Here is a 141,911-nt window from a genome sequence, read left to right on the forward strand (position 1 = left end):
GGCTGCCGTTTTCTCTGACAGTTTCAATCAAAATTAGAAATGCTACTCTGGGAGACTGAGATAACTAATAGTGCTGCCTGTTGTGCAGTTAGTTTACAAAACACGTTATTCATGGTTACATACAATTTTAGACTGATGTGGGCCAAAGCCTAGCATAGCCTGTAACGTTATTATGATGGACACATTTTATGAGTTAACTTGACTTTAAGTGACTTACAGGCAGTGTTGGTCAAGTTACTTGAAAAAAGTAATCAGTAACTAATTGCTGATTATTTCCCCCCAAAAGTAATCCCATTACTTTACTGATTACTTATTTTCAAAAGTAATTAATTACTTAGTTACTTTTTAAAAACATGATTTACAACCTGAATAGGTGATAAAGCGATAGATCTTTCAGCCCAATTCTACTTTTTCCGCATAATTCATCATACAAAATGTAATCAAATGGAAAAGTCTCTTTTTAAAACTTGTTTTATTAGTTTTAATCTTTTAACTTTATGCATGAAGCAAAAATTTAATTATATGCAACATTCTCTGACTGGAAGAAATTTGTTTAACATTTAAACCTATTTTCTGCACATTCCAGCACATAAAATAAAATATTTTTTTGTGTTTACACTCACTCTTTCAAATAGATGCAAGTAAAACACAGCAGAAAATAAATAAAATCAAAGACTAGCGGCCCTGTTGCTCTATTTTCACCTGTAAAGCAGGACTGGGGTAGGCGGAGGTTTACCCTGGTGCAGGTGTGCTGCAGCTAGTGATGGGTAGATGAGGCCTCGTGAAGCGTTTCAGCACATTCCCCAAACTGTATCGATACTGTGTCGACACAATGTTGCTGTTTTGCTCCATACTGACACCTGCTGGACCTTAAATATCATTGCAGGCAACTTACTTGAGACTCACAACAGACACTGATTCAATGACCTCGTCATACTTGTACACTGTAAGGTACTTTCCATGGAATCATTTTATATCTTTTACATTTCAAATATTGTAGACATCTATAAAATATATTGTGAATGACACTAAGTGAAAATTAAAATGAAAGTATTGTGAATGTAATATTACCCATTTGACTCAGAGTTTATTATAAAATTCTATTCAGAAAAATAAGTTTATCCAATGTTTTTTGCATTCAGTCTATTGCGTTTTTTTTGACACCATTTCCCCAGCTTTGGAAAACTCACAGGCACAGATGAAGATGGGGTACACAAAAAAACTGTAAAGTCAGGTGGAAAAAGTTCTGATAAGATGTCTTCCTCATCCCCAGTACCTTAAAGGATCCTCTGATCTTGGAATGTTTCTCTCCAACACTCTCCACAATACTAAGGGGTTGGCAGTCCCTTCTAATAAAATTCAGGACTGCCTGGTCCAGAACAGTCTTCCTAGATGCTTGATTTCAAAATAATAAAACACATATTAATAAAAAAAAAATGATGATAAAGCTGTTCAGTGTCAATATAGCCCGACCTGTGTTCATTCTCGGTGTGTTTGTCTCCTCATTTTCATGTTTGGGTTCTCTGTAATGCCTAAACATTAAGGAGGTGCTTTTGTTTGTGTAAGAAAGCGCCGCAGAACAGATGCGACATTTAACCTGCATAAAATGAAATAAATAATTTACACTTCAACTCACATTGCTGTTTTTCCTATTCTGATAGATTACACTGAAACAAAGACAGACAAACTATTACCTTCTTTGCAGTTAAAACATCAAAATGATCCCACACAGCAGAAACATTTCTTTTTCTTTCGGGCTCCATTTTGTTATGGAGAGATGTGTTTTGTTTTGTTTTTTAATCTTTGCGAGAGTAATTTCATGGTTTTTTTTTGTGGTGACTCATTCCATTGGCAGATGCGGATGCGGTACTTTTTAAACACAGTTTGGCGCGCTTTTTATGGAATCAAACTCAAAGTAAGGTCAGTACTTCCACGCTTTAAACGCTGCACGCTCATACTCTCTCCCGCACTCGATATATTATCCATTGTTGATCTGCACACAGCTGTTGTCACGAACGTCGCACTCACTTACGTCACTGTCATGAGACATTCTCGCAAAAAAATCACGGTTTTAGTAACGCAGTAACGCAGCGTTCCTACGGAAAAGTAACGGTAATCTAATTACCGTTTTTGCAATAGTAATCCCTTACTTTACTCGTTACTTGAAAAAAGTAATCGGATTACAGTAACGCGTTACTTATAACGCGTTACTGCCCATCTCTGCTTACAGGTTTCATTGAAAAATACTTTCTTATATCCAGGTTCTTCCTTTTTGCTGCCATCCTCCTCTCTTCCTTGCAGCGCAGGTTTGCCGCTGCTAAAACTAAACAGAGCTCCCTGAAAGGCACAGCCAATCACATTGGCCATATTTGTCACATGATGTAGGACTCCAATAGAGAACGTAATTTAACTCTTTCTGCACCGCTGGGTGAATGAGACGTTGACAGATCTTTTTTTTTCTTTCTATCGGGTTTGTTTTTCTTTACTTGCAGAGATCAAATTATTGGTGGAGACAATTCAATAATAGCTGGATATTGGTGGGGACGTGTCCCTTCCGTCCATGCCAAATCTACGCCCTTGCTTTATGCATTTGTTTATTTTAATCATTTTACCATATTTAATTGAACAAAACTGCAACGTGTCATTTTCACTTTAAAAAAAAAAAAGTAAAGCCATCTTTATTTCGTCACTGTGGCATTCTGTTACATTCAATCATTAAAATCTGACCTGTGAAAATTTGACTTTGAAGTATACATTTTATAAGGTCCTACATGGACCCACATCTTTTAAATGATTTTACTATTTTACTACTACTATTTTACTTTAGAGAGAAAATGGAGTCTGGAAAAAGAAAATAGTTCAGTGTAATGTTTTACTTTTCAATTATTAGAAAATTAGACCTTATTCTATATTACTAAACTTAAACACATACATACACACAGATTCAAACATAACAAAACATAAAAAATAGACTATTCAAAGGTATATATTTTTATTACATTTTCAAAACATATTTCTTTGAAAGCCATGAGTACAGTGAGAAATATGTTGCAGAAATACGAAGCAAAACTCATTAAATGCAGGATAATCCAGATTTAGACACTAAACTAATATAACTAGCTAAATAAACTAGATGTTAAAAAGCTTAACAGCTAACTGTAAAACAAATAAAAACTACACTAACTAATTTTGGTTGCCAACAAGAAATTAATAAAACACAGAAATTATTATTATTATTAATAAACCTACTCTGTAAACCTGTAATTACACTCAAAACTCAAAAACAAGAAAAAAATTAATCAAAGACTAAATGCTACAATAACTCTGATTCAGACAGATTGAGTAAAAGCACATTACTGCTGTTATTTTTATATTAACTACTATTTCTTCTTTATCTACAGCTGCAAACATGTAGTATTTTTCAGGTATGAATCCAGCTTTACTTTTACTGTTTTTCACAGTAAACTCAGTAAAGTAAATGTCCATAATAGAGTTCACTGATGGTCACTGTCAGAGTTAAGGTCTCCCACTTTAAAGACAACAGGACCCTGAATGGTGAAGCCCAGATAGAAAAGCGTCGTTGGCAGTGCTGGTTCAGGTGGTTGAGCTTCTGTTCTTGCCTTTATTTTCTGGTCTCCTACACAAACACACACTTCCTGTTCTTCATGCTCCTGTGACTCTGCAGAAGAACTCGGCTCTGTCTGGACCGGAAGAAGGATATCTCTGATTTCTGGAATGTGCCACACTTTCCCTCTGAGCCACAGATCATTGATCCGCCTCATCTTCTCCTTTTTATTTTGTTTATCCTTTAACTCAGCGTCCACCTTCTCCTCCACTATTGCATCCAGCCTGGATTTGTGGATCCATTTGCTCAGTCCGGAGCCTTTTCCCAGAAAAAACAGTGGCAACAAGTAACGTCCTCGCAGGTACTTGGCATAGTTGGCTTTCTTAAATGTGTCCTCCATGAATGTGACATACTGTTGCAGGTTGAGGTCAAACATGTTGTCAGCAGGAAGTTGTGCAGGTTCCCCAGGTTCTTTGTCTCGTTCCTCAACAGTGTTCGTATCCTCCCAGGTTGAGTCTGCTGACTTACTGTCCTTTGTCGCCTTTTGTCCGACTTCTTCATCGTCCTTGTTTTGCGGCACCTGAAGCTGATTTTCAGGCCAAAACAACATCAGCACCAAAAGGTAAAACTCAGGTCTAATACTTCCTTCTTCTCTGCCCAACAATGTGTGAATGATCATTTGGAGTTCATTCACTGGGCTGAGTTTAGGAGAATCTGGCATCTTGTTGCTTAAGAGGATGTTGGAGAGGATGTACCTCTCTGCTAGTTTGATATCTTCAACATTTTCCTCGTATGCAGCCTTCAGACATTCTTGAATTTTCTCTAAATCAGACACAGTTTTTTCAGGTTCCTCAAATTCAGCACGTCTTCCCTTTGACATGAAAAGTCCATGGTTCAGGAAATCAAGGAGGCCTGGAAAGCTGGTATCCTGAAAGGCTGCTACTCTTTTGTTTGTGTAGTGCTCATAACAGAGTGCAACATCGCTCCAGAAGTAATGTGGCTCCAAGGTACTCATGCCTGGTTTGGAGTAGGTTAGATACCATTCAAAAAAGTTGAACTCCTCTTCAACTTTTGTTTTTATATCTGGATAAATATTTGCAGGGGAGTAGTTGGGTTTCTCAAAAGCTAACTTTGCGACTTGAATGAAACCAAAGCGCCCTCTGTTGTTGAAGGTATCCGACCTGCTTTCAGCATCAGCTGCCTCCATCGTCTCTGAGAGCGCTTCATTCTCAGCTTTCTCCTCCACATCTTTAAATGCTTGGAAGGCCTTTTGTGCCTTTTTTAAAATATCCTGACCAGCATCAATGAAGCGTTTCTTATAAACTTGTGCCAGAGTGTCAGCCATGTAAGAGTTGTTTGGAGCTCTTTCAATCGCCTTTTCCGCCCATTTTTCAGCCCTAGTCGTATCCTTTGCCCATTCTTCAGCTTTTGTTGTATCCTTCTTATGATACAGACGAGCAATTGTTTGAGGAAAAATAGGATTCGTTTCAAATTTTTCTGATGCACATTTCAGTACAGAGACAGCATGGTAAAACCTCTCTTTTTTCTTAATATCCCTGATCAACTTTGAGAATTTCTCTTGACCATCCTCCCCCATTTCTCTCTTTGTTAGCAAATCTTTGACGTATTCGGCAATTCGTAGTTCACTCTCAGCTCCACATAGTAAGTGCATTAATTTTTTCACTGTAGTGCTTCTGTTAATCTTCAAAACATGCAGCAGCTCCACAGATCTCTGTGCAATCACTGGGTGAATTATTGTCACATGTTCAGGGTCTGGACTGATCAAAAAGGTGAAAGGCTCCATTCGTTCTTCAAAGGGAGGGCCTCCATGGATTAGATCAGGTGGTCCAAGGATCTGTTGACACTCATCCATACGGAGGTAAGAATTAGGAACATATGCGTTCAGCAGCACCAACAAAGTGAACAGCTGTGTGTTTTTGAACTCTGGGTTTTGTTTCACATACTCTGAAATGCACAGTTTCCAGAAGTTATTACATAAAACTTCTGCTTCCACATCTTCACTGATGTCAGCCGTCTCAGTTTCTGCTGTATTTAGGTTCATTGCAATGAGTTCAAACTTCAAGAGATGAAATTTATGTTTATTTTCTTTATTCCTTCTGTTACCGAAATCAGACACCTGGAGAAGTGAGGATGAGATGGATGTAAATGATCTATTCATTTTAAAATATATATTTACCAAATAGATAATATTGTACATAATTTAAACATATATTGAGTGACAAAATAGATCTTGACAACCACACAGATAGATGTATACAACTTCTGTTACTTCCAACATTTAAGCTTTTACACAATATAATTTCATATAATTATTGCTTGAAAAATGGGAGCTCTAAGGTTTTCTGCATTTCATAAATCTCTCAGCTGTCATGTGATCAGCACTTTCTGATTAACATACGATTGCAATAAGTTTTGCTCTGAACAACCAAAAACTTTTTCAACACATACTTTTCTAAAGAAAACAGTGAAAACACTGTTTTCTTTAGAATTTGGAAAAACAAAAAAATCAGTGTGATATTCAATCTTACATTTACCAGAGTGGTGAAGTAGAGTTATAAACTTTTCATAATAACTTTGAAGTCTGCCTGCTAATTTGGCTGTATGGATAGCAATGACAATTTGTTGGTTGACTTCTTGTACATAGTAATAAAATACAAACAATATAATATACTGTTTAGGAAATTAGAAGAAAGCTTCTTTTCTGACAGTGAATGAACAGAGAGACTGCACCAAAGTCCAGTGTGTAGTAAAAAATAGTTTTTTTTTTAACTCAAAGTCAAGAAAAACCTGCACTAATAGAGTCAACTATTGTTTAGGTACTTTGCCAATAAACCATAATAAACAAGATTACATCTTTTTTGTTTTATATCATACATTATTACATGTGACATTTGTTACTTCTGTTAAGTGTACAGTAGTAGCACATGTTATAAACCCCGCAAAAAACATGTATGTGTACTCTGAAATCTTTTACAAACAAGCAACTAATATTTCTGCCTACTCACCTGTTAAGAGACCTGTTGGAGCTGCAGCAGGTGTGTGGATGAGTGGAGAGCACAAGATTGAAATTTAAACAAACCGAGCCACGCCTGCTGCATACTGCACATTCCCGTCTCTGTGGTGTTACGTATATATTTCATTGTGCTGAGAGTGATTTCATCTCGTCTTGGTGATCAAACATGTTAGTGAGACAATTGTATTAATGCTTGTGCATGACTAAAAATACCTTCAATGCCTCGCACATGTTTCAGCAGAAATGAAAATGAAACTGAAAAGTGATGTTTTCTTGTAAATAGTTTGCCTGTCATGTGTTTTAGGTTTTAAGTTACAATAATATAATGCTGTATCATTAAGGTGTTGGTTTTATTATCAAATCATTAAGATAAATGTCTGAAAACAATAAATAGAGAGAATAGACTGCACAGCAAACTATCAAATCTAGCACAGTTCATCAATGAAAGTCAGTAAAGTCCTCCTCATCACAATCAGCTCATTTCAGATCTTTATTTATTTATTTTAATAATTTTACTATATTTGATTGAACAAAACTGCAAAATGTCATTTTCATTTTTTGAAAATTATCAGCCATCCTCTATTCATCTCGTCTGCAATCAAGATCTAGTAACTGTGAAGCCCATATGAGCACACTGAAGTCATTGTCATGTTTGAGATGTGGCTTAAATTCCAGAAAAGTCAAGTAAGTGGACCTAATGTTAAGATTTTTTCTTGCCCTACATAAAACAGAAATATACTCAAACAAACTACTTATTTACTGTTATTTAAAAGAAAACAATACAGTACAGACCAAATCAATCCTTGCACATACATAACAGCACTTGATGAATCTGACTTCTGTGACCTTCTGCTACTTGAGAATTGCCTGTATTTAAAATAAAAACAAGAGTAAACATTTATCAAGGATGACATTTAGGAATATTAAGATGTGAACAAAGAGGTTTAATTTGCAGTAAAACAAAAGTCAAAGAGTAGCAGGTTGGGCTGGGTTGTCACAACAGTGAAAGCTGACGGTCAGTTCATTGTCTTTACCTATGTGCAGGTAAGCTAGTGTCATTGGTTCTGAATTTGGAAGTGCATACTGTAGTGCTGTGCATGGGCCTGATGTGTTGCATTTGTTTTGTCTTGTCCAGAGAGTGATGGAACTAGAAGCAGATGCAATGGGACATGAGCTACTTTTTGTGGATGAGGCCGGTTTTAACCTCAGTAAAACCAGGAGACGTGGCAGGAACATTATTGGACACCGTGCCATCATCAATGTCCCAGGACAACGTGGTGGTAACATAACCATGTGTGCAGCTATAAGCCAACACCTTGTGTTGTTCACCATCATGCAACCATAGGCCCATACAACACTGCACACATTATTGCATTCCTGGACACCTTGCATGACATACTCACTGTTCAGAGACCAGAGCAGACCCGATATGTCATCATGTGGGACAATGTTAGTTTCCATAGGGCTGCTTTGGTCCGCAACTGGTTTACAGACCACCCATCCTTCATGGCACTCAACCTCCCTCCATACTCTCCATTCTTAAATCCCATCGAGGAGTTCTTCTCTGCCTGGCGCTGGAAAGTGTACGACCATCATCCTCATCAACAGGTAGCCCTTTTACAGGCAATGGAAGAGGCATGTGGAGATATTGACCAGGCATCATATCAGGCCTGGATACGGCATTCAAGGAGATATTTTCCCTGGTGCCTTGGACTGGAGGATATCGCATGCGATGTGGACGAAATTTTGTGGCCAGACCCAGAAAGATGACATGATGTAGACTGATTGTCTTTTTTTTCCTTTTTTTTGTGAAATTCCTGTTTTGTGTTCTGACTTTGTCTTGGTTTTGATGAGTGTGAATAAACACCAATACTTGAAGTTTGGATCCTTGTATGTTTACATGACACTATGACAAAAATGTGACCTCAAATTGACCTCTGTACACAGAGAAAGCAAAAGCCAGATGTGTTTTGTATTCATACCATCAGTGTGCAGTTGGCGCATTGTGTGCTTAGTAGATGATGTCTTGTGTGTACTGTTTGATACGAAAACACCATTTTTACGAAGGTGTGAAGAGTTAATCTAGCTGTGTTCGCTTTTGCAAGGGAACTACAATGTTTTGATAATTGGGTGACAGGTTTTCTTATTTGTGTGTAGAGTTTTGCAAAAATAGCCAATAGTTACAAAAAATGTGCTTAAGCAATCAGAAAAAACTGTAAGAAGAGTTACAAAACATCAAGTTAGTTAAAGACGAGGTCTTTCAAACCCAATTCTCCCTTAGACAACACAAAGAGGGACACCTAAATTAACAGTTGGGTCAAAACCACCGACCTGAAAAATTTATGAAAACAACAACTTCTTCAAAGCAGTGGCATGACATAATGCGATAATGCAAGAATGAGGTGATGTAGGCGTTTCAAACTGATACTGTAGCTGTATCTACTGAAAATCTCACCTCTAGGTTGCCTCGACCCAAGGTCAAGGTCAGAGGTCAAGTATATTGCAAATTTGTGAATGTGATAACTTGAGGTGATGTAGGATTCTGAAGTTGATACCACAGGTGTATCTGCTAGAAGGCTAAGGCATACCAGTGGCATTTACACTGGCATTATTTTTATTTCCTTTTAGGAGGTTAATTACATTACTAACTGACCTGGAAAGAATGGATAAACTAATATACTCGATTGTAGTTTCTCTTGCAAACTTTTAAACAGTCCCTTTGTAAGTAGGTTTCAAGCTGATGGTGCAAAAGTACTTGCCTTGGAGTCTTTTCTTCTGCCTTTAATACCACCTTTTTTGTCATGTAAACCTATACTTCATGTCTACCTGCAACAAGTCCCATTTGTCTCATTACATGGAATATAGAACTTGCTGATGGAGACATCAGAGAAAGACATGAGAGAAAAGGATTATCGACTGAGCCACTTGAACAGGCTGAATAAACTGAATAACTGAAGTACTTGATATACTCTCTTGTTTGGTCCAGTGGCTTCCAAAAAGCTAGCCTCAACCCATCTGCAGCATTTATATTTAAATACATTTTAGAGACATTTTCATTATTGAACTTTTACTTGTAATAGCAGTTTGGCTATTTTATAAGATAATAATGCTAAACACTTCCTCCAGTGTTTCTCCAGGACCTAAATTAAAAACCTCTGACAGTACCAGAAAATCCAGCAGGCATGTTCACGGGTTAACAATAAGAAACGAAAGTGAAGAAATGCAGTGGTAGTAGGTTTCATTATGTGAAAGAACGAAAACTTTAAATACCTTAAAGTAAGTATGTTAATAGAAATTTCTTTCATGTTAATCAAATTAATTTAGTAACTGACCATCATTTTTTACACTGTAATTACAGTTTTAGAAAGTTATGCGTTAATAATTTGCATGACCTCTTGTCAGTAACATTTGTGTTCATATGAACTCACCCCACCCTTTACCAGAAATGACCAACCTTTCCAGTAAAACAATACTGTTGCATCAAAGTAGGAAAATAAATGTCTAAAGTCATTGTAGCTATTTTCACCCATTAATTTCCATGGACACCAAATATACAAGATTTGACTTTTAGCCTTTTCTGAGACCTTTCATGACTAAATTCTTCTTAATTTTCTTCCATCTAAATATTTTAAATAGCCTCTTTTCCAAGTATGTCCTAACTTGATTCCTTCTAACATTTTGATCATAGCATACTGCTCACTTTGGCATTCACAGTCTAATGCTGATGGATATGTGCATACACCCACACACCTATCTGGGTGTGGCATGTTGCTCTATACTATATAAAACAGCTGCTTCCCAGATTGTAGCTCATACTTACCAGATACGGATAGGCAGAAAATCTGAGAGGAGTTCAGCAACATTTGCAAGAACTGGAAGACAAGGTAAGAAAAATCTGTTTGAATTTGCAACAGAAGGATGGTAATTTTTTTTTACAAATGTGATGCTGTAAATGTGTATCTTGACCAGTGATGGGAATAACGGTGTTACAAGTAACAGCGTTACTAACGGCGTTACTTTTTTCAGTAATGAGTAATCTTACTAATTACTATTCCTATCGTTACAACGCCGTTACCGTTGCTAACAAGTAAATCCGGTGCGTTCGCGTTACTATTTTTCAACAAACAGACGGTTGAAGCTGTCTTCAGTTCAGTTGCACAGAAGTAGCTGTAAGTAATCTGGGCGCTACAGCTTTAAGCAGCTCTTGTGGGCAGCAATCACTTTCTGCCCGACGATCACTTTTTGGCACAACACCTGGAGTTAAGGGGGCAAAACAATCGCATGAGTGCTGCAGTTTGACTGAGGAAGAATAAAGTAGTCGTGGTAAGCCAATCACATGACCACTTCGAGATGACAAAGCAAACAAGGTGATATATACCAGTTTTTAAATTGTGTTGATAGGCCACGTAAAACCAGTCATGATAAACAATATATATGCAGCGTTTTTTCCTCAATAGTTTTGTCACGTTTAACATCTAAGGACAGCGCTGGCAAGCACTCTCTGCTTATGAGCAAAAAAAACCCCCAAAAAACCCAAAAAACCCTGCCCTTCTGGAAAAATGCACCATGTCGAACAATCAAAAAAGGATATGGCAACATGACATTTGGTTGTTTAGGAAGAGGGAAAGTTTTAGGAGTGACGGCGAGAGAGTGAGTGAGAGAGCACAAAAAGAGAGAGAGCGAGTTTTGATATGTGAGAGATTTGTGACGTTTAGCGTATTTGGAGTGTGTAGTTAATGTGTTGTCTTGTGTAGTTAGCGTGTAATGTTGTGGATAGTTTTGTGTTGTGTATCAGAACAATGAGGCGACTGCTGTCTCCAGGTAGAAACAGCAGTGATACACCTGCTGCTGTCAGACCTGCAGGTATCAGGCTGTGATGTTGAAATGTTGAAGGTGAAATGTGGAGGGAGAATCAAAAGTAGTTAAAAATGGCCAATTAATACCCTGGACCCCAGAGGGTTAAACGTTTTTTTTTTAAGTAAAGCAATAGTTACTTTTCAAGTAATTAATTACTTTAAGAATCTTGTAACTCAGTTACTAACTCGGTTACTTTTTTTGAAGAAGTAACTAGTAACTCTAATTAATTACTTTTTCAAGGTAACTTGCCCAACACTGATCTTAACACAAAGAGTGCTGCAGATAGTAATGCCACTCTGTGATTTGCACTATGCAAAATGTTTTCCCATGTAAAATTCCAGAGTTTAGGATATTACTAGAGACTTCAAAGCCCATAAAAACAGAACAGAAATATACCATTTGTTATATGTACACAATAATATACACAATATATACACAATAATGATTGCAACCATGTGCAATCATTATTGTGTATATATTGTGTATATTACTATTTTCCTTTGAAACAGTTGCTTCAAAGAAAAGACCAGATCTGAGATAACGGGCAGTCAGTTGCATCTTCTAATCAACTTTTGTGTGTCAAAGGGTATAAAATTGCAATAACTCGGTCACCTATCAGTTTTTGATTGAACTGAGTGGCAATTACATGCAGTCAGTTCAGTTCCTACTAAGGCTGTATTTCTGCTGCCTGTACTGCTCCTTTAGGCTCAAACAACAGTTCAGACTAAATTACTTTCATTTTCTAACATTCATTACAGAACAGGACACTTAAAGCTGAAGATGGCAAACACACCAGCCCTGTCCACTGCTAAAGGTGGGGAAGTATATGTTGGGAGTGAATTCAGAGATTCCTGCACAATGTTGGATGTTCTCCATGCAAATCAGTTTGAAGGAGAAACTTTTGATCTAGGACTCACAGGGAAGACAGAAGAGAATTTTTACAGAGGGGCCCCACCTCAGTGGTTAAACTTCTACATCAGTGACCAGGCAGAGTCCCTTGGGACTGCTTTTATCAAACGAGATGGATATGAGAAACTGAGGGAACAAATTAAGAAAAAGAGAAAATTTCCAGGGATATCAACTGTAAAACTGTCACACCAACCGGGATGTGGAGGAACTACAATGGCCATGCAGGTGATGTGGGACTTGAGAAAAACCTTCAGGTGTGCTGTGTTAACTGGCTCCACCTTGGAGTTGCAGGGCTTAAAAGTTGCAATGGAGGTTGTCCAACTTTTCACAGCAGGCAGTCAAAACCACCAGAACACTGTGCTGTTGTTAGTGAATGATAACAAAATCCTGGAAGATCTCCAGAACAGCATTATGATGACAGTTGCTGAGCAGAAGATAGTTACTCATATGCCTGAAAAACAATGCACCTCAACAGAGTGACCACGTTGTCCTAAAGAACACACTCTCAGACAATGAGAAGGAAAAATTTGATAAGAAAAAGGAAGAGCTTCAAAGCAGGTACAAAGATAAATGTGAACAGTTTCATGGTTTTAACATAATGCAAAGTAATTTCTCTCAGGACTACGTCAGGGAGGCATGTGCTGCATTAGAAAATTGCAAAAAAAACAAATCAGTCACTGAAGCTTGCTGCCATCCTATCCCTGCTGAATGCCTATGTACCAGGTTCATATCTCCTGGAGTCTCAGTGCCTGGACTTCCTCAGTCAAGAAAAGTGCAATGATCTTTTACTGGAGGATCAAATGCAGCCTTCTAATCATCTCATCATCACATTCCAAGAAGATGGAAGAGCTGAGAAAAAAGTCCGCATGGCTCACACTATGATAGCACAATATTGTACTGAACTGTTGGCTGATGAAGGTGTGACCAGAAGTGACACAACAAGAAACTTCTTGAACAATTTTTGCAGTGATGAGATTCCTCTGTGGTTGTTTGGTTTTGTCAAAGACATGTTAACCAAAAGAGAAATGAAAAAAGAAGAACAGGAAAAGTTTTCTAGACTAATTCTAGACATTGAAAAGATGGAGGGGAACGAGCAGTGTGCAACAGTTTTAGAGGAGGCCTCATATACATTTGATCAAAATCCAAATTTTCCACAAACTCTTGCTCGCTTTTATTATATAGAACAAGAAAGCTACAATCCGGCAGAAATGTGGGCAAAAACAGCAATAGAAAGAGATCCTCAAAATTCATTTGTTGCTGACACACTTGGCCAAGTCCATAAGAACCACCTAATGAAGCAAAAGGTTTCTGGTGAACCAAGAGAAATTTTGCACCTGGCCGAAAAAGCCATTAAAGCTTTTGAAAATGAAGAAAAACTTGCTGAGAATGAAGTACAAGAAATGAGAGAACATGGCAACGCAAACATCTCACAGTTTTATAACTACAGAGGGCTTTTTGGTTACCTGCGGGTCTGCAATACTCTGTATGACAAACTTGTCAGGCCAAGTAAAATCTGGAAAAATGTTCTCACGAAAAAAGTATCGAAGAGCTCTGCCCTCAAATCACTTGAAGATAACGAACTCCTCGAATTCCGTGATTACATTAAAAGACTTAGAGATGAAGCTAAGAAAAAATTGATTTTCTTTGAAAACTTTCTGGCTTATTCAAAGACTAACATGGAGAAAGATGATCCTGAATATATATTTGATGACACCTCAGAGTGCTACCAAAAGTATGTTGGAGACACAACTGCAAAACAACTCATCGAGATGTTTAAGAAAAGAAACTTAGATGACCAGTCTGTGGAAGTACTGTCATTTCTTGTCAAAGAATACACTCAAACAGAGCTCGAAGAAATATCTATGTGTCCAAGTGCAGATTCAGAGACAGCTCTGGTCAACAACATCCTCGCACGATTTGAAAGAAAAATGCCCCTGAGTGACAGAGACCCACCTGAGCTGCACATGTTCGCCCTCCTCTGGTACTGGCCTGAAAATCAAGGCCAATGTGTTTTTGACCTCAGTGAGTTAACTCAGAAAATGCACAAGTCTTATGAAAACTCATATAAGAAGTACTTTCGAGCCAGGTATCATCTACCCCTGTTTTTTATTGGAAAAGGTGAAGGTGTGAAGAGAATTGTTCACAGAAATGTTATTGAGAAACATCTGGAAGTGAGACCAGATTGGAGCGATAACTGGAAGAAAGAAGAAATCTTCAGAAATTCTGCTGTTCAAGAGCTCCTTCTCAGACTTAATGGAGAAGTAAGAAACTACAAAGTGTATACAAGAGTTGTGTGTGTGAGAAACAGCCTTTGGAAACCACGCTCAGTTACTTTTTACCTTGGATTTACCATCAGAGGTCCTGTGGCCTTTGACATTCAGAAAGAAGACACAGGTAAGAAAGCATAACAATAAAATTGCAGTGAAATAAAATTCGCTGTGAACAATGGCTGCTCATTATTAGTCATAGTGGTATAGTGGCCATGTTCATATTATGGTCATGAAGGGATAATTTTTCAGTTTGAAAAATGATTTGTAAAACGGCCACAAGATCTTGGGGTTATAACCTCAACATCTTGCTTTCATGGCAAACTCTAGAAAATTACTCTTCTTATGTATGTTGGTACATACTTTAAAAAATTAAAGCCCTGTTCCCTAGATATTCACTGTTCTGTTAATCTTAATGCCAACAGTATATGTTTGGTAGGAAACAAATACCAAACCGAAGACATTTAATATATCAACAGAAAGATTAAACATTGGATCAGTGCTTAATCAGTGTAGCATCAAGTTCTAAATAAAAAATATGAAATGTAAAGATGTTTACAAACACATTCTTTCTACCAAGATTAAATATTTCTATAAAACATCAACTTGTCTTTTTAATAATAAACATCCATTGTTGTGTTTTTTAATTCATTTTATGCTTACTGATCGTCACAGATGAGAGTGTCGTGGATAACTGTGGGACAACTCAGACCAATGATGTGAAAGAGACCAAAGATAATGAGGGACATTAAAGTGTGTTAATCCTGCTCAAAATCTCCATAGGAAGGAGAATCCAAGACTTCTTATATTTTTGGTATTTAAGTTTTTGGTTGTAGAGGCAAAACCTAAAGGACAAATGTGCTGTAACTTTGAAAATCTCTGTGTTATGGTCGTTTTTGTTTTAGAGAAAAATTAAAAAAAATTCAGCATTTAATTTGAAAATTTTTGCTGCACATAAACAGTAAACTTAATATTTTTCTGGTGCTAGAGCATTTTTAGTCATGGATGTATTATCTCAGATTAAAGAACAAACTTTCTAATTCTTAGAGAGAATCTAGCTATTAAAACTTGTTTGCATAGTGTCTACTTAATATTGTGTTCATGGGTTTGTGACATTTATGAAAGTTTTGATGTAGTAAAGTCAAAATACTTTGTCAAGAAACACCTCAAATGATTTTTTTTATATTTTAATTTTTTCTTTTATCAATCTCTAAACTAATTTTTTTTTTTGAAAACATGACATAAGATGAGTGAAGCATAACTACTTAACCAATTAAAGCCTTTCAGAGTTTTGAAGATCAGATTTTTTTTTAAGATTTTGAAAATGGTAGATTTATATGATGCAGTTTTATGTTTTGCTTCTTTAAGCATTAAAACATGAAATAGCCTGTATGTGCTATTCACTTCATGGTTTTATTATGTATTTATCAAAGGGGTTTCTTTTTTTCATTGTGTTGCGGTTTTTCACTGTTATAATATGTACTTTTTAGTTTAATTTTTCTTTAATTAAGATGAACATTATTGAGTAATAATAAAAAAAACAAAGGTTTTGTTTCTGCAGCAGCATTGAATCTGCATATTTGCATCCTGAATTTAATCTTGATTATGTAAATCAATATTAAAATTACAATACATGACCATCTTTGTTTAATAATATTTTTTTACATTAATTTCAAATGTGTGTACAGCCTGTTAGTTAAGGTGAAATTGTTACTTGTTTTCAGTGTATTAGTATTTCTTATTAATGCTAATGTTATTCTCTGTTAATTAATTTGTCAAACAACAGAAAAAGAGAAACTGAAATTCTGCACTTAATATCAGAACAACATAATTTACTTGAATACTTGTGCCCATGGTAATCCTTCAGTGCAACTATGATATCTGACAGCTGAATAGATAGCCTACTTAGCCTGTTGATTTGTATGAACAGAGTAGCTTCAGAAGAAATCAAATTCTTGGCCTGAATAGTTTTTTTTAGTCAGCCACCATCTGCTGCTGATAATTACTTGTATACAATACTTTTGACTTGTGTATGAATAGATTTTTGGTGTCAGTAAAGGGACACATATCACATTAGTGATTTCGACTTTTGGTGTGAGTTTTCTGACTGCAAATTATCAAAAATATATTAAAAGCTTCCAAGTACAAACATGTTTGTACAAAACATTTACAAGAAGAGATTTGAAGAATTCAATAAGACTATTTCGAAAGCAAAATGGGGTGTTATTATCCAGTTGTGACAAAAAAAGCCATGTGAATGTAAATGGTTATTTCAATGCAGATGATTGAAAACCATTTGACTGAGGAATTTCAATAAATAAATGAATAGCTTCAAAGTGTTTACTCACAAATGACATGGAAAGTTGATGTCACAAAGAGTTTGGAGGTTTCAATAAGGTCAAGTTTAAGAATGCCCGACAGATTTATTAGACAGACGAGTCCCTCCAGCTACTTGCAAATCAGATTTGGTGTGCTGAGATGTGAAGAGGGAGGCAGGAAGTTGATTATTACTTAAAATCCATATGTGAACAGAAGCATACACACAACTGTCATTTGGATGTAGCCTTTTTTTTAACAAAAAAATCACAACTGACCTGTGTAAGGGAGTAAAAACACTTTATTAATTAAAAAAAAAAAAAAACATTGACAAGGACAGGTCATGCAGAAGAACTGAGCATGATTCATTGAGCTACAAATTTCAGTAAGGCTATCTGACAATTAGACTCCAGTGACCCATCATAGAAGAATGAGATCCCAGCAGTGGGAGGAGTGAGGATTACTCCCTGGAGTCTAGATGCTGGTGATAGTGAAGATAAAGATGATGAGGATGTTGGTTGCATGAATGAGAGTCTGAAAGACAGAATGACAGAAGAGCACTGAGATTTTAAACACAGAGAGCAGAAGACAGGCAGGAAAATGATTGGAGCAGAGTAATGATGTCAGCACTGAGTTTGCACCCCGATGAGTGATTACAGATGTTCCTTACTGAACTTACACATGAGCCTCATTTTTACTGAGGACCAGAAGTACGTGGGGCTCAACTCCCAGAGGACTGTGTGAAAAAAGACAGTTTTGCCACTGCACTCACAGCTGTGAACATTACACCTGCATCAGTTACACCGATAAGAAAAAAACCGTAAGAAAAAAATAAATAGCCTAAAGAAGGTGCTTTTATTGGTTCACTGTAAACTTGGTCACATCCTGCCCTCTGGAGCCTACATCAAAAACACTACTTTAATATCATAAATGAAACATTCTTTAACCCAACAGAGCCGCTGGTCCATCGAGTGGATGTCACGCTTTGACTCTATGCAACGTAGGATTAAGCTGTATGGTTGATATGTATTTAGGTGTAAATGTGTTAGTGATGCTTCTTTAAAAGTTGGCTTTGACTGTTTTCATGATGCTTCAAACAAATTTTTAACCTCTGCTGGTACTGAAAAGTACTGCAACCTAAGCATGCACGTTAATTTTATAGCTATAGATGAGGCAAAGCATAACCTCCACACAATAGACCAGCTGGTCTATTATACAATTTGCTGTGATATCAGGTTGCATTTTCTTTATGAGGCACTATATTCACAATCCCCCTTGAATTCCTAAGGTTTTTGAAGTTTCACTTTTTCCACAAACTCTCGCTCGTTTTATTATATTGAACTAGAAGACTACTACAACACAGAAATTTGGGTAAAGGAAGCAAAGCGGGGGGCTCATTAAAGTTCATTTGTTACAGATACACTAGGCCAAGTCCATAAGAGCCACCTGGAGAACACAACCATTTCTGCCAGACCAAGAGAAATTTTGAGACTGGCCCAGAGGGGATTGAAGCTTTTGAAGATGAAGAAAAACCTGCTAAAAATGAACATGTCAAAGGTAAACAAGAAAGGGCTGTTTGGTTATCTGGAAGTTTGCAGCCTGTGGTATGACAATCTTATCAGACAATGAACAACAATGAACTTTGGAAAAAAGTTCTCACCAAAACCGTGTGACTGGACTCGCCAAAGGAGCTTGCAAAGAAAAGCATCTGGACTTCTTTAAGTTGCCTGAAGACGTTTCACCTCTCATCCAAGACACTTCTTCAGTTCTAAGGTCAAATGGCCGAGAGTCCCAGATTTAAACCCTCTGCCATTTGACCTTGGAACTGAAGAAGCTTCTCGGATGAGAGGTGAAACGTCTTCAAGCAACTTAAAGAAGTCCAGACGCTTTTCTTTGCAAGCTCCTTTGACTACGATGACCTGGATGACTGAGAACCTTCACAGACACTGGACTCTGTCCGGAAATCCCCCAGAGATGAGAAACCTTTCGTGTTTATGGAGCTAGTAAACAGCCTCAGAGATATGTTTATGAAAAGGTTTTAATTGTTTTGACAGTCAAAAGATGGACTAAATGGCTCAAGAGTTGGGAGTTTGCCTTGTAATCGGAAGGTTGCCGGTTCGAGCCCTGGCTCGGACAGTCTCGGTCGTTGTGTCCTTGGGCAAGACACTTCACCCGTTGCCTACTGGTGGTGGTCAGAGGGCCCGGTGGCGCCAGTGTCCGGCAGCCTCGCCTCTGTCAGTGTGCCCCAGGGTGGCTGTGGCTACTATGTAGCTTGCCATCACCAGTGTGTGTGTGTGTGAATGGGTGAATGACTGGATATGTAAAGTGCTTTGGGGTTTGTGTTTCTCCCTGAAAGCAGATGAGTTTTTATTAAGATATTTTAATGAGTTTACGTATGATTTTATATCTCATCACATAATCAGAATCAGAATCAGAATACTTTATTGATCCCTAGGGGAAATTATTTTTCGTTACAGTGCTCCATTATAAACAAACATTAAAAAAGACAGACAATACACTAACTAAGAATAGCCCAATATATACAGGCATATATATACATTAAGGCACTTATTAATAAATATCTGAAAAAGAACATGTGCAAGAAGGGTGTAGCTGTTGCAGTAAACAGTGTGTTAAGTGGATGAGTTGTACAGGGAGATGGCCACAGGCAGGAATGATTTCCTGTGTCGTTCAGTGGTGCTTTTCAGTAATCTCAGTCTCTCACTGAAGGTGCTCCTGTGACTGACCAGCATGTCATGGAGTGGGTGGTGTTATCCAACATTGTCTTTATCTTGGACAGCATCCGCCTCTCCGACACCACCTTGAGGTAGTCCAGCTCCATCCCCACAACATTACTCGCCTTACGGATCAGTTTATCGAGTCTGTTGGCATCTGCGACCCTCAGCCTGCTCCCCCAGCATGCAACAGCATAGAGGATCGCACTGGCCACAACAGACTCGTAGAAAATCCTGAACATTTTCTGGCAGATGCTGAAGGACCTCAGTCGCCTCAAAAAATAGAGACGACTCTGGCCCTTTCTGTAAAGTGCTGTGGTGTTTTTAGCCCAGTCCAGTTTATTGTCAATGTGTACTCCGAGGTATTTATAGTCCTCCACAATGTCAACATTGACCCCCTGGATTGAAACAGGGGTCAAGTGTTTCCTGGTCTTCCTGAAGTCCACGATCAATTCCTTAGTCTTTGCCACGTTGAGCTGCAGATGATTCTGCTCACACCACATGACAAAGGAGTCGACCACAGCCCGGTACTCTGTCTCATCATCCCTGCTGATGCATCCAACCACCGCGGAGTCATCAGAAAACTTCTGAAGATGGCAGGTCTCTGTGCAGTGGCTGAAGTCTGTGGTGTAGAGGGTGAAGAGGAAGGGGGAGAGGACGGTCCCCTGTGGTGCCCCTATGTTGCTGATTCCCTTGTCAGACTACAGACTAATAATAATAATAATAATAATAATAATAATGATTTTTGTTTTTACACAAAAACAAAAAATAAATAAATAGAAGCTTTAATGTCAAAAACATCACTCTAATTCATATCCTGGCGCCTCTCGTTGGCTGGAAGCAGCAAGTACGCCACCTGTCGAAACAGGCGTGAAACACACCACAACGTCGGAGTTTGTCGTGGTCACGTGACCTGGGTGTTTTCAACCGCACTTTGGAGCAGCGTTTCGAAACATCTGTGCCTCGGTGGCTCAATACGGTATCGAAACTTCAATATTGAGCTTCCCGTCGGCAGTACATAACGGTTTTGAAACTCTTTATTCAGGCTTGGACGTGCGCATGCGTAGGAGGGTTTTACATGTTGGATCGAAGCACGCGCTTGTGAGTCCTCGTTACACACAAATCATTGTACACGTTTGTAAATCATCATATCGTCATGTCGTACTCGTTCGTAACACTTATCTTTATCTCCAAATAAACTTGAGTAACAGGTTAACTCAACCACAAGAGCGAACTAGTGACGGAAAGAATAATCGTCCGTCATGAGCGCGTTCATAGTGAAACGTTACTATTTCCTGTTGTGATCAACGTTTCCTTATCGAATTAACTTATGAACGCAAAACCGTTTTGAAGAAGCGTTTGAATAGAGGACAAAATTAACATATGCCACCTATTTTATTATTTGTGCTGGATAAATTAGCAAATTTCCACTCTTTGGCTTCTAATTGTGCAATATTTGACTTGTTTATCGACTGAACGAGTCAAGTGTAGCCCCTGCCTTTTTTTCCTTCTTTTTTTTTGTCTTAACAGGAAGGAATTGTGCCCGGGATTGTTTTAGGACTGCTCTGACATTCAAAGTGTAGAGGTGTACATGTCTGTAGATGATTGTCTCTTCCTGCTTTGGGTGTGTCTACTACCTCCCGGGTTACAGTACACATCCACGGTCCCAGTGCTTGAACACATGGCATGACAGCAGGTCATTAGCGCTGTCCGCGATATTTGGGAGAAGGTAAGATAAATTCCGTTAAGATCTGAAAGTTTTTGTTGAAGTTAATGTTTGGTCCTTTACATGGAGAAGGCTGTATATGCGTGTACTCGACCAGCAATGGCTATTTAAATTTATCACATTCCATAAAGTGAATGTAGGACCTTAATTTACAAACAGTTTAAGCTAAGTGATAAGACTAAAAAATGCTTCTGTTTTGTTATTACATTCATTACCATGAAGTAAAGTGAAAGTGTGAAGATGGCAAATACACCAGCCCTGTCCACCTCCGAAGGTGGAGAAGCAGATGCAGGGAGTAAAACCAGTGATTCCTTCTCATTTTTGGATGTCCTCCATGCCAATCAGTTTGAAGGAGAGTTTGTTGAACCTCAACACGCTGAGCAAGTGGAGGAAAACTTTTACAGAGGGGCCCCACCGAACTGGTTAAACTTCTATATCAGTGAACAAGCAGTGTCAGATGGCACTGCAACTCCTTTTATCAAACGAGATGGATATGAAACCCTGAAGGATCAAATTCACCTGAGAAGAAAAGGCCCTGGGACATCAACAATTAAACTGTTTCATCAACAAGGATGTGGGGGAACCACGCTGGCTATGCAGGTGCTGTGGGACTTGAGGAAAACCTTCAGATGTGCTGTTTTGACAGGCTCAACATTAGATATCACAAAAGTTGCGCAAGATGTGGTCAGCCTTTTTACAGCAGGCAGCCATGGCCACCAGAAAACTGTGCTGTTGTTACTAAATGATGAGTTCATATTGGAAATCCTCCAGGACAGGATTATGGAAGAGATTGCTGAACAGGATATAGAAATTGATGTGCCTGTGGTAATTTTACTGAACTGTGTGAGAAGCAGTGACGGGATTATCCACCAAAAGGAGCATTTTTATGAACTGAGACAAAAATTCAAGAGGAAAATGAGAAAATCCATCATTCTCAAAAAAACTCTCTCAGCCAGAGAGCAAGCAGACTTTGATATGAAAAAAGAAGAGCTTAGCAGAAGATTTGGTGATCGATGCAAGCAGTTTCATGGTTTTAACATTCTGCAGTCTAATTTCTCTGAAGGCTACATCAGGAAAGCATGTGCTACATTTGAACATATCAAAAGAACAAATAAACCACTGAAGACACAGCTTGCTGCCTTCCTGTGTCTGCTGAACGCCTATGCACCAGGTTCATATCTCCTGGAGTCTCAGTGCCTGGACTTCCTCAGAAGAGACAAGTTTGGTCACCTTTCACTGGAGGATCAAATGCAGCCTTTCAGTCATCTGATCATCACCTTCCAACAAGGTGAAAGATCTGAAAAAAAGGTCTGCATGGCTCACAATATGATAGCGCAATATTGTACTGAACTGTTGGCAAATGCGGGTGTGACCAGAAGTGACACAACAAGACACTTCTTGAACAGTTTTTGCAGAAGTTACGTTCCTCCATATTTACTCGGGTTTATCAAAGACATGCTAAATAAAAGAGAAATTACGGTAATAGAGGACCCAACTGATGGCATTAAACAATGGAAAGAAAAGTTTTCCAGACTGATTCAAGATATTACAAAGAGAGAAGATGAGGGCAACAGTCTGTCAGTTTTGATAATGGCCTCAAAAAAGTTTTATGAAGTTTCACTTTTTCCACAGACTCTTGCTCGTTTTTATTATATTCAACTAAGAGACTACTACAATGCAGAAATTTGGGCAAAAGAAGCAAAGCGGAGAGCTCCTTGGAGTTCATTTGTTGCAGATACACTAGGCCAAGTCCACAAGAGCCACCTAAAGAATATGCCCGCTTATACCAGACCAAGCGAAATTTTGCAGCTGGCACAAAAAGCCATTGAAGCTTTTGAAGATGAAGAAAAACTTGCTAAAAATGAACATGCAAAGGGTAAACAAGGAGATGTGAATATAAAAGTCTTGCGTGCTTTAAACACCAGAGGGCTGTTTGGTTATCTGGAAGTTTGCAGCCTGTTGTATGACCATCTTATCAGACATGATGAACTTTGGAAGCAAGTTCTCACAAGAACCGTGTCACTGGACTCTGTCCTGCAATCCACTGAAGATTGGAACATTGTCAGGTTTAAGGAGCTAATAAACAGCCTCAGAGATTTGGTTGAGAAAAGATTTGAATTTTTTGACACGTTTTTAACGTATTCATATTCTATTGTAAAGAATGAAGATCCAGTCTACATTTCCAGAAAGACAGCAGAATGCTACAAAAAGTATGTTGGAGATGCTGAACCAAATGATCAACTCCAGAAAGCCTTCCACAAACTTAAACAAAAACTGGCTGTCACTTCTCCGGGAGTACTTTCATGTCTTGAAAGATGCACTAGATCAGACACCAAGGACATTGCTGTATGGTGGAAAGAAATCTGTCAACACGAATACTCTACTAGACATGCCTTACTCAACTACATTCTGGCCAATATCATGCTGATAAATATGAAAGAACCTCCCTCCAGCTCCGACTACCAAAGCAGCTTTACAGAGAAAATGCCACTGGCTCCTGAGATGCAGCCCGAGTTTCACATGTTAGCCCTGCTGTTGTGTTGGCCTACAGATGGTGAAGACAATTTGGCCTCTGACCTCCCTCATTTAATCCAAAATATTCTGCATTCCTATGAACAAGAATATAAGTCACTCTTTCAGTCGAGGTACCTTCGACCCCTATTTTTTCTTGGACCGGGTCAGGGTCTGAACAGATTTGTTCACAGACGCAACCTTGAGATCTTGTGGACCCAAGATGCACTGAAAGCCTCAAACACAAACTGGAGGGACGACGATATTTTCACTGATCCGACAGTCCAAGGCAAACTCCTCAGAATTGAAGGTATAGTGCAAGATTACAGGCTGTATGCAACATTTGGCGACACAGAGATCGAGTTAGATGCCAACCGAAAAGACAGCCTCTGGAAATCAGGCCATGTGTTCTTTTATCTTGGATTTACAATCGGAGGTCCTGTTGCTTACAACGTTCACAGAGCTGAGGGTAAGAAAATTAAGTTACTAAAGTCCTCATCTTTAACAAATGTCATATGTGTTAATAATACACATTTTGTACTGCCATTATTAAAGTGATTTAGTGCTGCGTACAAAGGTTTCCTGTACTAAACTGGTTTTATTGTTACACTTAAAGATTCTAACAATAAAAAATAGACATCTTATATGTACTTAATGTAATTTCGTTATGTAGAAATCTCACACAAGATAGCACTTGTGTTAAAGGGGAAAAAAACAATGTGTCTCAATGACATTTTGTTGACCAGCTCTTTAAAATTTGACTTTGCTTTACAAGAACCATCAGAGAGACCTCTGGAGACTTTTGACAATGAAACAGTAAGTTTCTATTTCTCTGGGATTTTGTTTGTTTCTCATAAATTGTATGTCACATAAAAATTCTAAAGTCATAATGTAAATGTATAATAATATTTTAAAGATATAATGAAAAAAATATCTTGTACAACAGGACTGCAGTCAGTGGACGGAGCTGAAACCTGAAGTTGAGATAATGGAGGAGGTTCATACTTACAGGTAAAGGTTATCGATAACTATAAGACAGACCATAAAGTAATTCATTACAAATGCCATTTTATGTTATTTGCTTTGCAGTTTTGCGGTTTCTGTTTGTGTATGTGAACAGAGCATAACAGAGCAGTTTGTCTTGTCTATTCAAATTCAGCCTGCAGTCTGAAAGTGGCAACTATGAATGCAGCGAGTCTGCCTTGCGGTGGGTTTGTAAGGAAACGGTCAGCTTCAGATACCAGTTTAGCTCATGGGAGCGATTCATGAGGAAACCTGTATGCATGGACTACATACCAGCAGGACCCCTAATGGACATCAAAGTCACAGATGGAAAGCTAGAGGAAGTCCGTCTGCCGCACTGGATCTGTACAGGTGAGAAGTCGTAAAACACATATGATTGTTTTATTACAGTAATAAAGATATTTATGGACACATGACTGTTTGTGCTTTGCAGGTGAAAATGCAGCGATGTCAGACATATTTCGAGTTCTGCATGTGGACAGCAGTGGAGATTATTTGGAGCAAGTGTCTGAAATGACATCATCCCATGTGAAGTTAAACCAGCCGGATTTCTCTCTAAGAGGAGCCATGATCCTAAAGAAACTGGGCCTGTATCTAAAAGTTTTTGCAGACGTGTTGATATACACAAGAATCACATCTGGCCTCACTCTGCACGTTTACCTGGTTCCACACGATCCTCTAATACAACAGGTAATGTGATGTCACATACTGGAGCAACAATACAAAGTAGAAGTGAGGAAAAATATCATCAAGGTGATATATAATAACAAACAGAGAAATAAACTGCTCTCATTGATAAATACAAAAACACAGTGACACTACAAGGCAGCAAATTAATAGAGTTTGGTCTCTAAATGTTTTGACAACCCAGCTGACAACATCACTGACTTTCAGGCAGAAAGAAACTGCATTAAAAGTTAAGAACTTACAGCCATCCTTATGCTAATGTAATTTAATAATTCTTTCAAAAGCTGTTTTTTGAACAGCTTTGAGCTTTTTTTTAAACTTTGTAGTTGCCTTTCTTGTGTTTGCTTGGCATTTTCCCTTTTCAGTTACATGTATTGCAGTAGTGCAAATCAATGTTCTCATCTTGATATAAACACAAACACATATGTTCATTAAAGACATGAATAGATGTGAACACGATTCCCAAAGATTTCTAACCATTATTTGTATGTGAAGAATGGTCCATTTTTCTGTGTTTCAGGAAGTGGAGAAGAAGGAGAAATCCGACGGATTCAGAAAAATCAGAAAGACAAGTCCTATTGACCCTGTACAGCTGGAGAGTTATTTCTACCTCTCAACAGACTGGGACACAGCAGAAATCTGCCCTGAGGTTTGGACTAAGTCATACTTCTGTTCATTGCACCATAACATAGAAACAGCAAAAATCCTCAAATTTCCATAAAATGTTTTCTCTACAGAAACAGCAGTTCATGTTGGAGAGGAGCGACACTAATTTCTTTGAGGTGGTCATTGGAAATGTGAAAAGTGACTTTGGAAACTTGAAACTGACACTTGAAGTTGAGCACAGGGGAGGAAAGGAAAAGGACACCGTCTGGACGTGCACTGTCGGAACAGGTTAGTGTTTTATACGTTTTTGCCCTGATGCAGCTCATCTAAACTATAAACAGCCACCATTTGACCAGCATGAATCCTTTTATTCCAGATGACTATTAAACACAAGCATTCACCAAGAACAGGGTAAGAGTTTCGTTTTAATCCATTATTATTAGATTATTATTGTTATCAAAGTAGATCCCTTTAAAAAAATAGTTATACACCATTTTTTTATTCTAAGGTTTTACTTATCCAGCCATAATTTGAAGGAAAAAAGCCATCTGGTTCTAATCGAGTTCTGAAAGAATCTAAATACAAATCTGAGATGAGGAATGTGTTTATATTTATTCATTTAACAAAACTAGGCCAAAATGCGAAAGTAGTGTGTGAAAAACTAAGCACAACACAAGATTTAGTGGCTTGTAAAACCACATTTAGCAACAATAAGAAGCAATTAATGTCATATTACTTTATCAGTCTCTCACATCATTGTGGAGGAATTTTGGTCCACACTTCTTTACAGCACCGCTTCAGTTCATTGAACTTTGCTGTCATTCATTTACACACAGCTTTCTGAAAAAGCTTTTCAGTCCGATTTAGGTCTGGACTTTGACTGGTCCATTCTCCTGTGCTTGGGATCATTGTCCTGCAGCATGATTTAATTTCAGCCAAGCTTTATCTGTCAGCAGATGCCCTTGCATTTTTCTCTGGAAAACTTTGGTATACCGAGAAGTTCATGGTCAACTCAATGACTGCGGGGTGTTTAGTTCCTGTGGCTGCAAAACGAGAAGAGAACATGAAAAGAGACTTTCTCCAACATATAACATGCTAATTGAGGCCTTTAGGGTCTGAAATGTAGCTCTTGGGGTTTTTGTAGCTTCCCTGAGCATTGCACGGTCTGACATTTTCTGGGATGGTGACTCGTGTGAACACTGGAATCCATCCCTGAATGTTTTCTTTTTGTGAACAATAATCCTTACCAGACTGTTGGGCATCAACACTTGTTTCTTTAACATTATTACTACTTTCTTCCCTGGCAATCTGTCAGCTGTGGTGATTTCTTGTAAAGGAAAAGAGAGCATCTTCGTGGCTTTGTTTAGTTTGCAGCACCAGGCTGCTATTTACCCTCTTTATTAATGGAAGCATTAAAGTGTATTTAGTTTTTCAGTGTTTTGTCATAATTTTCATTAAAAAATGAGTGAGTTGATCTTTTACAACCTGATAAGGACAAAGTGATATTTATTATATTCTGATAAGTAAAACCTTAGAACTGAAAAAGGATTTACGTCCTTTTTCACAACTATAATCCTAATATAGACCATCACTGTCTAGTATTCAACAGTGATGATCTGAATGCTAGACTTTTTTTTTTTTTTTTGTAAATTTTCACCAACTTCCTCCGCTCAGGATTTGGTGGTTCGCCATTGGACAGCTCTGATTGGCAGAGCGAGTGAGGCAGCAGCTGTTGTAGACGAGCTTCAGGAAAAGGATGTGATCTCTGAGGACAAACATGATGCTGTGAGAAGTTTAAATGCAACATGAGACCAAATGAGAGAGATTGTTTAGTCTATGACGCTGACACAACAGAGGCAGAGACGTCCTCTATGAAATCCTGAGAGGGATGAAGTCTCTGAGGTTTCTCATGTATGAGCTTGAGGGATCTCAGTGAAAGAACATGACTGCTTATAAAATGGAGCCGATCTGTACATTTGATTAACGTGCGGCGTTCTCCGTACCTTCTGTGTAAGAATATGATGTGAAAGAATGTGAATACTGAAATCAAATGATTAAACCTAATTTTATCTAGTTAGTGGCATAAAAATTAAGGGTTAAATCTGTTGTTTAAGGTATATAAACCTATGAACATTGCAGAATTTTGTTTTCGCAACCAAATAATTGTTTGGGTTTTTTTCAAGTTTAAAAAATGCCTTTTTTAATAATATTTTACCTTTTTTTGTCTTTGTAATTTTATGTGTTTTATGTTTTCTACAAGATGGGAAATGGAAGTTAATCTTTATTCAGAAGGTGAGAAAATATTTAAATAAACACTTAATTATTATAACTCACATTTTATTATAACTAGTTTGTTTTAATTAAAAGTGAAAAATGATATTTTGCCTACGTTTAGTGTTCAAACTTGTCAATGAAGCAGAATAATTTGTAGATTAAATAATTAAAAAAAAGTTTTGAGCTGGAAAAAAGTGAGTATGGTTTTATTTCCCCCCAAAAAAAGACAAATAGAAATGTCTACACTATTTTGTTTTTCTAAAAGCAGAAAAATTAGTTTTTAGGGGATGTTATTGAGGAATGAGCTATGCGCTATAAATTAGTTGTCGTACAAGTACTGTAGTGCTGATACTTGGTGAAAGTTATTAATTCATCTGAGCGATGAGCCCCTCCAGCTCTGGACGCGCCTTGAACCGTGCTTGGAAATCAGCTTCGGTGTGCTGAGAGGTACAGAGGGAGAAGAGAAGTGGATTAGTACTGAAAATGATTATATGACCAAAAACTACACATGCACACTGATTTTAAGAGTAAGATGGAGTTTGGTTTGTTATAGTGAGCACTTCTACAGTTCTCCAACAGTCATGGACTAAAAGATGAACATGCAACAGCTAACTCAGACGGGACACAGCGCGGCGTTCAGAGTGCTCAGCTGGACAAAAATTAATAACACTGTTAGCAGTTAGGTCTTTAAAACCTCTCATTACACCTGCAGCACCTGCAGTTTGAGCTGAAAGCACCAAAAAAGACAAGCCAGTTCTTACCTTAATGACTCGGTGGTGAGTCTTGAGGACAGCATCGACATACGTCTTGGTGCCTTGCTCCTGCATCAGCATGACCTCTGTGCTCTTTGTTGGTAAAGCATAGCTGTATGTGGGAAGCATTAAAGAGCATTAAAACTAAATTTTCAGTCTACTACAAAGAAAAAAACCCCCAAAAAACAACAAATTTGCTGTAATATATTTGTCAGATGAGAATTTGGCAGATTATCTGTATCCATGAATCTTTTCACATTTGTTTAGAAGCACTTACATTTTCAGAGCGCTTTAATCTTCATCTCTATTTGTAAACAGAAAAATAACAGGGCCGTTTGTTCTCTTAACTTATGATGATGAATTTCTGAGGACTGAAATATCATAAAAAAGCTCATTCAAGAGAACAAGAGTGGGATTTTAAGTTTTCATCTTACACACTGAGGCAATGCAGAGGAACTTTGCTGCCACCTAGTGACCAATGTCTGAAATATATCAAGGTTTAAACTTGATCATCTACCATCCTTACTGTGGCTTTGACAGTTTAACATTTATGATAACTACGTCAGCGCCTTCATGTAAAACACATTTAAATACATTTTTATTTCTCCCTTTAGATGGAGAAAACCAACTTTTACAAACCTGCTGTTCATCCTGACTAAATGTTTCTATCTGCTATAAACACACAGAACCTGCCCCAAATTTCCTGGCATTGTTGCATTCTGATCATCAGCTATCATTCTTGCATATTTTGTCTTTGGTTGTTGTTGTTTTTTTTACAATCAAAAAAGGCATGTGCTAATGTGTACAGCAACAACTAGTCAAAATTTGTGTGAGAGTGTGTGTGACTGGCATTCTGGGTATTCCCTTATGTAGTTTTGTTGGTATTGCTATGATAAGGTCTTGTGGCTGTAATGTGGGTTCGAGGATATGGTGCTGCTGCTCGTAGTGTGAACTTTATAATTCATTTGTTAGGCCACCCACCTAGCTGCCACTGCTCTTAATTAAGTTGTCAACAAAATGAAAGAGAAACCCTTCTGTAATAAATATCAGAACAACATAATTTCATAAATATTTTTGTCCATAGTGGTACTTCAGTGAAAATGTGATATCTGTCAGCATAACAAGCAATTGGAATTGGCCTACTTAGCCTGTTGATTTGTATAAACAGAGCAGCCTAAATAGGAAACAAACTCTTGGCCTGAATAATTTTTTTAGTCTGTGCCCATCTGCTGTCGACACTTACTGTAACGCTTGCAGGGATGTGTCTGAATAGAAATTTGGTGTCTATGAGGAGACAAATGCCACATTAGTAATTTCCAGTTTTGGTGGTCATGGACAGTTCATGCAGAAGAAGTGAGCATGATTCATTGAGCTATAGAATTCATTTAGGCTATCTGGCAATTAGACATCAGTGACCCATCATAGCAGAATGAGATCCCAGCAGTGGGAGGAGATGAGAGCACCCCTGGAGTGTAGATGCTGGTGGTAGTGAAGATGAATATGAGGAGGTGGGTGGCATCAATGAGAGTCTGAAAGACAGAATGACAGAAAAGCACTAAGATTTCAAACACAGAGAACAGAAGGCAGGCAGGAAAATGATTGGACCAGAGTAATGATGTCAGCACTGAGTTTGCAGCCCGATGAGTGATTACAGATGTTCCTTACTGAACTTACACTTGAGCTTCATTATTGCTGAGGACCAGAAATATGTGGGGCTCAACTCCCAGAGGACTGTGTGAAAAAAGACAGTTTTGCCAACTGCACTCACAGCTGTGAACATTACACCTGCATCAGTTACACCGATCAAAATAAAAATAACAAAATAAACCTGTTGTTTTCAAAAGAAGAAATAAACAGCCTTAAGAAAGGTCCTCTTATTGGTTCACTGTAAATTTGGTCACATCCTGCCCTCTAGAGCCTACATCAAAAACACTACGTTAATATCATTAAAGAAACGTTCTCTAACCCGACAGAGCAGCTGGTCCATTGAGTGGATGTCACGCTTTGCCTCTCCTAGGCGTGAAATGGACACGTGTACCAGCAGAGAGCTGTAATTTATTTAAAGCTAACAAGACACTCCTGACAAAGGATGGTATGAAATACACTCCAGGCTCCTTCTATGCCACGTAAGATTAGGCTAAATGGCTGATATGTATTTACGCGTAAACGTGTTAGTAATGTTTCTTTAAGTTTAAGTTTCCCCTGACTGTTTTCATGATGCTTTATATACATTTTTAACCTCTGCTGGTACTGCACAGTACTGTAACTTAAGCATGCATAGGCGAGGCAAAGCATGACATCCACACAATAGACCAGCTGGCCTATTACACACTTTGCAGTGACACTGGGTTGCATACTCCTTATGAGGCACTATATTCACAAAGTGCAAAAAAAAGTCTTTTATATTACAGACAGTCTGGATCGAATGTGCAAACACAAACCAATGAAAGGAGAATAAACAGGCTTTAAGTGAGTGTAACGTCACCACAAAAATGTGATCAATACTGCATTGTAAGCCCCACATGTGAGAACTAAATAAAGAATTTTTATCACATTAACTTCTTCATTAGTTTAATTATGTAGTGGAAATATCAGTCCATCCTAAATAAAATATGAATGTAACTCCAGTATCTCTGTGCTGTGCTGGTTATTTCCAACTGCTGCAGTCATTCCTCCTGTGTTGTTTTTACAATAAATGGTCTAAATTTAAAAATTAATAAACATTTCTAGAAAAAATCTAAAAAGTTATCAATTAAATGATCTCATAATAAGTTAGATGATTTATGTTACATTCATAGCTTAACAATGTTTTTATATCTAGTAATGTGCACATGAGCCTCTGCTGTTTCGTTTGCTTTCTATGTCTTAATATACAAACGTAACACCTTAGACATAATTTAAGTGTCTAAGGTTATGGTTAATTGTTATTAGATGCTTTGTGGGGTGATACAGGGCCATGATAATGATATGAGTTACAGCAGATGAATGTGGCGGGTCTTGCAGAAGAACGCGATGTTGAGATGCCGCTGACGCCATCAAGAATGTTGCAAATGTGGGAATGCTGAATGTGCCTCGAGTCATGAGATGACGTGCAGCAATGTTGTTTGTTTTGTTTGTTTGTTTTGTATCTTTGAACTGTCAAAGGGAGGCTGAGTTGGATGAATTTGGGCTTTCCTCATTGTTGTGTTTTGCTTTTGTACTTCATGTGATTGCATTTTTCTAGAGGTGCACAGCAAAAATATAAAATACAAAAGTACTTTTCATTGAGAACAATATTCTCATGCACACAAAAAGTCCCAACTGGATTTAGTTACAAACTGCTGGTGTGGAGGACCCATGTGTCATGACGTGTTTGACGATAAGGAATTTCTGGTGATGTTTGAAATGATCAAAGTTCATTTCTAGTCATGTATGTTTTGCTGTAGCAGGCAATAGAGGTGACTTTGAAGCATTTTTAATATTAATCTTATCAGTCTTAGTGTGTGGCAGCTATGGCACCATAAGAATGGTGTCCTATGGCTCTGATTTTGCTTTCATAATGATAATATGTATTATTATAATGATAATAATACATATGAAAGCATTCTAAATAGAGTTAGCATGAAAGAACATGCACAGTAGACAAGTGTTTTTACTTGTTTCCAGCACCAAAATTCTATTCTGTTCAGTAACTGTGTGTTACTGTCTTTTGAGTCAGTCAGTCAGTGGGATGTTTTGTCTAATATTATTTTTGTAAAGCACACAGTTCTTAAATAATGTGGCAGGTGTGGTTGTTTCATAGTTGATCCACCTCGTTATGTTTGTCAAGAATTGTTGCTCTTAAATAGATCAGATTACGAGTTACGCCTGTTATTGTGCACATGGTTAAATTTAGTTGGAGCCTGAAGTGAAGCGATGTGATTGAGTGCTCTTGCCCTGAGGAATTAGCCATTTTAGTTGCAACATTAACAACATGTTTTAGCACACTTACACAACATCTCCTGGTGTATAAATACAATGCAAAACCATTTCCATTTCTGGGTTGCCAGTCAGGGAGAGTCAGCCTGGATGTAGAACTCATGTAATAATTTTTTTTTTGCTAATTTAGGCAAGAAGTATTTCTGGATTCATGATTTATTTTGGAGTGACTCCAGCAAAATATCATGGATATTTAGACAAATATAAGGATGTGGCATTTTGTCACAATTTAAATGAGACTGAACTAAAATTGTGTCACTTTGTCACTGTACTAAAATTAATTTAGCATTACACATCAAAACACAGTCCGGCTCAAAAGTTGAAGACCACTTGAAAAATGGTATTGAGCATGCAATTTATTAAAAACAACACTTAAACTGAAACAGGCTGTTTTACAGCTGATTAAAAGTTTAGGACCACACACCTTTAAAAGGTTTCATTGTAATGACGTTCCGATGGCAAAAGACAAATAAAAAATAAAAAACTTCCCTTTTGTGAACGTGGTCGGGCTGTTGAACTGCATAAGCAGGCTCTCTTGCACCATGGCAGGACTAGAACATAAATAAAACATTTCCTTTTTTTTTTCTTCATATATAACTTTATTCTTTCAGTGGCAAAAGTAAAACTGCTCCTGCTTATTCATCACTTAGAAGAAAAAAAGCATTTAATAGAAGCAAAATATAAGCTCTTTAACTCCATTCGTCTACATGACTGATGGGACTAAAACTCGTAGAAAAGTACTCGACAGCTGTGGGATCCTAAATTTCCCCTTTTCAGGTGGTTGAGAAAACTGGCAGTTTAGCTCTCTGGCAGAGACGCACATTATTTAGAAATCAAGCATTTCCACACGTTGTGCCAGACATTTTGTTTTTTGTTGTTCTGATTTTTGGCAGTGTTACTTGTACTGACAAGTCCAGGAAACTTCAAGCTGTGTGATGCAATGAACAGCTGTGTGTGTGGTACATGAAAGCATGTGGTCAGGCATCGTTTACGGAGTACTTCATCTGCTTGTGCTTTGTTTTTTAAATGACAGATCATTTTCAAGATTGTGTTCATTTAATCGTGGGAAGCCAAAATTGTGATCAAGATTACATTTCGTGGAGCCCTGTCATTTAGTTGTAATAACCAAAATATCCTAAAAATGTCCTTATTAAGCATTATATGCACATCTGCAAACTAAGACCTCTATAGCAACCTTAAAAGTTCATTACACCACACTCCAATGTCAGGATGACTATGTCATAACCTAAAAGACATTGGTAACAATTGACAGTCAGATAGTAAGAACAGGAAACATTGCAGTGGGAGGTTTCATTATCAGAAAAAGGAAACTTAAAATGCCTTTGAAAGAAATGAAATGAAAGAAGAAAAAAATGAAGGAAACAAAATATATAAGGATATGAAAGAAACTGTTGACAGTGTTACAAAGTTAACAGCTGCATGGCCTCTTGTCAGTAACATTTCTGTTGATCTCACGCCCACTCGTTTCCTGGAAATGTTCAATCTTTCTTGCAAAGTAATACTGCTGCATCAAAGTAAGAAAACAATAACCTCAGACACTGAAGACATTTTTTTTTTACATTTTCCCTGATCTTTCATTAATAGCTTCCTCTAGATTTTCCATCTGAATATCTTTAATAGGCTTCATTCCCATCTGCCTTTTTCTCAGAAACAAGTAAATATAAAGTCCTAATGATTCCTTCAAACATTTTGATCATATCTTACTACTACCTCATCTGGTCAGTATGTGCTGAGTATCTACCCCCACACCTACCTGGGTGTGACAAGTGGCTGTATACTATATATAACTCCAGCACAAAAGTCACTAGTCAGTAATACATGTAACATATGAGACGACATCAAACACATTTGCATCAAGTAGAACACAAGGTAAGAGAAATATTTATGGATCTCCAAATATCTAAAAGTTTTTGAGAAGTTACACTTCTAAATCTCTGTCCTGACACAAAAAGTGCTACAGCAGTGATTACATCTTAAATCAACACTGACTTTCTGCTCAACAGTCTCAGAGTTTGGTATGAAAATTGGTCAGATTTGTTTTTCTCAGAAAAATATATATTGAAAAGTATTTTATGTATGAATTTAAAATTTCACACCAATCATATACATGTTTAAAAAAGTTGAAGATGCTTGAGCAGATTTTTTTCTAAAGATGTGATGATATGAGATGGAATGACCCTACAGTCAATCTGTGGTTAGACCTGGGAAAAACTGCTTGGACATAATAATTCCAGGTTTTAGAAGATTCCAAGGGCTTGTAAAAATACAATACATAAAATATATTTAGTGGATAAAGATAACTTTAGGGGTCAGAATTACAAGTTTGATGTAGAAGTATTTATCACCAAGTCTGCTTTGTTTTCTAAAACACTTACTACATGCCACATTTTAATTAAAAACAATAATTGCAGATTATGTATCGGAATTTCAGGAGCAGGACCACGCCTCCAAACACGCTCCTCTATATAGGTTCCCCCAGTTCTGCAAGCTGATCCCTTGTTCTCCATTCTTTAACTTCTTCACTTCTATTTAGTACCCGTGAGCCGTGCCAGTCCCCTTCAAGGCCTTCCCCCAAACCGCAGCTCAATTCATGTCAGAGCATTCACTTTTACCTACTAAAACGCTGTCAAACTTAAAATGAGGACATGGGCCCAGCTAGTGAATAATAACAATTAAGAATAAAACTAACACAGTAGGTATAATTTGATGAATGTAAAATCCTAACCCTTTGTAATGTACATTTAAAATGTGTGTGCTACTGCCATTTAGCCTCAGAGAACAGTTCAGACTAAATTACTTTTATTTTCTAACATTCATTACAGAACAGGACACTTATAAGCTGAAGATGGCAAACACACCAGCCCTGTCCACTGCTAAAGGTGGGGAAGTATGTGTGGGGAGTGAATTCCGAGATTCCTGCACAATGTTGGATATCTTCCATGCAAATCAGTTTGAAGGAGAAATTTTTGATCCAGTACTCACTGGGAAGACAGAAGAGAATTTTTACAGAGGGGCCCCACCTCAGTGGTTAAACTTCTACATCAGTGACCAGGCAGAGTCCCTTGGGACTGGAACTGCTTTAATCAAAAGACATGGATACACAGAAGTTAGGAAACAAATAGAGAATTAAAAAAAATCCAGGGATATCAGCTGTAAAACTGTCACACCAACCAGGAAGTGGAGGAACTACAATGGCCATGCAGGTGATGTGGGACTTGAGAAAAACCTTCAGGTGTGCTGTTTTAACTGGCTCCACCTCAGACATGGCAAAGGTTGCAAAAGAGCTTGTCCACCTTTTCACAGCAGGAAGTCGAAACAACCAGAACACTGTGCTGTTGTTAGTGGATGATGAGAAAATCCTGGAAGATCTCCAGAGCAGCATTATGATGACAGCTGCTGAGCAGAAGATAGTTACTCGTATGCCTGAAAAACAATGCACCTCAACAAAGTGATCAAGTTGTCCTAAAGAACACACTCTCAGACAATGAGAAGGAAATACTCAATGAGATGGAAGCATTCAATGAGAAAAAGAAAGAGCTTCAAAGCAGGTACAAAGATAAATGTGAAGAGTTTCATGGTTTTAACATAATGCAAAGTAATTTCTCTCAGGACTACGTCAGGGAGGCATGTGCTGCTTTAGAAAACAGCAAAAAAAAGAAATAAACCTCAGAAGACACAGCTTGCTGCCGTCCTATCCCTGCTGAACGCCTTCGTACCAGGGTCATATCTCCTGGACTTCCTCAGACATGAAGACTACGATGACCTTTCACTGGAGGATCAAATGCAGCCTTTCAGTCATCTCATCATCACCTTCCAACAAGATGGAAGAGCTGAAGCACCCCCAAAAATGGGCTAAAATCGCCCCTGGAATTCATCCAGATGTTTCAGGATACAAACCTAGATGACCAGTCTGTGGGAATACTGTCATTTCTTGTCAAACAATACACTCAATCAGAGCTCGAAGTCATATCTACAAAGCATAGAGAAATGTGTCCAAGTGCAGATTCAGAAACAGCTCTGGTCAACAACATCCTCACACTATTTAGAGGGAAAATGCCATCGAGCAAAAAAGACCCACCTGAGCTGCACATGTTCACCCTCCTCTGGTACTGGCCTGTAAATGAAGGCCAATGTGATTATGACCTCAGTGAGTTAGCTCAGAAAATGCTCAAGTGTTATGAAAATACATATAAGAAGTACTTTCAAAACAGATACCTTCTTCCTGTGTTTTTCATTGGGAAAGGTGAAGGTGTGAAGAGAATTGTTCACAGAAATGTTATTGAGAAACATCTGAAAGTGAGACCGGATTGGAGCAATAACTGGAAAAATGAAAAGAGCTTCAGAAATCCTGCTGTTCAAGAGCTCCTTAGAGCTTGTCTGGCATATACTAAATTTATCCAAAATATATGAAAAACTTCCAAGTACACACATGTTTGATAAGACGATGCTTGATGTTTAAGAAAAAAAAACATTTACAATATAAGAAGAGATTTAAAGAATTAAATAATACTATCTGGAAAGTAAAGGAGGGCTTTATTATCCAATGGTGACAAAAAAACCCCCTTAAAACTTAAGGGTTTTTTTTTGTTACTGTTGTAACTGTTCACATTCACTTAAGGCTTAAGTGAATGTGAACAGTTACAACAGTCATAACTGACCTGAACAGTGTGTGTAAGTAAAAACCTCAAGTCACAATCTACTTCTGCTCTTTTTTATTTGGAAAATGAAAATTAAAAAAAAGTTTACAATGACAGATCGTGCAGAAGAACTGAGCTACAGAATTCAGTAAGGCTATCTGACAATTAGACTCCATTGACCCATCATAGAAGAATGAGATCCCAGTAGTGAGAGGAGAGCAAAGCACCCCCTGGAGTCTAGATGCTGGTGGTAGTCTAGATGAAGATGAGGAGGAGGTGGGTTGCATGAATGACAGTCTGAAAGACAGAATGACAGAAGACCACTGAGATTTTAAACACAGAGAGCAGAAGGCAGGCAAGAAAATGATTGGACCAGAGTAATGATGTCAGCACTGAGTTTGCACCCCGATGAGTGATTACAGATGTTCCTTACTGAACTTACACATGAGCCTCATTTTTACTGAGGACCAGAAATATGTGGAGCTCAACTCCCAGCATGCTGGGTGAGGACTGTGTGATAAGGGTAACGTTTTGCCACTGCACTCACAGATGTGGACATTATTCCTGGAGCAGTTACACAGGTCAGAGTTGCTAAAACATCAGAAATACCTGAAAGGTTTCTTATTAAATAAACCTGTTGTTGGTTCACTGTAAATGTGGTCACATCCTGCCCTCTGGAGCCTACATCAAAAACACTACTTTAATGTCATAAATGAAACATTCTCTAATCCAACAGAGCCGCTGGTCCATTGAGTGGATGTCACGCTTTGACTCTCCTTCTATGCAACGTAGGATTAAGCTGTATGGCTGATATGTATTTAGGTGTAAATGTGTTAGTAATGTTTCTTTAAAAGTTGGCTCTGACTGTTTTCATGACGCTTTAAACAAATTTTTAACCTCTGCTGGTACTGAAAACTACTGCAACTTAAGCATGGACGTTAATTTGATACCTGTAGACGAGGCAAAGCATAACATCCACACAATAGACCAGCTGGTCTATTATACAATTTGCTGTGATATCAGGTTGCATTTTCTTTATGAGGCACTATATTCACAATCCCCCTTGAATTCCTAAGGTTTTTGAAGTTTCACTTTTTCCACAAACTCTTGCTCATTTTTATTATATTGAACTAGAAGACTACTGCAACACAGAAATTGGTTAAAGGAAGCAAAGCGGAGGGCTCCTTGAAGTTCATTTGTTGCGGATACACTAGGCCAAGTCCATAAGAGCCACCTGGAGAACACAACCATTTCTGCCAGACCAAGAGTAGTTTGCAACTTGCCCAGAAGGGGATTGAAGCTTTTGAAGATGATCTGGAAGTCTGCAGCCTGTGGTATGACCATCTTATCAGACAATGAACAACAATGAACTTTGGAAGAAAGTTCTCACCAAAACCGTGGGACTGGACACTGTCCTGAAATCCCCCAGAGATGAGAAACTGTTCATGTTTATGGAGCTAATAAACAGCCTCAGAGATATGGTTGAGAAAAGGTTTGATTTTTTTTGACAGTTTCAGATTTTGTTTTGAAAAAAGATGATTCATCGTACATTTCACGAAAAACATCAGAATGTCTGCAAAACGTATGTTATGCCAAGCCAAATGATCAACTCCAGAAAGCCTCCCACCATCTTAAAAACCTGGCTGTCACTTCTCCGGGAGTATTTTCATGTCTCGAAAGATGGACGAAATTAGACACCAAGGACATTGAACTCTGTCAACATAAAGACTCTACTATACATGTCTTGCCCAGCTACATTCTGGCCAATATCACACCGATTAATATGAAAGAAACTTTTATGTTTCTCCCTGAAAGCAGATGAGGTTTTTATTGAGATATTTTAATGAGTTTAAGTATGATTTTATATCTCATCACATAGTAACAATAATAATAATAATAATAATGATAACAATCAGAGACTTTTTTGTTTTTACACATGCGGGTTTAATAAATAGAAGCTTTAAAGTCAAAAACATCAGTCTGATTAAAAAAAAATGGGAATCCTGGTGCCTCTCGTTGGCTGGAAGCAGCAAGTACGCCACCTGTCGAAACTGGGGTGAAACACACCACAACGTCGGAGTTTGCCGTGATCACGTGACCTGGGTGTTTTTAACCGCACTTTGGAGCAGCGTTTCGAAACATCTGTGCCTTGGCGGCTCGACACGGTATCGAAACGTCAATATTGAACTTCCCGTCGGCAGCACATAACGGTTTTGAAAGCCTTTTATTCAGGCTTGGATGTGCGCATGCGTAGAAGGGTTTTATATGTTGGATTGAAGCACGCGCTTGTGAGTCCTCGTTACACACAAATCATTGTACACGTTTGTAAATCATCATATCGTCATGTCGTACTCGTTCGTAACACTTATCTTTATCTCCAAATAAACTTGAGTAACAGGTTAACTCAACCACAAGAGCGAACTAGTGACTAAAAGAATAATCGTCCGTCATGAGCGCGTTCATAGTGAAACGTTACTATTTCCTGTTGTGATGAACGTTTCCTCGTCAAATAAACTAATGAATGCATTACCGCTTTGAAGAAGTGCAGGTAATGTTTGAATAGAGGACGATATTAACATATATCGCCTATTTTATTATTTTTGCTGGCCAAATTTGCAAGTTTCCACTCTTTCGCTTCTAATTGTGGAATATTTGACTTGAGTTTTTTTATCGACTGAACGAGTCAAGTGTAGCTCCTGCCTTTTTTTTAAACAGGAAGGAAATGTGCAGGGGATTTTTTTTTTTTTTAGAACTGCTCTGACATTCAAAGTGTAGAGGTGTACGTCTGTACGTGATTATCTCTTCCTGCTTTGGGTGTGTCTACTACCTCCCGGGTTACAGTACACATTCACGGTCCCAGTGCTTGAACGCATGGCATGACAGCGGGTCTTTAGAGCTGTCCGCGTCATTTGGGAGAAGGTAAGAAAAATTCTGTTAAGATCTGAAAGTTTTGTTGCAGTTAATGTTTGGTCCCTTACATGGAGAAGGCTGTATATGCATGTACTCGACCAGCAATGAAATGGCTATTTAAATTTATCACATTCCATAAAGTGAATGTAAGACCTTAATTTACAAATAGTTAAAGCTAAGACATAAGACTTACATTTGTTTCTGCTTTGTTTTTACATTCATTGGCATGAAGCAAAGTGAAAGTGTGAAGATGGCAAATACACCAGCCCTGTCCACCTCCGAAGGTGGAGAAGCAGATGCAGGGAGTAAAATCAGTGATTCCTTCTCATTTTTGGATGTCCTCCATGCCAATCAGTTTAAAGGAGAGTTTGTTGAACCTCAACACGCTGAGCAAGTGGAGGTTAACTTTTACAGAGGGGCCCCACCGAACTGGTTAAACTTCTATATCAGTGAACAAGCAGTGTCAGATGGCACTGCAACTCCTTTTATCAAACGAGATGGATATGAAACCCTGAAGGATCAAATTCACCTGAGAAGAAAAGGCCCTGGGACATCAACAATTAAACTGTTTCATCAACAAGGATGTGGGGGAACCACGCTGGCTATGCAGGTGCTGTGGGACTTGAGGAAAACCTTCAGATGTGCTGTTTTGACAGGCTCAACATTAGATATCACAAAAGTTGCGCAAGATGTGGTCAGCCTTTTTACAGCAGGTAGCCATGGCCACCAGAAAACTGTGCTGTTGTTACTAAATGATGAGTTCATATTGGAAATCCTCCAGGACAGGATTATGGAAGAGATTGCTGAACAGGATATAGAAATTGATGTGCCTGTAGTAATTTTACTGAATTGTGTGAGAAGCAGTGACGGGATTATCCACCAAAAGGAGCGTTCTTACGAACTGAAACAAAAATTTAAGAGGAAAATGAGAAAATCTATCATTCTCAAAAAATCTCTCTCAGCCAGAGAGCAAGCAGACTTTGATATGAAAAAAGAAGAGCTTGGCAGAAGATTTGGTGATCGATGCAAGCAGTTTCATGGTTTTAACATTCTGCAGTCTAATTTCTCTGAAGGCTACATCAGGAATGCATGTGCTACATTTGAACATATCAAAAGAACAAATAAACCACTGAAGACACAGCTTGCTGCCTTCCTGTGTCTGCTGAACGCCTATGCACCAGGTTCATATCTCCTGGAGTCTCAGTGCCTGGACTTCCTCAGAAGAGACAAGTTTGGTCACCTTTCACTGGAGGATCAAATGCAGCCTTTCAGTCATCTGATCATCACCTTCCAACAAGGTGAAAGATCTGAAAAAAAAGTCTGCATGGCTCACACTATGATAGCGCAATATTGTACTGAACTGTTGGCAAATGCGGGTGTGACCAGAAGTGACACAACAAGACACTTCTTGAACAGTTTTTGCAGAAGTTATGTTCCTCCATGTTTACTTGGGTTTATCAAAGACATGCTAAACAAAAGAGAAATTACGGTAATAGAGGACCCAACTGATGGCATTAAAGAATGGAAAGAAAAGTTTTCCAGACTGATTCAAGATATTACAAACAGAGAAGCTGAGGGCAAAAGTCAGAGTCTTTCAGTTTTGATGATGGCCTCAAATAAGTTTTATGAAGTTTCCCTTTTTTCACAAACTCTTGCTCGTTTTTATTATATTGAACTAGAAGACTACTACAATGCAGAAATTTGGGCAAAGGAAGCAAAGCGGAGAGCTCCTTGGAGTTCATTTGTTGCAGATACACTAGGCCAAGTCCATAAGAGTCACCTGAAGAACACATCCGTTTCTGCCAGACCAAGAGAAATTTTGCAACTAGCCCAAAAAGCCATTGAAGCGTTTGAAGATGTAGAAAAACTTGCTAAAAATGAACATGTGAAAAGCCAGCAAGGAGATGGGAATATAAAAGTCTTGCGTGCTTTAAACACCAGAGGGCTGTTTGGTTATCTGGAAGTTTGCAGCCTGTTGTATGACCATCTTATCAGACATGATGAACTTTGGAAGCAAGTTCTCACAAAGACCGTGTCACTGGACTCTGTCCTGCAATCCATCGGAGATTGGAACATTGTCAGGTTTAAGGAGCTAATAAACAGCCTCAGAGATTTGGTTGAGAAAAGATTTGAATTTTTCGACACTTTTTTAACTTATTCATATTCTGTTGTGAAAAAAGCAGATTCATCCTACATTTCCAGAAAGACAGCAGAATGCTACAAAAAGTATGTTGGAGATGCTGAACCAAATGATCAACTCCAGAAAGCCTTCCACAAACTTAAACAAAAACTGGCTGTCACTTCTCCAGGAGTACTTTCATGTCTTGAAAGATGCACTAGATCAGACACCAAGGACATTGCTGTACGGTGGAAAGAAATCTGTCAACACAAAGATTCTACTACACATGCCTTACTCAACTACATTCTGGCCAATATCATGCTGATAAATATGAAAGAACCTCCCTCCAGCTCCGACTACCAAAGCAGCTTTACAGAGAAAATGCCACTGGCTCCTGAGATGCAGCCCGAGTTTCACATGTTAGCCCTGCTGTTGTGTTGGCCTACAGATGGTGAAGACAATTTGGCCTCTGACCTCCATCATTTAATCAAAAATATTCTGCAATCCTATGAACAAGAATATAAGTCACTCTTTCAGTCAAGGTACCTTCGACCCCTATTTTTTCTTGGACCGGGTCAGGGTCTGAACAGATTTGTTCACAGACGCAACCTTGAGATCTTGTGGACTCAAGATGCACTGAAAGCCTCAAACACAAACTGGAGGAACGACGATATTTTCAGAGATCCAACAGTCCAAGGCAAACTTCTCAGAGTTGAAGGTATAGTGCAAAATTACAAGCTGTATGCAATATTTGGCGACACAGAGATCGAGTTAGATGCCAACCGAAAAGACAGCCTCTGGAAATCAGGCCATGTGTTCTTTTATCTTGGATTTACAATCGGAGGTCCTGTTGCTTACAGCGTTCACAGAGCTGAGGGTAAGAAAATGAAGTTACTAAAGTCCTCATCTTTAACAAATGTCATATGTGTTAATAATACACATTTTGTACTGCCATTATTAAAGTGATTTAGTGCTGCGTACAAAGTTTTCCTGTACTAAACTGGTTTTATTGTTACATTTAAAGATTCTAACAATAGAAAATAGATATTTATATGTACTTAAGGTAATTTTGTTATGTAGAAATCTCACACAAGGGAAAAAAAACAATGTGTCTCAATGACATTTTGTTGACCAGCTCTTTAAAATTTAACTTTGTTTTACAAGAACCATCAGAGAGACCTCTGAAGGCTTTTGACAATGAAGCGGTAAGTTTCTATTTCTGTGGGATTTTGTTTGTTTCTCATTTATTGTATCTCACATTAAAATTCTAAAATCATAATGTAAATGTATAATTATATTGTAAAAATATAATGTAAAATATATCTTGTACAACAGGACTCCAGTCAGTGGACTAAGCTGAAACCTGAAGTTGAGATAATGGAGGAGGTTCATACTTACAGGTAAAGGTTATCGCTGACTATAAGACACACACAAATGCCATTTTGTGTCATTCGCTTTGCAATTTTGCTGTTTCTGTTTGTGCATGTGAACAGAGCATAACAGAGCAGTTTGTCTTGTCTATTCAAATTCAGCCTGCAGTCTGAAAGTGGCAACTATGAATGCAGCGAGTCTGCCTTGCGGTGGGTTTGTAAGGAAACGGTCAGCTTCAGATACCAGTTTAGCTCATGGGAGCGATTCATGAGGAAACCTGTATGCATGGACTACATACCAGCAGGACCCCTAATGGACATCAAAGTCACAGATGGAAAGCTAGAGGAAGTCCGTCTGCCGCACTGGATCTGTACAGGTGAGAAGTCGTAAAACACATATGATTGTTTTATTACAGTAATAAAGATATTTATGGACACATGACTGTTTGTGCTTTGCAGGTGAAAATGCAGCGATGTCAGACATATTTCGAGTTCTGCATGTGGACAGCAGTGGAGATTATTTGGAGCAAGTGTCTGAAATGACATCATCCCATGTGAAGTTAAACCAGCCGGATTTCTCTCTAAGAGGAGCCATGATCCTAAAGAAACTGGGCCTGTATCTAAAAGTTTTTGCAGACGTGTTGATATACACAAGAATCACATCTGGCCTCACTCTGCACGTTTACCTGGTCCCACATGATCCTCTAATACAACAGGTAATACAATGTCACATACTGGAGCAACAATATAAAGTAGAAGTGAGGAAAAATATCATCAAGGTGATATATAATAACAAACAGAGAAATAAACTGCTCTCATTGATAAATACAAAAACACAGTGACACTACAACTAAATGTTTTGACAACCTAACTGACAACATCACTGACTTTCAGGCAGAAAGAAACTGCATTAAATGTTAAGAACTTACAGCCATCCTTATGCTAATGTAATTTAATAATTCTTTCAAAAGCTGTTTTTTGAACAGCTTTGAGCTTTTTTTTTAAACTTTGTAGTTGTCTTTCTTGTGTTTGCTTGGCATTTTTCCTTTACAATTACATGGATTGCAGTAGTGCAAATCAATGTTCTCATCTCGATATAAACACAAACACATATGTTCATTAAAGACATGAATAGATGTGAACACGATTCCCAAAGATTTCTAACCATTATTTGTATGTGAAGAATGGTCCATTTTTCTGTGTTTCAGGAAGTGGAGAAGAAGGAGAAATCCGACGGATTCAGAAAAATCAGAAAGACAAGTCCTATTGACCCTGTACAGCTGGAGAGTTATTTCTACCTCTCAACAGACTGGGACACAGCAGAAATCTGCCCTGAGGTTTGGACTAAGTTGTACTTGTGTTCATTGCACCATAACATAGAAACAGCAAAAATCCTCAAGTTTCCATAAAATGTTTTCTCTACAGAAACAGCAGTTCATGTTGGAGAGGAGCGACACTAATTTCTTTGAGGTGGTCATTGAAAACGTGAAAAGTGACTTTGGAAACTTGAAACTGAAACTTGAAGTTGAGCACAGGGGAGGAAAGGAAAAGGACACCGTCTGGACGTGCACTGTCGGAACAGGTTAGTGTTTTATACATTTTTACCCTGATGCAACTCATCTAAACTATAAACAGCCACCATTTGACCAGCATGAATCCTTTTATTCCAGATGACTATTAAACACAAGCATTCACCAAGAACAGGGTAAGAGTTTCGTTTTAATCCATTATTATTAGATTATTATTGTTATCAAAGTAGATCCCTTTAAAAAAAATAGTCATACACCATTTTTTCATTCTAAGGTTTTACTTATCCAGCCATAATTTGAAGGAAAAAAACCATCTGGTTCTAATCGGGTTCTGAAAGAATCTAAATACAAATCTGAGATGAGGAATGTGTTTATATTCATTCATTTAACAAAACTAGGCCAAAATGCAGAAGTAGTGTGTGAAAAACTAAGCACAACACAAGATTTAGTGGCTTGTAAAACCACATTTAGCAACAATAAGAAGCAATTAATGTCATATTACTTTATCAGTCTCTCACATCATTGTGGAGGAATTTTGGTCTACACTTCTTTACAGCACCGCTTCAGTTCATTGAACTTTGCTGTCATTCATTTACACACAGCTTTCTGAAAAAGCTTTTCAGTCCAATTTAGGTCTGGACTTTGACTGGTCCATTCTCCTGTGCTTGGGATCATTGTCCTGCAGCATGATTGAATTTCAGCCAAGCTTTATCTGTCAGCAGATGCCCTTGCATTTTTCTCTGGAAAACTTTGGTATACCAAGAAGTTCATGGTCAACTCAATGACTGCGGAGTGTTTAGTTCCTGTGGCTGCAAAACACGCCCAAATCATCACCTCTCTACCATGTTGAGAGCTGGGATGAGGTGTTTGTGCTGATATGCTGTGTTTGGCTTTCTCCAAACATGATACTAATTAACCTACTGTCTTCTGTAAAAGAACAACACGAACACTAACATCAAATAACAAGCCTGACTTGGCACTGGTTTAGCTCACTGGGATGAGCGGCCGCATGGTGAGAGCGGGCGAATTCCTGTCAGCTCCAATAAAACAAAAACCTGACTATACTTTAGGTCCAAAAGATGGTTTGTTTGCATATGCAGTTTTGCAAACCTAAGCCATGTTCTTTTTAGAGAAGAACACGAGAAAAGACTTTCTCCAACATATAACATGCTAATTGAGGCCTTTAGGGTCTGAAATGTAGCTCTTGGGGGTTTTGTAGCTTCCCTGAGCATTGCACGGTCTGACATTTTCTGGGATGGTGACTCGTGTGAACACTGGAATCCATCCCTGAATGTTTTCTTTTTGTGAATAATAATTCTTACCAGACTGTTGGGCATCAACACTTGTTTCTTTAACATTATTACTGCTTTCTTCCCTGGAAATCTGTCAGCTGTGGTGATTTCTTGTAAAGAAAAAGAGAGCAGCTTTGTAGCTTTGTTTAGTTTGCAGCACCAGGCTGCTATTTATCCTCTTTATTAATGGAAGCATTGAACTGTATTTAGTTTTTCAGCATTTTGCCATAATTTTCATTACAAAATGAGATTTATTATATTCTGATAAGTAAAACCTTAGAACTGAAAAAGGATTTACTTCCTTTTTCACAACTATAATCCTAATATAGACCATCACTGTCTAGTATTCAACAGTGATGGTCTGAATACTAGACTTTTTTTTAAAAAAAAATAAAAAATTTTCACCAACTTCCTCCGCTCAGGATTTGGTGGTTCTCCATTGGACAGCTCTGATTGGCAGAGCGAGTGAGGCAGCAGCTGTTGTAGACGAGCTTCAGGAAAAGGATGTGATCTCTGAGGACAAACATGGTGCTGTGAGAAGTTTAAATGCAACATGAGACCAAATGAGAGAGATTGTTTAGTCTATGACGCTGACACAACAGAGGCAGAGACGTCCTCTATGAAATCCTGAGAGAGATGAAGTCTCTGAGGTTTCTCATGTATGAGCTTGAGGGATCTCAGTGAAAGAACATGACTGCAATGACTGCTTATAAAATGGAGCCGATCTGTACATTTGATTAACGTGCGGCGTTCTCCATACCTTCTGTGCAAGAATATGATGTGAAAGAATGTGAATACTGAAATCAAATGATTAAACCTAATTTTATCTAGTTAGTGACATAAAAATGAAGGGTTAAATCTGTTGTTTAAGTTATATCAAATTATGAACCTTGCAGAATTTTGATTTTACAACCAAATATTTTTTTCTCTTTTTCAAGATTTTAAATGTCTTTTTTTAAATAATATTTTTACCTTTTTTGTCTTTGTAATTTTATGTGTTTTATGTTTTCTACAAGATGGAATATGGAAGTTAATCTTTACTCAGAAGATGAGAAAATATTTAAATAAACACACTTGATTATTATAACTCACATTTTATTATAACTATAGGTTGTTTTAATTAGAAGTGAAAAATGATATCATGCCTATGTTTGGTGTTCAAACTTTTCAATGAAGCAGAATAATTTAAAGAATAAATAATAAATAATAAAAAAAAGTTTTGAGCTGGAAAAAAGTGAGTATGGTTTTATTTCCCCCCCAAAAAAGACAAATAGAAATGTCTACACTTTTGTTTTTCTAAAAGCAGAAAATCAGTTTTTACAGGATGTTATTGAGGAATGAGCTATGGGCTATAAATTAGTTGTCGTACAAGTACTGTAGTGCTGATACTTGGTGAAAGTTATTAATTCATCTGAGCGATGAGCCCCTCCAGCTCTGGACGCGCCTTGAACCGTGCTTGGAAATCAGCTTCGGTGTGCTGAGAGGTACAGAGGGAGAAGAGAAGTGGATTAGTACTAAAAATGATTATATGACCAAAAACTACACATGCACACTGATTTTAAGAGTAAGTTGGAGTTTGGTTTGTTATAGTGAGCACTTCTACAGTTCTCCAACAGTTATGGACCAAAAGATGAACATGCAACAGCTAACTCACCTCCGTCACAGAGAGCTGAACTCCCTCTGGTTGATTCTTTAAGAGGACGTCCATGAAGACGGGACACAGCGCGGCGTTCAGAGTGCTCAGCTGGACAAAAGGTCATAACACTGTTAGGTCTTTAAAACCTCTCATTACACCTGCAGGACCTGCAGTTTGAGCTGAAAGCACAAAAAAAACCAAGCCAGTTCTTACCTGAATGACTCGGTGGTGAGTCTTGAGGACAGCATCAACGTACGTCTTGGTGCCTTGCTCCTGCATCAGCATGACCTCTGTGCTCTATGTTGGTAAAGCATAGCTGTATGTGGGAAGCATTAAAGAGCATTAAAACTAAAATTTCAGTCTACTACAAAGAAAAAAACCCCCCAAAACAACAAATTTGCTGTAATATATTTGTAAGATGAGAATTTGGCAGATTATCTGTATCCATGAATCTTTTCACATTTGTTTACAAGCACTTACATTGTCAGAGCGCTTTCTTCTTCAGTTATATTTATAAACAGAAAAATAACAGGGCTGTTTGTTCTCTTAACTTATGATGATGAATTTCTGAGGACTGAAATATCATAAAAAAGCTCATTCAAGAGAACAAGAGTGGGATTTTTTTAAGTTTTCATCCCACACACTGAGGCAATGCAGAGGAACTCTGCTGCCACCTAGTGACCAAAGTCTGAAATATTTTAAGGTCTAAAACTTGTCTACCATCCTTACTGTGGCTTTGACAGTTTAACATTTTTGATGACTATGCCAGCGCCTTCATGTAAAACATATATTTAAATACATTTTTATTCCTCCCTTTAGGGGGAGAAAAACAACTTTTACAAACCTGCAGTTCATCCTGACTAAATGTTTCAATCTGCTCTCCGCACATAGAACCTGCCCCAAATTTCTTGGCATTGTTGCATTTCGATCATCAGCTGTCATTCTTGCATATTTTGTCTTTGTAAAAAAACAACAACAACCAAACAAAAAAAGGCATGTGCTAATGTGTACAGCAACAACTAGTCAAAATTTGTGTGAGAGTGTGTGTGACTGGCATTCTGGGTATTCCCTTATGTAGTTTTGTTGGTATTGCTATGATAAGGTCTTGTGGCTGTAATGTGGGTTCGAGGATATGGTGCTGCTGCTCGTAGTGTGAACTTTATAATTCATTTGTTAGGCCACCCACCTAGCTGCCACTGCTCTTAATTAAGTTGTCAAAAAAATGAAAGAGAAACCCTTCTGTAATAAATATCAGAACAACATAATTTCATAAATATTTTTGTCCATAGTGATACTTCAGTGAAAATGTGATATCTGTCAGCATAACAAGCAACTGGAATTGGCCTACTTAGCCTGTTAATTTGTATAAACAGAGCAGCCTAAATAGGAAACAAACTCTTGGCCTGAATAATTTTTTTAGTCTGTGCCCATCTGCTGTCGACACTTACTGTAACGCTTGCAGGGATGTGTCTGAATAGAAATTTGGTGTCTATAAGGAGACAAATGCCACATTAGTAATTTCCAGTTTTGGTGGTCATGGACAGTTCATGCAGAAGAAGTGAGCATGATTCATTGAGCTATAGAATTCATTTAGGCTATCTGGCAATTAGACATCAGTGACCCATCATAGCAGAATGAGATCCCAGCAGTGGGAGGAGAGGAGAGCACCCCTGGAGTCTAGATGCTGGTGATAGTGAAGATAAAGATGAGGAGGAGGTGGCATCAATGAGAGTCTGAAAGACAGAATGACAGAAAAGCACTAAGATTTCAAACACAGAGAACAGAAGGCAGGCAGGAAAATGATTGGACCAGAGTAATGATGTCAGCACTGAGTTTGCAGCCCGATGAGTGATTACAGATGTTCCTTACTGAACTTACACTTGAGCTTCATTATTGCTGAGGACCAGAAATACGTGGGGCTCAACTCCCAGAGGACTGTGTGAAAAAAGACAGTTTTGCCAACTGCACTCACAGCTGTGAACATTACACCTGCATCAGTTACACCGATCAAAATAAAAATAACAAAATAAACCTGTTGTTTTCAAAAGAAGAAATAAACAGCCTTAAAGAAGGTGCTCTTATTGGTTCACTGTAAATTTGGTCACATCCTGCCCTCTAGAGCCTACATCAAAAACACTACGTTAATATCATTAAAGAAACGTTCTCTAACCCGACAGAGCAGCTGGTCCATTGAGTGGATGTCACGCTTTGCCTCTCCTAGGCGTGAAATGGACACGTGTACCAGCAGAGAGCTGTAATTTATTTAAAGCTAACAAGACACTCCTGACAAAGGATGGTATGAAATACACTCCAGGCTCCTTCTATGCCACGTAAGATTAGGCTAAATGGCTGATATGTATTTACGTGTAAATGTGTTAGTAATGTTTCTTTAAGTTTAACTTTCCCCTGACTGTTTTCATGATGCTTTATATACATTTTTAACCTCTGCTGGTACTGCACAGTACTGTAACTTAAGCATGCATAGGCGAGGCAAAGCATGACGTCCACACAATAGACCAGCTGGCCTATTACACACTTTGCAGTGACATTGGGTTGCATACTCCTTATGAGGCACTATATTCACAAAGTGCAAAAAAAAGTCTTTTATATTACAGACAGTCTGGATCGAATGTGCAAACACAAACCAATGAAAGGTGAATAAACACAGAAAAAGGTTCCAGGCTTTAAGTGAGTGTAACGTCACCACAAAAATGTGATCAATACTGCATTGTAAGCCCCACATGTGAGAACTAAATAAAGAAATTTTTTATCACATTAACTTCTTCATTAGTTTAATTATGTAGTGGAAATATCGGTCCACCCTAAATAAAATATGAATGTAACTCCAGTACCTCTGTGCTGTACTGGTAATTTCCAACTGCTGCAGTCATTCCTCCTGTGTTGTTTTTACAATAAATGGTCTAAATTTAAGAATGAATAAACATTTCTAGAAAAACTCTAAAAAGTTATCAATTAAATGATCTCATAATGAGGTAGGTGATTTATGTTACATTCATAGCTTAACAATTTTCTTATATCTAGTAATGTGCACATGAGCCTCTGCTGTTTCATTTGCTTTCTATGTGTTAATATATATACATAATACCATAGACATAATTTAAGTGTCTAAGGTTATGGTTAATTGTTATTAGATACTTTTGTGGGGTGATACTCGCCATGATAATAATATGAGTTACAACAGATGAATGTGGCGGGTCTTGCAGAAGAATGCGATGTTGAGATGGCGCTGACGTCAACGAGACTGTCGCCAATGTGGGAATGCTGAATGTGTCTCAAGTCATGAGATGACGTGCAGCAATGTTGTTTGTTTTGTTTTGTTTTGTTTGTTTTGTTTGTTTTGTATCTTTGAACTGTCACAGGGAGGCTGAGTTGGATGAATTTGGGCTTTCCTCAATGCTGTGTTCAAGTATTGTTTCTGAACCTCATTTGCTTGCATTTCTCTAGAGGTGCACCACAAAAATATAAAATACAAAATGACTTTTCATTGATACCAATATCCTCATGCACAAAAAAAGTCCCAACTGGATTTAGTTACAAACTGCTGGTGTGGATGAACTTGAACGTGTCGTGACATGTTTGACAATAAGGAACTTCTGGTAATGTTTAAAAATGATCAAAGTTCATTTCTACGCATGTATGTTTTGCTATAGCAGACAATAGAGGTGACTTTGAAGCACTTTTAATATTAACCTTATCAGTCTTAGCGTATGGCAGCTATGGCGCCATAAGATTTTGCTTTCGTATGCTTTCATTATAATAATATGTATTATTATAATGATAATAATACATATGAAAGCATTCTAATTAGAGTTAGCATGAAAGAACATGCACAGTAGACAAGTGTTTTTATATGTTTCCAGCACTTGAAAAAAAAACTTAGTTAATGTGTGTTACTGTCTTTTGAGTCAGTCAGTCAGTCAGTCAGTGGGATGTTTTGTCTAATACTTATATGGCCTCTTATTTTTGTAAAGCACACAGTTCTTAAATAGTGTGGCAGGTGTGGTTGTTTCATAGTTGATCCACCTCATTATGTTTGTCAAGAATTGTTGCTCTTAAATAGATCAGATTACGAGTTACGCCTGTTTTTGTGCACAAGGTTAAATTTAGTTGGAGACTGAAGTGAAAAGCTGTGATTGAGTGCTCTTGCCCTGAGGAATTAGCCATTATAGTTGCAACATCAACAACATGTTTTAGCACACTTACACAACATCTATAATACAATGCAAAAATACCATTTCTGGGTTGGCAGTCAGGGAGAGTCAGCCTAGATGTGGCACTCAAGCAATACAATACTGCAAGAAGTATTTCTGGATTCATGATTTATTTTGGACTGACTCCAGCAAAATATCATGGATATTTAGTCAAATATAAGGATGTGGCATTTTGTCACAATTTAAATGAGACTGAACTGAAATTATGTTACTTTGTCACTGTACTAAAATTAATTAAGCATTACACATCAAAACACAGTCCGGCTCAAAAGTTGAAGACCACTTGAAAAATGGTCTTGAACATGCAATTTATTAAAAACAACGCTTAAACTCAAACAGGCTGTTTTACAGCTGATTAAAAGTTTAGGACCACACACCTTTAAAAGTCAAATCTGTGCAAAAATGTGGATTCATTGTCATTTTCTGTCAGCTAGTCACATTTTCATGACGTTCTGATGGCAAAGGCAAAAAAACATTCCCTTTTTGAACGTGGTCGGGTTGTTGAACTGCATAAGCAGGCTCTCTTGCACCATGGCAGGACTAGAAGAACATTTCCTTTGTTTTCTTCATATATAACTTTATTCTTTCAGTGGCAAAAGTAAAACTGCTCCTGCTTATTCAGTTAAATCCAGTGCATCACTTAGAAGAAAAATATAAATTTAAAGAAAAATGTACCAAAACTTATATCAACAGGGTGCTTCTTTCACATTTTTCCATATTACTGTTAATTAACCTCTGCAGATCTATGAGATCCATATTCAGCTGGACAAAAGTCCATTGAATAGAAGCAAAATATAAATTATTTCACTCCATTCATCTACATGAAAGATGGGACTAAAACTCGTAGAAAAGTACTTGACAGCTGTGGGATCTTTCTACATTTCCCCTTTTCAGCTGGTTGAGAAAATTGGCAGTTTAGCTCTCTGGCAGAGACGCACGTTATTTAGAAATCAAGCATTTCCACACGTTGTGCCAGACATTTTGTTTTTTGTTGTTCTGATTTTTGGCAGCGTTACTTGTACTGACAAGTCCAGGAAACTTCAAGCTGTGTGATGCAATGAACAGCTGTGTGTGTGGTACATGAAAGCATGTGGTCAGGCATCGTTTACGGAGTACTTCATCTGCTTGTGCTTTGTTTTTTAAATAACAGACCATTTTCAAGATTGTGTTCATTTAATTGTGGGAAGCCAAAATTGTGATCAAGATTAAATCTCATTTAGCTGAAATAACCAAAAGATCCTAAAAATTTCCTTAAGCATTATATGCACATCTGCAAACTGAGACCTCTATAGCAACCTTAAAAGTTCATTACACCACACCCCAATGTCAGGATGACTATGTCATAACCTAAAAAACATTGGTAAAACTTGACAATCAGATAGTAAGAACAGGAAAAATTGCAGTGGGAGGTTTCATTATCAGTAAAAGGAAACTTAAAATGCACATGAAAGGAATAAAATGAGAGAAGAAAAAAACAAAGGAACAAAGTATGTTAGAATATGAAAGAAACTGTTGACAGTGTTACAAAGTTAACAGCTGCATGGCCTCTTGTCAGTAACATTTCTGTTGATCTCACGCCCACTCGTTTCCTGGAAATGTTCAATCTTTCTTGCAAAGTAATACTGCTGCATCAAAGTAAGAAAACAATAACCTCAGACGCTGAAGACATTTTTTTTTACATTTTCCCTGATCTTTCATTAATAGTTTCCTCTAGATTTTCCATCTGAATATCTTTAATAGGCTTCATTCCCATCTGCCTTTTTCTCAGAAACAAGTAAATATAAAGTCCTAATGATTCCTTCAAACATTTTGATCATATCTTACTACTACCTCATCTGGTCAGTATGTGCTGAGTATCTACCCCCACACCTACCTGGGTGTGACAAGTGGCTGTATACTATATATAACTCCAGCACAAAAGTCACTAGTCAGTAATACATGTAACATATGAGAGGACATCAAACACATTTGCATCAAGTAGAACACAAGGTAAGAGAAATATTTATGGATCTCCAAATATCTAAAAGTTTTTGAGAAGTTACACTTCTAAATCTCTGTCCTGACACAAAGAGTGCTACAGCAGTGATTACATCTTAAATCAACACAGACTTTCTGCTCAACAGTCTCAGAGTTTGGTATGAAAATTGGTCAGATTTGTTTACTCAGAAAAATATATATTGAAAAATATTTTATGTATGAATTTAAAATTTCACACCAATCATATACATGTTTAAAAAAGTTGAAGATGCTTGAGCAGATTTTTTTCTAAAGATGTGATGATATGAGACGGAATGACCCTACAGTCAATCTGTGGTTAGACCTGGGAAAAACTGCTTGGACATAACGATTCCAGGTTTTAGAAGATTCCAAGGGTTTGTAAAAATACAATACATAAAATATATTTAGTGGATAAAGATAACTTTAGGGGTCAGAATTACAAGTTTGATGTAGAAGTATTTATCACCAAGTCTACTTTGTTTTCTAAAACACTTACTACATGCCACATTTTAATTAAAACCAATAATAATAGCAATCAAGAATAAAACTGCCGCAGTAGGTATAATCTGATGAATGTAAAATCCTAACCCTTAATAATGTACATTCAAGATGTGTGTGCTGCTGCCATTTAGCCTCAAAGAACAGTTCAGACTAAAAATCTTTTCACACATTTATTATGCTGCAGGACACTTAAAGCTAAAGATGGCAAATGGACCAGCACGGTCCACTAAGGAAGGGGAATTGCATGTGGGGAGCCTCCCACTGTTGGATATTCTCCATGCAGATCAGTTTGAAGGAAAATATTCTGATCAAGAACTCCTGGAACGCATAGGAAAGGCTGAGGAAAACTTTTACAGAGGGGCCCCACCAGAGTGGTTAAACTTCTACATCAGTGAACAGGCAGAGTCACATGGGACTGCTTTTATCAAACGAGATGGATATGAAAAACTTAAGGAACAAATTCAGGGAAACAGAAAGTTTCCAGGGATATCAACTGTAAAACTGTCACACCAACCAGGATGTGGGGGAACTACAATGGCCATGCAGGTGTTGTGGGACTTGAGAAAAACCTTCAGGTGTGCTGTTTTAACTGGCTCCACCTCAGATATTACAAAGGTTGCAATGGAAGTTCTCAAACTTTTCACAGCAGGCAGTCAAAACCACCAGAGAACTGTGTTGTTGTTACTGAACAATGAGACGATCCTGGAAGATCTCCAGAGCAGCATTATGATGACAGTTGCTGAGCAGAAGATAGTTACTCGTATGCCTGTAGTCATTTTCCTCAGCTGTGTGAGAAACAATGCACCTCAACAGAGTGACCACGTTGTCCTAAAGAACACACTCTCAGACAATGAGAAGGAAAAATTTGATAAGAAAAAGGAAGAGCTTCAAAGCAGGTACAAAGATAAATGTGAACAGTTTCATGGTTTTAACATAATGCAAAGTAATTTCTCTCAGGACTACGTCAGGGAGGCGTGTGCTGCATTAGAAAAATGTGAAAAAACTAATCAGTCACTGAAGCTTGCTGCCATCCTATCCCTGCTGAATGCCTATGTACCAGGTTCATATCTCCTGGAGTCTCAGTGCCTGGACTTCCTCATAAAAGACAAGTATGTTGACCTGTCACTGGAGGATCAAATGCAGCCTTTCAGTCATCTCATCATCACATTCCAACAAGATGAAAGATGTGAGAAAAAAGTCAGAATGGCTCACACTATGATAGCACAATGTTGTACTGAACTGTTAGCAAAGGCAGGTGTGACCAGAAGTGGCACAACCAGAAACTTCTTGAACAATTTTTGCAGTGATGCGATTCCTCTGTGGTTGCTTGGTTTTGTCAAAGACATGTTAACCAAAAGAGAAATGAAAAAAGAAGTGGACCAAGTCAACAGCACAGACATGAAACAGGAAAAGTTTTCTAGACTAATTCTAGACATTCAAACGATGGAGGAGAAAGAGCAGTGTGCAACAGTTTTAGAGGAGGTCTCATGTAAAATCTTTCAAAATCCATTTTTTCCACAAGCTCTTGCTCGTTTTTATTATATAGAACTGAAAGACTACAATCAGGCAGAAACGTGGGCAGTCGAAGCACTAAGAAGAGATCCTCAAAATTCATTTGTTGCTGACACACTTGGCCAAGTCCATAAGAACCACCTAATGAAGCAAAAGGTTTCTGCCGAACCAACAGATATTTTGCAAATGGCTCAAAAAGCGATTAACGCGTTTGAAGATGAAGAAAGATTTGCTGAGGATGAAGGTGGGCCAGACATGAAAGAACATGGCAAAAGGAATGTTTCCAGACTTTTTAATTCAAGAGGGCTTTTTGGTTACCTGCAGGTTTGCAATGCTCTGTATGACAAACTTGTCAGTCAAAATGAAACCTGGGAAGAAGTTCTCACAAAAAAATTATCGACAAGCTCTTTCCTGAAATCACTTGGAGACAACAAACTCCTCGGATTAAATGAACTACTAGAAAACCTCAAAGATGAAGTTGAGCGAAAATACATTTTTTTTGAAAAATATCTGACTTACTCAAAGCCTAACAACAAGAAAGATGATCCTGAATATATATCTAAAGACACCTCAGACTGCTACCAGAAGTATGTTGGAGGCACAACTACAAAACAACTCATCCAGATGTTTCAGGAGGGAAACCTAGATGACCAGTCTGTGGAAGTACTGTCATTTCTTGTCAAACAATACACTCAATCAGAGCTCGAAGAAATATCTACAAAGTGTAGAGAAATGTGTCCAAGTGCAGATTCAGAAACAGCTCTGGTCAACAACATCCTCACACTATTTAGAGGGAAAATGCCCCCAAGTGACACAGACCCACCTGAGCTGCACATGTTCGCCCTCCTCTGGTACTGGCCTGAAAATGAAGGCCAATGTGTTTATGACATCAGTCAAATAATTCAGCAAATGCACAACACTTACAAAAATGTATATAAGAAGTACTTTCGTGCCAGGTATCTTCTTCCTGTGTTTTTCATTGGAAAAGGTGAAGGTGTGAAGAGAATTGTTCACAGAACAATTATTGAAAAATATCTGAAAGCGAAACCAGATTGGAGCAATAACTGGAAGAAAGAAGAAATCTTCAGGAGCCCTGATGTCCAAGAGCTCCTTCTCAGACTTGATGGAGTAGTAAGAAACTACAGAGTGTATACAAGAGTTGGTAGTAAAGAGATTGAGATCAACGCCAATCTGCAAAACAGCCTTTGGAAAAAACGCCAAGTTACCTTCTACCTTGGATTTACTATCAGAGGTCCTGTGGCCTTTGGCATTCAGAACAAAACTGCAGAGACAGGTAAGATAGCATAACAGTAAAATTGCAGTTAAGTAAAATGCTCTGTAAACAATCGTTACAAGTTAGTAGCTATTCCATGCTTTGCCTCTCCAAAATGTGAAATGTACACACATGCAGAAGTTGCATTACCAGCAGGGGGGGATAACATCTTAAGCCAAGAAGTCGTGTTGAACAAAAAAAAATATAGAGTACATTTCAGGGTTCTTAATCATCAGAAGCGGTTAAGCTAGGTGGCTAATATGTACTGTATATACATGTAAATGTGTTAATAATGTCCATTTAAACACTTTCCCTTGATTATTGTCATGTTAGCTTGAAATAAAATATCTCACTCTGCGCTTACTACAGCATGCAGCGTGCAACTTACTGCAACTTCTGCAACTTTTTCATGGTTTGGAGAGGCAAAGCGTGAAATGGACACGGTGCACCGGCAGGTCTATTACAAGTTTTGGCATGATTTTAGGTTGTGCCTTCACGGTGCAATAAAAACGTAAAATTCATACATATAAATGCAATATTACAAATTTAAACAGCGCAAATGTGAATTTATTTGGCTACATTACAGTAATAGTTACTTATTGGACTTTTTTATATATACACCATAGCATAATATTGTATTGTGTTTTTTAACCTGTATTATCCATTTTTCTGTTGTTTTACTTTATTTTTTGTTTGCTGATTATCTCAGTTATTGCAGATCAGAATGGGAAAACTCTGACCAACAGTGTGAAAGAGACCAAAGCTGCCACTTAAGGTTTAAACATCATACAAGATGAGGGACATCCAAGTTTGTGAATCCTGCTCAACATCCCCCCGAAAGAGATTCTGAAGCTTCCTTTATAGTATTTATGTGTTTTTATATGTAGGGGCAAGAACTAAAAGGGGAAAAATTGTGCTGTAGCTTTGATGTGATGCATGTGATGCAGCACTTTTAGTCATGGAAGTATTGTCTATGCTAACACCTCAGATTAAACAACAGACTTTCTGATTCTTAGAGATAATTTACTTCCTAAAATTTGGCTTCTTTGCATAGTGTCTATTTAATACTTTGTTTATGGGTTTCTGAAGACTATGAAAGCATTGATGTACTGAAAGCTAACCAACATCTGAAGAAAAATGTCTCCTCAAAGTATCGTTTTAAATTGTTGCTTTGCTTCCTGTCTCGTTACTCCTGTTTTTTTCCTTCCTGAGTTCCCAGCTGTCTTCACTTCCCTGATCACCCGTGCTGTGTATATACTGGCCAAATCTGCCCTTGTCTGGTGATGGAACATAGGTTCTTTCTCCATGCTAGTACTTTCCCGGTTACGTTTCCTGCAGGCAAAGTCTTAGTCTACGTTTGCCTTTTGTTTTGTATTTTGTGCAACCTCTATAAACAGCTTGCTTTTATTAAGTCCCGTCTACAGGCGTCTGCATTTGGGTCCTCTCAACTAAAGGTTGCCTTTTTTTGTTTGTTTTATGTGTTAGATTCTAAAGTATAAAAGAGGATGTACGTGCTGGTAAATAAAAGTTAGATAATGTTATGGATTTATCCAAGTTTAAATATGAAAAGGATTTATATTCAGTTTTTTCTTTGTTTGTTTTTGTTTTTACCCCTGTCTAACCAGTGTTTGGTTTGGTTTTACTTATTGTTCTTGTCTAGTTTAAGAGGGCTGTTTGTTTTATTATCTGAGTTTACTCAATAAAGTATTTAATTGCGAATTTACACACATTTGGTACTGATTTCATAGACATATTTGAAAAATTATGATATTTAGTATTAATTTAAAATTTGTTTGCAGATTATTTAGTAGATCTGAAACGGTTAGTTGTTTAAAGCCCAGCCTAACCGTTTTGCACATCTGGCCTTTAGTTTTGTAAAGTGCCACGTCTTATAAAATTATTTCAGAGTGAAATATTGGCATCATTTAATAACACACAATAATACCATAAATTGTTAAACATTCTTTTAATTTATTTTAAGACATGTTTAGTAGTGAAATAACATTAACATTAATTAATAATAAATCACTGACAATCCCCACTTTAAATGCCTGGGACTTTCCACCTTTTGGTTTAAGAACTGAAGAAGCCTCTTGGATAACAGGAAAAAAAATACTCATGTAAAGTACAGATACATGAAAATTCTACTAAAGTACATTAACAAAGTGTTTGTACTTCATTGCTTCACACCTCTGGATATAGCTGTATATTAAACTCTATGGATTAAAAATAGGATCTCACTTAAGGCAGGTCAATTATTATATATATAGCTCCAAATCACAACAACAACATAAAGAAAACAGAGAACATATGTATGTGAAGGCAGACAAGGGAATACTTTTGTATATATACATCTTTGGAGCAGGAGTCGCAAGTTTGATTCCCACCTGGGGCATCTGTATCCAGTAAGAATCCTAGTCTACCCCCCCGCCTTCTAACCAAGCCTACTGCAGACATGAACGAGAGAGAGAAATATGAAGTCATGCCATCTCGGACATCACCCTGATCAACAAGATCCGAGTCAGGTGTCTAGGTACCAGGGCACCCTGATGAGAAGTGGGGTACTGGAACAAGAATGGATTGGTGGGCAAGAGATGAAAATAGGGTGCTGTTGATATGCTACTACACAAGTAACCCCAGCAGAATGGGTTACGTGAAAAGGATGAGCAACCTATGGAATCTTATCATACCCAACAGCCACACTGAGGGTGAAACAACTAGTAGCTCAGTGTTCCAACATTCAGAAAAAGGGACTTCTCTCATAGCTAGAGAGGTGAGGTACAACACACATGGTACGGCAAGGGGGAGCCAAGACGACAGGTCAGGGGGGAGATATCATCACCCCCACCCAAGATTGGGTACCAAGCACCAAGTGATCGAGATAGATCGTTGAGTGTGAGAGGAACTGACCTGAAAGATAGGATCATGGCGAAACTTGAAACCTGGATCCCCCGTAGCCAGTTACCAAGACTATGTGAAGTACCCTCAGAAGATCTACTAGATGATGTGATTGCAGCACTAAGGACGATACCTACCGCCACCATTACGGAGACAACTAAAGTTGAACAGCTACAAAGAGCAATACCCTCCATGATGAAGGAGACTAGAGGCCAAGATCAAGGTATCGGAGCCAACTATGCAGAAAGGTGCGATGAAGAAGGTTCCTAAGAAGTACAGGAAGCTATCCATACCTGAGGCCTTGGAAACTAATAAGCAAAGACTCACAGTCTTGGCCAGCCACTTGAAGAGGTACACCAGAGAGATTAAAGGCAGGAGAATAAACCACCTGTTTTCCACAGAACCAGTCAAGGTGTACTTTCAGTGGCAGAGGAACAATATGCGAACAGCACCACCAAGGCTGGAGACGGAGCAATACTAGAAGAGCATATGGGAGAAGGATGCAACCTATAACAGCAATGCTCAGTGGCTAGTGGATCTGAGAGCAGACCACAGCAACCTCCCTGAACAGGGTCCAGTAACAATCACAGTGGCAGACATCCAAGAAAGGGTCTCCAGTATAAAGAGTTGGACAATGCCAGGCCCGGACATAGTTCACGCCTACAGCCTAAAGAAGCTGACTGCACTCCAAGAGCATCTGGCAGCACAAATGAACCACCTGCTGGTCGACTGGAGACACCCGGAATGGCTAACTGAAGGCCGGAAGGTCCTGATCCTCAAGGACCCCCAGAAGGTACCAGTCCCATCCAACTACCAGCCAATAACCTGCCTCAGTACCACATGGAAGCTCCTGTCAGGCATCTTAGCGGCTAAGATGAACAGGCATATGGCTCAGTGAGCGGGGCACAGAAAGGAATCGGCAAGAATACCAGAGGCGCAAAACACCAGCTACTGGTAGACCGAGCAGTCAGCTAGGCTGACCAACCTGTGCAATGCCTGGATTGACTACAAGAAGGCATATGACTTAATGCCCCACACCTGGATCCTGGAATGCTTAGAACTATACAAGATCAACAGGACCTTAGTGCCTTCATCAGGAACTCAATGGGCATGTGGCATAAAACACTGGAGGCCAACTTCAAGCCCATAGCACAAGTCACCATCAAGTGCGGGGTCTGCCAAGGAGATGCTCCTATGCTGCCATGATTAGTGCCCCACTGCTGTTCTGCATAGGTCTGAACCCCCTCAGTGAGATCATTAACAAGACTGGCTACGGATACGGAATACGGAATGGAGCAGTTGCCAGCCAGTTGAATGACATCAAGCTGTATGCCAAGAGTGAACGAGACATTGATTCATTGATCCACACCACCAGGATATACAGCAATGACATCGGAATGTCATTCGGACTGGAGAAGTGTAGTCGGATGATAACAAAGAGAGGGAAGGTAGTCAGAACTGAGGGATCGAACTACCAGAAGGCAACATTGCAGACATAGAGGACAGCTACAAGTACCTGGGGATCCCACAGGCAAATTGGAACCATGAAGAGGCTGGTAGGTGAACTGCAACCACCAGGTACCCGAAGAGGGTCAGGCAAGTCCTGAGGAGTCAGCTGAATGGTAAGAACAAGATCCGGACTATAAACACCTCTGTCCTGCCCGTGATCAGGTACCTTGCTGGGATAATAAGCTGGCCAAAGGAGAAGATAGAAGCCACTGACATCAAGATAAGGAAGTTCCTGACCATGCATGGAGGGTTTCACCCCAAGTCCACCATTCTGAGGCTGTATGATGGGGACTGGTGAGTGTCAGTACCACAGTCTAGGATGAGACAACGAACATCCACAAATACATCAGGAAGACAGCCCCAACTGACCGTGTGCTCAGTGAATACCTCAGGCAGGAGAAACTCAAGGCACCATCATGGAAGGACAGGCCCCTGCACGGTATGTACCACCAGCAGATAGAGGAAGTGGCCGACATCCAGAAATCCTACCAATGGCTGGACAAAGCTGGACTGAAAGACAGCGCAGAGGCACTAATCATGGCAGCACAGGAACAAGCTCTGAGCACCAGATCCAGGCTAGGGTCTACCACACCAGGCAAGACCCCACGTGCAGGCTGTGTAAAGATGCCCCTGAGACAATGCAGCACATAACAGCAGGGTGCAAATGCTAGCAGGCAGGGCATACATGGAATGCCATAACCAAGTGGCCGACATAGTGTACAGGAACATCTGTGCCGAGTATAACCTGGAAGTCCCGAGGTCAAAATGGGAGATGCCCCCAAGGGTGGTGCAGAATGACTGAGCTAAGATCCTGTGGGACTTCCAGATGGTGGCTAACCAACCGGATATAGTGGTGGTAGACGTAGCAATACCGAATGACAGCAACATCAGGAAGAAGGAACACGGAAGCTTGAGAAATCAAGCTCTCAGGCCTCTGGTAGAGTCCCATATAGACTGCCCACAGGGGCGAGAGGAGATTTTTTTTAATATAGTGACCTATATATAAGTCTGCCATGTCCTTTTACCTTTTTCAAGACCAGAACAGGTTATGTACACATGATTTTATAAAACATAGGTCAGCATTCAATAAAGATAATGTGTGTGTGTTTGTGTGAAAGAGAGTGAGTGAGAGTGACAGAAAAAGAGAGAGTGAAAAACATTTTTGGAGGAAAAAACTGGATAATAGAGAACTGTCTGTGATCAAGCCACATAAATATTCTTTTTTGATGCTCTTCCAAACCCTCTTCATTGATTATTTACATTTGCTTACATCCTAACGTATTTTTTATGCCCTCTTTTTATTTGTTCAAAGGTTTCTAAATAATCAAGCACTGTTTAGTTGCAAACTGAGACCTGAACAGCGACCACATGAGTGAAATAGTGAAAGAAAGAATTGTTATCTTTCATCATTAAACCTTTCATAGTAAAGCCTTGGTATTTCCTGTTGTGACAAGCATTTCCTAATCAAATGAAGTCACCCTGCCCTTTAAACAAATGTAGGTCATGTTTGAAAATAGGACAATATTAACATATATCACATATTTTATTATTTTGTTGGCCAAATTTGCAAATTTCCACTCTTTAGCTTCTGATTGTGCAATATTTTATGCCAGCTTGATGTGTTTATTGACTGAACAAGTCAAGTGTAGCCCCTGCTTTTTTTTTTAAACCAGGAAGAAAATGTGCTGTTAAAATGACTCATTCATTTTTTTTTAAACTACGACATTCATAGTGTAGAGGTGTACATGTCTGTACCTGATTATCCCTACCTGCTTTGGGTGTGACGACTACCTTCCGGGTTACAGTACACATTCGCAGTCCCAGTGCTTGAACACATGGCATGATAGCAGGTCTTTAGACCTGTCCGTGTAATTTGGGAGAAGGTAAGAAAAATCTCTTAAGATCTGCAAATGACAAATGGAAGTTTTATTTGTTTGGTTCTTTACATGGAGAAGGCTATAAATATTTTATGTGATCGGCCAGTGATGAAATGACTATTTAAATGTATCACATTCCATAAACTGAATGTAAGACCTTATTTTACAAATAGTTTAAGCTAAGACATAAGACGAACTCATTTTAGTTTTGTTTTTACATCCATTAACATGAAGTAAAGTGAAAGTGTGAAGATGGCAAACAGACCAGCCCTGCCCACCTCTGAAGGTGGAGAAGTATATGTAACAAGTAAAACCAGTGATTCCTTCTCATTTTTGGATGTCCTCCATGCCAATCAGTTTAAAGGAGAGTTTGTTGAACCACAACACGCTGAGCAAGTGGAGGAAAACTTTTACAGAGGGGCCCCACCGAACTGGTTAAACTTCTATATCAGTGAACAAGCAGTGTCAGATGGCACTGCAACTCCTTTTATCAAACGAGATGGATATGAAACCCTTAAAGAACAAATTCACCTGAGAAGAAAAGGCCCTGGGACATCAACAATTAAACTGTTTCATCAACAAGGATGTGGGGGAACCACACTGGCTATGCAGGTGCTGTGGGACTTGAGGAAAACCTTCAGATGTGCTGTTTTGACAGGCTCAACATTAGATATCACAAAAGTTGCGCAAGATGTGGTCAGCCTTTTTACAGCAGGTAGCCATGGCCTCCAGAACACTGTACTGTTGTTACTAAATGATGAGTTCATATTGGAAATCCTCCAGGACAGGATTATGGAAGAGATTGCTGAACAGGATATAGATATTGATGTGCCTGTAGTAATTTTACTGAATTGTGTGAGAAGCAGTGACGGGATTATCCACCAAAAGGAGCATTTTTATGAACTGAGACAAAAATTCAAGAGGAAAATGAGAAAATCTATCATTCTCAAAAAATCTCTCTCAGCCAGAGAGCAAGCAGACTTTGATATGAAAAAAGAAGAGCTTGGCAGAAGATTTGGTGATCGGTGCAAGCAGTTTCATGGTTTTAACATTCTGCAGTCTAATTTCTCTCAAGCCTACATCAGGAAAGCATGTGCTACATTTGAACATATCAAAAGAACAAATAAACCACTGAAGACACAGCTTGCTGCCTTCCTGTGTCTGCTGAACGCCTATGCACCAGGTTCATATCTCCTGGAGTCTCAGTGCCTGGACTTCCTCAGACATGAAGATGAAGATGACTTTACACTGGAGGATCAAATGCAGCCTTTCAGTCATATGATCATCACCTTCCAACAAGATGGAAGATCTGAAAAAAAGGTTTGCATGGCTCACAATATGATAGCTCAGTATTGTACTGAACTGTTGGCTAATGCAGGTGTGACCAGAAGTGACACAACAAGAAATTTCTTGAACAGTTTTTGCAGAGGTTATGTTCCTCCATGTTTACTTGGGTTTATCAAAGACATGCTAACCAAAAGAGAAATTACGGTAATAGAGGACCCAACTGATGGCATTAAAGAGAAGAAAGAAAAGTTTTCCAGACTGATTCAAGATATTACAAAGAGAGATGATGACAAAAAGGAAGGCAAACATCAGAGTCTGTCAGTCTTGAAGGTGGCCTCAAAAAAATTTGATGACAACCCACTTTTTCCACAAACTCTTGCTCGTTTTTATTATATTGAACTAGAAGACTACAACGAGGCAGAAATTTGGGCAAAAAAAGCAAAGCAGAGAGCTCCTTGGAGTTCATATGTTGCAGATACACTAGGCCAAGTCCATAAGAACCACCTGAAGAACCTAAAAGTTTCTGCCAAGCCAAGAGAAATTTTGCAGCTTGCCCAAAAAGGCATGGAAGCGTTTGAAGATGAAGAACGACTTGCTGAGAATGAGCACATGAAAGGCAAACAGGGAGATGGGAATATAAAAGTCTTGCGTGCTTTAAACACCAGAGGGCAGTTTTGTTATCTGGAAGTTTGCAGCCTGTTGTATGACCATCTTATCAGACATGATGAACTTTGGAAGCAAGTTCTCACAAAGACTGTGTCACTGGACTCTGTCAGGAAATCCCTCAGAGATGAGAAACTTTTCAGGTTTAAGGAGCTAATAAACAGCCTCAGAGATTTGGTTGAGAAAAGATTTGAATTTTTCGACAATTTTTTAACTTATTCATATTCTGTTGTAAAGAAAGAAGATCCAGCCTACATTTCCAGAAAGACAATAGAATGTTACAAAAAGTATGTTGGAGATGCTGAACCAAATGATCAACTCCAGAAAGCCTTCCACAAACTTAAACAAAAACTGGCTGTCACTTCTCCGGGAGTACTTTCATGTCTTGAAAGATGCACTAGATCAGACACCAAGGACATTGCTGTACGGTGGAAAGAAATCTGTCAGCACAAATACTCTACTAGACATGCCTTACTCAACTACATTCTGGCCAATATCATGCTGATAAATATGAAAGAAACTCCCTCCAGCTCCGACTACCAAAGCAGCTTTACAGAGAAAATGCCACTGGCTCCTGAGATGCAGCCCGAGTTTCACATGTTAGCCCTGCTGTTGTGTTGGCCTACAGATGGTGAAGACAAATTGACCTTTGACCTCCATCATTTAATCAAAAATATTCTGCAATCCTATGAACAAGAATATAAGTCACTCTTTCAGTCGAGGTACCTTCGACCCCTATTTTTTCTTGGACCGGGTCAGGGTCTGAACAGATTTGTTCACAGACGCAACCTTGAGATCTTGTGGACTCAAGATGCACTGAAAGCCTCAAACACAAACTGGAGGAACGACGATATTTTCAGAGATCCAACAGTCCAAGGCAAACTTCTCAGAGTTAAAGGGGTGGTGAGAAATTACAGGCTGTATGCAACATTTGGCGGCACAGAGATCAAGTTGGATGTTAACCGAAAAGACAGCCTCTGGAAATCAGGCCATGTGTTCTTTTATCTTGGATTTACAATCAGTGGTCCTGTTGCTTACAGCGTTCACAGAAGAACTGAGGGTAAGAAAATTAAATTATTAAAATTCTTTCCCTTAACAAATTAAATGCTTTCCTCTTTGAGTATTACATTTTTGCATATTATAATAACAATCAATTTTTTAATAGAGCTAGGTTGAATTGACCAAATGGTGTTTCCTCCATTTTTCTGCTTGAAAGATGCTAAGATTAAAAAACATGTATTTTATGTACTTATATCATATAGAAATCTCACACAAGGTAAAGTAACGTTAAAATTGTGTTAGAATTATTTAATTTTGTGAGCTAGCTCTTTAAACGTTAACTTTGCTTTAAGAAGAACCTTCTGAGAGACCTCTGGAAGCTTTTGCCAATGAAAAGGTAAGTTTCTGTTTCTGTGGATTTTTTTTTTGTACTCATTTATTGCATCTTACATAATCGTGAAAGTTTTACATTTTAAATGACCGTGATAATGTAAAAATATATTGTACAACAGGACTCCAGTCAGTGGACTAAGCAGAAACCTGAAGTCCAGATAAAGGACAAGGTTCATACGTACAGGTGAAGGTTATCACTAATTACAAGACACACAATAAAGTGGTTTGGGTGTAAAATGTACCACTTTGTACTATTTGTTTTGTGCCGTTTCTGTTCGTACATATGAACAGAGCAGTTTGTCTTGTCTATTCAAATTCAGCCTGCAGTCTGAAAGTGGCAACTATGAATGCAGCGAGTCTGCCTTGCGGTGGGTTTGTAAGGAAACGGTCAGCTTCAGATACCAGTTTAGCTCATGGGAGCGATTCATGAGGAAACCTGTATGCATGGACTACATACCAGCAGGACCCCTAATGGACATCAAAGTCACAGATGGGAAGCTAGAGGAAGTCCGTCTGCCGCACTGGATCTGTACAGGTGAGAAGTCGTAAAACACATATCATTGTTTTATTACGGTAATAAAGATATTTATGGACACATGACTGTTTGTGTTTTGCAGGTGAAAATGCAGCGATGTCAGACATATTTCGAGTTCTGCATGTGGACAGCAGTGGAGATTATTTGGAGCAAGTGTCTGAAATGACATCATCCCATGTGAAGTTAAACCAGCCGGATTTCTCTCTAAGAGGAGCCATGATCCTAAAGAAACTGGGCCTGTATCTAAAAGTTTTTGCTGATGTGTTGATATACATGCAAATCACATCTGGCCTCACTCTGCACGTTTACCTGGTCCCACATGATCTTCTAATACAACAGGTAATGTGATGTCACATACTGGAGCAACAATACAAAGGAGAAGTGAGGAAAAATATCATCAAGGTGATATATAATAACAAACAGAGAAATAAACTGCTCTCATTGATAAATACAAAAACACAGTGACACTACAAGGCAGCAAATTAATAGAGTTTGGTCTCTAAATAATTTGACAATATTTTTGTTGACTTTCAGCCGGCAAAACAATATAAAAAATGAAAAATATAAAAAATACTGTGTTAACTGTTAAGAAATTACAGCCATTTTTTAATGCACAGTCTTCTGTTCAGAGGCTCAAATGCAATTTAAAAATTTTTCAAAAGATCAGCCGTAAGCTTTTGTTCTCTTTTAAAATAATTTGTTCTTGCTTTTTTTCCTCGTCAGGGAGATAGATTGCAGTAGTGCAAATTCATTTTCTCATCTTAATATAAACATAAAATACACGTATAAAGAAATGAATAGATATAAACATAATATCTGATTCTTGTATGTGAAGAATGGTCAATTTTTCTGTGTTTCAGGAAGTGGAGAAGAAGGAGAAATCTGACGGATTCAGAAAAATCAGAAAGACAAGTCCTATTGACCCTGTACAGCTGGAGCGTTATTTCCACCTCTCAACAGACTGGGACACAGCAGAAATCTGCCCTGAGGTTTGGACTAAGTTGTACTTGTGTTCATTGCACCATAACATAGAAACAGCAAAAATCCTCAAGTTTCCATAAAATGTTTTCTCTACAGAAACAGCAGTTCATGTTGGAGAGGAGCGACACTAATTTCTTTGAGGTGGTCATTGGAAATGTGAAAAGCGACTTTGGAAACTTGAAACTGAAACTTGAAGTTGAGCACAGGGGAGGAAAGGAAAAGGACACCATCTGGACGTGCACTATCGGAACAGGTTAGTGTTTTATACGTTTTTGCCCTGATGCAGCTCATCTAAACTATAAACAGCCACCATTTGACCAATGTGAACCCTTTTATTCCAGATGACTATTAAACACAAGCATTCACCAAGAACAGGGTAAGAGGTTTGCTTTAATCCATCATTATTTTATAAAGTAAATTCCTTTTTCAAATCTAATGTTTTGCTTATCAAGACATAATTTAAAAAGAAAATCAGGTTTTGAAACAACTTAAAAACAAACCTGAGAGAAACAAAACAAAAAGCAGTTTTTCTTTTTCACCCATTTGCTGTAAATTGTTCGCTGTGGTCTGGATCATTGTCCTTTTGCATGATTTCCAGTTTGATCCCATGGCTATAAAACAAAGCCCAAACCATCACCCTTCCACCGCCGTGCTCTACAGTTGGTTTGAGGTGTTTGTGCTCATACGCTGTTTGGTTTTCTCCAAATGTAAATGGTAAATGTAGTGCTGTGCATTTTGTTCAAACATGCCTACTTAGGTCTCACCTATCCAAAATATATTGTTTTTTTTCACATGCAGCATTACTGCTGTTCTTTTAGATAGAAGAGATTTTCCCTCTTTCCAAAAAAAGCCTGTTCAAAACTTGTTCAGTCTTTTTGTAATTGTACTCTCATTAACTTTAATATTTAATGTGCTGAGGCCTGCACAGTTTCAGATGTAGCTCTTGGGTTTCTTGCAGCTTCTCTGAGCAGGGCATGGTCTAACACTGGGATGAATTTACTGGGATAGTGACTCCTGTGTTGACTGGAAGCCGTCTTGAATGTTTTCTATTTGCAAATGATTTTTCTTCCCAGACTGAAGAACATCAGCAATTTCTTCTTAATAATTATTATTGCTTTCCTATTTGGAATTGTGTTAACACACACCTGAATGCTCCAGACTAGGAAACTACTGAACGACTGCTTTTGTAGAGGTACTCGCACATGCTGATGATCAATAATCTAGTGCATTTCTGTATCAACACCTGGCTTATGCTTTCTCTCTTAACTCCTGTGGAAGCAGTAAGCAGTGTGCTTAGTTCTGTAGCATTTTAATTTTCGTTAAATAATGACAGTGTAATACGTCATGTTGCTGTTCATCTGAGGTTTTAGTAATTTTACAGGCTTGTAAAGACCAGGTGATTTTCATTAGGTGCTGATATGCAAAACCGTAGAACTGAAAAAAACCTTCCTTTTTCATAGCTATGTATAAGTATATATATATATATAGATATGTATATATATAAATAACTATAATATAGAGCATTACAACTTGCCGTGTTATATTATTTTTTATTTGTGCTTTGTGGGCAGCATTTCATGGATCGCCATTGGACAGCTCTGATGGACAGTGAGCGAGGCAGCAGTCGTTCTAGACGAACTTCGGGAAAAAATATCTGATCTCCAATGAGAAATTTGATGCTGTGAAAAATTTAAATGAGCCAAATGAAAGATTATTCAAAGATGAGCTCTATGAAGTCTCTGAGGTTTCTCATGTATGAGCTTGAGGGATCTCAATGTATTGTTTAGGGAATGTAAAAATATGAACCACATTTTAAAAGTTTTTTTTATTTAACTCAACCAAATATAGATTTTTCTCTTTTTAAAAAAAGGCTATGTTTATTTTTTAAAAATTGTTTATCTTTTTTTTTTTTTTTTTATTAATCTGTGTAATTTAATCTCTTTTATGTTTTTCTACAACATGGGATACAAATGTTAATGTTTACTCAGAATACACGCAAATAAAATATTCTGAACTTTTATATTTAAATATTGTATACCTATATAAATATATTAAATAAAAATTTTAATTTTTTGTCACAAAATTTTAATTTTTTTGGTCACAGAAATTAAAAATGCTACAGTGACATGTTGTATATTAAAGTGAACAAAGTTTACAATGAAGCAGAAGAACCAGAAAAATAAATATGGAAATATTTTAAGATGGAAAAATGTGTGGGGTTTTATTTCGCAGGTCACAGAACGAGACAAATATAAATGTGTACAGTTTTTTTCCAATGCAGATAATCCATTTTTACAGGATGCTACTGAGGAATGATGGGTAATAAATTAGTTCAAACTGATACTTGTACATAATGAGGTGGAAAGCTATTGGTTCATCTGAGCGATGAGCCCCTCCAGCTCTGGACGCGCCTTGAACCGTGCTTGGAAATCAGCTTCGGTGTGCTGAGAGGTACAGAGGGAGAAGAGAAGTGGATTAGTACTAAAAATGATTATATGACCAAAAACTACACATGCACATTGCTTTTAAGAGTAAGATGGAGTTTGGTTTGTTATAGTGAGCACTTCTACAATTATGGACCAAAAGATGAACATGCAACAGCTAACTCACCTCCGTCACAGAGAGCTGAACTCCCTCTGGTTGATTCTTTAAGAGGACGTCCATGAAGACGGGACACAGCGCGGCGTTCAGAGTGCTCAGCTGGACAAAAGGTCATAACACTGTTAGCAGTTAGGTCTTTAAAACCTCTCATTACACCTGCAGGACCTGCAGTTTGAGCTGAAAGCACAAAAAAAACACCCCCAAAAAACACAACAAGCCAGTTCTTACCTGAATGACTCGGTGGTGAGTCTTGAGGACAGCATCGACGTACGTCTTGGTGCCTTGCTCCTGCATCAGCATGACCTCTGTGCTCTTTGTTGGTAAAGCATAGCTGTATGTGGGAAGCATTAAAGAGCATTAAAACTTCAGTCTACTAGTTAAGTCTACTACAAAGAAAAAAAACAACTCACTGTAATATATTTGTAAGATGAGAATTTGGCAGATTATCTGTATCCATGACTCTTTTCGCATTTGTTTACAAGCACTTACATTGTCAGAGCGCTTTCTACTTCATCTTTATTTGTAAATAGAAAAATAACAGGGCTGTTTGTTCTATTAATTTATCCTGATGAAGGTCTGAAGACTGAAATATCACAAAAAAGCTCATTCAAGAGAACAAGAAATGGGATTTTTTTAAGCTTTCATCCCACACACTGAGGCAATGCAGAGGAACTCTGCTGCCACCTAGTGACCAAAGTCTGAAATATCAAGGTTTAAAACTTGATCATCTACCATCCTTACTGTTGCTTTGACAGTTTAACTATGTCAGTCCCTTAATGTGGAACAAATATCTAAATAATTTTTATTCCATCCTTTAGAGGGAAAAACAACTTATACAAATCTGCAGTTCATCCTAACCAAATGTTTCTATCTGCTTAGTTAATTGTTAATTACACACACATAAGAGAGAAGAGCGGGGACCTTTGATACCCGCTCTACCAAAGAGAGTGAACCAAATCTGATTTAATGTTGTTCATATATGGAAAAGAATAAAAACAGTTTAACTTCAAACATCTAATCTTAATGAATAGGGGGCAGTTATAACAGAAAGTGGAAATTTTCCTATTGAACTTAACATAGTTTCCATCTCAGCTCCTTAAGTGACTCGGTTAAATGTTACCTGCTGACCTGCAGTGATCAGAAACCTCAGACCCGCCATCCAAACGTCCTCACCTGTCTGCCACTTTGATGCCGAGCCGGTTGCAGAAGTTATGGATGTACTGGGAGTAATGTTCCACAACAGTCATGTCATATCCTGACACGTTCACATTCAGAGTGCCGTACGCTGTATCTGTCGCAGACATGATCTGTTTCATCTGCTGCTTGTCCTTCTTTTTCCTCGGCTGAAACCAACAAAACAGAAAAGGTCCAGACAGTGTCTTCAGTTAACTCTAGCCTGCAAACAATTTAAAATTCACTCTGGTAACCACAAGTAAGCCAGCAGTCTGACACTGAAGAGTTTTGTGAGGACAGTCTGGTGGTCTTTAAGATGAGATAGGCCTGATTATTCAAAACTGTGTGTGTGTGTGTGAGGAGAATGTTTTTAAATTCATTTCTGGATTTAGCAGGTAGCCACTCAATATATTTTCCACTTGGAGTCTTACCGCTTGCTTAGGTAACAGATATTTCCACCTCCCAATGCCGTGGGTTGGCATGCCCTTGTACTGTCGTTCATTTACAGAGTGTGTGCCTAAGAAGAGAACAAACAACACTTTCAATATTCTGCAGCAGCACAAGCAGTTTGCATTGAGTTTGCATACACAGGATACAAATACTTACACCAAACAGGATGCCGGATGGACGGTGCAGCCCTTTAAAGATTACAGAACACATATTAATTATAAATAGTATCAGAAGGAAAGAAATCATCTCACCGCGATGTGTTTAGAAACATAAAATATTCTACGGTCTAACAATTGAGACTTGTTGTAAATGTCTGTGCTTCAACCTGTTTTAAAAACGTCCATATTTTAACCTAAATGCCTAATTAAATTAAACATATAATGTCTACAACTGGGACAACCGAAAAAGCAAGGCAAAGACTTACCGACAAGGTGTCAGCGCTTTATTCAGCAGCAGCGCCTGCTGTGCGACAGACGCCTGCACCTGGAGACACACAGAACAACATCACCTGTCAAACAGTGTAGCCCAGCAGTATTTGGATATCCTCCTTCAGTATATCGATAAACCCCCATTGTGGTCTTCCTCTTTTCCTCCTTCCCTGGCAGCTCCATCTACAACATCCTCTGTTTTTCCAGTTACCTCTACAGGAGCCAGAAAAGACAACAACGACACAAGCACGGGGCTCATTCTGGCTGCAGACTGACAGGAAGCTAACTTAGCTCCAGCACAGCTCTGACCTCTGTGAAGTCAGCAAACCTTTAGCAGAGAAAACACAAACAAGCGGGACGTCACCTTCCGGAAGACAGGATTCATCACTCCGCCTCTCTGTGTCGATATTTAATGTCAGATATGCTCAGACGAAACTCCTCACAGAACTACATCTGCTTAGGATGAATAACAGGCAATAACACACGCACTGGTGCAGACGCCGGAAGTCCGTGCTGTTTTTTGTCCGTCGGCTAAACAAGGGAGTACAACCGTTCCGGGTGTCGTGCCAAAACGTGATTACAGATGTCTCCGTGTGCTCTGTGTTTTTTAATGCCTAATATAGTTCCTTATAGTGGTAAATAAGCTGTAGACAACATGATTTGCAAAGGGGCTATATGTAGAATAAAGAATTGGCCTGTTTTACAAGTATAAACTAAGACCATTGCACTACATTCAAGCACTTCAACCCGTCCTCTGTGTGCCTTCATGTTGTTTTGTATATATTTTATATATTCTTCTTGATATTTATTCAGCTGTTTTACCAAGTATATTTCATTCCACGCACGGTTGGTGTGGAGCATCCATGGCGAGGTATGTCTTTAAAACACTTGTAAAATTGCTTGTTTGTCCAAAACGTTTTATTTTCTTAGCAGATATAATGATACAATAAATGTTTTATTTAGTGGATATTTTGTTGATTTTCACATACTTCACTGAAGAGGTATGTGCCACCCTGCCTGGATATCTTGCCCCTCCTTTACACCTCCATGATGTAAAGTTTTCTAGCTCTGGCACTGCTGCTCTGTCCTCTGCATTAAAATTCACTCCCTTGGGGCAGTTAAAATGTATTTATAGGACTGTGATGTCATGCTTAATACAATCCATGCTTCCCTCTTGGCTCCATCTCTCTTGAAGAGACTTTTGATGTCAGTGACACTTTGACCCAGAACATATGGAAATGTTCCTGTCACAATTCTTTCTGGCTCAGAATGACAATATCATTCATGAAAAATATAATTGACATATTATAGGCCAATAATACACAACAGTTTAAATACTAGAGCAGGTGGTTGCTTTTCCTCTACAGTGTAGTGAACTATATTGGGGTCCCATGACTTGCTTGGTTGAACAGGCTACTCATGTACTGAAAGCTGTCTCTAAACTGTCCCACTTACTAAGGGCCTGAACTAAGATTTTATTATTATTACTATTATTATTAGTCTGCAGTGATGGACAGATGAGGTCAGGCTGGGGTCTCTGTGGACTATGTTTGCATATGATGTTGCGATCTGTAGTGAGAGTAGAGAGCAGGTGGAAGAGAGAGGTAGTCTAAGGAGCTTTCAAAGAAAAGTGTCTGGACTTCTTTAGGTTGCTTGAAGACGTTTCACCTCTCATCCGAGAAGCTTCTTCAATTCTAGGGTCAAATTGTGGGGAGTCCCAGATTTAAACCCCGTTCACAGTGGACATAAATGGCTTCTTTCACTCCTCTTTCAAACCATCTGTCTTCTCTGTCCAAAATGTGAACATTGGGATCCTCGAAGGAGTGACCTTTGTCCTTTGAAACGTGTTCAAGCAACCTAAAGAAGTCCACACACTTTTTTTCCCCCCCCAAGCTCCTTAGACTACGATGACCTGGATGACTGAGAATCTTCACAAACATGAAGAGAGAGGTAGCGATGGTGAATGAATTTAAATACCTATGGCCAACCAAAGCAACAGACAGTTAACAAATAGGTGGACAAGACAGTGCAGGCAGGCTGGAGTGGTTGGAGAAGAGTATCTGAGTGATTTGTGAAAGAATAGCAGCTAGACTGAAAGGGAAGGTTTACAAGATGGTAGATCTGCTGTGATGTGTGGTTTGGAGACGGCAGCTGAGCTGGAGATTTTCACTCTGAGTGACCAGAATGGACAAGAATACTAATGTGCATTTGGGAGGGACAGCTAAAGATGTTTAAGGTGGTGCTGACAGGCAAAGAGGAAGACCACAGATGAGGTTCATGGATGTAATGGAGTACATAGAGAGGATTGGTGTGACAGAAAAGGAGGATACTAGGGATATGTGATATTTGTTTTATTTTCTTTCTTGCCTATTTTCCTGTGTTTAAAGTCTTCACCGTGTCAGCTTTAAATGTTTTAATCAAACTGCAGTAATGCGTTTCCTGTTCATCAAAGCAAAATTACAAACTCTAATGTCACAATTCTCCAGCAACATAAACAACACCGTGACAACAGTGCACATTCACCAGGCTTTTTATTATTATTTTTATTATCCTTTTTACAATACCTGAAGTTTGGCCCCTCAAATCATTTTATCAAAATGGAAATCAGCTGTCAACATTCAAAGATTTCAGGTGTACCACAGCCTTAACAGTAGTAAAGTGCGAAAGTCCACATCACCTAAAACTGGTATTTTAAGAATAATGTATGAACTGTGCATAGGAACAATTATTTTTGTTTTCACATGTTTGTAAATGCATGAACTGCTTTTAAAGCACAAAAAGCAAAAAGTCATTCTGCAGTAAACTTCTGTTAGCACTTTTTTTTTTTTTTTTTTTTTTTTTTTTAAACATCATGCCAAGCAGACAAACATCTCCTAAAGTATGCATGCACACACTCTCACTCACAACCTTTTCTCTTTGGCTTGCAATGCTGAACTTTACAAAAACAATCACAACCTCATACACAGGTTCTGTTCCAGCAGATTTCTCATAGCCTTCAGCAGGAGTTCTGATCGAAGGGCTTTCTTTGGAGCCATTGTTGTATCGAAGGTTTTGCTGAAAGTTCTTCAATCAAGCTAAGGAAATCTAGCTAACAAGGTGAAAGGGTAAATTCTCACACTTTCTAAAAAATCTTTTTGGCAAAGTGCTAGAAAATCTGGCGTCACAGACGTGCAAAGGTTTCCCCAAACTGAGTATGAAGCCTTCCGGTCACATTCAACCATTATACATTCACACTGATGTACAGCGAATGATTCTATAGGAAAGCACCAGAATTAGGTTTACCAGGATGCGACACAGGTTGAGGGTGAGAGTCACTTCGGTACATTCTCAGTCCTTGATTTGTTTCAAGTCCAGCTGGACTGGAAGCTGTCACTCCCCGGCATGTGTCTGGATGCTGTGTGAGGGTTAGAGGCAAACTGTGAGGCTTCTTAAGTCTTTATCTTCACATTCTGCGAAAGAGAAGACGAGCGATTTGTCATGTGACTGTTCACTCGTCCACAATCGAGGATCGACTTCAAAGTGCTTCATTAGGTGGAAAATAATGCTATTAAACTCCTCTTTCTTCATCGTCGTCCTCTTCATCTCCATCCTCTTCTTCCTCCTCAACATCCTCCTCCTCCTCCTCTTCCTCCTCCCCAGGGCTGTAATCATCATCATGCGGTCCCACCCCATCTTCCTCCTCATCGTCTTCCTCCTCCTCCCCCTCGCTTCTCATTTCCTCTTCGCTGCTGTCATCCAGGTCGTCTTCATCTTCGTCCTCCTCCTCCTCGTCCTCCTCTGGAGCCTCTTCGTCATTCTCGTCCTGCTCCTCCTCCTCTTCAGGATCAGAAACGTAGCCTGATGGAGAAAACGAAACAGAAGTTTGAGCAGAGCTGAAACAGCACAAATCCGTTACGCTGTCAGATGTTTTTCGGATCAAGGGCTCGTGTAGCTGTTTCAGACACAGTGACGAATGTCAGCAAATGACTGAATATTTCTTACACAGGGAATTAATAGCATCGATAATGTGAGACCGGAGCTCGTCTTCCAGAAACTTTCTCATTTCCTCTTCCATCGTCATTCCAACACCCTCCGTCTCCATGTCGACGTACTCTGGGTAAAACATGTTTTTCCTTAGCTGCCTGCGGTAACTAAAGCACACAAAGACAAAAGAAGTGACAGTTTTTGTTTCCTCCATCCATGTATGCATGTCTTAAATCGCTAATCGTTTGTTACAACTATGCTGACACATAAATAAACACTTCAGTCAGTCTATAATTATCAGTTTAAGTAAAACTACAATATGTGCTGGTAAAAGCTCCTTAAATATCATGCTTCTAATGTTTTTTGTGATATACACACAGCAGCCACTTTGTTAGGTACACCTGTTGAACTGCTGAATGCAAATATCTAATTAGCCAATCACATGGCAGCAACATACATGTCACAAAGGCTGAATCATCTCAAACTGGTTTCTTGAACATGACAGTGAGTTCGCTGTACTCCAACAGTCTCCACAGTCAGCAGATCTCAATCTAATAGAGCAACGCTGGGACGTGGTGGAGCGGGAGATTCACATCATGGATGTGAAGCCGGCAAATCTGCAGCCACTGTGTGATACTGTCATGTCAACATGGACCAAACTCTCAAACATTTCAAGCAACCTGTTGAAGTAGCTTTGTAGTTAAGAAGGGGGTCCAACCTGGCACCAGTGAGATGCATTCAAAAAAAAAAAAGTGGCCTCCCAGTGACAATGACATGAATATTTTGAGGTTTGTTTGTTTTTTTTTTCCCCACAAAGAAATAAGCTAACAGATAGATCATTTCAGCTGTGAGAAATATTAGAAAGTTTAAACTGTATTTTGTCTGTATGATGTGAGAATAAAGCAAAGATGAACTGAGAAATGAATTTAAAAAAAAAAACAAAACAAAAAAAAACTTACTATTTTCCTTTTGTCCTGTATGCCTGAAAAAGACAAAACAGACGTATCAACACAATTAAAGCAAAGCAATTATTAAAACAAATCTATGTGTGTTTCCCCACACATAGATTGTACTTTGGTGGGTAGCTCTGGAATATAAACCATCACTCTTTTCAACACTTACATTATCCTAGCAAGATAGTCTGAGAGTTTGATGACAGCATTTTGTTGGTATTTTGACAGCTTTTAACTTCAGCAGGTTAAACTTTCTTCGGATCAGTTCAATAATGTCACAAGAAAGTGTTGTGTTCTTTAAGAGTAAAATCACCGTTGCAGTTTGACAGTGACACGTTAGAGTCTCACCTCGATGAAGCGGAAAGGGTCGCTCTCGAGCATGAGGCCTTCGATGCCACAGCGGACTTCCTGTAAGCGCGCCTGGTCCTGGGTGATCTTGAGGATGTTCATCTGAATGGTCGGTCCGTTGATGTCACAGTGAGCACGTGCACAGTCGCGCAATCTGCCGATGAAGCTCTGCACTTTGGTCTTCATCTCGTCTCCCAGTCGGGTCAAGCACAGCTCGGTGTCGTCCATAAACTTCTAACGAGGGAAGCGGCGGAAGGAAGAAAAGGCAATGACAGCAGGATGATGGTGCAATTGTCCAAGAATTTAATTTACTCAACATGAATGTGTGATGTGTAAATGTCACGTTGAATCAAATTTTGCTGTTTTGACTTAAAGTTGACTACACGGTGTAGTGGTTTACACATTCACCTAACCTAACCGGACAAGACACAGTCCCTTTGGGGTGCGTCAGGAAGGTATGGAAGCTCATTTCTGCCACCAATTGTATTTTTTTTCCAGCATCTGTAAATCCAAATTTTGTGTTACAATGTGAAAAGTTTCAAATTAATAACTTGGCAGTTTTTTTTAGGCATCTCGAAATTTTGAGTTACTCACAAGTTTGAGTAAGAGCATTGCCTGACTTTGTTTTTGAAGCAGAAACAAGTGCCCATAGCAAAGGCATCCTGGGTACTAAAAATAAATAATCAATCAGAGCCCATGTGATTAAGGGAGCAGCAGAAAAAAACCCCTCCTTATTATACTCCTTAACATGTTAAGCTTATTTATAATTAAAAAAACAAAACAAAACTGGTTCAAGTACTTGACTTTGAACAAATTACTTCTTTTTTAGGATTCGAATTTTGGGAAAGGTGGAGCTGGTTGATTCAGAGAGCAGTATCAGATGAGGTAAGAGGCACACCTGTTGTGCAAAGACTAATTGCTCCCTTTCATTATTACAGCAGCGTAGCAGAAGGGGAAGTCATACAAGGAGGACGTACACAGTGAGAATGACTTTTAAAAAGCACATGCCCTGAGCGCCCTGTTTACAAAGCTGAACAAGCTGTTCAATGCAGAGGAGAACTAAGAGTGACTGAGCCTCTTGCCACAGTACTAGCTAGTTGTGGTCAGACACTCATGGGCATAAATGTCTTTTAAAGACATTAAAGATGCTGTACAATCATTCCTCCTGGAAAAAAAAAGAAATCTTTAAAAGCTCCAAATTACCATGACATCCATGTCCAAGACTAGAAAACAGAAACTTCTCAGCACGACTACACTGACCACAATTGTACTGAAGTAAAACAACCACATGACTATGGGGAGAAAAAAGAAATAGTCTTCAGGTTGCTCTCCATGGTGCTGAAAAGGTTTTTTTTTTTTTTTTTTTTTTTTTTCCCCTCTAAAATCACTGCACGGAATATACAGAACACTAAAACAAATGAAACTGCAGAAGCTTCAAAGTGGTTTTCATGAACATCCTGTCAGCTGTAACGGTTTCTTCTGTTTAGAGGTCTCTGGCTTTCTTTAACTCGAAGGGCATACATGCAGCAGAGCTTCTTAGAACATGATGACCCAGCACCTCCACAAAGGCGTCAGTCTGCACCTTCAGAGGCCTGGGATGGACTTCATCTAGTTTTGAGATGACTGAGGGCTTACATTCATAACACTTTGTCATGGTTTAGACGAAAGGAAAAGGCGCTGTGTTAGCCTTATCTGGATAAACAAGGAGCTTTGGAAAAACTGTAGCTGTGTCCTGATACCACACAGCCCTCACTGATAATTACTCCTGCCACCATTGTGATCATCCCTGCTTTCCTCGGCAATGAGCTTTCTGCAATACATGTTTCTGTATTACATACAGAAGTCTCTTAAATGCTTCATCTAGAACTAGTAGTAGTACTGCTAAATGCACATGCTGAGTCAGTAATTATGTTGAGGTACAGGCCTCCCAGAGCTGGGATTGAAAAGACACAAGTGCAAAATAAAAGTAGTTTTAAAAAAAAAAGAAAAAAAAAAAAAAGACAAATTGTAACATATTCAACAATTCATTGGTTATGTTTAGGTTAGTAAATGTGTAGCCTCTTACTTTATTATGTCGCTCCTTCTCCTTCTGCTCCTGGAATTTTTTCTCTGCCATGCTGTACTTCCTTTCTGTTCTGTACAGCTGCTTGTCCAACGCCCCCTGGCAAACAAGAGCGCCCGAGCAAGTTTAAAGCGACTGAAGCTACAACATGGTTTCACATTTAACATGAAGGGACTCAAAGTTTGATTAATTACAGCTGTGCAGAGGACGACGCTTCAAACTGATGATGACTTACAGCTTACAAATGAATAAATAAATAAATAAATGAATAAATGTCAGAAATTTCCACACTTGTTTTCTTAATGGGACAATTTTTGTGTTTCATTTATTTATGGTAGTATAGTTCCCGTTATCATTATTTTATATAGAAAATACTGTAATTCACCCACTGATCGTGGTGTTTGAGCTCAGCTCTGATAAGCTAATCGATGTTTTCTTAAAGGTGTTTGCCCCATCAAAGCAATTCCCAAACTAACAGATCTCTTTAAATATTTTTCAAGTATGAAAATGCCCCATCTTTGCTAATAGGAGTAGAGCAGGAACAATTATCTCATAAACCTCATATTACTGAAGATTTTCTGCTTTTGTCTCTGTTTTATATATAAAGTCTCATAAACATACATGACTTTTCAGATTTTTTTAAACATCTTGTGGCGGGGCGTGGTGTGCGTTGCGGCTGCAGGGAAGCCAGACGCACCTGAGCAGCATCTGCAATCACGCCTCGCTGCATAAAATAGGAAGTGCGTCCTGTCATTATGTTGTTGTTGTTGTTGGTGGTGTGTGTGGCTGGGAGCTGCAAAGCTACAGCCAAGCAGTGTTGAAACAGCTGAGGGCATAAAGTATACGCTGGAAAGCGTTAAAATGTGGACGGGTCTGCAGTGGTTCTTTCATACAGCTTAAATAAATAAATATATATAATCTCAACTGCCGCTCACAGGATATTTTCTTTTTTTTTTTTTTTCAATCCATTCCCACAAATCCTAGAGACGGTTTTGTGGGAAAACCCCAGTTTCTGAAACACTCAGACAAGACCATGTGATACCAACACCCATTCAAAATCACTTAAATACTCTGTTCCTCATTCTGATGCTCAATTTGAATTTCAGCATTTCTACTTACCTAAATGAGTTTCTGCCTGATAATGTTCGCATTAACAAGCATTTGAACACATGTATCTAATAGAGTGGCCAGTGCGTGTATATTCAGTGAAAAAAAAAACCCAACTCTTTACCATCATAACATTACAGACTGAAGACACTAATTTTGGTAAAGAATGTACCTTAAAATCCTTCATTGTATTTTTCAGAGTCTTGATCGTGTGTCCTGAGTGTCCTCCCTCTATGGTACAGGCGTTGCACACACATACCTTGTCATCAATGCAGTAGTATCTGGAGAAAAAAATAACAGGGCTCAGATAAAAATGAACACTAAAGGCTGATCAACAGACCAAATCAGTAAAGCCTGAGGGGAACAAAGGAAAAAGCTCTGCATCTAAGTAAAAATTTTGAAATCCTGGGGCAACATCCTCACTAGCAAATAAATAAATGTTTTAAGGGCACTCAGCTACTCTTCATGGAAAAGTCAAAAGGCCATCTCCTCCTCCCCCCTACCTGTAGATCTCATCATGATCAGGGCACTTCCTCTTCCAGAAGTCATTCATCGGCTCCGTGAGAGGATGCATGCGGAATGCTGGCAGTTCCAGATGTGGCTTTAAATGCTCTTGGCACATCGACACCTCGCATTTCAGGCAGGTCTTTACTGCAAACATCGAAGCGGCAGCAGCAGGAGCTGCTGCTCCCTCGCTATCACCCGCTTGTTGAGAAACAGAAGCAGCAGAAGATCCGCCCACAGCAGCACTGACAGTCGGCGCCTCGGCAGAACCTGAAGGGCAGTAGTCACATGGCACAGTGAACCCATTCCTGCAAGGTTGTGCCACAAGAGAAGACGACGGCAGATCCCTGGATTTTAACGCTGTGGGAGGCATGGCGCGAGCCCTGCGCCTGTGGCGGTAGTCATCGGCGATATTGGCAAGTTTAAAGTTTTTCTGAAAGTTGGTGCTACACCGGTGGCTGTTGCGGCATTCTGGACAGCGGAAGTGACTTCGCTCCGCCTGCCGCTTTAGGCGATCGAGGCAAGTCTTGCAGAAGTTGTGCCCGCAAGGAAGCAAGTGAGGGTCCCGGTACAAGTCCAGGCACACCGGACAGGTGAGCTCATCCTGAAGGACACTGGACTGCGGTGACTCAGCCGAGGCCATGCCACTGGATGCGAGGGCAGGGGAGATGAGCCGGAGACAGATGGACGTGGCCCAAAATAGGAAAGAGTGGCAATGATGAGGGGGGACAGATGTGGAAAAAGAGGGTGAGGTGGTTGGGATAGGACAGCGTAAAAGGAAAAGAAACAAGAGGAAAAAAAGGACTCCGCACTCCTAAAGTGTGGTTTTACTTTCTGCAGGCTGCAGAAAAGAGAAGAAACAAGTTTAAGTTTATTGCTGATCAACGTCTTCAGATTGTATTCTGTCAATTTAATAGCTTTAAACACAAAAATAAACATACAAGGCCTAGAGAAAACCAGTTTACTTGTTATGCTTTTCATATCAAACAGACCATACAACTGCATTTTTTTGCAGCTGGGTTGCATAATTTAAATGTGCTGCCAGTCATTTACCGTCAGAAAAAAAAATCAAGAATATTAATTATTCTACGAGCCTCAAATGTCAAAATGTGCTGCCTTTGCCTTTTCTTGTGATGGTATACTTGAGCATATCTGGCTTTCACTGATAAAAAAAAACACCCCCAAAACACACAGAAGGTTGAGCACGTCTACGGAGACCAGGTCTTATAAACGTGAAATTTTCTTAAATATTTAAAGGATTGTTTTAAGTACGCTTCAGAGTGTCACATGATCTTCCTCACTCTACATGCTGCATAATAAAGCCTGGAATTGAAAGTAAAACTTCCTGCTTATCGAGGCCTCAGGGCAAAGTCACCCGTCCTGTCCTGCTCGGTTTATTGAACACGTTTAACAATAACAGTCTGGTTAAAATCTGCAGCCTGAAGATAAGCTGCCAGCCACTCCGTGCTGTTTACATGAGACACAAAAAAAGTGCAGTTCCCAGTGGTCAGCATTGGTTCCCAGTCTCGCACCTGTCACACACACAGGCCTGGAAACCTCCCATGAAAGCGTCCAGCCCTTGATTAAAATAGAGGGCCTTTAACGTGTCACTGATTTAAAAACCTGCAGTCGCCTCTAACTGTCCGTCCTTTGAAGTGTTAAACCGACAATTAGCTAACTTGGCTACACTAATCTCCCGCTCCCCGTCGAGATGCCGGGAGCTAAAGGTTTAAAAAAACAAAAACGGCACAAACAGACATTAAAGTTCCCTGACCTCGACAGAGTATCCAAGGTGGCTTCGTGAAGAGCTGAAACGGTGATTTTTGCGGTTTCACAGCCTGTCAGTCGTGGCCGTGGTGCACCTGCCGTGGCTAACGTGTTAACATTACCGCCCGTTCGCGCTGTCGCTTTTCCCCCCTTGTTCCCTCTGTGTCCGCACACAGTCCAGGTTAGTCCGCGGGGAAATATTCCAGTCAGCCGGCATTTAGGTTCCCATCTGGAGTTTTCTGGATATGACACAAAAGAACGAGTTGACACAAACCTGTGCGGAAGACAAACGGACAGCTGGTGAAGAGACCGAGAAGGTTGATGCGGGGAAATGCCGCCTTTACGGTGCCTGGGAAATTTGTAATTTATACGTACTGCCCGATTTGTTTGTGATTGCGCCGCTCGGGGTCGCTGTTGCATGGTGTGGGCTGTTGTGGCTCGCAGGATGTTTAAATACTGTTGAGCACAATCATGTTTCAATGTATCTTATCGTCCTCATGATCTACTATGATGTCATAATTTTAGTTCCTGCCATACCAAAAAGCATGATAGTAACTGTAGTATCATATTTGAGTTAAAATCATATAATACTTTTTTTTGTACTGTATTTATGAATATTTGTTAAAATGTCACAAGAGAGAGGGATGAAAGACGTAACTGTGTGTACAGTACATTATAATATGAATACCCTTCTTTCTTCATCTGGACATACTGCCTTTCCACTCTTCATCCTCCTCATAACTGGCTTCACTTCTTCTTCACTACACTGCACATGAGGGTGTATGGTGAGGTTATATATGTTTATTAATAACTTTTTACGTATTTATTGCACTTTACAAAATACACTTTTTACACCAAGCGGGAAACAGCCTAAAGTATCTTTCTGTGTGTGTGTTGTGAAAGAAATAAAAATACAAGGGTAAACTAAGCACCTGCATTCACACCTATGGGCAATTTAGATTGATCAGTTAACCTAACCCCACTAATTGCATGTCTTTGGACTGTGGGAGGAAGCCAGAGTACCCAGGGAGAACATGCAAACTCCACACAGAAAGACCCCGGCCTGATAGTGGATTTGAACTCAGGACCTTCTTGCTGTGCGATAACAGTGCTAACCACCGTGCCACGGTGGCACCGCAATGTTTCAAACAATAACTATTGCTTGAAAAATTTGAGCTCTAGGTGTGAATACTGGAGTGAATGTGAGTGTGAATGGTTGTCTGTCTTTGTGTGTTAGCCCTGGGACAGACTGGCGACCTGTCCAGGATGTACCCTGCCTCTTGCCCTATGACAGCTGGGATAGGCTCCAGCACCCCCTGCGACCCTGAAAACGATAAGCAGAAGCAAATGGATGGATGGATAGAAGTAAGCACCACTGAGGTGCCATGTGCAACTGCTGTTATTGTCTTAACTTTAGATGCAATATTTAAAACTTCACATGAAGGCAGCACAGCTCAGTGCTCCCCTCTGGTCATTTGAAATGGCTTCATGCACATCTGCAGCTGAAATCTACAGAAAGACACACATGAAGGAGATAATCCTACTTGAAGTTTAAATGTATATATTTTTATTACATTTTCAAGACATATTTCTTCAAAAGGAATCTTTACAGTGACAGGTATGTTGCAGAAATACAACCAGAAACTAATTAAATGCAGGACAATCCAGATTCAGACCAAAACTAATATAACTAGTTAAATAAAAACCTAAACTAGATGTTAAAAAAGCTAACTGTAAAATAAAAACTACACTAACTAATTTTGGATGCCAAAAAGAAATAAAAGCATAAAACAGAGTAATGATTAGTATTAAACCCACTCTGTAAACCTGTAATTACACTCTATTAAAAATCAAAACTGAAAATCAAAACAGGAAGCAAAAAATTAATCAAAGACTAAACACTACAATAACTGATTCAGACTAATGGAATAAAAGCGCATTACTACTGTTATTTTTATATTAACTGCAATTTCTTCTTTATCTACACATGCAGGCATCTGAGTTTTTGCACGCATAAATCTGGCTTTACTTTTATTGTTTTTCACAGTAAACTCAGTAAAGTAAATGTCCATAATGTAGAGTTCACTGACGGTCACTGTCAGAGTTCAGGACTCCCACTTAAAAGACAACAGGACCCTGAATGGTGAAGCCCAGATAGAAAAGTGTCGTTTGCAGCGTGGGTTCAGGTGGTTGAGCTTCAGTTCTATCCTTTATTTTCTGGTCTCCTACACAAACACACACTTCCTGTTCTTCATGCTCCTGTAACTCTGCAGAAGAACTCTGCTCTATTTTGACCGGAAGAAGGATATCTCTGATTTCTGAAATGTGCCACACTTCCCCTCTGCGCCACATATCATTGATCCGCCTCATCTTCTCCTTCCAATCAATGTTTTCATTTTGTTGATCATTTAGCTCATTGTCCACCTTCTCCTCCACTATTGCATCCAGCTTGGATTTGTGGATCCATTTGCTCAGTCCGGAGCCTTTTCCCAGAAAAAACAGTGGCAACAGGTAACGACCTCGAAGGTAGATGTCATAGCCTGCTCTCTCAAATGCTGTCTCCATGAATCTAACATTACTTTGCAGGTTGAGGTCAAATATGAGGTCAGCAGGAAGCTGTGAATGTTTCTCCGGTTCTCTGTCTTTTTCCTCATCAGTGTTCATGTCCTCCCAGGTTGAGTCTGCTGACTTACTGTCCTCTGTGATCTTTTGTCCGACTTCTTCATCGTCCTCTTCTTTCAGCAGCTGAAGCTGATTTTCAGGCCAAAACAGCATTAGCACCAAAAGATAAAACTCAGGTCTCCTATGTCCTTCTTCGCTGCCCAAGAATCTGTGAATTATCTCTTTCAGTTCCTTCACTGGGCTGAGTTTAGGAGAATCTGGCTTCTTGTTGCTTAAGAGGATGTTGGAGAGGATGTACCTCTCTGCTAGTTTGATATCTTCAACATTTTCCTCATATGCAGCCTTCAGCCATTCTTGTATTGTCTCTAATTCAGACACAGTTTTTTCAGGTTCCTCAAATCTAGCACGTCTTCCCTTTGACATGAAAAGACCGTGGTTCAGCAGATCAAGGAGGCCTGGAAAGCTGGTGGAGTCTGCTGCTCTTCTGTTTGTGTAGTGCTTATAACAGAGTGCAACATCCCTCCAGAAGAAATGTGGCTCCAAGCTACTAATGCCAGGTTTGGAGTAGGTTAGATACCATTCAAAAAAGTTAAACTTGTCTTCAACTTCTGTTTTTATATCTGGATAAATATCTGCAGAACAGTCATTGAGTTTCTCAAAAGCTAATTTTGCCACTTGAATGCAACCAAAGAGACCTCTGTTGTTGAAGGTATCAGGCATGATTTCATCATGTATTTCATTCTCAGCATTCCTCTCTACATCTTTAAATGCTTGGAAGGCCTCTTGTGCCCTTCTTAAAATATCCTCCCTGGCACGAATCAAGCGTTTCTTATGAACTTGTCCAAGAGTGTCAGCCATGTAAGAGTTGTTTGGAGCTCTTGCAACTGCTATCTTGGCCCATTTTTCAGCTGGTTCTGAGTTATTTGTATTTGTGTGATATAGACGGGAAATGGTTTGGGGATAAACAGGGTCCATGTGGAATTTGTGTGATGCAAATTTCAATACAGAGACAGCATGGTCAAACCTTTCTTTTCTCAAGATGTCTGTAATTAACCTTGAAAATTTATCCTTGCGAGTTTTTCCCATTTCTCTCTTTATTAACATTTTTTTGATTAATTGTATTACCCATGGTTCAGTTTGACCACCACAAAGTAAAACCATTAATTTCTTCACAGTTTTACTTTGGTTAAACCCAAAGTCATTGAGTTTCTCCACAGCTTCCCATGCTATCTCCTGGTCCATTGAAACACCTTCTCTGGATATTTTAATGAAGGAGGTAAAAGGCTTCATTCGTTTTTCAAATGGGGGTCCTCCATGGATTGGATCAGGTGGTCCAAGAAATTGTTGGCACTGTTGCATCGGGAGGTAGAACTCAGGAACGTAAGCATTAATCAGTGCCAAGAAAGAGAACAGCTCCCTGGGTTTGGACACAGTAGGATTAACTATGATGTCAGTGTCCAAAACGTATGCTAAATATTGTTCCATGGTTTTAACCTTAGACTTCAGAATAAAGTGGAATATTTTATGGCTTTCTTTGAATCCCACTGGACAAGTTTCTGAACCAGAAACAGATACCTGAAGAGATGAGAGAGGAGACAGATGTTAATTGTTTAATTTTTAAATGTACCATAATTACACTGTCATGCATAGCTTATACCAGGGTTGAGGAACTCCAGGCTTTGAGGGTCGATGTCCTGCAGGTTTTAGATATCCCCCTGGGTCAACACATCTGAATCAAATGATTAGTTCATTACCAGGCCTCTGAAGAACTTCAAGACATATTGAAGAGATGATTTAGCCATTTAAATCTGCTGTTCGGATCAAGGACACATCTAAAACTTGCAGGACACCGGCCCTCTGTCAGGTTGCAAATTTTGAAGCCAATATGATAACCTTATCCCATTTCAGATTTGAGAAGATTCTGTTCTCTTTGTGATTACAGGAGCTGCCCTCAGATTCAGACCTCAGCACCACCCAGTGACAACAGACAGATCATCCAACATGTTCATATGTTAACTGCAAAATTAACTGATGAAAACAGTACAAAGGTTAAAGGACCACATGTGCTGTCAGTGAAAGCTGCAGCTTTATTGATAAAGACAAAAGGTCAAAAGTATTAATCAAACATGTAACTGTGTCACTATATATTAGCAGAAACAATACCTCAGTTTATTGTTTCAGAAAGTTGCTGGTCTCAGACCTGCACAGCTTCAGTTTTAAACACTGAATTTACTCAGCTGCATGAAGAGCACATTTGATTTGCTCTGACACAAATAAATAAAACCTGATGAAGGTCAAAGGTTGCCACCTGCTTGTTGAACTACTACAGTTTTTTGCAGATAGCGTGTTATTTATCATAAAGCAGTTCAGAGATATTCATACCAGAGTAACCAGAGAGAAGATGAATGCGATGAGCTTCAGTTTTCCTGGTGTTTCTTAAATGATGCCTCTCTTAGTGAGTCAACAGAACATCTGGCACAGGACAGCTGTGATGAAAGAAAGGGAAGAAGTTTCTCCAAACCTCTGGACCCAGGAAACCCAGCTTAGTCCTCGTGGTCTCCCTCACTAGTTTCCCCCCAAGGTGGATGTATCTGTTGACAATAATGTGGACTATTAAATGAAATGTTGGTCCCAAATTAAATGAAAAGAATAAATTACACTACTGTGACTGTAACCTTCTGCTGCTGTTTTTATTTAAAGTTTCCATGTTAGCAGGCTGTGGAGTGCTCTGTCAGTGTAATGGGTCTAAAACTCTTTAAATGTTCAGTTTTATATCATCTTCAGTCTTATGTTAAAATCTCAAAGGACAGCATTACATTTTTGATATTAACAGTAACTCTGGGCCTCTGTGGAGTGTGCAGCTGATCTCATCTCTGACTAAAAATGAATAACAACAACTAAGGAGTGCTGACTCATTCAAACATACAGATTATGAGAGTAACAATTGTGTAGCATTGCTTACTTGCTAGCAACAAGTCTCTACCACAGTGTGTATGCTAACGGTTAATCTCTAAAACGAATTAACAGCAGAGTGATTTTAGATGTTTTAGAACTATAAGATGATAAGCTGTTTTCTTTTTTATAATAGTGACATGGTTGTATTTACCTTAATTTAACAAGTCGTCAGTCGCGGTAAACCCATCAGCAGGTACACTGAAGTAGCCTGGCTACGTAAAAAGTGTAATGGGGCATGTTCGTTGTCACATCCAGTGGGTGTGTTGGCGGGAGCTTGACACAGACCCTCACCTCAAGTCACTATTGCGCAAGCTCTGGCTCCAAAAGTGCAACATGGCAGTTCCCACAAGTGTGAAATTTTGACTTCATTTTTGTACAATGAGAGGAAGTGCAGCCAGGTCATCCATCTTTTCTACAGTCATTGCTTTTTGCCAAAAGAAAACAAAACAAAGCAGTAACCATATTTGCAGCACAGGTGTAACAATTGGCTATAATATTTTAATAAATATATGTACAGGTAATCCCTTTGAATGAAAACCTTCAGTGTGCTTTTTTTCCACACGCCTCTGTCTGATTTCAATAAGAGTGGATACGCTTAATATGGTCAGCTCAGACAGCTCACATGCTAGGGTGCTTTTTTACTGCCTAAAGGAAGTCCGCTCTCAAAGTAAGAGAAACTTAAAAGGCCTTTTCACACAGTGGACAAACAAACAAAGTGTACAAAGTCTCATAAACCTGTAAGATAAAGAAGATTTAAGATAAAGAATTATTTTGAACTATGACTCATGGAAGCTACTCTAGTAGAGTCCAAGAGTAAAAATATGGAGCTGCATATGTGTAAATGCTTTAAAAGTTAATGTTAAAGCTTCTCAGTGCTCTTACACCCATACTGTTACCGGTTATGTTAATGTTTGGGCCAGTGAACCTTTGACCTCTACAGCAGGAAGGAGAACTGATTTATTATTCAAATATATCTTCTGAACTGCTAAATTATTTAAACTGCACTGATTTTGAAAACAAATCTCTGCAGACTAAAGTATTAAATCAACAAACAGATTTATGAATGATTACAGTTAGAATCGTTAAGTTTCCTAATAGTCAAGTCTGTTAAGTAAAGGGAAAAAATGTAATCGCTCAATATAGGATATTTGTGTTATTTATGATTGATTCTTTTAAAAACAAGCAACGGATATTTCGGCTTACTCACCTGTTAAGAAACCTGATAGAGCTGCAGCAGGTGTGTGGATGACTGGAGAGCCCGAGAATGGTATTTAAACAACCTGAGCCACGCCTGCTGCATACTGCACATTCCTGTCTCTTTGGTGTTATGTATCTCTTTCATTGTGCTGAGTGTGAATTCATCTCTTCCTGGTGATCAAGCATGTTAGTGAGACAATTGTATTAATCTTTGTGCATGAGTAAAATACCTTCAGTGGCTCGCACATGTTTCAGCAGAAATGAAAATGAAAATGAAATGAAAAGTTAAGTTTCCTTGTAAATAGTCAGTTTGCCTGCCGTGAGTCTTTAGGTTTCCAGTTACAGTAATATAATGCAGTATCATTAAGCTGTTGGTTTTATTATCAAATCATTAAGATCCAATCAGAGCATTTCTCAAAGCTATAAAGAATGGACTGCAAACCATCAAAGCTAATACAGGTCAATCAGTGAAAGTCGATAAAGTCTTCATCACAATCAGCTGATTTCAGATCTTTATTTATTTGTTTATTTTAATAATTTTACTATATTTAAATGAACAAAACTGCAACTTTTCATTTTCATTTTTTGAAAATTATAAGCGATCAAGAAGGGGTGTGCTGAAATTTGACACTTTTTAAGTTTTTGAGTCATAATAATAATAATAATTTCATAAAGATACTCACATAAATTTGAGTCCAGGTTCAAGTGCTGCTAGAAGTCCAAATGTCACAATTTAAAGACAAAATATGTTTGTTGTTCTGTAAAAGCTCTATTTCTAATTTGGAGCATCATAGTCAACATAATATAATATATATAATATTATTAAACTTAAACACATATATACACAAAGATTCAAACATAACAAAACATTAAGAAATGGACTATTGTTTATACATAAAAATTACAATACACACCAAAATGAGTTATAATGTATAAATAATATATGATAGCATATGACGGATTTGTCTTCCATGACCAGAAAAATCAAAGAATGAGTGAGCATTTTATACTTACTCTGCTAGTGTAAGCATATTAATTATAATAACTCAACTAGTAATTTATTTGTGGGTGGTTCTTGGATATTTAGCAAGTTATTTAGTCACCTGCCTGATTTGCTAAATTGCTGTTAAGTCCAACAATATATATTTTCTGAACAGAATTACATTTTGTATGGACAGGAGACTGGAGAGGACTGCTGGGGACAGGAAGAGACTGAACAGGCTGATCCGAAGGGCCAGCTCTGTTCTAGGATGCTCTCTGGACCCAGTGGAGGTGGTGAGTGACAGGAGAATGGTGGCTAAGCTGTCATCCCTGTTGGACAACATCTCCCACCCCATGCATGAGACTGTGACAGCACTGAGCAGCTCCTTCAGTGGGAGACTGCGGCACCCACGGTGTGGGACGGAGAGATTTCGCAGGTCTTTCCTCCCCACTGCTGTCAGACTCCACAACAAAGACTTTTGCAGCTGATCAAACACACACATCCACACATGTGCAATAACACTAATGTGCAATAATCTTTTCTGGCATCGTTGTATTTTTACTCAGTTGTATATAGCATTTGTATTCTATTTTTATCTTATTGTATATTTTATTCTATTTTATTCTGCTGTATATAGTATTTTATTTTATTCTATTCTGTACAGTTGTGTACTGTATTTATTCTTATCTTATTTTATTCTAATTTTTGCTTCATAACTTTTGCACTGTCCACTTCCTGCTGTGACAAAACAAATTTCCCACGTGTGGGACTAATAAAGGTTATCTTATCTTATCTTATCTTAATGCATACATATTATTAAAATATGGGCTATTACAGTTGTATTGATGTATAGCAACTTGAAATGCTCCAAAAAATGGCACTATAGCATGTAAAAATATAAAGTAAGCTCTGGCGGACTTGGTTCTATGGTAGGTCTTAAAGGGTTAAACAACCTGAGCCATGCCTGCTGCATACTGCACAATCCTAGCTCTTTGGTGCTACGTATATGTTTCATTGTGCTGAGTGTGAATTCATCTCTCCTTTGTGATCAAGCATGTTAGTGAGACAGCTTATGTGTGAGTTAAATACCTTCAATCACACCTTCATTCATTTCAGCGCAAATCAAAATGAAAGTTCTGCTTTCCTGTAAATAGTCAGTTTCCTTGCCATATGTTTTTAGTCTTCGTCTTGATGCATTCTCAATCATCCAGGAAAGTAAATCTCCAAAAGTTGAATCTGTTCATCTGGACGTAGCGTTTTGTGGGAGAAACGTTTCATCACTCATCCAAGTGACTTCTTCAGTCTCAGCTGACTGCAGGTTTCCCCAAACCTTATAAACAGTACATTTGCATAATGACTGAAACCAGCCCACTGAAGGAACAATGGGCTGTGAGGTCAGTTCCTTAATCATAATTATGCAAATTCCCATGACCATTGATCAACAATCACTGACCAAAACCCACTGATCAAAGAACACTGATCAATGGCCATGAGTACTCCTTGACTCCGCTGGTTTGAGCGCGGAGTCAAGGAGTACTCATGGCCCGATTGAAATATCCGTTGCTTGTTGCTTGTCTCTGGACCCAGTGGAGGTGGTGAGTGACAGGAGAATGGCGGCTAAGCTGTCATCCCTGATGGACAACATCTCCCACCCCATGCAGGAGACTGTGACAGCACTGAGCAGCTCCTTCAGTGGCTGCGGCACCCACGGTGTGGGACGGAGAGACTCCGCAGGTCTTTCCTCCCCACTGCTGTCAGACTCCACAACAAAGACTTCATCTGATCAAACACACACATCCACTAATGTGCAATAATCTTTTCTGGCATCGTTGTATTTTTACTCAGTTGTATATAGCATTTGTATTCTATTTTTATCTTATTGTATATTTTATTCTATTTTATCTTATTCTACTGTATATAGTATTTTTATTTTATTTTATTCTATTCTGTACAGTTGTGTACTGTATTTATTCTTATTTTATTCTAATTTTTGCTTCATAACTTTTGCACTGTCCACTTCCTGCTGTGAAAAAACAAATTTCCCACGTGTGGGACTAATAAAGGTTATCTTATCTTATCTTATCTTATCTTATCTTATCTTATCTTATCTTATCTTATCTTATCTTATCTTATCTTATCTTATCTTATCTTATACACACCCTGCATTTTTTTGCTTGTTAAAGAGTTGAAGCTCAGTCAGTTAGTTGAAGGTCATAACCTTTGTTTGTCCAGACAATCTATTGTGTAAGTGACTTTGAGCTGTGAAAGGATGGCCTACTACACACTTACAAAACACAGATACCAGGTTATTCATTATTATCTTTTTATTCATTTATATCCTTTTTATAAAGCTTTGAGTAGTGGCATTTGATTAAAGCATTTATTCAATATATTAGTTAAGGTTATTAGACATATTAGAATGGGCCTCTGTCGGGGGAAATCTCCCAAATAGAAGGCTGCCAAAGTAAAACAGAGACACAGTGAGACAATATAATCAATCACATGTACATGGGTGAACGTCTCTAATGAGAGTCACACAGTACTCTTCTTTATTGCAGGTTATATAGGCACGTAGGTTACTCAACAGGGCGGAGGCAGTCTCCGCCTGTTCTCAGAATATAGATTGCAAATGCATATCTTGCTAAAGAATATAGATTGCTTAACAGACAAATGCATATCTTGCTAAAACGTTCTGTTCATACTATACTAAACATCTGCTTAAGTGGAACTTTCCGTTCCTCTTTACACAGGAACTTGTCTTCACAGGCATATGATAAGCATAGGCAAGGCTTCATGTTTATCAGGGTGACTCGTCATTCAGAGTTTACACAAACACAAGCAAAGCATATTTGAATAATAAACAAAATCTTTTCACATTTCCCTCCTGTTGTTTAACTTTCACACTAGTTAAAACACCATTGGTTTATTATCTGTGCATGATTTCTTGCAGCGCATTTTTAATCAGCACGTCATACATTGGTGTATCACAGTATTTCAGTGTCAGGGGGATCATCATCATCTTCGTCCATGGGCAGTGTCAGGTATGCCTGCACATGAACTGCAACAACTTTATTAATCATTGATTGTACACATGGCAAAATACAAGAAGTAAAACAACAGAGTAGGAGTAGAAGAACTCCTACAAAAACCAGTCCTTTTATTAAAGAGATTTCCAGGAACCACTCAACAGCCAGGTAAGCCAATCTTCAGTGTTCGTGACATAGTCCTGTTGCTGAGCGTCCCTGAGTTGTTTCAGCGTGCGTAAGGCGTCGGTCATGTTGGAAGAGTGAACATTATCTGGAATGTATGTACAGCATGTGTTGTTAAAGAGTATACAGAGTCCTCCTTTTTCAGCCAGAATCATGTCCAGTGCGACTCGGTGTTGCATCACAGTTATGCGCAGGGCATCAATCTCTTCATTTTGTTGATTGTTGATTTTGCACGAGGCATTCAGGAACAGCCCAAAGCGGTAGTCCAAAGTTTCAATCCTTAACATGTTCTTTCCAGTGCCCACCCATGGAAACAGTGAGTGGAGGACCTTTTGTCCGGTGGTCCAAAGCTTAAATTCCTCTGGCACATCACTGCCATAGATGGGGTCATGTGGTTGCACTGTGGAGACGTCTCGTCGTTGTCTTGTAGTCTGAGAGCTATTTACAGCTGACATCCTGAAGGTGTGGCCTGAAATGAAGATTGGGGCACAGGTGCCCATCCATCCGGGTGGTAGTATGAAGTAGGCACGTTGTCCACACAGCCAGGCCATTCCCTGCACCCAGTAGGTGCCATTGCTGGGCGCGGACGTGTTTACAGGTGCGCCCTGTCCGTTGGCAGCGGTTCGGTTACAGTTGGTGGTGTTGCCTAGGGGTCTGTTACCGTTGTCTTGTCGGTAACACATGGAGTGGTTCTTCCCTGGGGTTTGGTCCAAGAACACTCGGAAGTGAATGGACGTGTTCCGATTCGTCACGTTGAAGTTGATCCAGAAGAGCTGGTCACACGTTCCGTTGTCAAGTCCACCGTTTTCGACGGTGATTATCTCGTATCGGGGTGGTCCCTGAAAGATACTAAAAAGGTTAAGCGAATAGATGATAGAGCTTGTCTCATTAATGATGATTTTCTTATGTTGATAGCCAACGCCCGAAAAGCTGGCGGCACGTTTGGCTTGTGTTTTGTTCTTTATTGTCCTCGAAAAGTGCGAGGAGTCCTGCTAGGAGCAGGAGGACAGCTGCTAGGACGGCGAGTGTCTTCATGACAGCCAAGCACACCTAGATCCTCGGGTGAGTAGACTACTGGCGAGAAGTAGAGGGCGGGATATACCCAATCAGCCCTCTCTTCACCAGGTAGATCACCAGAAGGAAGGGGTGCTGGAGTCTGAGTCTAGGCCGTCACTCACTTTCTTGCAGTGGCTTTGGTGAATCCAAGATGGTCTCTCTGCTATTTTACAGGCGGTTGGTGTGGTGATAAGCACTTGGTATGGGCCTTCCCAACGGGGCGAGCTCCAATTCTTTCTGTGGAGAACTTGAATCAGGACCCAATCACCTGGCTTCAACCTGCAAGATACTGGAGAAGATTCAGAAGGCAGTTTATTGTTTAAAACAATATCTTTGTTTTCCAGCAGTTTTGACATCCATTCTGCTAGTGTGGTCTCTCTGATTGATTTATCTAAAGGTTCACTTGTGATTGGCAGTGGAAATGGTCTGCCATGAATGATTTCAAAAGGCGTAAGTTTTTGTGAACCTTGTGTTAATCTCATCCACATTTTTACTAGGCCTATGCACTCTGGCCATGGCCTTCCTGTTTCTTCCATACATTTTCTAAGCCTCTGTTTTATTGTGCTGTTTGTCCTTTCTACTAGGCCGGCACTTTGGGGATGATAAACACAGTGATTTTTGATGCTGAATCCTAGTGCTTCAGAGACTTTGCTGATTACCTCATTGACAAAGTGTGTCCCATTATCTGATCTTATCAGAGTGGGGATGCCATATGTTGGAATAAAATGGTTACATAAGCATTTTGCTGAAGTTTCGAAATTTAGGGTGTAAAAGTGTTTTGGAGATTATATCTCCTATCCCTCCTGTTGACGCATGGAGAGTAACTCCATGTGTCACTAAGGCTGCTGTTTTGTGTAGAGATTTTGGAAGTATTGGTTTTCCTTCACAAATCATCAAGTCATCTCTTAGTTGCGCTCCGCATTTCAGCCATTTCTTTTGCTCAGCTGTGGGAGCTGCTTTTTGTTCATCCTTTGTCAGTAAAATTGTTTCCTTTGTAATTTCATAGTCATTCTTCTGATGTGCTGCACACTTGCAAACTGCTAAATGTGGCATCACATGAGGAGTTTCCTCCCATGTAAACAGATGTGTGCCATGATAAAACCTTCTCCACACACTAGAAACAAAAACTAATTTCAACCGTTGTTACATCTTATTCACTTATTTTATAATACAGTTATTTTTCAAATCTAATATCAATCAACTAATTTGCATATCAGCTTATAATGCGCTAAATTGACAGGTCAACAGAAATGCACGTTCAAAAGATTATCACAAAGAGAATTTCCTCCATACAGTAAATTACTTGTGTTGCATCAATCAAGGAGAAAGCGTCTCACAATTTATTGTATTACCAACTAAATTTATTGTCTGATCACTGCTTGGTCATACCAGACTCTCTCTGTGTCTTTATTTTTCCTTCTCTGTTTTCACAAACGTTTCACCTATTGTCCTGCAAGCTGGAGAGTTAAATGTCAGTAGTGGGTAAATTCAGCAGTTGATAACAAAACTATTAAGTTTTTCCTGTTTTAACACCAATGTGAGATATAGAGGCGCACATATAGTGTGTGCTCTAGTGTAAGCTGCTCTTCATTGCATGTATGTGTGTTAGCACGCTTGCATGCAGGGCCTCTGGGCCTGTCTCACCCAAAAGGGCATTTTCTTAACAGTTGCCTTTCACTCGCGTGTGTTAAGAAAGGCAAATGTGCTTGTAGCAGTTGTGAGATTATATTACATTATACCTGTAATCAAAATGAGTGAATCATGATACTGCTGTAGGCCACATCATACTTCTTGTGTAATCAGTATGTAGTTTTAGTTTGCATCACACTTCTTAGTTAAAAGAATGTGAAAATCATTAGATTTATTAGATAGGTTTGTATTATCCTATACTGCTGATTTACTGTGAGTTACACTGTTTCATGACATTTCATACCGCTGAGTTATGAAAAGAGTATTGTGTTCAGAGAGCAGGGGCCTCTCTTTTTTTTTTTTTTTTTGTGATAGTAAAGAGAACAGAGCACATGCCACGGGAGCGTCACCCCCACCTTTGGTGGAAGCAGAAAAACAGGGAGCCAAGGTCATAACTCAGGCTCACAAAGAGTCAGAAAGAATGTGAATACTTAGTTTTGTGGCTGTGGCGCATTTTGTATAGCTTCTTTTCTTTGTTTAGTAGCTTTCTGCCTTCACCTGAGGGTGTGCCCTAAGCATGTGACTTCAGGTCTCCATAATTGGAGTTTATTTAAAGATAAATAAGATGATTTCATATATTGCTCGCAGATCATGCACTAGACGATATATTGCAGTATTAGCCTGCTTCAATACTTAAACAAAACATCACTCTTTGTTTGTTTTATTATTATTATTATTTTAAATTCTCCTGTCTCAAAACAGAAAATGAAATTGTAGTTGTTCTTGGCTGAGAAACACAAAACCTTTCTTCTTTTTTTTTTTTTGTTCAAAACAAGAAACTAAGTTTTAATTTCTCAGCCTTGTCACATCAAACAAAACAGATAACCCAGCTCTCAGCTGGCTCTGGACTTATCATCATCAAGGACGCATGGTGAGAGCTACTTCAGAAGTTACAGTACTCATCACTCAAGCAACATTTCAAAAAAACAAAAGAAACAAAAAACAAAACTCAGCACACTGCACAGAGAACAACAACAAGACATAACTGAAGATGTTGTTCTTGTTTGTTCTCCTTGAATTTTAGAATAAAGTTATTACATCTGCATTAGTAAATCATATGCCTAATCATTATGTGCAACTTGCTCATCAGCTTGGTAGTGTCCACATATTTAATTCATTTTATTCAGCTTCTCAAACCTGTAGCTTTAGCTGTTGTATACAGGGTTTGGCTCATTAGTTGTTAGTATAGGTTTGCTCTTCATCTTAACAAAGTCTCATCTAAGATGACAGGTTTACAAGCAGGTCAAGTGTCTCTATGCACCTGATTAGTGTAGTTATTTCCTTATTTTCTTCATCTCCTATATCATTGTACTGAGTTTGAGCAAACCTTAAGCTTGAATCAGACTACTTTTAACAATCATCCACCTCACATCATAACTGACTGAGGTGCCTCTTCCTATTAATAGTATGTCATTATTTAATGTTATCATTGTATTGTTTTTCCTTTTTTATAACAGCAATAGTATATCACAATACACTACTTTACTACTAATATACAATAGTATATTAGTTTATATTTTATTATGTATCCATCAAAGGCCTGTGTGAACCTGCAGCTTCACACCTTCCCAAGCTGGAGACATTTTCCTTGGCTGAACAATGACACAGCCTTAATATGCCTTATGCATCTCTTTTTTTTTTGATATATTTTGTGTGAATTATCTGGTTTCATGCATTCTATTCATTCAGCTTGGTTGTCTTCCCAATTTTGTTTCATTGCTTTAATTTAAGTTAACCTTAATTTAACCTTTTGTTTATTCCACTTCATTCCTCTTTCCATGCTTTAAAATATTACAACTCTTGTGTATGCTTTGATTTCTTTTTAGCTTCCTTTTCAGTATTTATTTCTGCTTGGAGGGTTTCTTATAATTTTGTTAATCCATTTTCCCTCCCACTTGGGACATTTAGGTTTTCTTTGGATTTCTCCATCTATATGCACTAATTTGTCCGGCGCCTGGACATTTCTTTTCTAGCCACTGCTCGTCAGCAGTGAGTTTTGTTGCTTTATTTCCCATTTTCTTATTTGTTTTATATGTTTATTTCTACTTATTTTATTTCTTTCTTTATGTATTTAGCGCTTAGTAATACACACACACACCTGCGGCGCTTTCACTGGCACGAGAACAGAGAGAGGTGGCCGACACGCCCTTCTACTACGTCTCTAATGAGAGTCACACAGTACTCTTCTTTATTGCAGGTTATATAGGCACGTAGGTTACTCAACAGGGCGGAGGCAGTCTCCGCCTGTTCTCAGAATATAGATTGCAAATGCATATCTTGCTAAAGAATATAGATTGCTTAACAGACAAATGCATATCTTGCTAAAACGTTCTGTTCATACTATACTAAACATCTGCTTAAGTGGAACTTTCCGTTCCTCTTTACACAGGAACTTGTCTTCACAGGCATATGATAAGCATAGGCAAGGCTTCATGTTTATCAGGGTGAATCGTCATTCAGAGTTTACACAAACACAAGCAAAGCATATTTGAATAATAAACAAAATCTTTTCACAGCCTCTGTCTGGTAAGAGGTCAGAAGCTTTAGCTGGTGAGGTGAAACAGAGTGCATTTGAGGTTGAGACACCCACACACACACAGACACATACACAGTAGTTAGACTCATGTTTAGGTAAGAGTTCAAATAATAGTTTGCAAGCTTGCAACTGCAATGTGTGCCTGCATAAGTGACAGTTTGCCTTAGGACGTGCTGCTGATGTTCCAGAGATAAGCCAGAGTCAGAAGATGAACAGGAAGCACCTGGCGTGGAGACGGAGAAAATGTTCTTTTTGAATGTGTTAAAGGTTGTGGTTTTGAAACTTATGGATGTAATGTATCTGCTTTGATGCATGAGGGGACGTAATAATACCCTGATGTTATAAAAACAACTGCCTGTGTATTATTGGGCGGAGATCGATGCTGATTGTGTGCAGTGTTCATCTCCCCACACGTGTGTTCATTAAAATCATTGTTTGATCAAGCTCTTCTGGACCATCATTGTTTTGTTCTCATCCTCAATATTCTGAACACGTGACAGTTCCTTGTGTTTTTTGTTGATTTAAGTCCCTGCCATGCTTTGCTTTTGTTTGCGTTTTGCTTTTCACTATTAATAAAACTCACTCACAGCTACTCAGTGTCGTCAGTGCTTGCATTTGGGTCCGCTCTCTTCTCTTTCCACATGGTTTTCCTCACAAATCATGCCAAAAAGACATGGAATGTTCCTAAAACATTACCCAGTCCATGTCAGTAGCCTGCAGAGTTTTTGTTCTTATTAAGATCTGATGTGTTTTCAAAGTGTTCCTTTAATTTTTTGGAGCAGTGTATTTTACTACTGTGCCAAATTCTACATGTGCCAAAACTATGCCAAAACTAACAGCCTAGAACAGGCTAAAGTTAATTGTTAACAGATCATTTTCTTCACTGAAAAACTATAGAGAGTCTATAGAGACTGTCTGTAAACTTTCAAGTCATTGTGCTCCATGATTCTGCTTGCTAAAGCTGCTGGACAGGAAAGGTTTAACCTCCTGAGACCCAAACTCTTCTACGACATGCATTTTTAATTTTTCTTTGATATTTGGGCATACTGGGGCCCGATGAATGTATAAACAAAGAATTTCCAGATTTTTTTTTTACCTTATTTTTGTTTTTAAGAAAAATGAGAGCCACAAATGAGGATATTCATTTAAAATTTTGATAGAACAGTAGCAGTATAATGTCCTCGTAAGTGGATATCAGGCCCATGTAGAGCAAAATTGAGTATTTTGGTCAAAATGACCAAAAATGTGATGTCCACATATGTGGACGGCAGGTCCTAGGAGGTTAAAATATTAACAGGGACTTCCAGTATGGCAGTGAGCTGAGTGGACGTGTGTTAACCTGCTCTGCTACCTTGTTGGCTAAATCCTGCTTAAATATTGTACTTGAGTTGGTGAAACACCCCCATTTTGACATATAAGTTTGGGGTAATGCCTGTGTTACAGAAGAAAGTCAGCCAAGGGTGGAATAAAAATCTTGAAGCTAAACTGTCTGACTTTACGAGGTCAAGGGCTAGCAAGCAATCATCAGCTAACAGTGAGGCCATGGACCCCGACGAAGGTAATGTTAGCATGACTCCAGTGGTTAATACGCCCAATAGAAGCAATGATACGCAGGAGAGTCCAGCCCCACATCGGCCATCATTCTGACTGCTATCAACAATATGAAAACAGTTTTCCACCAGGTTGGATGGCATATTGTCTGCTATTGAGAGTGTGAGGAAAGACAGTACTGACTGTGTAGAGTGAATCACAGAAGCAGAAACAATTATTTCGAAAGCTGAAGACAACATCGCGTCCCTCCAAAGAAAAATACAAGTCAAATAAAAATGAAAATAAAGACTTGGAGGAAAAACTGCTGGACCTGGAGATGAGATCAAGGTGCTCCAATGTGAGACTTGTCAATCTACCAGAGGGAGCATAGGTCGAGGACACTGTGGAGAGTTGGCTGCCGGGGGCACTGGAGCTGCCGCTGGGGCGTACAACACTAATGTTGGAGAGGCTTCACAGAATTTAGCCAGGAGCCCACAACAATCCTGCACAGCAAACATTGTTAATAAGGTTTGTGAGCTTCAGAGATGAAGAATTGGTGATGAGAGCTGCTAAGACAAAAAGAGTTGGTTAAGGTTAGGAATAAGGTTATGGTTAGCATTAAAGCCTACATATTTTTCACTTTTGACTATATTTTACAAACTATATTTATTGTTCGGATCAACAGTACCAACATTACACAACTGTGAGAAGAATTGAGTTTACAGGTAGGTCTAAGAAAAGTCACACCAACAGTGCAGAAGTACAATGTTGAGTTTAATGTTAAGTTGAAGTGATTTAAATACTATTCTCGGGCTCTCCAGTCATCCACACACCTGCTGCAGCTCCAACAGGTCTCTTAACAAGGAAATAAGCAGAAATATCTGTCACTTGTTTTTAAAAGACTCGACCATTAAGAAGACAAATATTCTATAGTTCATTCATTTTATTATTAGACTTTAATTTAAATAATTTAAAATAAATCTATTTGTTGATTCAATAATTCAGTGTGCTGAGATCTGTTTTAATATTCTATGTATTCAGTCTGTGGCTCAGTGGGAAGGTGTGGCACATTCCAGAAATCAGAGATATCCTTTGTATTGGTCTTTCACGTGGAATTCCAATAAAATTGATTCATGTTTGTGGCTGTAATGTGACAAAATGTGGAAAAGTTCAAGGGAGCCGAATGCTTTTGCAAGCCACTGTAGATTTTGAAGTATGCATTTGATAAGGTCCTACATGGACATGTCCCACATTTTTAAATGAGTTTACTAATCAGCGGAGAAAAAAAAGGGAGTCTGGAATACTAAAATCATTCAGTGTAATGTTTTAGTTTTCAATTATTTTCTTGGATAGAAAATTAGACCTTGTGCTATATTATTAAACTTAAACACATATATACACACAGATTCAAACATAACAAAACATTAAGAAATGGACTATTGTATATACACAAAAAATATAATACACACCAAAATGAGTTATTATGCATACATAATATATGATAGCATATTATGGATTTGTCTTCCATGACCAGAAAAATCAAAGAATGAGTGTGCATTTCATACTTACTCTGCTAAGTGTAAGCATATTAAATATGACAACTCAACTAGTAATTTATTTGTGGGTGGTTCTTGGATATTTAGCTAGTTATTTTGTCACCTGCCCAATTTGACCTTAAGCTAACTAAGCTGGAGAGAATCTTAGACCTACTGTATGCTAATGTCAAGGATGCATTCAGCTCCTCCTCCCTCCCCCCACTTGGAAGATCAGATCATAACCTGATTCACCTCACCCCCTGCTATGTGCCAATTGTAAGGAGGGAACCTGTGACCACAGAGAGCATTAGGAGGTGGTCAGAGGAGGTCTTAGCGGAACTACACTGCTGTTTTGAGGTGACCAACTGGGACACTCTGTGAGTCTCACGCTGAGGACATCAATGGGCTTACTGAGTGTATCACTGACTACATAGCTTTCTACAGAAACTACAGCAGAACAGAGAGGTGTGGAATGGAATGAAGCCCATCACTCGATTCAGGCCAACCAACAGCAGGGGAGCTGAGGGAGGTGAGAATAGAGCTAATGAGTTGTGTCGGGGGAAATCTCCCAAATAGAAGGCTGCCAAAGTAAAACAGAGACACAGTGAGACAATATAATCAATCACATGTACATGGGTGAACGTCTCGAGAGAGAGTCACACAGTACTCTTCTTTATTGCAGGTTATATAGGCATGTAGGTTACTCAACAGGGCGGAGGCAGTCTCCGCCTGTTCTCAGAATATAGATTGCAAATGCATATCTTGCTAAAGAATATAGATTGCTTAACAGACAAATGCATATCTTGCTAAAACGTTCTGTTCATACTATACTAAACATCTGCTTAAGTGGAACTTTCCGTTCCTCTTTACACAGGAACTTGTCTTCACAGGCATATGATAAGCATAGGCAAGGCTTCATGTTTATCAGGGTGAATCGTCATTCAGAGTTTACACAAACACAAGCAAAGCATATTTGAATAATAAACAAAATCTTTTCACATTTCCCTCCTGTTGTTTGACTTTCACACTAGTTAAAACACCATTGGTTTATTATCTGTGCATGATTTCTTGCAGCGCATTTTTAATCAGCACGTCATACATTGGTGTATCACAGCATTTCAGTGTCAGGGGGATCATCATCATCGTCGTCCATGGGCAGTGTCAGGTATGCCTGCACATGAACTGCAACAACTTTATTAATCATTGATTGTGCACATGGCAAAATACAAGAAGTAAAACAACAGAGTAGGAGTAGAAGAACTCCTACAAAAACCAGTCCTTTTATTAAAAGAGATTTCCAGGAACCACTCAACAGCCAGGTAAGCCAATCTTCAGTGTTCGTGACATAGTCCTGTTGCTGAGCGTCCCTGAGTTGTTTCAGCGTGCGTAAGGCGTCGGTCATGTTGGAAGAGTGAACATTATCTGGAATGTATGTACAGCATGTGTTGTTAAAGAGTATACAGAGTCCTCCTTTTTCGGCCAGAATCATGTCCAGTGCGACTCGGTGTTGCATCACAGTTATGCGCAGGGCATCAATCTCTTCATTTTGTTGATTGTTGATTTTGCACGAGGCATTCAGGAACAGTCCAAAGTTTCAATCCTTAACATGTTCTTTCCGGTGCCCACCCATGGAAACAGTGAGTGGAGGACCTTTTGTCCGGTGGTCCAAAGCTTAAATTCCTCTGGCACATCACTGCCATAGATGGGGTCATGTGGTTGCAGTGTGGAGACGTCTCGTCGTCGTCTTGTAGTCTGAGAGCTATTTACAGCTGACATCCTGAAGGTGTGGCCTGAAATGAAGATTGGGGCACAGGTGCCCATCCATCCGGGTGGTAGTATGAAGTAGGCACGTTGTCCACACAGCCAGGCCATTCCCTGCACCCAGTAGATGCCGTTGCTGGGCGCGGACGTGTTTACAGGTGCGCCCTCTCCGTTGGCAGCGGTTTGGTTACAGTTGGTGGTGTTGCCTAGGGGTCTGTTACCGTTGTCTTGTCGGTAACACATGGAGTGGTTCTTCCCTGGGAGTTGGTCCAGAAACACTCGGAAGTGGATGGATGTATTCCGGTTTGTCACGTTGAAGTTGATCCAGAAGAGCTGGTCACACGTTCCGTTGTCAAATCCAGCGTTTTCGACGGTGGTTACCTCGTATTGGGGTGGTCCCTGGAAGATACTAAAAAGGTTAAGCGAATAGATGATAGAGCTTGTCTCATTAATGATGATTTTCTTATGTTGATAGCCAACGCCCGAAAAGCTGGCGGCACGTTTGGCTTGTGTTTTATTCATGTAGTTTCCATAAAAAATGGGATGTGTCGAGGTGCATGGCATGTGGGAGCAGACGTAACATGCAGTGTTATTAGGCTCTCCCTTAGTTCTGTCATGTACGTAGCGGTACCATGCGTTATTCATCCATGGGTGAATGTGGTCTTGTGTCATGTCACGGAGGTGTGAATTGTCATGCGTCCATCTCGTCCGTAGGTGGTGCTGTTTGTCTTCTGTACCATCCTCTAGAAACATGAGGAGTCCTGCTGAGAGTAGGAGGACAGCCACGAGGACAACAAGCGTCTTCATGGCGACCAAACACACCTAGGTCCTCAGGTGAGTAGACTACTGGCAAGAAGAAGAGGGCGGGATATACCCAATCAGCCCTCCCTTCACCAGTCAGATCACCTGAGGGTAGGGGTGCCGGCGTCTATGAGTCTGGGCTGTCACTCACTTTCTTGCAGTGGCTTTGGTGAATCCAAGATGGTCTTTCTGCCATTTTACAGGCGGTTGGTGTGGTGATAAGCACTTGGTATGGGCCTTCCCAGCGGGGCGAGCTCCAATTCTTTCTATGGAGAACTCGAATCAGGACCCAATCACCTGGCTTCAACCTGCAAGATACTGGAGAAGATTCAGAAGGCAGTTTATTGTTTAAAACAATATCTTTGTTTTCCAGCAGTTTTGACATCCATTCTGCTAGTGTAGTTTCTCTGATTGATTTATCTAAAGGTTCACTTGTGATTGGCAGTGGAAATGGTCTGCCATGAATGATTTCAAAAGGCGTAAGTTTTTGTGAACCTTGTGTTAATCTCATCCACATTTTTACTAGGCCTATGCACTCTGGCCACGGCCTTCCTGTTTCTTCCATACATTTTCTAAGTCTCTGTTTTATTGTGCCGTTAGTTCTTTCCGCTAATCCTGCACTTTGCGGGTGATAAGCACAGTGATTTTTGATGCTGAATCCTAGTGCTTCAGAGACTTTGCTGATTACCTCATTGACAAAGTGTGTCCCATTATCTGATCTTATCAGAGTGGGGATGCCATATGTTGGAATAAAATGGTTACATAAGCATTTTGCTGAAGTTTTGAAATTTAGAGTGTAAAAGTGTTTTGGAGATTATATCTCCTATCCCTCCTGTTGACGCATGGAGAGTAACTCCATGTGTCACTAAGGCTGCTGTTTTGTGTAGAGATTTTGGAAGTATTGGTTTTCCTTCACAAATCATCAAGTCCTCTCTTAGTTGCGCTCCGCATTTCAGCCATTTCTTTTGCTCAGCTGTGGGAGCTGCTTTTTGTTCATCGTTTGTCAGTAAAATTGTTTCCCTTTGTAATTTCATAGTCATTCTTCTGATGTGCTGCACACTTGCAAATTGCTAAATGTGGCATCACATGAGGAGTTTCCTCCCATGTAAACAGATGTGTGCCATGATAAAACCTTCTCCACACACTAGAAACAAAAAACTAATTTCAACCGTTGTTACATCTTATTCACTTATTTTATAATCAGAGATGGGCAGTAACGCGTTACTTGTAATGTGTTACTGTAATCTGATTACTTTTTTAAAGTAACGAGTAATGTAAGGGATTACCATTGCAAAAACGGTAATTAGATTACCGTTGCTTTCACGTAGGAACGCTGCGTTACTGCGTTACTAAAACCGTGATTTTTTGCGAGAACGTCTCATGACAGTGACGTAAGCGAGTGTGACGTTCGTGACAACAGCTGTCTGCAGATCATAATATATCGAGTGCGTGACAGAGTGTAGCATGCAGCGTTTAAAGCGTGGAAGTACTGACCTTATTTTGAGTTTGATTCCATAAAAAGTGACAAAAACATTAGTGTCCGTTGTGCGTGGAAGAAAACTTCTTTTACAGCGAAAAAAAACCCTTAACTTCCAAGCAAGCGCCGAGTGCGCTACGACTGTAATGGGAAATTCACAGAGAAACTCGCGGAGTCTTCAACTGACCGCTGCGGCACACCTGCACCAGGGTAAACCTCCGCCTACTCCCGTCCCACTTTACAGGTGAAAATAGAGCAACTAGCCTTTGACTTTATTTATTTTCTGCTGTGTTTTACTTGCATCTATTTGAAAGAGTGAGTGTAAACACAAAAAAATCTTTTATTTTATGTGCTGGAATGTGCAGAAAATAGGTTTAAATGTTAAACAAATTTCTTCCAGTCAGAGAATGTTGCATATAATTAAATTTTTTGCTTGATGCATAAAGTTAAAAGATTAAAACTAATAAAACAAGTTTTAAAAAGAGACATTTCCATTTGATTACATTTTGTATGATGGATTATGCAGAAAAAGTAGAATTGGGCTGAAAGATCTATCGCTTTATCACCTATTCAGGTTGTAAATCGTGTTTTTAAAAAGTAACTAAGTAACTAAGTAACTAATTACTTTTGAAAATAAGTAATCAGTAAAGTAACGGGATTACTTTTTGGGGGAAGTAATCAGTAATTAGTAACTGATTACTTTTTTCAAGTAACTTGACCAACACTGTTTATAATACAGTTATTTTTTCAAATCTAATATCAATCAACTACTTTGCATATCAGCTTATAATGCGCTAAATTGACAGGTCAACAGAAATGCACGTTCAAAAGATTATCACAAAAGAGAATTTCCTCCATACAGTAAATTACTTGTGTTGCATCAATCAAGGAGAAAGTATCTCACAATTTATTGTATTACCAACTAAATTTATTGTCTGATCACTGCTTGGTCATACCAGACTCTCTCTGTGTCTTTATTTTTCCTTCTCTGTTTTCACAAACGTTTCACCTATTGTCCTGCAAGCTGGAGAGTTAAATGTCAGTAGTGGGTAAATTCAGCAGTTGATAACAAAACTATTAAGTTTTTCCTGTTTTAACACCAATGTGAGATATAGAGGCGCACATATAGTGTGTGCTCTAGTGTAAGCTGCTCTTCATTGCATGTATGTGTGTTAGTACGCTTGCATGCAGGGCCTCTGGGCCTGTCTCACCCAAAGGGCATTTTCTTAACAGTTGCCTTTCACTTGCGTGTGTTAAGAAAGGCAAATGTGCTTGTAGCAGTTGTGAGATTATATTACATTATACCTGTAATCAAAATGAGTGAATCATGATACTGCTGTAGGCCACATCATACTTCTTGTGTAATCAGTATGTAGTTTTAGTTTGCATCACACTTCTTAGTTAAAAGAATTTGAAGACCATTAGATTTTTTAGATAGGTTTGTATTATCCTATACTGCTGATTTACTGTGAGTGAGTTACACTGTTTCATGACATTTCATACTGCCGAGTTATGAAGAGAATATTGTATTCAGAGAGCAGGGGCCTCTCTCTTTTTTTTTTTCCTTTTTTTTTTCAAAACAAGAAACTAAGTTTTAATTTCTCAGCCTTGTCACATAAAACAAAACAGATAACCCAGCTCTCAGCTGGCTCTGGACTTATCATCATCAAGGACACAAAAGAAAAAGAAAAGCTGCTGCCAGAAACAGAGCAGAAGTGTGAGGAAAAAACTGAGCTCACAGACAGCTGCATGTGTGACCTTTAATATGCAGCTTCTGCTCTAAAAACAAAATAAAATAAAAAAATGTGTAACTTGCTCATCAGCTTGGTAGTGTCCACATATTTAATTCATTTTATTCAGCTTCTCAAACCTGTAGCTTTAGCTGTTGTATACAGGGTTTGGCTCATTAGTTGTTAGTATAGGTTTGCTCTTCATCTTAACAAAGTCTCATCTAAGATGACAGGTTTACAAGCAGGTCAAGTGTCTCTATGCACCTGATTAGTGTAGTTATTTCCTTATTTTCTTCATCTCCTATATCATTGTACTGAGTTTGAGCAAACCTTAAGCTTGAATCAGACTACTTTTAACAATCATCCACCTCACATCATAACTGACTGAGGTGCCTCTTCCTATTAATAGTATGTCATTATTAATGTTATCATTGTATTGTTTTTCCTTTTTATAACAGCAATAGTATATCACAATACACTACTTTACTACTAATATACAATAGTATATTAGTTTATATTTTATTATGTATCCATCACGGGTCTGTGTGAACCTGCAGCTTCACACCTTCCCAAGCTGGAGACATTTTCCTTGGCTGAACAATGACACAGCCTTAATATGCCTTATGCATCTCTCTTTTTTATTTGATATATTTTGTGTGAATTATCTGGTTTCATGCATTCTATTCATTCAGCTTGGTTGTCTTCCCAATTTTGTTTCATTGCTTTAATTTAAGTTAACCTTAATTTAACCTTTTGTTTATTCCACTTCATTCCTCTTTCCATGCTTTAAAATATTACAACTCTTGTGTATGCTTTGATTTCTTTTTAGCTTCCTTTTCAGTATTTATTTCTGCTTGGAGGGTTTCTTATAATTTAGTTAATGCGGAGGGGCTACATTTTCCCTCTCACGTGGGACATTTAGTTTTCTTTGGATTTCTCCATCTATATGCACTAATTTTTCCGGCGCCTGGACATTTTTTTTCTAGCCACTGCTCGTCAGCAGCGAGTTTTGTTGCTTTATTTCCCATTTTCTTATTTGTTTTATATGTTTATTTCTACTTATTTTATTTCTTTCTTTATGTATTTAGCGCTTAGTAATACACACACACACCTGCGGCGCTTTCACTGGCACGAGAACAGAGAGAGGTGGCCGACACGCCCTTCTACTTTGGAGCTATTCTCAAAAGCGGTGTCGGCTTTATGTGATAAAACACGACCTTCCTCTCAGTTCACCAGTACTTCAGCGACCAACAGTAAACAAATCAGTGGAATAGTTCAGCCTCCTTATTGTGCTGTAGAAATCAACTTATTCCACCACAAAGATAGACAATAAAAGACAGACAGTTTTAACGCGCGTTCACGCTACCAGCTTCCTTAAAGCGAGCGCAGTGCTTCCAGCCTCTCTAGGCGAGCTTATAGGCCTATTTTTACCCTTTCGGGGAGCTACCAATCATTCTTAGACGAGCTCAATATTTATTTTACTGCTTCCAACCCTCTGCGGGCGAGCCTTCTGCTTCCAGCCCTTCTTGGGCGAGCTATTTCTTTTAAGTTTCGTTTTCGTTTTTGCGCAAACCTTTATTATCTCAAAGTGGTCTGTCTTACCTTGGCGCTGGTTTCTTCAGATGCACCTGATCAGCCCCCGACGGTGCGGACCGCTTGTAAAACGTTGACCAAGACCCGAATTCACGCTCTTGGGTTTTATCACACACCTAGTGCGTGAGCTGCCGGCAGACTTCAACGTGGGCTTCTCGCACCGACGGGACCTGGTGAGGCGCCTCTTATGGGAGCTGCTTTAAATAGGCTGTCTCATCCGGCTTCGAAGGACCAAGAAATGTCGGGGGAAATCTCCGAAATAGAAGGCTGCCAAAGTAAAACAGAGACACAGTGAGACAATATAATCAATCACATGTACATGGGTGAACGTCTCGAGAGAGAGTCACACAGTACTCTTCTTTATTGCAGGTTATATAGGCATGTAGGTTACACAGCAGACGGAGGCAGTCTCCGCCTGTTCTCAGAATATAGATTGCAAATGCATATCTTGCTAAAGAATATAGATTGCTTAACAGACAAATGCATATCTTGCTAAAACGTTCTGTTCATACTATACTAAACATCTGCTTAAGTGGAACTTTCCGTTCCTCTTTACACAGGAACTTGTCTTCACAGGCATATGATAAGCATAGGCAAGGCTTCATGTTTATCAGGGTGAATCGTCATTCAGAGTTTACACAAACACAAGCAAAGCATATTTGAATAATAAACAAAATCTTTTCACAAGTTGAATCTGTTTTTCAACAGATTCGACACCACAGTGTCTGCTCACACCCCCACAACCTCACCTATAGTCAGACTGGAATCCAGAGCCACACCACTGTGCCAGCCTCTCTCTTCACATGGCGCTGTTGCCTCCTGTGAGATTCCTGACACCCCTCCCCCACCCATCACCTTCACTCAATACCAGGTTCAGAGGAAAATGAGGAGACTTCACTCAGGCAAGTCTGCTGGACCAGACGGAGTGAGTCCCCGTGTCCTCAAGGCCTGTGCCCCCCAGCTTTGTGGAGTCTTCCATAAACTGTTAAGTTTGAGTCTGCAGAGGGTCCCAGTGCTGTGGAAGACAAAATGCCTCGTCCCTGTACCAAAGATGCCACGTCCAAGTGGTCCCCAGGATTACAGGCCTGTGGCACTGACCTCCCAAATCATGAAGACCCCGGAAAGGCTCATCCTGGACCAGCTCTGACGCATAGTCAGACCACATCTGGATGCCCTTCAATTTGCTTACCAGCCCTGTCTCGGAACAGAGGGCGCCACCATCTATCTGCTCAATCGTGTCTACACCTACCTGGACCAGCCGGCGAGCACTGTGAGGGTCATGTTTTTTTACTTTTCCAGTGCATTCAACACCATCAGGCCGACCCTCCTGGGTGATAAGCTAACAGCGATGCAGGTGGATGCTTCTCTGGTGTCCTGGATTGTTGATTACCTAACATGTAGACCACAATATGTGCGTCTTTCACATTGTGAGTCTGACAAGGTAATCAGCAACACAGGGGCACCACAAGGGACTGTCCTCCCCCCCTTCCTCTTCCCCCTCTACACTACAGACTTCAGCCACTGCACAGAGACCTGCCATCTTCAGAAGTTTGCTGATGACTCTGTAGTGGTTGGATGCATCAGCAGGGATGATAAGCAGTGTTGGGCAAGTTACTTTGAAAAAGTAATTAATTATAGTTACTAGTTACTTCTTCAAGAAAGTAACTGAGTTAGTAACCGAGTTGCAAGACTCTAAAAGTAATTAGTTACTTGAAAAGTAACTATTGTGTTACTTTTGAATGCACCCTCTGGGGTCCAGGGTATCATTGGCCATTTTTAATTACTTCTGATTTTCCCTCCACATTTTACCTTTAAAAACTATTTACTTTGCCTTGTTCGGTATAATAATAATGCATTGGATTTATATAGCGCTTTTCAAGGCACCCAAAGCGCTTTACAATGACATTATTCATTCATGCTCATATTCACACACTGGTGGAGGCAAGCTAGGGTTGTAGCCACAGCTGCCCTGGGGCAGACTGATAGAAGCGAGGCTGCCATATCGCGCCATCGGCCCCGCTGGCCAACACCAGTAGGCAGTAGGGTAAAGTGTCTTGCCCAAGGACACAACGACCAGGACAGAGAACCCAGGGATCGAACCGGCGACCTTCCGGTTACAGGTGCCCATCCCAACCCCCTAAGCCACGGTCGCCCCACATCCTTTTTAGCAAAACCTCACGTCTGAAATTACAGTTATGTTTTCATTTTGATATACTGTAGTAACCAGTGATGGGAATAAGGGCGTTACTAACAGCGTCACTTTTTTCAGTAACGAATAATCTAACTAACTACTATTTCTATCGTTACAACGCCGTTACCGTTACTAAGAAGAAAATGCGGTGTGGTCGCATTACTATTTTTCAACAAACAGACGGTTGAAGCTGTGTTCAGCTTACCGCAGCTTATATCAGTTGCACGGAAGTAGCTGTAAGTAATCTGGGCGCTACAGCTTTAAGCAGCTGCGCGCGCTCCCATGGACGGCAATCACTTTCTGCCCGACAATCACTTTTCGGCACAACACCTGGAGCTGGGGGGGCAAAACAATCGCATGAGTGCTGCTGTTTGGCTGAGGAAGAATAAAGTAGTCGTGGTAAGGCAATGACATGACCACTTCAAGATGACAAAGCAACACGGTGATAAATACCAGTTTTTAAATTGTGTTGATAGGCCAGTAAAACCAGAGTCATGATAAACAATATTGTTAAAAGATTATTGAACATATATGTGATCAGCTCCATGAAATGTATTCCTTAATTCATTATTAAGCACATGTCTACGTGACTTTTCACCTAGTAACTTGTGTGCAGCTACTAACCGCTTCCTGTCTTCAGAGAACATTTAGAAGTGAAACCTCAGCTCTTTTACGAGTAGAGAAGGGAAAAACCCGCTGCTCTGAGTGACGTTGTTACCTTGACACACACACACACACACACACACACACAGAAACATCTTGTATAAATAAAGAAACGCAGACGGTGACAAAGTGCAAGTCCATGAGTGTCTCCTGTGCGAGCGCTCTGTGACCGTCCTCGCGAGTGAAAGAACTGCAGTATTTGTGTTTTCTAACTCAGGAGTCTTAGCTAAAGAAAGAACGGCAGGGTGATTTAAAGAAATCCCCTGTCAAATATATACGCGGCGTGTTTTTCCTCAATAGTTTTGTTACGTTTACTGTCTAAGGACAGCGCTAGCAAGCACTCTCTGCTTATGAGCAAATAATGAAAAAAACAAAACAAAAAACAGCCCTATAGTGTTCATGGAAAAATGTCTTGATGCATTCTCAATCATCCAGGAAAGTAAATCTCCAAAAGTGGAATCTGTTCATCTGGACGTAGCGTTTTGTGGGAGAAACGTTTCGTCACTCATCCAAGTGACTTCTTCAGTCTCAGCTGACTGCAGGTTTCCCCAAACCTTATAAACAGTACATTTGCATAATGACTGAAACCAGCCCACTGTTCTTTGATCAGTGGGTTTTGGTCAGTGATTGTTGATCAATGGTCATGGGAATTTGCATAATTATGATTAAGGAACTGACCTCACAGCCCATTGTTCCTTCAGTGGGCTGGTTTCAGTCATTATGCAAATGTACTGTTTATAAGGTTTGGGGAAACCTGCAGTCAGCTGAGACTGAAGAAGTCACTTGGATGAGTGACGAAACGTTTCTCCCACAAAACGCTACGTCCAGATGAACAGATTCAACTTTTGGAGATTCGTGGAAAAATGCACCATGTCGACCAATCAAAAATGACATGGCAACATGACATTTGGTTGTTTAAGAAGAGGGGGAAGTTTTAAGAGTGACGGAGAGAAAGAGACAGAGCAGAAAAAGAGAGAGCGCGAGTTTTGAGATGTGAGAGATTTTGGAGTGTGTAGTTAATGTGTTGTCGTGTGTAGTGTTGTGGATGGTTTTGTGTTGTGTGTCAGAACAATGAGGCAACTGCTGAATGAAAACCGGAGCAGTGATACACCTGCTGCTGTCAGACCTGCAGGTATCAGGCTGTGATGTTCTCCTTTATAGTGGACAGAAATTATTTTTTTGGAGTGGCACAAATAATTTGTGTGGCATCTTATTGAATGCAGAACAGCTGATTGTTCTGTAAATAGTTTGAAATGGTGATTTAAAAAAGGGCAAAAGGTAAATGGATGCAAATAACTTTGTTGTTTGCAAAACGTGTGCATAGGATTTTAAAATTGACAATTTATATTTGCATTTAAAGTTATGAAATATGATTTATTAAACATGTTTGTGGTTGTTACAGTAAAAAATCAAACTTTTTCTACTCGAATTTCATGTTTTTTGTCTGATTTTAGATCAACTGTGTTGCCTTATTATCCCTACCTGCGTCTTCCCTCGGTGCTCTGTTCGTGTCCCCGAGTTTTGTGTTGTTAAACAGTCTGTGAGTTTCCTGTTTTACTTTGTAGGTCTGTGTCTCGTCTTGTGAATTAGGTTCAGCTGTGCTCCCCTCCTGTGTGTCATTCCCTCATTACCCTGTGTGTATATGTAGTGGGTGTCAGTCTGTGCTTTTTGTCGCGTTGTCTGCTTTACTCTGTGTGGATGAAATCCAATAGAATGACGCTCCCGGCGGTAACTCATGTTCAAGCCCTAACCACAACCGTAATCTCGCTACTCTCAGAAAAATTATGGTTCTTAAATGGTTCTTCAGATGTCTTTATGGTTCTTTAAAGAACCATAAAGACATCTGAAGAACCATTATACGTCAAAGAACCTTTTTATTTTGTAGATGGTTCTTTAGGTATTACAAATGGTTCTTTAAAGAACAAAAGCTTCTTCATCCTTTGCTATCTAAGTTTCATGGTGTAGAATGGCATAAATATTTATTCACTATAATGAGGCTGTGAAGTATACTGTGTGTTTTGTTTGTGTGCATGTGTGTGCAATCGGAGAAGGCGGGTTGCCTGGTGATTACCATTTAAGAGCAGGTGGTAGGAAACTGAATATTCAAATAAAAGTTAAAAATACTTGCTTAAAAATATACTGGTGGCAGGGGTGGGGGCCAAAGCCTAAAGCCTCATCACCTCTGTGGACTCATTCCGCTTCCTGGGTACCACCATCACCCAGGACCTGAAGTGGGAGCCCACCATCACCTCCGTCATAAAGAAAGCCCAGCAGAGGATGTACTTCCTGAGGCAGCTGAAGAAATTCAACCTGCCAACACGCACGATGATGCAATTCTACACTGCAATCATCGAGTCCATCCTCACCTCCTCCATCACCGTGTGGTACGCTGGAGCCACTATCAGGGACAAACAGAGACTGCAGCATGTTGTGCGCTCTGCTGAGAAGGTGATTGGCTGCAAACTCCCATCTCTGCAGGACCTGTACACCTCCAGGACACTGGGGCATGCAGCTCGGATCACAGCTGACCCTTCTCACCCTGGACACAGTCTGTTTGACCTGCTCCCCTCAGGCAGGAGGCTCTGGTCCATTCGCACCAGAACGTCTCGCCATAAGAACAGTTTTTTCCCCTCTGCTGTTGGACTCATGAACAATAACCATATGACTGTTCCCACCAATAACACGTGACCCTACTCTGTGTTCACTGCATCATTCCATGTCTGGCACTGATCACCACCTGCACTCATGTACATATCTATCCTCTTAGCACTTTTAATTCTTATTTTTATGTCTATTTAAGCGTTGTATAACATTATGTTTGCACTAAGTACCGCAGCAATTTCCTGATGTTGTAAACCTGCTCAACATTTGGCAATAAAACCCTTTCTGATTCTGATTCTAAAGACCCTACCCCCCACCCCCCAAAGCACACTGCTTAGGTAAATGATCTCAGTACTTGTTCATCACTGAGCAATTTATTAATTTGTGTGTCGAGCCAAATAAATGACAGAGAGAGTGAGAGAGTGACGTTAGACACATCGTACTATGGCAACCTCGGGGGGGGGGCGGCACAATAATTCTGTTCACAGTTCCAACATTGAGGTTTACTTTCATTAATAGTGTCCTCTCACAAAGAAAGATGACTTGTTTTAGTTCACTGACTTCCTGTAGTAAATAGTGATTTGCAAAACGTTGTGCAAGACCACAGAGCAGGCACGTATAGTCAATCTGCAGGTAAATGAAGATCAGATGTCTCAGACTAAAATCTGTATTATACTTTTAGTCTTAAGACCATATGTTGTATATTTATCACCCTTGTGATAAAACCCATGTCAGCCATTGGTTTATGGACTTTGTATTTTGAAGCCTCAACATTTGCTTTATTGCTATTGCTATGTGGGTTTTTGTGAGCCTTTTGGGACCATATTAGGACGAGGGATCAGAATCTGGAGTCGTACACACTACTGTTTCATTTAGTGTGTATGCATAAGATTCGTACAGCAGATCCAAGTTGTGCCTTGAAAACAGGAAAGTCGTCTGCATAGAGGAGAACTTTAATAGCAGGCTTGTACAAAGTGAGGCTTTGTGCTCACATTTGCTGCGCAGCAAAAAACAAATCTACACCTCCTGCTTTAGATGCAAGTTGTGTTTGTGTGTTCAGAGGCTGCGGCGAGAGGCCAAACTGGAGTCCATCACAGGTCGACTGCAGGTATCAATTTATGATACATTTTATTTTGAAAGAATAAAAATGGTTCTTTAAAGAACCATTTCAAAAAAGGTTCTTTAAAATGTTTTTTTAAAGAACCATTTGAAGGACCTTTTTAAAAATGGTTCTTTGAAAAACCATTAAAGGTGCCCCAAAGAACCATTTCTTGCTGGTTCTTGGGCTCTTAAAGCGAGAGAAGCTAAAATAGTTAAAATAACAGAGGATGAACTAATGGAGTGTACAAAGTCTCAATCTACTGTAAGATTAGGAAGATTTATTTTGAACTATGACTCATGTAGGCTACTCCATAGAGTCCAAGAGTAAAAATATTGAGCTGCAAATGTACATTGTTAAGTACTAAGTAAGTATTCCGCGTTAAAGCTTCTCAGTGCTCTTACACCAGTCCTGTTACAGATCATGTTGTTTGTGCCAGTGAACATTTGACCTCTACAACAGGAAACAGCAGGAAGGAAACATTATTCATCTATAACTTCTGAGTTGCAAAATTATTTGAACTGCTTATTACTGAGTTACACTTGTTAGAAAGTGTTAACATTTTAGGGTCTCTCATAATTGATTACTAAAATATAATGATTGCTAACACCAAAGGATTTGCAAACATAGAATAATAAAACAAATATCTGCGCACTAAATTAGTGAATCAACAAATAGATTTATGAATGATTACAGTTAGAGTTGTTAAGTTCTTAATAGTCGAGGCTGTTAAGTAAAGACAAAATTTTAACAGCTCAATATAGAATATTTGTGCTATTTGTGATCAAGTCTTTTCAAAACAAGCAATTAGTATTTCTGCTTATTCACCTGATAGAGTTGCAGCAGGTGTGTGGATGACTGGAGAGCCCAAGAATGGTATTTAAACAGTCTGATCCATGCCTGCTGCATACTGCACATTCCCGTCTCTTTGGTGTTACGTATGTTCTTTGTGCTGGGTGTGATTTCATCTCTCCTTGGTGATCAAACATGTTAGTGATACAATTGTATTGAGTAAAAATACCTTCAATGGCTCACACATGTTTCAGCAGGAATGAAAATCAGTAAAGTAGTAAAGTCCACCTCGTTACAATCAGCTGATTTCAGGTCTTTATTTATTTGTTTATTTTAATAATTTTACTATATTTAATTGAACAAAACCTCCATTTTCATTTTTTTTTAAATTAAAGGCCATCAAGTATCAAGGGGTGTGCTGAAATTTGACACTTTTTAAATTTTTGAGTCTTAAAAAAGTCTTCAAGTCAAAGTGTCACAATGTAAAGACCAAATATGTTTGTTGTTCTGTAGAATCTTTAGTTCTAATTTTGAGCCGCATAGTGAATATAACATACTACCCCATCAACCACTACTACCTCCACCACCACCACCGTACACACACACACACACACACAAACACACAATTTTTAATTTTTTATAACAAGCCATCTTTATTTCATCAGTGTAACATTATGGAAATTTTAATTAATTAATTGATTAAATTAAAATCTTACCTTTTCCATCTAAGGCCCTACATGGACTTGTCGCACATCTTTTAAATTATTTTACTAATCAAGTAAAAGAAAACGGAGTCTGGAATAGGAACATGATTCAGCGCAATCTTTTAGTTTTCAGTTAGTTAATAATACTTTATGCTATATTATTAAACTCAAACATGTGTATACACACAGATTCAAACATAACAAAACATTAAGAAATAAATGAAAATATTAATACATAATACATGATAGCATATGATGGACTTGTTGTCTGTGATGAGCTAAAGTTTGTTACACCCTGCTCCTCAAGCTGTGAACAAAACTGTGAGCAAAAATAAAAGTATAAAGGTTCATCTGACATTCATCTTACCTTTTTATGTCATAACTAGAGATGGGGAGTAAACCGTAATCCGATTACTTTTTTCAAGTAAAGAGTAAAGTAGTAAGGGAATACTATTGCAAAAAGGTAATTAGATTACCGTTACTTTCCTGTAAGCATGCTGCGTTACTAAACGGAGATTTCGTGTGTGATGACAACGACGTAAGCGAGTGCGGCGTTCATGGCAACAGCCATGAACGAGTGCGGAAGAGAGTATGACCACGCAGCGTTTAAAGCATGGAAGTACTGACCTTTGAGTTTGATTCCGTAAAAAGTGACAAAAACATTAGAGTCCGCTTTTCACTCCGTGGGAAGAAAACTTCTTTTTACAGCGAAAAAAACCCTAAACTTCTGAGCAAGCACTGTGAAATGTGAAATTCACAGAGAAACTCTTGGATTGTTCCTCTGACATGACGGCTGCAGCACTGCTGCACCAGGGCAAACCTCCACCTGCCCCACTCCTGCTATACAGGTGAAAATAAAGCAACAGGACTGCTGAGTCTTTGATTTTATTTATTTTCTGCTGTGTTTTACTTGCATTTATTTGAAAGAGTGAGTGTAAAGACAAAAAACTATTTTATTTTATATGCTGGAATATGCAGATAATAGCTTTAAATGTTAAACAAATTCCTTACAGTTAGAGAATGTTGCATATCAGTGATTCTTGAAATAAGGGACAAAACATGTCCGCCAGATAAAACCCAATTTTGGGGTTAAAAATATGCATACAAGTGTTAACCCAACTGACTAAAAGACCAACCAAGGCAATATTAATACAACAAAAGTATGATTTTGCATTTTTATACATATATTTATTTTAAATGGTACAATACATTACCAGTACCTTAAAAATCCATTGTCCATAAGCAGGTGTGATAATATTAAAATACAGAAATATAAAAATTAAAGTAATGTAAAACTAAACGTCATGGATCTTGTCACTAAGTATTTAAGTCAATACCTTATATAATATCAAAATATGCAATTGAAAATTAAGTTTTACATATTTTTTAATTGATTAAAATCGTGTCCAGTTTTTATCAAAACCATCAGATTTTCAAAAAGTACAAAAAAATCATGAATTATTGTGGATAGTTTACACTCTGAGGACCCCTTTACCACTTCCTGTTTGATACACATGCCATGAGGTCACTGCTCTGATAAGTTTTTTATTCTTATTTCATTTATTGCATACCTTTCTGATAAAACCCTTTGTCACAACCATAGTATTTCAACACCACAGTCGATATAATGCAAGATTTTATTTAATTTGTTTTGTAAAAAGATCTTCATTTAGGTGGATTGTAGCGGCCATAAGCAACTGATGACAAACAAGATGCTTCTGTCAGAAAAAGGTGTTATGAGAGAAAGTAGGTAGGGTATTTTGTCAACACCATCAGGATTTTTGTCTGATGGTGTTGACCCTTTTTTAATGGTGTTGACAAATGCCATAAAAGTGTGCTATTCACAAATATATTAAGTTATTTTATTAATATTTCAGTCATATTACTTCCTGTGCATTTTACTGATATTTCTGCTTTACAGATGTGTCGAATATGATGGAATTTGCCTTATCTTGAATCTCATTGTTAATGTATACTTTATTAATCCCGTAGAAAAATGCTTAGTCCTCTGCGTTTAACCCATTCACTCAGTGATACAGTGGGCAGCTACCAATCCAGGATAGCCGCTGTTTGGAGGATTTGAACGCCCAACCTTCCGATCATGTGGCGAACACTCTGTCTACTGAGCTATCTCTGCCCCAAGAGCTGGTCTTTAAGTGATGATGTATGGATCCTGCTTCCGGGCCCGAACTACTCTGTGTTTATTAAGGCTGTCGTGCTTTTAACACGTTTTAATGCTTTGTATCTTGTTCTGTTTAATCTGAACAAGCCCCTAAAAACAGTCAGTGATCACTGTCAGCTTAACCATCAGGAACCCTCACATTAACTTTTATCAAGTGGAAAAAAGTTAGCGTTCATCCTCCGGCTTCACTGTGTTTATGTTATGCTGATCATTTTATTAAAGATGAAAGAATTTAGACAGTTTGCAACCCTCAGTGATGCCGCAGAGTTCCTTTGACTTTGGGATGTGCAGCGGAGTTTGGACCTGGAAATGGCTAATGACGTCAGACTTAAAGACCGGATAGCATCTCTATTGCTTAATACATAATTGTGTTGTGAATATTCATCCTTAATCTGTATAAATGCATATGGTTCAGAAAAATTATAGTAATTACAAAATGGTACATTTCAGGCTACAATGGCAAAGAAATAAAAAGAAAAAAGAAAGAAAAAAGAAATATATATATATAAATTAAAATGTAAACAACCAAACTACTTTGTGTAATTTAAAAGAAAAAAAATACAGTGTACGCCAAAGTAAGTCCTTGTACGTACACAAAAGCACTTGATGAATCTGACTTCTGTGACCATCTGCTACTTGAGAATTACCTGTATTTAAAATTAAAAAAAGAAAAAGGAAACATTTGTCAAATACGACATTTAGAAATATGGATGTGAATTATGAGGTTTCATTTGCAGTAAAACAAAAGTCAAAGAGTAGCAGGTTAGGCTGGGTTGGCACAACAGTGAAAGCTGATGGTCAGTTCATTGTCTTTACCTTGTTAGGGATGGAAGATTGTGTCATTGTTGTTGGCACGCCAGCTCACTGTAAAATTTGTCACACCCTGCTCTTCTAGCTGTGAATGAAACTGTGAGCAGAAACGAAACTGAAACGGTTCATCCCACTTTTTATTTGTGTGGAAGTGTTTATGGTACGTGTGTCTCACCTGCTGCAGGAGAGAGTCACTCACTGATGGAAGATTCAGGTTCCTGTCAGAGCTTATTTTCAGTTTCACCACAAATCTCTTGGTTTTACGTTCTAAATCCCAAAACAAAAGTAAATAATTAAAATGTAAGTTTAATACATTCACAAATACCCTACATATGTGTAAAGGATGCAATTTTACAAAACAGTTGGGAAAGTTAGAGGATTAAAAAGTAGTTTCTCTGCATTAGGTTTTAAAATTTATGCTGATCAAAGTCTCATATAATAACATATTTCCCTTATTGACTTGAATTCATGCTTTTATGCTAGCAAACTCTATTTCACTCCAGATAACAACCTTCTCGTCTTGACATGTAACTCCTTAATGTGCGATTTTGTAAATGTCTCATTATATCTGCAGCTGTATGTTCTGGGCACTCGGGAGGAGAGAAGAGCTGAGCTAAGGGTGTGTTGGGAGAAGCCCCAGTCTGCAGGATCTTCAATTCCCACTTCCACTACTTTCACAGCATAATGAAAGATGCTGCAGAAATCCAGTCTGACTCTACTATGTCCTGTAGTTCCATTGCTGAGGTGGTCATACAGAGTGGTGACCAAAAGTTGGTTGGTATTGTGGTGGTAATCATCAGTTTGGTCAGCTTAGGAGGCGGTATCAATAAAGATTGAATACCTTGGTAAAAGTACTTTTCTAAGGCCAGAAATGAAAAAAAAAAAAAATCAGGCAAAACATTTTCGGCCTGAATTAACTGCATTGAAGTTATTTAAAACTGCCTTAAATTTGTTAAGCAGACCATTTACTGAAGTTTTAGTTGATGCTGCAGCCGATTCCAGGAAGAAAGACGTGCAAAGTTGAACGCTATTTGTGTTAAAAACTAATGGGGACCATCGACACAGATTGAAAGGAAGAATTCTTTGGACCTAAGACAAAAACTCCCCACATTTTTTGATTAATGTTAGTCTGTAAACAAGATAGAAACAAACCTAGAATCGCCTTAGAAAAAAGAATATACCAGTGGTTGAGTCTACATGACAAAACAGATACAACCAGCACATACAACGTAGTAGGGCTTTAAAATTTGTAATTTATCTCAATGCTCCATAACAGACATTACAGACAAAGAAGTGAAAACAATAAGTTTCTTTCTTGCCTCAATGGACAAGCAGGACTTTATTCTAAGGTAAAAAAGAAAAAAGAAAAAAACAAACAATTCTCAATTAAAAAAATTTCACCAGTTGCTGAACGTGAGATCTAAGAGGGACTCATCATTTGCAATTCTATTGAGATTCTAACTAAATCTCAGAGCCCTGAGAACTCTATTTTTTCCTGAAGCCTGATTGAAAATTACTTAGAATCTTATTTACAGTCGGGAAATCTTTCAGCTAGAAATCAACCACTAATTGTTTAAGACTGATTAATCCCCATCTTAAAAAAAAAAAATCAGATTGAAATTTCATTTGTATCTAAAGACCAGTTAAAAACATAAGTAAGTAACTGGTGGGGCAATAAAGTGAGCAGCTAGCTTTAAATCAATGGCTACAAATGGTCAAGGTGTGCTGAATTCACGTATTTAAATGTTCAAGGACTTTGTGCACAACTGATGTCACTTTCACTGGGTTAAAATTAAACCAGGGCCATCAAATTATGAATGAATGCAGCTGAGGAGTGCTCATAAGAAATATATAGAGTTTCAAACAGTGTACCAGACATTATAGGTTAATTACAGCAACCAAGCATGTCAGCTTTGTTAAATATATGGTGAGAATCTTAAACCACATAGAGATTTTAATATGATTTTGATATCGATATCGATTTGTTTGAGGTCTGCATAAAACAATAATCAAATTAGGCTTTTCTAGTGGTAATATGTATTGCACAGCTACCTGAATAGCAGTCAGTCAGTATGGAGAATAGTTTTCCTGGCTTTTTCTGGCTGATTCCATATTCCGCTCATGGAGTAGCTTTATATTGACCTTTAATTCTAGATTAATTTCATTGGTACATGTTTGTTTTCAGATCCATTGAAGGCATCATCAACAATCTAAGGGAGATTTAAAGACTTATAGTAAGCTTTGAGAGCTTCTCTTAGAGCTGCTCTTACTCACCAGTTCAAATCTTTTATGGACAACATTTTTAGGCAGATGTATCCGGTGGTCTTGTTCACCAGTGAGGGTAATTTACTGGTGGATTTATGTCCCTGCCCTGTCCTACAGTCACAAGTGCTGGATAGTGACTGAAAAAAGTGAGACTGAGGATACAAGCAATGAAAATGACCTTTTTTTAAAGAGTGGCGGGGCTCAACCTTCCTGGGAATTTATGTTTCAGAATGAAATCTATGCCATAGCTATATTAAACCCGAAAACCTCTCTGCAACCATGTGTAACCTGACATACACCTTTTTGACTGCTGCCACAGTGACAGAAAAAATACTGATGAGATTTCCTAAATTACAGTATACCAAGGCCTCATAGAAAAAGTAAATAGAACAAAAATTGCATTTAAGCACAGAAGAGTAAAACATGTGTATCAGATTGTGAATAATTACTCACTGGTGTTGCAGGCAAAAGAACGTATCTGATCACAAGGATGATCATCCCACTGCATCTGGTAGAAATCCGCAGATGTAGAACAGTACTGATTGCCGCCAGCATTATCAGGAGCATCTTTAAACCAGTTCCTGAAAGAGCCCGAGCTTCCATCAGACCACTTCCAGCTGTCTCTGAACAACCCGATCCAGACGCTGTAGCTGCCTGCGTTCTTTATAACTTGTATATGCTGCTCAGTAGTTTTCACACTGACCAGGTCGGTGTGATATTGTCTACAGTAACTTTGAGCAACTCGCCATGATGTAGGTGTTGAATATACAGTGTAGTGCTCTCTTCCATTGCTGTCATCTGAGAAAAAAATATTGATTAATATGAGTAAAATCACTTTATCTCTGACATTTAGATAATTACTTGAAGTTTTACTTGTGAGTTACATTCAAAGCACATGAAAGGCCTCTTGTTGCTGCAAGTGTCAGCGTTCCAATACCCGTTTGTTCCCATCCATACACAGTCACCAGCTCCTTTGTTTGCACTGAAATTGAAAACAGTAACTGCCCCAATGCCCTCAGACCACACCCACTGTTCGGTGTCTGATTTCACCAAGCCAATCCAGATGATTCCTGTATCAGGATGGCCAGTGCTCTCCAACAGCCGCCTGTGGTCCTCCATGCTGTCTATGGTAGCCAGGTCAAATTCGTGCACTTTGCAGAAAGCGTGGGCATCCCTCCAGTTCATAGGTGTTTCATAAAACTGGTACAGACGATGCTCTGTGGACCACATTTGTGAATTAGAGGTGATTAGTATTATGTATTTATTTTAAACATTAACACTAGAAGTCCCAGAGAAGAGCCATTTGGCTTTTCTACCTATAAAACCCACCGTCGAGCCAGATGGCTGGTAGGCTTTTAGCTAATATCCTTAATCACCTGTGAACAGCTGCTTTTGTTATGTAAATACGGTGGGGCCATGCTGAACGACTTGGAGTGGTTAGTTTCCTGAGCCACAAGGAAACTTGTGTTTCAGTTTGCCTTCTTAGGGAGAAATCAACACATGGGTGTATTTCCTTGTTGCTGAGATTTATTGATAAAACAGTACAAAAAAAAAAAAAAAAAAAAAACCATTTGTACACATATTTACAAATAACAATAAAAAGTGAGTGAGTACATTTCAACATTTTCAGCAATCACTCACAATCCTGGCACTGCCATGGTATCTGTAGTCTGCATTTACCACATGTGTATCTGTAGCAGTGAACACATCGCACAGTGGCATGATTATTCTTGCATTTGTGTTTGACCTGACACGTGGCTCTTTTTCCAGGGCTAGGTGTGGAGGGTTGTGTCCGAAGCAACTGTTCTTTTCTTGCCTTCTTCCCAGCCATATGAGAGTTAGCCAACTCTCTTGCAAGCTCCACCAGGAAGTCCACCCGTCTTTCCTGCGTCCCGTTGCATGCTTGATACAGCACATGTGCATTCAGTGCTGCCATGTCAATCATGTTATAGAACACGGCAACTGGCCAGCCGTGTTCCTCTGCGAACCGTGTACTCCCGCACCATCTGGTCAATCACATCCACGCCACACTTTGTGGTGTTGTAAAGGTGACAGTGTTTGGCTTCCTTTTGGTGGTGTTATCAGTCTGAACCACGCTGTGCATGCTGCTAAGAATATAGACTGTCTTCTTCCGTTTGGCGCATCGCCCGTCAGCGTGGCCGCAGAGGTTGAAAATACCTAAGAAATAAGATAAATTGTTATTTCCATAGCACTTTTACACACAATGAAACACATAAACATAGAACCACAAAAGACCTGCAGCCTACCTGAGTGGTGAATTCATTGCGATCTGTGTATCTAGCGGATTGAGGAATTTCCCGGCGAATCTTGTTGACTGTGCCGAGGATGGTGGTTTTCCGTCTAAGAAGTTTTTGCGCAAGTGAAAGCGATGTGAAGAAATTGTCCGTGGTAACATTTCTGCCCTTGTCTAGGAATGGTTCCATCAGCCTCATCACTACATTTTCAGACAGTCTCTCCCCACTGGGACGATTGGGGTCCTTGCCAAGATATGTGAGGACATTGCAAATGTACTTGGATTTTAGGTCGCAGGCCACCCAAAACTTGATCCCAAACCTGTCAGGTTTACTTGCAATATACTGCAGGAAACAGCACCGAGTCTTTGATGGGAAGAGCTGTTCATCAACGGTGATATGTAGACCAGGGTTGTAGCACGTGATGCAGTTGGTGACAAATGATCCCCACACACTGGAAACTGCAGCGAACTTATCAGTCTTTCCTCGATCACTACGGGTGGACCTGTCATCAAAGCGTAGGTGTTGCATGATGTCTTGGAAGCGGTTACGCATAGTTCCAATGATCTGTGGGTTTCCCAGGTTTGCTGACCAGCAGTCACGTAGTGATGGAACCCTAGTAACCCCCAAGAAGATCAAGATCTTTGATCAAGATCAAAGACTCGGTGCTGTTTCCTGCAGTATATTGCAAGTAAACCTGACAAGTTTGGGATCAAGTTTTGGGTGGCCTCATGACCTAAAATCCAAGTACATTTGCAATGTCCTCACATATCTTGGCAAGGACCCCAATTGTCCCAGTGGGGAGAGACTGTCTGAAAATGTAGTGATGAGGCTGATGGAACCATTCCTAGACAAGGGCAGAAATGTTACCACGGACAATTTCTTCACATCGCTTTCACTTGCGCAAAAACTTCTTAGACGGAAAACCACCATCCTCGGCACAGTCAGCAAGATTCGCCGGGAAATTCCTCAATCCGCTAGATACACAAATCGCAATGAATTCACCACTCAGGTAGGCTGCAGGTCTTTTTGTGGTTCTATGTTTATGTGTTTCATTGTGTGTAAAAGTGCTATGGAAATAACAATTTATCTTATTTCTTAGGTGTTTTCAACCTCTGCTGCCACGCTGACGGCGTATGCAGCCAAACGGAAGAAGACAGTCTATATTCTTAGCAGCATGCACAGCGTGGTTCAGACTGATAACACCACCAAAAGGAAGCCAAACACTGTCACCCTTTACAACACCACAAAGTGTGGCGTGGATGTGATGGACCAGATGGTGCGGGAGTACACGGTCCTATAACATGATTGACATGGCAGCACTGAATGCACATGTGCTATATCAAGCATGCACCGGGACGCAGGAAAGACGGGTGGACTTCCTGGTGGAGTTTGCAAGAGAGTTGGCTAACTCTCATATGGCTGGGAAGAAGGCAAGAAAAGAACAGTTGCTTCGGACACAACCCTCCACACCTAGCCCTGCAAAAGAGCCACGTGTCAGGTCAAACACAAATGCAAGAACAATCATGCCACTGTGCGATGTGTTCACTGCTACAGATACACATGTGGTAAATGCAGACTACAGATACCATGGCAGTGCCAGGATTGTGAGTGATTGAAATGTACTCACTCACTTTTTATTATTATCTGTAAATATGTGTACAAATGGTTGTTTTTGTAGAAATATTTTTGGTTTTTTTGTACTGTTTTTATCAATAAATCTTTTGAGATTTATTTTCCTGGATGATTGAGAATGCATCAAGACGAACACAAAATGAAGTTCACAGCTTTTAGCAGTTCCCCTCCCACACACAAACAAAGAGGCAGTTTGCAGTTAGAAATTGCAATCATTCACACACCCCCCACTCCCTCCACAATTCTCAGGTAACGACCCAATTTACATATGAATTGATGCTAACAGACTAGCCAAGTTAGCTTCCACTTGGCTGACAGAGGGTTAGAAAAGCCTGGGACTTCTAGTGTTAAGGTCTTATGTTGTCCTGTTTTTGGTCATTTCAGTGAATTTAACTGGATGGTTCGTCAAAGTGGTCTTGTAAATAATTTTGGTAGGCCAGTTACTGTTGAGAAACTTCAACACTGTTCCAAGTTTTCTCCATTTGTGTACAATGGCTGTCACTATGGTTCACTGGAGTCCCAGTGCATTCAAAGTGGCTTTGAAACCCTCTCCAGACTGACAGACGTCTGTGACTTTGTTTCTCAGGTGTTTTTTTTTTAGATCATGCCATGATGTGACTTTATGAGATCTTTTAGACAAACACTTTTTCACACCACTTAAAATTGCAGGCAGCTGCTGTAATCTGTTAGTGATGAAAACAGTCACAAGGATGTTTTTTTTTTTTTTTTTGATGCACAGCTTTCATATAGCAACAACCAACATCTTTTTCCGTGAATACCAAGAGCTCTTTTTTTTCAGAAATCAATGATTATAAGTTTGCTCTGATTTTTAATAGTTTCATTAACATTAAAAGTGCTATATCACATCCAGTAGAGTCATCAACACACATTTTTGAAATATAATATAATATAATATAATATAATATAATATAATATAATATAATATAATATAATGTAATATAATATGGGGGTGCTACTGTTCTTAGTTACCTGTTGCATGTATCTCTACAGTCCTGACCAAAGCCATCAAAAGCACAAAGAACTTTCCTGCAAATCACAGAAGAAATTTGAATATGTCTGAAGTCAACTACAGGAAATTGTTTGAATGGAAAATTATCTGTAAAATCGTAAACGCTAAAACAGAGATTGTCACTTGTAACCTTGTCTCAGTCAGACAATACATGCTAGTGGAGTGCGATGCTGCATATTTTGGTATCGATCCGTTACCAAGTAAATATGGGCCAGTATCGCCGATACCAATACCGATACCGATACTTTTCAATAAATAAGGTGAATGTGTCATTGAATTGCTAAATCGCAATTAATTTTCATGACCTTAAGTGTTTTTTGTGATGTCTTTTTTTTAAATTTAAAATAGTTAAAGCCCAGGACATAATTAGGAGAAATTATTTATTTATAATTAAATAAAAAATGCTTTATTATTGTGGTGGGTCGTGGTCTGCGATGCTGCTGCAGGTGAGATGGACTCACCTTCACGGCATCTATAATCATGCCTCTCCGGCTTAAAACCTGTGCTCTGCTTGTACTGTTGTTGTTATTGGTGTTGATGTGTATGGTTGGCAGCAGGAGAGCTGCAACCGTTGAATGTACTGTTACAGCAACCGTGTGATTATTGTAAGAATAAATGATGCTGCGAAGCATAAAAATGCTATCGGGTCTGCCGTGGTGGCGATCTTTTGGTTTTTTCTTCTTAAGCGCACGCAAACCAGTACACAAATTAAAACAAATACTGTTGATAAACTATAATAAAAAAATTTCAAATAAAATTCTCAAAAACAAAAACAACTGGTAAAAATATAATTAATTTGTAAACAACTTAATAACCCCCAAAGTCCCGTGACGTGACAGCGCAACATGGAAACATAAGATTGGGGGAGGGGGACCAAAGCGTGCCTGCTCTTTGCTGACACAGGAGCGCCGAGTTCAGCAAGCTGGCTGTTTTGTCTATCCGAAAGCACAGCGTTGTAAACAAGCACAAGTCAAAGTAAAGAATCAATCTCACCAGGCTAGTATCGATCCGATACCGATGCCGACTTGGTATCGATACTATCGATATTTGGACCCGCCAACCGCTAATACATGCACAAATATAATCTAACCTAAATATAGGTAACTTTACACAGAAAGAGATCTTAGTATATTTATTGTTAAATGAATATCTGAATACAATCACAGAAAATACAAGCTAATTCATCATCTGAAAGTCAAACAGTGTACAAAAGCAACATAAAACAATGAACAGCTACATGATTTAAATAAATTACAGAAATAAGTGAATGTGATTTTTTTTTTTTTTAAATGTAATTAAAAAAGAAAAATAATTTGAAATGTTGTTTATGAATAAAGTATTTAAGCTGAAATATCTTATAGCATTTGCACTTCCTGGATTTTTGGAATCTTATTAGTTATTTGATTCACTTATTTGGTCTCTCAGGATCACCTTTGGCATTGGATTGGTCAATTTAGAGAAAACAATTATATGTAGATACAACATGGAGATACAACAAGCTCCCTGGAAGAAAGAAAGGTAATTATTGTACACATGTATTTTTAGAGTATTTAATAAACTATTTGAAATATAATATTTATGGAAAACCTAAATTTACTTTTAAATTAGATTTTTGTGTGAAATTAGTCACATTGTGTGCATTTTATAACATTTCAGAGATTTTCTTGCTTCCCTTTACATATCTGATATCCAGGTCGTTTGCTTATGTCAAACCTCACTGCAAACCAAATTTCCACCATTTGAATGCGCTTAAGCATGCATCAATATGTAGGTCATAGTTATTACTAATACAATTATCAGGATGTGTAGGGAAAGAAAACATCTCTGCTCTTTTCACTCACACAGAAAGTCATTAGCTCTGAAAAGACTGTGAATACATAGATACACTATCATAAGAGTTTGAAATTCTTATGAAAATTTTGAGGTGACCAAAAATTAAAGCAGAAAATGTAGATTTACCTCCACAGATGCATTTATGGTTCATGACTGTAAAATAGAGGAGGAAGTTCAAATTAGCAGATTCAAATTATGTCTGTAACACAAATTGAACTTTACATGGAATTAACACAAGCACAGTTTGATTAAAAAACTAAAAATAACAATTGCAACAACAACAACAAAAAATCTATTTCCATTAGTTCCTTTACTGGTAGCTACCAGTAAAGGAACTAATGGAAATAAATTTAAAAAGTTATGTTCAAATAATTATTTATAATGAAAGTTCTAAAATTACCTGATATGATGCGTTGTGTACTCTGTGGCTTCCCTGTAACTTCTGTGGCTGTTTTAGGTGTGCTAAGTTTTAAAATATTCACACTGCATGCAAATCCACCATGGTAAGATGGATTTGCATGCAGTGTTGAGATGGTGTTGTCGGTAAGTGTCATCAGGTAATCACTTAGGTGTTCCAGAAAACTACTTAGCTTTGATCTTGGCAGATTAGATCTCTGTGTGGCTACAGGAATGGGAAATATAATAAAGCCTGTCATTATACGTGATTCTGAATAAGGGAAATAGAAAATTATGAAAATTATGGCGTTATTTTTGTGCCATTATTCTGAGCGCACGTAAAAAGAATTTACAGGTACACGTGTTGCATTTTGAGAAGAAATGTATTTTGAGAGAAGAAAAGCTAAATTTCAGCGAACAAAATTCATTGATGCGTTCCAAAAATGTATTTCAGTGTTTGCTATTATCCATATAAACACACAATAGCAGCCCCTCTCGCTCAGTTTTTGCATTTGCGCTTGCTTGCACTATGTTGCTTGCTTTCTCAACATTTCTGCCTGTGCGCGTTCAACTCTTTCTGTACACCGTTATATTTGTGCCACAAAACTAACCAATCACAGACTTGGATGCAAAACATTCTGATTTGCTGTTTTGGTCTCCAATCAGCTCACTAGCTACTGTACCCAAACCGAGAATGCATTTCGCCCAAAACTCAGTTGCAGAGGAACGCAGAGTGGCGAAGTTTGAAATATTGCTCTTTCTAGATCACCAAATAAACTTTTAAGATATTTTCAGGCCAGAATGTAGCTGTGTAAACTTTAAATGTCTGCTCGGTTTATCAAGACATTGCATATTTGCAAAAGTGCTCTAACATGTTCGTCAAAATGCAACACTTGCACTTGCAAAATGCTTTTTACGTTTGGTCAATTTTTTTTTTTTTTTTTATGTACGCTTAGAACAGTGGCACAAAAATAGCGCCATAGAAAATAAATATATAGTTGTAAGTGACACAGACTCATAACTGACATTTGATTTTGCTAATACAAACAACATGCAAATGTATGATCACCGTAGTAATTTGTCTGAAGAAATTATTGGTGTAAAAGGCTTCGCTTTATTGCACTAATTCACAGATTTTTATTTGGGATTATGGAGATGTAATTGCGTGGCATCGGCACAAGAGGGAAGCACAAACTATTTTCCATGGAATCGATACCTGCAGCAAACAGAGGTCTACAGGAGCGGATGGTTTCGTACTACACCACATTAATTTCAAGACTTTCTTTACATTTTTAAGATTGAAAGTGAAAGGGTAACACCACCTGGGTCTGGGTGCAGTTTCCCCCTCCAGGGGCAAGGGTACCTAGACCCGGTTCTTAGAGTACGCTTGGGGAGTGTGATAGTGTGATTGTGTGTACAGCGTCTCTTTATGTCTGTCTCCACGTTGGTTGAGTGTGGAGTAATTGCTTATGAGAGCATGAGGGTGGGAATGGATGTTTGTATCTGGCGTACAGGCGTATGTCTGTATGTCTGTGACATATGTCAGGTTGGGTATCAGACGCCACCTCTCTGGGGACATCTCAGGCCCTCCAAGGTTTGGAGGCCTATCTCCCCCCACCACTTCCCCTGCCGGTGGCGGACGCCCTCAGACATCGGTGCGTTGGTGGTTCTTTGTGTCCGGGGATGGGCGCCCGGGTGAACACCGGCTCACTCCTTGGCGGTTGCTTATTGGGGCCTGGAGCCTGGGGCTCGCTCTGGCCACTTCGGAGGCGGGGTGCCCTCGGCCTCTCGGCCCAGGGCTCGGTCACTCAGGCACAGCTGGCTGCCGGCGGAGCTCATGGGCACGTCACTGCAACCCCCCCCGTGGCTTCTGCTCCGCGGCTGCTGAGTGACCCCTCATCTGGGGCTCTCCTCAGCTCTTTCTGGGATAGTGGCGCGGCTGCCCCTCTGTTGATCTTCCTTGGTCTCTTGTGTTCTGAGGGCCTCTGGATGTCTGGAGTTTTGATCTCCTCCATACCTGCTTCATGCCCTGGAGGACGGGGCTGTGGCTCCCCACACCCTCTAGCACATAGGTGTCAAACTCTGGCCCGCGGGCCAAATTTGGCCCACAGCCTAATTACATTTGGCCCGCGAAGCCATACCAAATTACTATTAGAGCTGGCCTACTGGTATTATACAGCTAATATATATATTGTTTAGTATTAAGCTTTGCTTGTTCCATATTCAGTTTTTCAGCAAAACGTGTTTGAGTCCATAAGAAAAGATTCATTTTTATATCTGGAGGAATAAATATATTTCAATAAATATTAACGTTAGCCCGCGACTTTGTTCCAGTTTTGAATTTTGGCCCACTATGTATTTGAGTTTGACACCCCTGCTCTAGCAGATCATTACATGAAGGAACCTTTTAAAAACAAGCGCGTTCATGCTCACAGGTGTACACACGGGTGATCACACACACAAACTACACCCTTTTTGGCTCCTACCTCAAAGCACACTGTGCGCTGTCGATCTTACGTGCTGCACAATAATGTTTAATATTTAGTATTTACTGTCATATTCCCATATATCATTGTGATGTTGTTTATTCTATTACTCTCGTTTTCTTCTGCTTGTTTTCTTTTTTCTTTCTCAACAGGTGATTCAGCTGATCGATATATGTATTTTTTGTCTGCTTATTCTGTTGGTTTTTGTTTTTTGCCCTTTTTCCCCGTCCCTCTTCTCAGCTCTTTTTCTTTCCCTCTTTCTTTCTCCCCTTTCTTTCCCCCAGTCAAGTCTGTCCTGTATTCAGCAAGTGAAAATAAAATAAACAATAAAAGGTGAATCAAATAGACCATTACGGCAAGGCTGGGATGGTCAGTTTGGTAAAGTAAATCCGTTGGGCATCTTTCTTCCCCTTTAGACAATTATTCTGATGGCAAAAGAGCCAAACGGGACAGGCAAAAAATATTGTTCCCGGGATCTGCTGGAGCCACTGCTGGAGCCACTCGCCTAGCTTGGGAGTCACCGCACCTAGTGCTCCGATTACCACGAGGACCACCGTTACCTTCACCCTCCACATCCTCTCGAGCTCTTCTCTGAGCCCTTGGTATTTCTCCAGCTTCTCGTGTTCCTTCTTCCTGATGTTGCTGTGATTGGGAACCGCTACATCAATCACTATGGCTGTCTTCTTCTGTTTGTCCAGTTGGTTAGCCACCACCATTTTGTCCGTCTGTATCTGGAAGTCCCACAGGATCTTAGCTCCGTCATTCTCCATCACCCTTGGGGGCATCTCCCATTTTGACCTTGGGATTTCCAGGTTATATTGATGTTCCTGTACACTATGCCGGCCACTTGGTTATGGTGTTCCATGTATGCCCTGCCTGCTAGCATCTTGCACCCTGCTGTTATGTGCTGGATTGTCTCAGGGGCATCTTTACACAGCCTGCAGCTGGAGTCTTGCCTGGTGTGATAGACCCCAGCCTCTATGGATCTTGTACTCAGAGCTTGTTCTTGTGCTGCCATGATTAGTGCCTCTGTGCTGTCTTTCAGTCCAGCTTTGTCCAGCCACTGGTAGGATTTCTGGATATCAGCCACCTCCTCTATCTGCCAGTGGTACATACCGTGCAGGGGCCTGTCCTTCCATGATGGTTCCTCGTCTCCCTCCTCTTTCTTGGGTTTCTGCTGCCTGAGGTATTCACTGAGCACTCGGTCAGTTGGGGCCATCATCGTGATGTATTATTGGATGTTCGTTATCTCATCCTGGACTGTGGTGCTGACACTCACCAGTCCCCGTTTGACCAACTTATTATACCAGCAGGGTACCTGATCACGGGCAGGGTGTAGGTGTTGATAGCCCGGATCTTGTTCTTACCGTTCAGCTGACTCCTCAGGACTTGCCTGACCCTCTGCAGGTGCTTGGTGGTTGCAGCTCTCCTAGCTGCCTCTTCATGGTTCCCATTCGCCTGCGAGATCCCCAGGTACTTGTAACTGTCCTCTATGTCTGCGATGTTGCCTCCTGGTAGCTCGATTCCCTCAGTTCTGACTACCTTCCCTCTCTTTGTTATCATCCGACTACACTTCTCCAGCCCGAATGACATCCCGATGTCATTGCTGTATATCCTGGTAGTGTGGATCAGTGAATCGATGTCTCGTTCACTCTTGGCATACAGCTAGATGTCATCCATGTACAGGAGGTGGCTGACAACTGCTCCATTCTGTAGTCGGTATCCTTAGCCAGTCTTGTTAATGATCTCACTGAGGGGGTTCAGGCCTATGCAGAACAGCAGTGGGGACAGAGCATCTCCTTGGTAGATCCCGCACTTGATGGTGACTTGTGCTATGGGCTTGGAGTTGGCCTCTAGTGTTGTACGCCACATCCCCATTGAGTTCCTGATGAAGGCTTGGTGATTGAACAGCACAAAAAGTCTCCAGATGATAGGACTGGAGCTAGGGTCCTGTTGATCTTGTACAATTCTTGGCATTCCAGTATCCAGCTGTGGGGCATTGAGTCATAGGCCTTCTTGTAATCAATCCAGGCTGTGCGCAGGTTGGTCAGCCTGGTCTTGCAGTCTTGGCTGACTGTTCTGTCTACCAGTAGCTGGTGTTTTGCGCCTCTGGTATTCTTGCCAATCCCTTTCTGTGCCCCGCCCATGTATTGACCCATGTGCCTGTTCATCTTAGCCGATGTGTGTGTTTCAAATATAGTTTGTCTGTCTCTGGCGACTATCAGCGAACACACAACATCCTGGAGGAGATAGCGAGACCGCCAGGGTCACCGTGGATGGTCTGTCCGCCCAGCAAGCGTAGGAGGCGACGGAGGGAGAGAAAGCAGAAGAGGGGATGCCGGTCGGGCTCAGATGCTAGGCTACGCAAACAACCACACCGGCCAGCACTTCCGAGCCTTTTCCTATCGAACACCAGATCCATCACCCACAAACTGGACGAATTGGAGCTACAGATAGCCACCACGAGCTTTGCACGTAACTGCAGCATTATTCTTATCACGGAGTCGTGGCTTCACCCGCTGATTCCCGACGCTGCAGTCGAGTTAGCAGGCCGCACGCTACACCGGCATGACAGAAACAGCAACTCAGGTAAAAGCAGAGGAGGGGGGCTATGTGTTTACATGCATAACGAGTGGTGTTGTAACAGCAGGATCATTCACACACACTGTTCTCCTGATTTGGAGGTTCTGGCAGTCTCGTGCAGACCCTTTTATATCCCGAGGGAGTTTACAGTAGTTATTGTGATAGCTGTTTATATACTGCCGGATGCTAACGTTGGCACAGCTCTCAGCCTCTTGCTCAACACCATAAACCAACAACAGCTTGCCCACCCCAATGGGGTTTTTATTGTCGCCGGTGACTTTAACAAAGCGTGCCTAAAGACTGTGCTTCCTAAATTTGTCCAGTTTGTGGACTTTGCTACGAGAGGAGAACACACTTTGGACCAGGTTTGATGGACCATTAATTGAGGCAACCCAGGATTAATAACTGTTCTGAAGTTTATTTTATGGACACAGTGGGATCATAAAGGGAGAGTTGATATAAAATGTAAACTACATTTTGTTCAGGAAATTCCACCTTCACACAGGTTTTCAGGGCTGAGTTCCTTAAAGGCTTCACCCACCGGAGAGGAGAATTGCTCTATTCAAACATCAGGCATGCTTTCAGAGCAACACCCCTCCCCCACCTGGCTGGATCTGACCACCTCTGCATGTCCCTCAGAATGCTCTTCCTGGACTTCAGCTCAGCATTTAATCATATCATCCCAGAGATCCTGGTCCAGAAACTGTGTCACCTGGGACTCTCCACCCCCATCTGCCTCTGGATCAAGGACTTCCTGACAAATAGACCACAGTCTGTTAGACTCGGCCCCCACCTGTCCAGCACCATCACACTCAGCACCGGGTCTCCACAAGGATGTGTTCTGAGTCCCCTCTTGTTTACGCTCTACACATCCGACTGCTCCCCTACCCATCTCTCAAACACCATCATAAAGTTCGCGGATGACACCACAGTGGTTGGACTAATCTCAAGGGGGGATGAGTCGGACTACAGAGATGAGGTCAACAGACTGACTGAGTGGTGTTCAGTTAACAACCTCCAACTGAACACCACGAAAACTAAAGAACTTAAGTTGGACTTCAGGAAGGGCAGAGCAGACCCGGCCCCACTTTACATTCACGGGAGCTGTGTGGAGAGGGTACACTCCATGAGGTTTCTGGGCGTGCAGATCTCTGATGATCTCTCCTGGACTGCAAATACCACGGCGGTGGTAAAAAAGGCCCAGCAGCGTCTCCACTTTCTGAGAGTGCTCAGGAGGAACAACCTGGAGGAGAGGCTGCTGGTGACATTCTACAGAGCCACCATAGAGAGCATCCTAACGTACGGCATAACAACATGGTATGCAGGGTGCTAAGATGCAGACAGGAAAGTACTGCAGAGGGTCATCAACACAACCCAGAAGATCACTGGCTGCTCTCTGCCCAGCCTGGAGGTCATTGCAAACTCTCGGTACCTCAGCAGAGCTGGCAATATCATCAAGGACTACTCTCACCCCAGTAATCAACTGTTTGAACTATTACCGTCAGGCCGACGGTACAGGTCACATAAAACCAGGACAAACAGATTCAGGGATAGCTTCTTTCCCAGAGCTATCACCGTAGTAAATAAGCACAAAAACAATTGAACCTGCTTAACTATACCATACTGTCACTGTCACCATATTATGCTGCTATTCATACTGTCATTATATTAATGCTGCTATCCTGTATATATCATACTTACTATTGTTTGAGTACTTACGATTGTTTTATTGTACTTTTTATATTTTACATTTATATTTATTATTGCATTTTGCACCAAGGGAGTGGCACTCTAATTTCGTTGTACCCTGTACTAGAGATGGCACGATACCACTTTTTTATGTCCGATACCGATACCGATATCATAAATTTGGTTATCTGCCGATACCGATATGAATCCGATATAGTGTGTTTTTTTTATCAATAAAACTTTTTTTTTATATCTTGCTGCATTTTGTATGAGTTCATACTCAAGTTTAAATAAACAACAACAATAAAGCTATTCTGTTATACCTGTATGTAAAAAATACACTGCACCCAAAATATTTCATAGTTCAGCAATACTGATCAATCTAATAAACTTAAACCTACTCCATCCTCCCTATTCTGGTATTTTAAAGAGTACTTAGCAGAAGTATTAAGCAACCTAACTAATATGGTTGCAAACTCCCAGCAAAAGAAAATAGGGAACCACCCCCCACCCTCCATCTGATGATGCTTAATCGATGTAATCAACTTTAATTTGATGCAGGGTGAAAAAAAATGCACAGAAATAAAAATTTTTTCAAGAATACTTAAACAGATTCAACATCTTTCTTCTACAGAATTGCAGAATTCACAGATGGTATCTTCCCAAAGGAAAAAGTACTATAGCTTACTAGGGTATATTAGACTTAACAGTTACTATATATAGCAATGGACTTCTATACATTTTACATCAGATTAAAACTTTGGGTGTAAGATTCAGATAATTATTTATTAAAAGCTACGTATTTTAAATGAGAATAAGAAAGAAAAGTATGTCTTTGTGCCCCCTTTTCCCTGTTCATGCCCTATCGGCCCCCCTGGCAAAACTTTGCTAGATCCGCCCCTGCACAGTTACCAGCCGTCAGCTACGTAGAAAAGGATCTTGGTGTAGAAAGTAATATTAAATAAATTCTAGCAACAACCTATCAAGCTTAAATGTGCTGCTCTTGTTCAGTCGCTGGTTTCCTCTTTCTGGTGCAAAGTGGGCCAAAAACAATCAAGAAGAGAGACGGACTCGCGATAGAAAAGCCGATCAGCTGACCATTGATCAGTTTCATGACTGAAGTAGCAGCAGGAGAGGGAGGGAGAGAAGAGGCAGTCGCTCCATATATCGGTTGTTAAGCTTAACGTGGGCAGTAGCGGTTTTAGATACGGGCGACACGGGCGGTTGCCCGGGGCGGCATCGTGATGGGGGGCGGCATCACGGGCATGGGCAAAAAAAGAAAAAAAACGCTCGTACTCAGCCAGCGCATATTGGGAATGGCACAGGCATCGATCGGTTTTCTAGCGCTCATTTGCTGGGAGTAAGGGCGCCCTCCGTTTGCGTGGTGCGCCTGCTGCTTGCGGCGCAGAGAGGAGAGGGCGGCGCGGGCGGGGATTTCTCTGGCTGACTGGGCGGCATCTAATAACCAACTAGCAAAATAAAACAAAACAACAAACACGAAAACACCAGACATCATGATACAGACTTATAATTTGCACCGATGTTCTTTCAAAATTCTATACACGAAAAGTGAGCGCGATAGCCCTCGGTGCGCCTGCTCGCTGCTGGAGTCAAAGTAAACTTTATTGTCATCTCCGCTACATACAGTCCAGGATATAGAGAGACGAGACGACGAGGCTCCAGTTACAGCAGTGCAAGTAAACAAACAATAAATATAAGAAGAGTAAGAAAATAAATATACACTTTAGGACTCGGGGTAAAGGGATCAATGACAATTCAAAATTTACAGTTTGATGATTTAAAGTCTCACACACAACCAGTCGAAAGGGGAGGAGCCCCGGCTGCTTCCAAATCGAGCACATTTCATTCCTAATGTTGTAAATCCAAGTCTGTTATGTATTCATGATTTGAATCCTGGGTTGTGTGAAATCTCAGAAATGCACCCTAGACAAAGTGAATCTGTGAACTAAGGTGTAGGTCTGTTAGGATATGTTGTGGTGATCCTCGGGTTGAAGGATGGGTGTTCATACTGGAGTGCAAAATTAAAACCAATGGAAGATGGACAAGAAAAGTTCAAAGCCATCAGGTGCTCAGTTTAGAAAAAATAGAAAAGAAGAGGAGGAGAAATGAGCAAAAGATACAGGTAAGCAGATGTGTCATTGGATAATGGCAGGTCATCCTGAAACAGTCAGAATCAGAATACTTTATTAATTCCTAAGGAAATTACGTGTGTTACAGCTGCTCCAAGAAGAAATGGTAAAAATAGTAACACTAACAGATTAAACTCCAAACAATACATTATGTTACAGATTTTAATATTAATTAGTCATTGTCAGTTGTTGATTTGTCCTGTTCTCATTGTATGAAGAATTATGATGTCTGTTTGGTAGCCGTTTGCATACTATGCATACTCTCTCTGTCTTCATATGTGTGTGTGGACAACAGTTTTATGTTAATGTACGATCCTTAATATGTTTTGTGTGTGTGTGTGTGTGTGTGTGTGTGGTGGAGGGGGGGCGCCAGAGGGAGTGTTCGCCCAGGGCGCCAAACAGGCTAGGACCGCCACTGAACGTGGGAATGCTTTACAAACATTCAGAGATGAACTTACACACTTGCTTTACTTCTCTCTGGGATAACTTTCTCGGAGATGAAATGCCGGTTTGGTAGCAAGGCTCCAAATGCTCAACCAGACCACCAACAGGTCTTGAACGCCACAGCCGCTCTATCACGTGATGCATACTGCTCCGACGTGCTAAGGTTATGAGCTGAGTTATGCCATGTCGCAAGTTTTGTGAGGTGCTTTCTTGATATTTAATGGATCGATTACATTTTTTATTTCTCTCCGATATCCGATCCAGTAATGATATCGGATCGGTCCAGCTCTACTCACAAACCTGTCAAACCTGCATTTGAAACGTTGGCTACCAGAGGAGTATTGCAACATGACATTTGGGTTTTCTAACTAAAATGGGAAAATAGGAACATAAATAGTGCCTCATTGCCAGACCTGGCCCACATCTGGTTGACATACACCCTGCTATGACAACAGTCAGTAAGAAAGTGCCGGCTTTATACTAGAGATGGACCGATCCGATATTACGTATCGGTATCGGTCCGATACTGACCTAAATTACTGGATCGGATATCGGCGAAAAATAAAAAATGTAATCCGATCCATTAAATATCAAAAAAGCATCTCACAAAACTTGCAACACGGCGTAACTCGGCTCATAACCGTAGCACGTTGCAGCAGTATGTGTCATGTGATAGAGCGGCTGTG

At 39.4% G+C, this 141,911-nt stretch overlaps 11 protein-coding genes and 1 long non-coding RNA gene across 20 annotated transcripts; 5 read left to right on the plus strand and 7 right to left on the minus strand.

Moving 5' to 3' along the window:
- Window positions 1–2,682: 2,682 nt before the first annotated feature.
- On the minus strand, window positions 2,683–6,698 carry LOC120437754 (sterile alpha motif domain-containing protein 9-like). The gene is made up of 2 exons (XM_039608299.1): window positions 6,592–6,698; window positions 2,683–5,702 (listed from the first exon to the last, which is right to left on the minus strand). Exon 2 carries the CDS (start codon window positions 5,625–5,627, stop codon window positions 3,495–3,497), a length of 2,133 nt encoding a protein of 710 aa, XP_039464233.1. The 5' UTR covers window positions 5,628–5,702; window positions 6,592–6,698; the 3' UTR covers window positions 2,683–3,494.
- Window positions 6,699–12,827: 6,129 nt separating this feature from the next.
- On the plus strand, window positions 12,828–16,272 carry LOC116327249 (sterile alpha motif domain-containing protein 9-like). Its single transcript, XM_031748777.2, has 2 exons — window positions 12,828–14,759; window positions 15,308–16,272. The coding sequence occupies exons 1-2, from the start codon at window positions 13,166–13,168 to the stop codon at window positions 15,382–15,384; spliced, it is 1,671 nt and encodes a 556-aa protein (XP_031604637.2). The 5' UTR covers window positions 12,828–13,165; the 3' UTR covers window positions 15,385–16,272.
- Window positions 16,273–20,576: 4,304 nt separating this feature from the next.
- LOC120439213 (sterile alpha motif domain-containing protein 9-like) lies at window positions 20,577–39,356 on the plus strand. Of its 4 annotated transcripts, XR_005612464.1 has the most exons (12): window positions 20,577–20,784; window positions 21,214–21,412; window positions 21,632–24,389; window positions 24,696–24,736; window positions 24,867–24,931; window positions 25,080–25,294; window positions 25,377–25,633; window positions 26,151–26,279; window positions 26,368–26,524; window positions 26,613–26,647; window positions 27,911–28,528; window positions 36,063–39,356. XR_005612464.1 is itself a non-coding variant. In XM_039609992.1 (10 exons), the coding sequence occupies exons 2-9, from the start codon at window positions 21,650–21,652 to the stop codon at window positions 26,621–26,623; spliced, it is 3,615 nt and encodes a 1,204-aa protein (XP_039465926.1). In that variant the 5' UTR covers window positions 20,577–21,412; window positions 21,632–21,649; the 3' UTR covers window positions 26,624–26,647; window positions 36,063–39,356. The 4 variants fall into 4 exon arrangements, 2 of the variants coding, with proteins under 2 accessions (XP_039465926.1, XP_039465925.1); XR_005612463.1 differs by having other exon boundaries at window positions 20,577–21,412; XM_039609992.1 differs by lacking the exon at window positions 27,911–28,528 and having other exon boundaries at window positions 20,577–21,412.
- Window positions 28,417–29,905, minus strand: LOC116327251 (39S ribosomal protein L48, mitochondrial-like). The gene is made up of 2 exons (XM_039600195.1): window positions 29,137–29,905; window positions 28,417–28,950 (listed from the first exon to the last, which is right to left on the minus strand). Exons 1-2 carry the CDS (start codon window positions 29,389–29,391, stop codon window positions 28,876–28,878), a joined length of 330 nt encoding a protein of 109 aa, XP_039456129.1. The 5' UTR covers window positions 29,392–29,905; the 3' UTR covers window positions 28,417–28,875.
- A 1,492-nt stretch (window positions 39,357–40,848) lies between the features above and the next one.
- On the plus strand, window positions 40,849–47,657 carry LOC116327250 (sterile alpha motif domain-containing protein 9-like). The gene is made up of 9 exons (XM_039609987.1): window positions 40,849–43,783; window positions 44,071–44,111; window positions 44,242–44,306; window positions 44,439–44,653; window positions 44,736–44,992; window positions 45,485–45,613; window positions 45,702–45,858; window positions 45,947–45,981; window positions 47,520–47,657. Exons 1-8 carry the CDS (start codon window positions 41,014–41,016, stop codon window positions 45,955–45,957), a joined length of 3,645 nt encoding a protein of 1,214 aa, XP_039465921.1. The 5' UTR covers window positions 40,849–41,013; the 3' UTR covers window positions 45,958–45,981; window positions 47,520–47,657.
- On the minus strand, window positions 47,493–49,056 carry LOC120439214 (39S ribosomal protein L48, mitochondrial-like). The gene is made up of 3 exons (XM_039609994.1): window positions 48,947–49,056; window positions 48,752–48,841; window positions 47,493–48,574 (listed from the first exon to the last, which is right to left on the minus strand). Exons 1-3 carry the CDS (start codon window positions 49,016–49,018, stop codon window positions 48,500–48,502), a joined length of 237 nt encoding a protein of 78 aa, XP_039465928.1. The 5' UTR covers window positions 49,019–49,056; the 3' UTR covers window positions 47,493–48,499.
- A 5,870-nt stretch (window positions 49,057–54,926) lies between these two features.
- On the plus strand, window positions 54,927–59,968 carry LOC116323899 (sterile alpha motif domain-containing protein 9-like). Its single transcript, XM_031744375.2, has 3 exons — window positions 54,927–54,954; window positions 55,649–58,270; window positions 58,959–59,968. Exons 2-3 carry the CDS (start codon window positions 55,666–55,668, stop codon window positions 59,021–59,023), a joined length of 2,670 nt encoding a protein of 889 aa, XP_031600235.2. The 5' UTR covers window positions 54,927–54,954; window positions 55,649–55,665; the 3' UTR covers window positions 59,024–59,968.
- A 4,383-nt stretch (window positions 59,969–64,351) lies between these two features.
- Window positions 64,352–71,421, plus strand: LOC116323897 (sterile alpha motif domain-containing protein 9-like). Of its 4 annotated transcripts, none has more exons than XM_039609988.1 (10): window positions 64,371–64,539; window positions 64,768–67,543; window positions 67,836–67,879; window positions 67,995–68,059; window positions 68,196–68,410; window positions 68,493–68,749; window positions 69,271–69,399; window positions 69,488–69,644; window positions 69,733–69,767; window positions 70,963–71,421. In XM_039609988.1, exons 2-9 carry the CDS (start codon window positions 64,786–64,788, stop codon window positions 69,741–69,743), a joined length of 3,636 nt encoding a protein of 1,211 aa, XP_039465922.1. In that variant the 5' UTR covers window positions 64,371–64,539; window positions 64,768–64,785; the 3' UTR covers window positions 69,744–69,767; window positions 70,963–71,421. The 4 variants fall into 4 exon arrangements, 3 of the variants coding, with proteins under 3 accessions (XP_039465922.1, XP_039465924.1, XP_039465923.1); XM_039609990.1 differs by having other exon boundaries at window positions 67,839–67,879; XM_039609989.1 differs by lacking the exon at window positions 64,371–64,539 and having other exon boundaries at window positions 64,620–67,543.
- Window positions 71,422–71,585: 164 nt separating this feature from the next.
- Window positions 71,586–74,567, minus strand: mrpl48 (mitochondrial ribosomal protein L48). Its single transcript, XM_031744373.2, has 8 exons — window positions 74,408–74,567; window positions 74,040–74,098; window positions 73,772–73,803; window positions 73,597–73,682; window positions 73,166–73,335; window positions 72,221–72,323; window positions 72,002–72,091; window positions 71,586–71,835 (listed from the first exon to the last, which is right to left on the minus strand). The coding sequence occupies exons 1-8, from the start codon at window positions 74,426–74,428 to the stop codon at window positions 71,758–71,760; spliced, it is 639 nt and encodes a 212-aa protein (XP_031600233.1). The 5' UTR covers window positions 74,429–74,567; the 3' UTR covers window positions 71,586–71,757.
- A 1,988-nt stretch (window positions 74,568–76,555) lies between these two features.
- zgc:92594 (uncharacterized protein LOC436996 homolog) lies at window positions 76,556–85,114 on the minus strand. Of its 2 annotated transcripts, none has more exons than XM_031744377.2 (8): window positions 85,022–85,114; window positions 82,980–83,821; window positions 82,649–82,757; window positions 81,373–81,468; window positions 79,308–79,541; window positions 78,966–78,988; window positions 78,025–78,173; window positions 76,556–77,880 (listed from the first exon to the last, which is right to left on the minus strand). In XM_031744377.2, exons 2-8 carry the CDS (start codon window positions 83,621–83,623, stop codon window positions 77,591–77,593), a joined length of 1,545 nt encoding a protein of 514 aa, XP_031600237.1. In that variant the 5' UTR covers window positions 83,624–83,821; window positions 85,022–85,114; the 3' UTR covers window positions 76,556–77,590. The 2 variants fall into 2 exon arrangements, with proteins under 2 accessions (XP_031600237.1, XP_031600236.1); XM_031744376.2 differs by lacking the exon at window positions 85,022–85,114 and adding an exon at window positions 84,755–85,015.
- A 1,188-nt stretch (window positions 85,115–86,302) lies between these two features.
- Window positions 86,303–91,761, minus strand: LOC116323896 (sterile alpha motif domain-containing protein 9-like). Of its 2 annotated transcripts, XM_039608152.1 has the most exons (4): window positions 91,532–91,761; window positions 90,476–90,748; window positions 89,752–89,960; window positions 86,303–88,944 (listed from the first exon to the last, which is right to left on the minus strand). In XM_039608152.1, exon 4 carries the CDS (start codon window positions 88,852–88,854, stop codon window positions 86,866–86,868), a length of 1,989 nt encoding a protein of 662 aa, XP_039464086.1. In that variant the 5' UTR covers window positions 88,855–88,944; window positions 89,752–89,960; window positions 90,476–90,748; window positions 91,532–91,761; the 3' UTR covers window positions 86,303–86,865. The 2 variants fall into 2 exon arrangements, with proteins under 2 accessions (XP_039464086.1, XP_039464087.1); XM_039608153.1 differs by lacking the exon at window positions 91,532–91,761 and having other exon boundaries at window positions 90,476–91,003.
- A 30,737-nt stretch (window positions 91,762–122,498) lies between these two features.
- On the minus strand, window positions 122,499–125,289 carry LOC120438219. The gene is made up of 3 exons (XR_005611731.1): window positions 125,181–125,289; window positions 122,638–122,729; window positions 122,499–122,559 (listed from the first exon to the last, which is right to left on the minus strand). It is a non-coding gene; the product is annotated as an uncharacterized LOC120438219 (long non-coding RNA).
- Between the last annotated feature and the right edge of the window lie 16,622 nt (window positions 125,290–141,911).

Source organism: Oreochromis aureus, linkage group 3 (genome assembly GCF_013358895.1).
Source record: "Oreochromis aureus strain Israel breed Guangdong linkage group 3, ZZ_aureus, whole genome shotgun sequence".
Lineage (NCBI taxonomy): Eukaryota > Metazoa > Chordata > Actinopteri > Cichliformes > Cichlidae > Oreochromis > Oreochromis aureus.

Excerpts from the sequence above, each read along its gene's own strand:
- LOC120437754 (XM_039608299.1), bottom strand. The coding sequence starts at position 5,627 with ATGAACCTAAATACAGCAGAAACTGAGACGGCTGACATCAGTGAAGAT.
- LOC116327249 (XM_031748777.2), top strand. The coding sequence starts at position 13,166 with ATGCAGCCTTCTAATCATCTCATCATCACATTCCAAGAAGATGGAAGA. Across the intron at positions 14,760-15,307 it reads CATTCAGAAAGAAGACACAG|ATGAGAGTGTCGTGGATAAC; the intron begins GTAAGAAAGCAT and ends TGATCGTCACAG.
- LOC120439213 (XM_039609992.1), top strand. The coding sequence starts at position 21,650 with ATGGCAAATACACCAGCCCTGTCCACCTCCGAAGGTGGAGAAGCAGAT. Across the intron at positions 24,932-25,079 it reads GAGGAGGTTCATACTTACAG|CCTGCAGTCTGAAAGTGGCA; the intron begins GTAAAGGTTATC and ends ATTCAAATTCAG. Across the intron at positions 26,280-26,367 it reads CAGCAGAAATCTGCCCTGAG|AAACAGCAGTTCATGTTGGA; the intron begins GTTTGGACTAAG and ends TTTTCTCTACAG.
- LOC116327251 (XM_039600195.1), bottom strand. The coding sequence starts at position 29,391 with ATGCTTCCCACATACAGCTATGCTTTACCAACAAAGAGCACAGAGGTC. Across the intron at positions 28,951-29,136 it reads AGCACTCTGAACGCCGCGCT|CACACCGAAGCTGATTTCCA; the intron begins GTGTCCCGTCTG and ends TGTACCTCTCAG.
- LOC116327250 (XM_039609987.1), top strand. The coding sequence starts at position 41,014 with ATGAAGCAAAGTGAAAGTGTGAAGATGGCAAATACACCAGCCCTGTCC. Across the intron at positions 44,654-44,735 it reads GCCGCACTGGATCTGTACAG|GTGAAAATGCAGCGATGTCA; the intron begins GTGAGAAGTCGT and ends TGTGCTTTGCAG. Across the intron at positions 45,614-45,701 it reads CAGCAGAAATCTGCCCTGAG|AAACAGCAGTTCATGTTGGA; the intron begins GTTTGGACTAAG and ends TTTTCTCTACAG.
- LOC120439214 (XM_039609994.1), bottom strand. The coding sequence starts at position 49,018 with ATGCTGATGCAGGAGCAAGGCACCAAGACGTACGTTGATGCTGTCCTC. Across the intron at positions 48,842-48,946 it reads CTCACCACCGAGTCATTCAG|CTGAGCACTCTGAACGCCGC; the intron begins GTAAGAACTGGC and ends CCTTTTGTCCAG. Across the intron at positions 48,575-48,751 it reads TTCAGCTCTCTGTGACGGAG|CACACCGAAGCTGATTTCCA; the intron begins GTGAGTTAGCTG and ends TGTACCTCTCAG.
- LOC116323899 (XM_031744375.2), top strand. The coding sequence starts at position 55,666 with ATGGCAAATGGACCAGCACGGTCCACTAAGGAAGGGGAATTGCATGTG. Across the intron at positions 58,271-58,958 it reads GAACAAAACTGCAGAGACAG|TTATTGCAGATCAGAATGGG; the intron begins GTAAGATAGCAT and ends TGATTATCTCAG.
- LOC116323897 (XM_039609988.1), top strand. The coding sequence starts at position 64,786 with ATGGCAAACAGACCAGCCCTGCCCACCTCTGAAGGTGGAGAAGTATAT. Across the intron at positions 67,544-67,835 it reads CGTTCACAGAAGAACTGAGG|AAGAACCTTCTGAGAGACCT; the intron begins GTAAGAAAATTA and ends CTTTGCTTTAAG. Across the intron at positions 68,750-69,270 it reads ATGATCTTCTAATACAACAG|GAAGTGGAGAAGAAGGAGAA; the intron begins GTAATGTGATGT and ends TCTGTGTTTCAG.
- mrpl48 (XM_031744373.2), bottom strand. The coding sequence starts at position 74,428 with ATGAATCCTGTCTTCCGGAAG. Across the intron at positions 73,804-74,039 it reads AAAGCGCTGACACCTTGTCG|GGCTGCACCGTCCATCCGGC; the intron begins GTAAGTCTTTGC and ends TAATCTTTAAAG. Across the intron at positions 73,336-73,596 it reads ATCTGTTACCTAAGCAAGCG|CCGAGGAAAAAGAAGGACAA; the intron begins GTAAGACTCCAA and ends TGTTGGTTTCAG.
- zgc:92594 (XM_031744377.2), bottom strand. The coding sequence starts at position 83,623 with ATGGCCTCGGCTGAGTCACCGCAGTCCAGTGTCCTTCAGGATGAGCTC. Across the intron at positions 79,542-81,372 it reads AGAAGGAGCGACATAATAAA|AAGTTTATGGACGACACCGA; the intron begins GTAAGAGGCTAC and ends TTCCCTCGTTAG. Across the intron at positions 78,174-78,965 it reads TACAGGACAAAAGGAAAATA|TTACCGCAGGCAGCTAAGGA; the intron begins GTAAGTTTTTTT and ends TGTGTGCTTTAG.
- LOC116323896 (XM_039608152.1), bottom strand. The coding sequence starts at position 88,854 with ATGGAACAATATTTAGCATACGTTTTGGACACTGACATCATAGTTAAT.